The sequence below is a fragment of the Amblyomma americanum genome, chromosome 8 (genome assembly GCF_052857255.1).
Source record: "Amblyomma americanum isolate KBUSLIRL-KWMA chromosome 8, ASM5285725v1, whole genome shotgun sequence".
NCBI lineage: Eukaryota > Metazoa > Arthropoda > Arachnida > Ixodida > Ixodidae > Amblyomma > Amblyomma americanum.
The window spans coordinates 19,021,461-19,165,337 of NC_135504.1; the positions used below are offsets into that span (position 1 = coordinate 19,021,461).

At 46.2% G+C, this 143,877-nt stretch overlaps 4 protein-coding genes across 8 annotated transcripts in view; 3 read left to right on the forward strand and 1 right to left on the reverse strand.

Annotated features, from left to right (window-relative positions):
• Nucleotides 1-21,942: 21,942 nt before the first annotated feature.
• On the reverse strand, nt 21,943-34,458 carry LOC144101023 (HUWE1-associated protein modifying stress responses). Its single transcript, XM_077634017.1, is given in 5 exon segments — nt 21,943-27,438; nt 27,440-27,486; nt 29,653-30,018; nt 33,234-33,305; nt 33,994-34,458. Coding segments are annotated over 5 exon segments (816 nt in total). The 5' UTR covers nt 34,175-34,458; the 3' UTR covers nt 21,943-27,288.
• A 497-nt stretch (nt 34,459-34,955) lies between these two features.
• Nucleotides 34,956-88,444, forward strand: Usp7 (Ubiquitin-specific protease 7). 5 transcript variants are annotated; one of them, XM_077634022.1, is made up of 28 exons: nt 35,274-35,541; nt 44,943-45,312; nt 47,004-47,102; nt 49,057-49,086; nt 50,483-50,556; nt 51,233-51,297; nt 52,021-52,109; nt 53,037-53,145; nt 54,253-54,383; nt 55,271-55,325; nt 55,791-56,045; nt 58,127-58,547; nt 62,651-62,720; nt 63,360-63,501; nt 64,103-64,258; nt 65,927-66,119; nt 67,130-67,352; nt 69,031-69,130; nt 70,859-70,926; nt 72,520-72,628; nt 74,503-74,580; nt 74,880-74,983; nt 76,301-76,469; nt 77,623-77,670; nt 77,919-77,990; nt 79,669-79,765; nt 81,708-81,843; nt 85,387-88,444. In XM_077634022.1, exons 1-27 carry the CDS (start codon nt 35,472-35,474, stop codon nt 81,812-81,814), a joined length of 3,504 nt encoding a protein of 1,167 aa, XP_077490148.1. In that variant the 5' UTR covers nt 35,274-35,471; the 3' UTR covers nt 81,815-81,843; nt 85,387-88,444. The 5 variants fall into 5 exon arrangements, with proteins under 5 accessions (XP_077490145.1, XP_077490144.1, XP_077490147.1 ...); XM_077634019.1 differs by lacking the exons at nt 35,274-35,541; nt 49,057-49,086 and adding an exon at nt 34,956-35,094; XM_077634018.1 differs by lacking the exon at nt 49,057-49,086 and having other exon boundaries at nt 35,202-35,541.
• Nucleotides 88,445-89,582: 1,138 nt separating this feature from the next.
• On the forward strand, nt 89,583-116,960 carry LOC144101026 (DNA-directed RNA polymerase III subunit RPC5-like). Its single transcript, XM_077634023.1, has 17 exons — nt 89,583-89,681; nt 89,823-89,932; nt 91,912-92,040; nt 93,504-93,628; nt 96,733-96,815; nt 99,155-99,253; nt 100,273-100,436; nt 101,737-101,855; nt 103,320-103,420; nt 105,046-105,166; nt 107,032-107,113; nt 108,548-108,607; nt 109,153-109,253; nt 110,343-110,440; nt 113,337-113,524; nt 115,181-115,295; nt 116,793-116,960. Exons 2-16 carry the CDS (start codon nt 89,870-89,872, stop codon nt 115,232-115,234), a joined length of 1,587 nt encoding a protein of 528 aa, XP_077490149.1. The 5' UTR covers nt 89,583-89,681; nt 89,823-89,869; the 3' UTR covers nt 115,235-115,295; nt 116,793-116,960.
• Nucleotides 116,961-118,673: 1,713 nt separating this feature from the next.
• Nucleotides 118,674-143,877, forward strand: part of Sans (SAM_USH1G_HARP domain-containing protein Sans) — a 111,196-nt gene continuing 85,992 nt past the window's right edge. Inside the window, exon 1 of the mRNA XM_077634025.1 lies at nt 118,674-119,256. Within this exon, the coding sequence (XP_077490151.1) occupies nt 119,090-119,256 (167 nt within the window). The 5' untranslated portion in view covers nt 118,674-119,089. The remainder of the gene's footprint in view (nt 119,257-143,877) is intronic.

Here is a 143,877-nt window from a genome sequence, read left to right on the forward strand (position 1 = left end):
ACGTAGTAGTACATGCTGGACCTAGGCCTGAGGGTTCTTGTACGGCCTTTCCTACGGTACTGTGTTTTTTGTTTCATGGAGCGTCGCCAACTAAGGCCATTATGCGCCAAACGCGAGGTTTAATAGAAGTGCATTGTGGGACAGAACTGAAATTTTCTGAACATGTCACAACTTGTTCAGGAATGTGCCACGAAAAAAAAAGGAAACGTCAACAAGTGCGTTTTCTATATGTTTCCCCGGAGAAAAATGTGACCTATTCAATAAGGACTCTCTGGGCGTCGCATTGTTAGACATCTTTAGCATACCGTGTACCGTGTACCGTGTTACCGTTACCGTTACCGGACACCGGGATCCCGTCCACTGCCGGTGAGCACGCGCTGATGGCTTGCGTGCAGCTTCCGGATACGTGGCGCCATGTGGCGCCATCAAGGCGATTTGCGCATGCGCATTGGTTGCGCGCGGGCTTCCGGTACTCCGGTACCACTAACGGTAACACTGTACACGTTATGCTAGAGATGCCTATTGCTCGCTAGGCTGTTGTGTGCACGTGACGTCAGCACAGTGGAAGCGGCAGCGGAACCGGTTTGCAACAGCCCAGAGAGGAGGCGTTTCGGCATCTGCCTGGGACGATGAAAATGTCTCTAAGATGCAACGGGAAGTGTTGATCATGGAATTGTGGTAAATGCTTTTTACTCAGCTTCCTTAGTTTCGTGCATAAACAAAAAATGTGGTTTGGTTTGCGCACGGTTACCACATCTGTGTATATAGCTGCGACAAGCGTCTTCAGGATGCCCGAGCGCTCAAATGGGGCCGGGAATTTGCGATTGCCACCATTTCGCGTGCATGGGGGTGCTTATCTGGATATGCTTGATGAGCTGTCTTTAGGATTAATGCAGGAAGGGACTTTGACGTGCCTCATGATTGATTAGTGATATGTACATACTATCAGACTGATATTGATATGATTTTACTAGTAGTGCTCTGTTGAGGGCTGAGGAAGCGTATAGATTCACATATTAAACCGAAGGATAGACCATTCTGGAGATTTTCTCGAGTGATTTTCCTTTCCAGCGTGTGTCATTACAGCCGCGCCAGGTAACGCAGCGGTACTTTTCGGCAGGCACTCGCGTGTCCTGGACACTTTTATCCCCGACGTACATCCACGAAGACTCCCTGGTTTGAAAAAAAAACAACAACAAAGGAGTATATATGGCGAGAGAGTTCATGCTTTGAAGCCTTTGTGGTTGGCCTTCAGCCCCAACCCGCTTGCAGGCAAGACTAAATGCACTTTTAAACTAGCCCTATAAAGTTCCTTCAAAGGTTGCAGTTGTGAACAAAGGCTTACACAAGACTTTCCGTCGTCCGTCAGAAAGAACAATTACCCGTGCCCTTCCGTCAGAAGCGCCTGTAATTGGCGCGTCGCTAAAAGGACATAATATTGGGTGATGCTTCTAGGAACCGGTGTTTCCCTATTTCCTGGTTTGCGACAATATATGGCTTCCTGTAAGCAATTATACATGACGCTATAACTAACTTCCTCGAAAAGCTAATTAGAGTTCTCTCTTTCTCTCAAGCGCCATTATCCGTTACAGGTATTCAACCTTTTGATTCCAGGAAACTGTAATTTGCTGATTAAACAATTCGCGGTACCGAAGACATTGCTCAAGCCTCAGAGATTTGACAGGTGAACCTCGACTTGTGCTGCACGATGGAGTGATTTAACTTTCTTATTTCATATATACTCCGCCTCGGTAGAATCCCCTAAACGCATTTGTTTAATGTCAACCTGTGGGCATGAAACTAGAGCAGAGATCTGTCAGGAGAATGTATTACAGCTGTCATGGAGCTCGCTTGCGGTGCCAGCAGAGTTCCCGTTGAATAAACACTCACGAAAACGTAAACATAACCCTTCGCGTACATTCACACGTGTTCAAGAACATCCTGATTATTGTTCCGAACACAAGTATGTGCATAAGTTAGAAAAAGAAATTATGACTGGCGGAGGTTATAAATTTAAGCATATGATGTGCGCTTAGTCCCCATCCACGGGCACTGATTGTTGGAAGAATTCGTGAAATGATCCCTTGCTTCCAGCTACTTCTGTGTGTTACTTAGCCTTCATTACGTCAGGTTGCGATGACGTCATATTTTGTGGCGACATCAGGATAACTGCAAGTACCTTTGTAGTTTCTGTTTCTTATTTGCCATCTTACGCACTGGTCATTTACTTTTTTGCATTCTACAAGTGCTCGAAGAACGCGTTAATGACGTCATATCACAAATCCAAAGGCGGAAAGTAACGTCTAGAGCCATATATGTACAATGAGGAAAACAAGATAACCGATAAAGGGTAATAGAGTGGACTCCAAGAGGACGAAAAGTGCAGTCGGTCAGAAAGAAAAAATATATTCGAATTTTTTTTTCTGGGATAACGTGGTTACCGTGGAAAAAGGAGGGTCATATTCAGTCATTATTACTGGAACTACAGGCAGCTAAAGATGCAATAAGCTCCTGCGTGTTTAAAGGGGCTCTGAAACGCCTTCCGAGGAGAGCACATTAACTCACTTAATCCCTGCACTGCGTTGCCATGAAAACCATAGCCAAATAATACTCTTCTACGCGCAGCAGACGACCCACAATCACGCGTCAAAGTTGGCGAGCCCTTCCCTGCGACTTTTTCACGATCGCACCCTCCTCCGTCCCCCGCATCTGCGTAGACAAGGGGAGAGGTGGCCATTGGTTAGATTCTTTCAGACGTCAGGCAGCTGCCGTGGCCGCGGCCAATAAGCCGCTTAGCTCCGGCGGGTCGGGAAGCTCCGCTCCCAGAGGGTGGTCGGCGAAGGAGCACCTACCTTCCAGCATCCAAAAAGTGACGAGAGGAGAGGGAAAGGCGCGAAGACGCTGAAATTCAAATTTTAACTACAGATAACTCAGTTTCTACAAAGCGCACTTAAAAAAATCCTTGCTGGACACTATTTGTGAAGCGGCGTGCTTCAATATCCCAGGCATGCCACAACATTATTAGAGCCCCCTTCACAGCCCCTTTAAGAACAGAATGGAGGACGCACGACATGCACATATATGCGCTTGTGATTGTCTGTGATTACGGGTATGTGCAGCACCAACTGAATTAGCAATGAGCTTCGCTAAGCCGGTACAAACACAAATACAGGCGAGGAGGCACCGCGTCGTCTATACGATGGAGAACACACAAAATCACACGCTATAATTGTCAACTATATCAATCAAAAGGGGCAAGCTTATTGTGACACCTGTAGATAACCTGTTTCGAAACGCGCGCAAATTGAGGCGGTATTCTCGACAGATGCGCGTGGAGTATATTTTTCGTCACCGCTCCGTGAACGCATCCTCCGTGAACGCTCCGTGAACTCAGCCACGTGCGTGGACTTTCTCGGAATGGAGAAATCCCACTACCAGGAATAGCGTTGGCTTTCTGCTCAATTTCTCAGCGAAACGAAAAAAAAGGCACAAAGATTCAGCAAAACGGGAACAAAAATGAGGACTTGTGCACATATTGCGAACGTAACACGAAAGTTTGACCTATGTATAGGAGCATATACACTTGAGGAAATGTGGCGGTGGAAACTTTTAGTTCTGTTTGAAACTCGTGCGTCAACCGTCAGTTCTGCCTTTCTCTTGCTGATGCACTCCTCAGTACCCTTACAAAAATTTCTCTAGACAGTCTATAGACTGCCCATAGATTTGTGTCTATTATGTCTACAGACTCTCTATAGAAAAATCCTAGAGAACAGTCTACAGGCAAAAGAAATCCTCTAGACAGTCTATGGACAATCTATAGATTTATGGCCGTACACTTTTAGTAGACTTTTGTCTATAGACTACGAATAGACAAAAGGAAATATCTATAAGAAGGTATCAGTATTACGCTGTAGTACATACAAAATTAAAACAATCAGCGCTAAAGCGCGAAATAAAACAACACATAAGGCAAAATACAAAAGTGCAAGTTACATTAGCACATATTGATTAGCAGTTTACACTTCAATAAGCACAAGATGAGTCCTCAGCTTTTTGGTACTAAAATCAGCTGTGTGCTTATATCTGTTTAGTACATGTGGTAGATTATGAGCCAATGAATGTAGATCGGTGAAATCGGAGTTGAGTGCCGCCTTAAGGGTATGACACGTATGATAGAGTTAAAGGGTTAATGCCCATATATATATATATATATATATATATATATATATATATATATATATATATATATATATATATATATATATATATATATATATATATATATATATATATATATATATATATATATATATATATATATATGCGAAATTGGTCACTCTATTTTGCGTTCACAGATCCCTGGGAGTCCTCATACCATCCCTGGCGCAGTGGTGCAGCCGTTAAGCCATGCACCCTTGCATTGCGATGACAGGTGCTGCCACCGGGGGAGCATGTGCGAAATCTGAGGTCGGTGTTTTTATTGCTAGCGTACTGCGAAAAGAAAATCTGATCAGCCGAAAAATTTATTCAGAGCAAACTCACAGCACATGTGTTGAAAGTTCTCTCTTTGTGAATTGGTAGAACTGGCGTAATTTTATTGCATTAATTGTGACGTAAAAAAACAATGCAGCTTCACTGGCAGTCACGTTGCACGTTCACGTCGTAGCCTCACTGCAACGTTACATAGTTCTCGTGAAATCTCGCAGCAAATTGTTAACACGTAAAAGCATTGAGCGGAAGTGTTTCCCTTGAGCCTAAACACACGATCGTGTTCGCTACGCTATTATTTCCTTGGAAGTTGCTGTCTTAACCAGACGTACACGAAAATATGAATGAGATTCCCAAATGGCCCACTGACGAAAACGACTCTCTCAACTTAGCGGTGTAGCAGCCTCGCAGAAAATTCAAGCAAGTACGAGACGGTTCTGTTCAAATTTTTGTGCGCAAGTTCAAGCCTTCGCTCAACGGCATCTCTTGGTAGTGAAGGCGGCGTGAAAAGAAATGCGAAAGCATTAGTGTTTGCCGCGACGTTGGTGGCTCCTAGTCGACTCCTTTCAACACCTACTTACCCATTCCGTTAAGATCCGCGGCCGCCACTCTTCGATCTTCGATGCCACCACTCGACGATGTGTACTTTTTGTTGTTGTACTCTGAGTGCTTGTAGGTTTGACGTCATCAGACGTATGATGATGTCGCACTATTATGAGGTCGTATGGTCTCACTGATTGGGCGCAATAATTAAATAAATTAACTACCCTCACTGATTAACATCACTAAACAGTGTCACTAATAGCATCATTAAATAGTACCATTAATTATGCTTAGAAATTGTGATCATTAATTATTACCAGTGGTTAGGGTCAATGATTAACGATGAATATTAATGACCGATGACGGACTCTCACTCGGCATTGTTTAATCATTGACTTTATATACTTTACCATACCACTCTTCAGATCATGACTGATGATGTCACCAGCTTATGATGTCACATCCGACGAAACATTTTGCGGACACTTCCGGTGCCGATTAGCCTAATGCTTTCGCACTAAAAAAACGCTTGCAGTGCTAAAGCATTAGGTCCCCGCCTAGTCCACAGAGGGAGTGCGTACACTCCTAAGACGAAAGGAGTAAAAAGAGGAGTAAACAGAGTGGGCTACACTCCTACACAGTTTACACCCTTTTTGCTCCCATATATACGAGAAACCAAAGCAGCCTAGCTGTTTACACCCACCATGTGGTCTCCAGTTTTTCGAGTGCCATTATACATTACATTATTTAGTTACGCTGAACAATCATTAACTTGTGATAACAAACAACCAAACGATGTTCGAACCGCAAGTATAGTAAATCGCAAGTTGCATTGTTATGCCTGCGAAAATGAACGCACAGCCGGCCGCGACTTGGCTAGCGCAACAGTACTGACTTCTGTCGAACAATGCGCGCTCTTTTAAAGCGAGAGAGGCCGATCCGGTGTAAAGCGACGCCCTCCGCGGTTACGCTACGCGGCATGGTTTCGACAGTTTCGCGCCTAAAAGCCACGCGCTGTGCATTGTTTCGGTCTTCGAGGAAAGCACGTGGGCACACGTGTACACTTTCCTGTGAAAAACCGAGAACACGACTCTCTCGGCTCACCGACGTGACAAATCGTTTACCAGGAATGAGGCCAAAGTTAACCACGTGCTGCGCAAATGCGTTTAGGCTTAGTGGCCGACGCAGGCAGCTGACTCGGATTCACAAAGCTTGCTGTGTTTGCGACGGGGTGTATCCGGCCTCCAACTTCTATACGCAGAAAAAAAAACGCCGGGATAGCACTCCATTGGATAGCAGCTGTGTGCTAAGCCTACTCGGTGCAGACGACATTGACGTCGCAGCAGGTTACAAACGAAAATCCCGTGATAGCTAATCATAGTAGAAAGTAGAAAAACTGTAGACTAGACAAACTAGAAAAGATAGTCAAACAAGACATTTTTAAAAGCGAAATAGAAGGAAAAGGAAAAAAAATGAACAGGGGAGAAATTATAGGCTAGGTGGCGCAATGTGCCGCACGATACAAAGCGTAATGCCATTATCATCTATCCATCCATCCAGCTTCCTATAGGGATTGTAGCTAGTATGCATCGACGTCGCAGCGATTGCTATATTGTGGTACAAGAAGCAAGGTGAAAATTCTGCATGTATGTCTAGTCGATTTTTACCCACCTGCTCTGGCTTGCACAGCTGAAGCTGCACGCTGTACCACAAAATGGCGCCCGTGACGTCACGCGAATACCTTCTATTAGGCATTAAACTTCTGCGTAACGCTATGGAAGGGTTAAACAAAGTCACAGAACAAGCTCGTTGGTGCTGTATGCCAAGCAAACTATTTCTGTAACGCGCTAACTATTGGCAGAAAAACGTGAAACTCAGCGGAAGCAGAAGAACGAGTTACAGGATGAAGCGCAACTTTCAACTCAATGAACTGCGAACTTGTCCTTCTGGGTCCGTGTGGTGTAGTGCAGTTTTCTGCCCAAACTCCAGCCTACTGAGAAAATAGTTCTTAGTATCCTATGAGAGAGCTTTTTCTGTGCACGATATTGTAAACTGAAACGAAGCTCACGAAACTTCACACTTCCCCTGTCTGAAAAGGGTAGAACACACGCGCGTTTGCAAATGACAAATGGTTTCACATCACAACTCCCGAGTTCTCCGAACAAACTCAAAAGCTGCGCCAGTCTTTTTGGAATCATACGTTACGGGGGGTCTGCCATGTATGTACTATATACGTGAATGTGAAAAGCTGCAGACACTAAACACCTCACCACCATAACACCATTTTTCACCTTTCCACACTGGCGCCAAGCTCAGGTCCGTATCGTTCCAGACATATCGAAAGGTCATAACACTGTCGTGTTCTCTTCGTGTTTACGACCGAACTACCGAAATAACGATAAAAAAAGATATATCGGCTGTTTACATAAAATAAAACATCGCGTAAGTTTGTTTGTCAAGACTGCGCAGGTTCTTCTGGAAAATAAATTAAGGAAACAAAAGGTAAACGTATAAACAAAAGACAACGCTCCGACGACGTAGGGTTTCCCGGAACTCGAACTTAAAATGCGAGCCCGAACAGCGTAATCTGTATTCTCGGAAAAAAAGAGAGCGATCATAGTCCGGATAATGAGCAGATAAACGCCGTTATTTATACCTGTCAGAGCAGCCTCCCTTACGCGGAAAAGCGTTCTTGTTGCGACGCAATTTTAAGTCAGCTGCGTACGACATATACGTCGTCCTTTGCGCCGCCTCATGTGCTACCTCGGTCGTTGTCTGCTAAAGTAACGCTTACATTAATAATAATGATAATTGGTTTTTGGGGAAAGGAAATGGCGCAGTATCTGTCTCAGAAAGTTTTTATGCGACAGGGTTAGAAGCCTCAGCGAAAAAAAAGTGCCGTCGGCTGATTGGCTAGAGGGTGCTGACGTCACCAGACAGGATAATTCCTATTGGCTGGAGGAAAGTGACGTCACCAGAACGGATAATTCCTATTGGCTGGAGGGAAGTGACGTCACCAGAACGGATAATTCCTATTGGCTGGAGGAAAGTGACGTCACCAGAACGGATAATTCCTATTGGCTGGAGGAAAGTGACGTCACCAGACCAGATAATTCTCACTGGCTGGAGGAAAGTGACGTCACCAGACCAGATAATTCCTATTGCTTAATGGAAGTGACGTCACCAGACGTGATAATTCTCACTGACTGGAGGGAAGTGACGTCCCCATACCGGATAATTCCTATTGGCTGGAGGAAAGTGACGTCACCATACCGGATAATTCTCACTGGCTGGAGGAAAGTGACGTCACCAGACCAGATAATTCCTATTGCTTAATGGAAGTGACGTCACCAGACGTGATAATTCTCACTGACTGGAAAGAAGTGACGTCCCCACGCCGGATAATTCCTATTGGCTGGAGGAAAGTGACGTCACCAGACCGGATAATTCCTATTGGCTGGAGGAAAGTGACGTCACCAGAACGGATAATTCCTATTGGCTGGAGGAAAGTGACGTCACCATACCGGATAATTCCTATTGGCTGGAGGAAAGTGACGTCACCAGACCGGATAATTCCTATTGGCTGGAGGAAAGTGACGTCACCAGACCGGATAATTCCTATTGGCTGGAGGAAAGTGACGTCACCATACCGGATAATTCTCACTGGCTGGAGGAAAGTGACGTCACCAGACCAGATAATTCCTATTGCTTAATGGAAGTGACGTCACCAGACGTGATAATTCTCACTGACTGGAAAGAAGTGACGTCCCCACGCCGGATAATTCCTATTGGCTGGAGGAAAGTGACGTCACCAGACCGGATAATTCCTATTGGCTGGAGGAAAGTGACGTCACCAGAACGGATAATTCCTATTGGCTGGAGGAAAGTGACGTCACCATACCGGATAATTCTCACTGGCTGGAGGAAAGTGACGTCACCAGACCGGATAATTCCTATTGGCTGGAGGGAAGTGACGTCAAAGCACCGGATAATTCCTATTGGCTGAAGGGAAGTGACATCACCAGACCAGAAGTGACGTCACTTTCAGTAAAGACGCCAAAGCTTTAATGATATTGAATTGCCAACGCAACAGAAAATGCGCGTTGGCTCTGAGCATCGTATTAGTGGAGGGTTCCCGTAATTTCAATTACTTGAGCTTATTGAGCAGTGTCCTTGACACAGCACATAACGTTATCGCAAGTATTATACAGAAGGAGGTGCCCTAGTCCGCAGAATACTGGGACTTCCTGTATTAAAAACGGCAATTACAGAGTGGAGGTGGTTTTCAACAGTATGCGTAAATTATTAGAAAAAAAATGTGGCACTCGAGCGGAAATGACTTATGACCTATGTATATTAACCGATCCTTATGTACATGATTGAATCCTTGTTTGATATAACCCTCCCGTTTTCCTAAACTGTTTAAACCACGAAAATTTTTATATTGCCTGTAAAACAAGACGTGCAGTCTGGGAACAATGCCGGAAGGATTTCTGTCCTTCAGAATTTCTTTTGCACGGGACACGTAGAGTTTTTGTTTATATTGTTGGTTTTATTTGTACTGTGCATTTCCAATGATTATTTGTGACCTGCCGCTCACACCGCGTAAATTGTGTGTGTGTGTGTGTGTGTGTGTGTGTGTGTGTGTGTGTGTGTGTGTGTGTGTGTGTGTGTGTGTGTGTGTGTGTGTGTGTGTGTGTGTGTGTGTGTGTGTGTGTGTGTGCTATTACTTCATATGATGTGTATACGCGATTTTTAGTAACTTCATTTAAATTAATTTGCAGGGGCGATTACTGTATTTCGTTTAGCATATTTGCATTATTCTGTATATATTAAAGAGATAGGTCCCTTTCGTTTCCATTTGTAATCCTGTGTACTGCTGTGTCACCGCAGCCTTCTTTCTCTACAGCCAATATCGAAGGAGTCAGGACATTTTTTGTAGCTTCGGCTACAGCTTTTAGTCCCGGTTCCTCCCGTAAAGGAAAGGAAATAAACTTCAATTTTTTCAATTAAGTTTAGTTACTGCATTTGCATAGTATGGCGAAGCACCTCAATAACCAAAATACAGAATAAAATAACGATCATTAGTATCACAAAATACTAATGACAGTCTAACATTCAAAATACATTGTATTCAGTGTAGTCTAGTAGTCTAGAAGCAAATTAAGTACCTCATTGACAACAAAAGATGGAAGGTGAGGAAATGACGCCCCTTGAGGCTTGAAGTGAATATTAAGTTCGCACGTCAGTCTTGAATCCTAATAACTATTTAGGTTTTCTTTCTTTTTTAATCGGGTGGTAGTGTACATCACAGAGTTGACAGCAGATCGTCTGCAACGTGCTGTAGTCTGCTGTATTCTTTCGTCTGCGTGCCAAAAGCCGTGCCCCGCAGATCTTCTGGGTGCACTGGGACGAAAGCATTTTGTATATTTCGCGGAACAACACTGATCTGTGACGTAAGCAGGATCCGGTGGCGCTGCTGTCGCCAGGTGCGGGTCAAAGCTTATGTACGCCCCATAGGGAGGCATGTAAAGAAAAGTATTCAGAGCCGTTTTCAGATCTCACGTTGCACCTATGAGGTCTTCACTTCGTTAACAAAACCCGAGTACCTCCCAGAACAGAGTTTGCAAGTATGAAACGCAATTTCAAAGCGGATCTATTTTCAAAACCAGAATATATCTGCGCGTCAGAGTTACCCCCCGGGGTATCACGTGAGTGCGCGGTTCATACAAACACATGAAACTTTCCCATTTATTTCCTCTTTTCACAGTGCGCCTATAAAGGCCACCGTTCGTTCAAAGCTGGCGAGTACTTTTAAATATAGCATATGACAAAGTCCGCAATGAAACCTTTTCAAACGTCACGATCCCGGACATGCCCTGCGCAACGCACAACACCGAGGTACTCAATCGGCTGGGTGTTTTTCCGAAGCGCGGGCACGTTTCCCGTGAGCCTGACATGCTGCCACGTGCACTACATCAGCTCGCAAATATAGTCGTTCCAACTATAGGTAGCTTAATCAGCTCTTGCATGGAAAATAGTTCGGAAACGGCGTGGTAAGCGAAATGCGCAGCATAGCAGACGACAGCGCAGACTATGCTATGCATCAGGTCCATAGAGTTTATCAATATTACTTAGCTGAGAAACTGGCGCCACTGTCTATGTGAGTTTCTTAAAAAAGCACTTCATAAACTACGGGTGTGCCGGGAAGACGACGTTTCGTATTTGGCTTAGCTAGTGTTGGGCCAAAAACATGGATTCTTCCTCGGATTCGATGGATTCGAGTCCTACTCCGACGTCCGCGAGTGCCCCCTAAGTTTGTAAACACGGTGTTGGTCTACGCGGGCGTTTGCGAAAGTATAACGGTAACGAAACACCAAATAAAACATTCAAGACACTTGTATACATTATGCTAAAAGCACAGGAAAAGAGAAAATATGAAGTAAAGAGTCGGATGTCATGATGACGCAGGCAACAAAACTCTCAATCTTTCAGATTGTGCTTTAATTTCCAATTTAACGTACACACACAGAAGAAAAAAAAATAACCTTTTTGTGTTGTGTTCTTTTCTTTGTTGGAATATTCCTTAAATTTCCACAATCTTAATTTGACCCGTTCATTTGTTTTTCTCAATCAGCAACCTGCGGTCATAATGCAGGTCCCTATAGGCACCCTGCACCCGCCAGGCACCGCCACCGTCGACGCTGCGTTCAGCGCCCCTCGCGGCCAGTTCCTCGTCCCTGTCAGGAAGGCTCGCCTCGCGACTTCGAAGGGATGGCGTCTGCCAGCGGCGTGCCGCTTATTGTAGAGGCGGGATTTCGCGCTATTCACGATGCGGAAAAATTCTTTAGAGGAGCAAACATCAAGAAAGCCACGAAGCTTTCTGAAGCAGGACACGTACACAACGTGAAAGAGGTGGTGTCGTGCGACGGGAGCGAAGTAGCAGCCCGGTGCATTGCGCAGACGAGCATCACTGGGCCACCGAAAACCATCAAATTAACGGTAAGAAATATTTCTATCTAATGTCTGTTAGCGCTGCGATCTTACTTTATTTTTTTTTATGTAGCTATCTTCCAGTAGACAGCTTGTTGCCGCGAGCTGCAGTTGCAAGGCAGGCGTCGCAGGCAAATGCAAACACGCTGCTGCCGTTGCCGTGTATTTGAAGCAGTGTGAAACGCTCTCTAAAACGAGCCAACCGCAAGCCTGGGGTGTTCCTACATTTAAGAAGGTTTACCCTAAACTTTCGAAGACGGCCAAGCGGCATAACATTGAAGGTAACTAGAAAACTCCAGTTTTTGAGCGAACGGCGCAAACCTGACTTGATAACATTCTCGTTTGCAGCACCTTCGGTTTTCGATATGAAATTCCCTGTTGAAACTATCCCTTGAAATGATGTACCCGCTGTGTAATCTGCCGCTCATATTTTTTTCATTTTTTCAGCAACTGCGAGGTCGTTATCGGTGCAACACGTGCGTCAATATTTTGGGGATATCAAATGTCCAATAAACGAGCTTTTACAAGCAGAAGAGGATGAAAGCTGTGGTGAAGCGCCTGTGCGCACTGAAACTCCTGCCGGCAACGTAAAACTTTTTGACTGGGATTGTTCAGAAAAGGAGTACCCCAGCTACTTCATGCAGGATTCTTGCGGAAAGCTTGTGCTAAAAAAGCGGAATTTCACTGCAAGGTTTGTTTAATTTCTACACAGTTAGGACAAGTGCCCTGATTCTTCGACATTAGGATATGTGATTACTGTACTAAATTATCACCCATTCTTTCAGATGTGGAGGCAAAGATTTATGAGGAACATGTTGCTGTTGCCCCTGAAAACGTGCCTTCACTGTCCAAAAAGACGCTGGACGACAAGGCGCAGTGGAAGCTAGCTAGGATTCCGCGCATAACTGGAACAAAAGTAAGCGATTCTTTGCTGCGCAAAATTTGGGCTTCCTCAGGTGTGAGCTCGGACGAGTTGCGAAGTCAATGACCGGAAATCGCAGGTGCAAGAAGAGGGAAGGGTTCCCAGAGATCCATTAGCATTCCTCGGCGTCTGTTGAATGTGCCATGAGTTAAAAACCTGTCTAGGAGGTAATGCAAGAGTCAAGCAAACGCCTTCCGCACGGGTTTGACCATTGTTAGACCAGAAACCGCGCGCGCGTGTTGGCCGTCGCGAAGGGTGGGCCCCGCAGTGGCACAGTCCTTGGAATGGCAGCTGCGGAGCCGAACGAGCTCCGCCGAGGGCCTTAAATTCCAAGTAAAACCCGCCGGCCACCAATGGTGGAAAAAAAAAACACCAAAAAAAAAGGGGGATTCGGAGGACTCACTACGAAATAAAAGAACTTTCGCATACCAGAGTAAAAGGTTGGAAATAGCAGTTCGCTGTGAGAACACAAAATTGTGATAATGTGAGTAAACTTGCCCTTGGCGCAGAAATATCGTTTTGGCTGCAGAATATTTATTCTAAGCTCTAATTTTCTTTTGCTGTTTCAAGCCAGACAATTGGAACGAATTATTCCTCTTTACCGAGCGTATCATACAACTCCGTTCAGATACGTATTACTGCATCCTACTACACAGCAATGTGTCCTGCTGTTGTTATTAGCCATTTTGTGCTCGGAAAGGAGGCGCACAACTGCTTCGCGACGGCGCGCGCAACACAGCGCGAGCTGTCAGACTGCCCCCGCCTTCCTGACAGGGACGCGCGCGCCACCACGCCGCCAGTGGCGCGCGCGTCGCGCGGGAGTTAGATGCGCAGGGTGCCTATATTGATTTATGATTAATTTTTGGTCGTGCACTAAATTCAGAAATAAGTATACATTAAAAATTGAATTGAAATAATTAAGCAAGCATACCAGAAGAGGAATGCGATATACCTCAGAGTTGTTCACTGAGCTACCCGGACACTCTGAAGTAAGGTTCAGCTCTCTATGAATGACAGACGCCAGGTATGACATAGTTCAGTCGCGGCGATGTATATTGGTAAAATAACTGCGCTCACAGAAGTGCATTATACAGGCGCAAGAGACCACTCCTCACAACTTTCCAGTGATAAACGCACAAGTTTACACCTGTATATCCAAGTTTGTGCAAGGAGGACGAGGCTAGGAGCGGGTCACAGTGACGTATCTTACGAGCGCTATACTAATTACATTCGACAACTAGAGTTATATGGTCAGGGCTCGTCGGTCGAACAAAAGCGCTGACAGCGCCAGTCCTGTCATACATTTATCGCACATTCGATATCATACATTGGATAGACTTTCGAATGTGTGGTATTCGAAGCTATCACACGTTCGATATCTTGGCACTTTTCGTGCGCTACAGTATATTTTAATTCGCGAGATTAAGTTTTGTCATTTATCCACCCGATGATTAATTAAATGTATTCTTAAATTATGCGGTGTAATTTCGCCTTACCGCAATGCAACAGCGCTCAGCCACTGTTTGATGACTGCCTGGAGCATTTTTTTAAATGTTACAGTTGCACACAGCGAAAAGTGATGTCGATAAGCGTGACACTTATGAGATAGCATGCGCAGAGGCTGGCTGGCGCTCATGAGTGACTGCTTTTTTTTTTTGCCCATGCTGCTCATGATTGGCAGGTGGCATGCTATATGACCTGATGACGTCATAACTGCCTCAACCAGTCAGAGAATTTGATGACAGACCACAAGAGGGTTCTTCCATGATGAGGCTCCTAATGGGGAGGTAGAGAACGGTTGGCAGGTAAAGAAAGGGGGCGGGAGGAGAGGCGGCACGTCACGTGACCCGATAACGCCATAACTCTCCCGACCAATCGGCGAATTTTATGACGAGCTACAATGCTGGTTTTCCGTGATGAGGCTTCTAAGGATATCGTATTAATACCGTTTATGCTTAAACTCCATACTGGTACAAGAAAATAGTTTGCTACTTTACAAAAGAGAAAAGAAAGTCAAGAAAACGGGAGCTAGCGATCAATTATGTTCAGCTTATATCTGCTGGCCGATACCTGTTTTTTGTAATTCCACAGAATATCTGACCTATTTATTGAACATCCTTACTATTTTGTGGTACTTTTTGAAGATCGCACAGTCTTGCACCGTAATTTTGTTGCCTTTGGGTCCCAAACGTAACAATGTTTTTGAATGGAATGGAAATTAAGGCAAGATACACTGATTGTCGCAATCTCGGTGGATACCCGAAATGCGCCGTAGCGGAAAGGTATGAATGAGTTAGCTTAAGAAGGAAGAGAAAAGAGGCGCCACTGTGGTGGGCTCGAGTGAAATTCCGAACACCTGGGGTTATGGCCCTTTTGCATTTCGCCTTCGTCAAAGCAGTCAAAGTGCGGCCGATGTTCGATGTGACCTCGTGCTCAGTTGCCGAACGCTTCAACCAACCACTGTGCCACCGCGGCAGGTGCTCAATAGTGCGCAGTGAGTTTGCTCTGATCTGTACAGGCCTATACTAAGCTACGGATTCCCACTATGCTGCACATCTTTTTTCCATCGCTACACACCGACCCCGAGGTCAAATGCCTCGGACCCATCAACGGTGGAAGCAGTGGAAGCCACGAGTGGACGCCTTCCATGAATGTTCTTTACCGCAAGCAAAACGGAAAGGTGGCGGCATCTATCGACGCTCCTGACAAACATAATGTAGCTGGAGCGGGAATTTTAAACTTTCCGATCTGAATTCCCTCAATACTGCAGACATTGTTACGTGCGAGTGCGACGATGGAAGTTTTATGCTATGTTCACCACATCTCAATGAATGTATTAGGGTTGACACACAATAGCGAAGCCGAGAGGCCTATGGTATCCAGTTTCGCATTCGGGCATATCCTGCGGTTGTTTTTGAAACTAGCAAATGGAAACGCCGCTGACTGAAAAACTTTATTTTTAAAATATATACAGGGAGCGAGTGGAGCGGTCCTTAAGGGGCCGTTCCTTATAAACGCTAGGTAGGCTGCTCATTACAGCAGCCCATTAGCGGTAGCTGATGCTCGGGCGCGCCCGACCAGGGCCGCCTCCCAGTCCTCCCGGGTAGGGTTGGGGATATGGGGAAGACGCGGGATTGATTGGCGTGCCCATACCATGTGGTAAATGTCTGAAGACCTTTCCCTACAGCGCGGGCACTCCCCTGGGCACGCAGGGTCGAAATGTTTGATGACTGCCGGGCACGGCGCCCCCGTTTCGACGGAGACGAAATGCAAGGGCGCCCGTGTGTTGTGCGATGTCAGTGCATGTTAAAGATCCCCAAGTGGTCGAAATTATTCCGGGGCCCTCCACTATGGCACCTCTTTCTTCATTCACTCCCTCCTTTATCCATTCCATTACGGCGCGGTTAAGGTGTCCACCGAGATGCGAGACAAATACTGCGCCATTCCCCCTGCCCCAATAAAAAAAAAAAGATAACACGGCGGTTACGACTGTGTAACGCGAGATTCAGCGATAGCTGTGTAGGCATTTAGTTTTGGCAGGCGGCTGTTCCAAACAGAGCCACCCGTAGAGTTGAGCGACCCAGGTTGACCGTGATATAAGATGAGTGCGTTAATGACCTCCGGGTGAATGTCATTAACGCACCCACCGGTCACGCCGACGCTGACTGTGGTCGCGCAAGCCAGGGACAGGCACCTAACAGCTATCGCTTTAAAATTAAGATGCTCTACATGAACTTCGCTGTTGGTTTGCGTATATGTCGGGCGGAGACAGATGCGTCATGAATTTTTATATAGCAATTAAATTTATTTGCAGTGATTGGATTGGAAAACATTTAATTCGTCAGAAAAGGCAGAATGCAGACGATCCGGGCTAGGTGAAGTCTGTGGAGGTTGACTGGGAAAGATAAGTAGGTTCTCCCCACTCAATCGCGGCTGACAGTTCAAAGCCGGCCGAACCCCACCCCGTGATCGCGTGCGCTACCGAGAGCTCGCCGACCACGGCGGGCCTTGCTCTGAGGGAACAAAGGAACGACACATTGGCTGACACAAACAGGCATTTATTGCTACAGAAACAATAACGCCAGCTAGCAACAAGGTACGCTGATGATTCGAGGTCGTCCGACTCACCAGCAAGGTTCCGAGCGAATGTTCGCCCGCGCTAGGGCAAGGGATATAAACTCCGCAGGCCGGACGGGACGAGTACGGGAGCCTGTCTCCCCGTCGCTGCTTCGCCCCGCCGGCGCAGAGCGGAGCCGCGAGCGACACGTCCGCTTGCGGCGACGATCCCAGCCGAAGCCCCCTCTCCCGCGCGCGGGCTTTGGCAGTCTCGCGCGCAGCGATGCTGGCGCCCTCTCTTGCCAGTTAATGTAACTCACAAGGGAATGCGCCCAGCCTCGAGGTGAGACCGCCGCTGCACGGTGCCTCGCGGGAAAGCAAACTCAGGGGGCTGCAGGGCAGGTCCCCACAAGTCAGAGTGCCCTGTAGAAAGCTCACGTTTAAAAGTAATTGTATCCCGATTCACACAGAGCGCGTGCTGAGACTGAGAAGAGGATTACACATTTTGTTAGAATGTCGCATGCTATTCATCTGTTGGTGCTACCAATATCGACACCTCTGAAGCAGTATAGGTTCAAGGATATAGCGAGTGTGGCCGCTGTAGAGGTCAGAAAATAACTTGGGGGGGGGGGGGGGGACGCTTAAGCTCCACCCTTAAGGGTATGACGCGACGGACACTATTTCTGCTTTCACAAATACAATAATTATGCGATATACAACACGCCATACATACAAAACTCCGCTGTAATGAAGCCGTACGAACGTGCCTGCGTGGCGTAACGGTAGAGTGTCTAACAACACGAGGGACAGGGGATTCCAGAGTAGGGTACATAGGTGCGATTACTAGGAATACAGCGATGGGTCTGCCTCTTGTAACAGCCACCTTTTCGACCAATCCGGATTTTTCCGTCACGCCGACGGCAACGCCAACACCGCTTTTTCTGCGACACGGGCCCTCAGACTCTCGTGTAAAAACTACGGGGACACTATGTGGGTCTGAACGTGTGCATGGCGAAAGCCTTCCTGATTACTGTGCCACCTCGACTGCCTGTTGCTATACACAACTGTGCGTGCGCCACGCGCCACAGCTGCCACTGGAGCGAGCGGCACGACTGATGTCACTGTTGCTATGCGCACATGCGCATGCGCCGTCTGCTGCTGGGGGTGCGAGGAGGATGCGCGCCGGTGAGGAGGAGGGAAGCAACTGGCACTGCGCCAAGGTGAGCCGGACGGACACCGTCTCCGCGAGTATAAGCGCTTAAAGGCTTTCGCCTTAAATACGATTGGAGGATTGGTGGCTTAAAAGCAGGAAGGACATGAGGGCAGGTTATTAGGAGACAATTTCTTTAGAGCCTTAAATTTATTGGAATTTGAAAGGAGGGTGACTTCCAAGATAGGGCTTGTTAATTTTGAAAGAACAGGTTTATAAATGGGAACATTCAGAGCACAGTGGCGCCCGCCATCGCTCCGTTTCAATGTGTACGCTCTTATCATCTATCTATACATTCACCCACGATTGCCGCAAGTTATCACGTTCAGCTAGTATGCTGCGCCGTCCTGAACACATCGATGAAAAACAATTCGGCAGAGACACTGAACGCTGCTTACGTGTGGGAAATCGAAAGCATTACTGACCCTGGGTGCATTGACATCCACCCACACACGCACGAGTATGACATCACCTGGAACGCTGACCTACGAGCTGTTAATTGCATCACAATTTTGATATGAAAATTGGTTCTTGAGGAAATTAAATGGCGCAGTAACTGTCTCGCATCTCGATGGACACCGTAATCACGCCTTAAAGTAGTAGGAGGTAGAGTCTCTCAGACAACACAAATGCATCCTCAGGACATCCCGAGGATTCATTTTTGAGGACGTTGTGTTGTCCTGAGGACTTCCTCTATTGATCCTCAATAAGTCCTGTTGTCTGGCCTAAGTATGTGCTTCGGACATCCTCAAAATTCTTCTCCAGGACCTTCTTAGCATGTTTTAAGGACGTCAGATGACAATTTAGCCCCGTGAATGTGGATCATTATATCGCTTAATTACTTTGGGGAGTGTGCGCAGAGGCTGTGAAGAGCTTTATTTTTTGCTTCATTTGTCTTGGATTCTAGCAAACGGATTACGCAAAAGCTTCGCCATGCTCAAGACTGGTTTGTTTGCCGCATTTCTTGGTACATACGGGTTGTTTTTCGTGCAATATTTTCACACAGCGACGACTACAACTCTTTCAGGAGTTGAACTCTGCTACCTCAGTGCAAAAGCTACTCGGACTTATGGCCCTAAAATCAAAACAGTCCAACCCCATCCGAAGCAAGCAGCAGACAAGATCAAGTTTAAAAGCCAGAATACCTTAAAATATCTCCTGAAGGCATATAGTTTCTTCAGTCAGGATGGTTTCTTTAATTATAATAATTGCTATTGTACACAAGTACCTTTTAATAAATCTGCAGTTTTTGATTAATGAAAGCCGAGTGCGAGTGATAAAGCTTGTCTTATTTTAGTTAAATGCCACAATATTGTCATGCGATACGACGTTTGTAGGACATTTGAGAAATTTTCATCCTCGAGTCGTCCAGCGAAGTACAAACTAAGAACATCTTCATGGGGATGTTTGGTCGTGACGCACTGAAAAAGTACTCAGAATGTCCTGTTACAAATGAGAACGTTCTCACCCTTTGAGGACGTCCTCAGGACGTTTGGTGTTGTCTGGCTGGGAAGGCACACAATTGAAGATGCATATGTCGTCGGTTCGAATCTCTATCGCAAGCTAGCCTCAACTTGACTAGCACATGTAAGCTATATGCAACGAGAAATAGTACCCCCTGGAACGCTATACGGCAAACGGCTGTGTCACAGTTTCGCTACGAATGTTATCGGGAAAACTGGCGCCACACTGAGGTCGGCCAGTGGAGAATTTAGACGAACATGTATAAGATTGTCTGAAATGGCGGTGCTCGGCTTGCTTTGCGCGTTATACACCCGCACCTTAAACATAGAAATTTTTTTTCAGCTGGATTTGGTGATTATCTTTTACCTAGCCGCTTCAGTGTTGCCCACAACGACGGCAACACGTGCGCTGTACGACGGCTGGCTAATGTTGGTTAGTGCACCACTTTAGCGGCGGATAAAATTCCTCATTCAGCGACAGCCCACTCACTAAGTGAAGTGCTTGATCGCCTGAAAAGTTCATTTCATGGCTCAGATGGACCGTACACTATGCCACAAAGCCATGAACGCTAAAACTAAACGGTCCGAGGCGCATTGCAAAGTAGAACGGCCCAAGTGATTCACCGTCTAGTCACGCGGGCGTCGCAGAGAGATGGCGCCACAGTATGCCCTCGCATAGGGTGCCTGGATGCGCCCCCGCTGGCGCGAGGGGCCGCATCCAGGCACACCAGGACCCTACCCTCGCACCGCCTCCTCTTTCCCTGCGAACATCGCCCGACGCTCAACCCAGGAACGGGCCATTAAAGGGACACTGAGGAGAACTCTCATTTTTTTTTTTGTTAGCAAAATCTGATAGTTCGGCATTTCATGGCTTTGTTGCCGCTTGTCCGGGCGCGAAAGATGCATTTATTTCAAAGAAATTTGGATTTGAAGATGAAAAAGTTTTTCCCGCCGCTCTGATTCAAACTCAGGGAACTCTTATGACGTCTCAGAACGGAGTGACGTGCGTGATACGTGACGTAAACGCAGACTCCGTGATTTCTGACGGCTAGCTGTGCGGTGCGCAACCTTCCTTTGCCAGCCTCAGAGATTCGTGGCTTCCATGAAGTAAGGAAAATTCCTCCAAGGTGGCGCCTCTTTCCTAGGAAGTCATCACGCTTGTACTTGCGAGATTGGCCTGTGGCGGCAACACCTGTATTTTGGTTCTTGCTATTTTCTACATTACAAGAGCTTTGTTTTCAGTAAGAGTGGCATTTTTGTGATCAGGAGCTGCTATTCTATCGATACAAGCCAACTTCAATTTCTCCTCAGTGTCCCTTTAACAGCTGCGCTGCACAACGTTGACCGAAGCGACGACAGCGGCTGCATGCAAGTCAACAGGCACCCCCAACTCTTCTAGCGCTGCTCGACTGTCTAGTAAAAAAGCGCTGGGAGCCCCGCTCTTTACGCGTTTCAATTTTGTTTGGGGGGGGGGGGGGGTAATGCACGATATCCCAGAAGCTGGAAAGCTAAGCAACTCCTAAATTTGTCACTTTGCAACGGCGTAGAGGAAGCACAACGAAGGTGCTTGTTGCACAGTGGCAGGCTGCCAGGTAATTAGCTCGAATTCCGGACATTTCTTTACCATCCATTGTAGTCAGGTTACGCTTGCTTCCAAGCACAGTATTTCTAAGTACAGTAAAAATATGTTTTGTTCTGCAATTGTTTACTGGAAAGCTTTACCACGGACAAAATATCCGAAGTGCACCTGCAGCTGAAGCAGCAGGTTAAATACATTCGCAGATCACTAAGAATATACAAGGGCTAAAATCTTTTTCCCGGCAGCTAATATCCCTGCAAACACTTTTGGTGCCAAAGTCTTTCGTCACACAGGTTTCCATATTTCAATTATTTAATTTTAAAACACATTTGGCATCAGCACACACACTTGACAGCTTCTCAGGTTGAGCGAGTTGGCTAGTACTTATGCTATGCACAGAATTGTTGACACTAAACAGTTTTTCTTTTCATTTCTTGTTTACCACAAAGTTCATAGCGCCCTAATCACAAACTCCACGACGCCACCACATTTACATTACGTGGTCGTAACTGGAACGAGAACTTGAAATTTCAAGAGGTTGCGTGATCTGGGAAGCCCCGGGTCACAAGAATTCTTTAAAACGATGGGAGAGAAATAGTTACCGACATCACTTTTTTGTCCCAGCGGAGGCCAAAAAGCCTGCCAATTTCTTGCATGTTCCTGGTAAAGAAGTAGTCTACACAGCACTGTTTTGACAAGCACTCATGTATTTTTTTTTTTATACACAAGCGTGGCATATAAGTGGCCTGTACAGCAATCGCAGTGGAAAACAAGCACACATCGACGCCAAGGACAAACCAATAATCATCTGGCAGATGCTACAGAATATACGAAAATAATTTCAGTAAGGGAAAAACTGAAGCATGCACAGAAAAGCTGCATCTAGAAAAGTGCCATTCTTGGCAACAGCAGAATAAGCCAAGGAAGAAGCAACAGTGAATGACAATGCTGACTGGTCGAGCTCCAGCTAGCTTACAGGCACACTGAATGACCTGCACGCATGGCGCACGTTCATTGCATTGAGCATATCATCTTTTATGGCGGTGGGACTGCAAAACAAACTCAATTCTCTTTGAAAGAATCGCTGCCGCCCAACAATTGTGTTGGAGGTTGATGGTTTTTGCAGCGGCGTCCTAGCATAGCTCGAAGTGTCTTGGTATAGCCTGAAAGTACTGGCAAAGCCCAACAACACACTCAGACAGTGCTTTTGTCACCTGCCACGTCATCCGCTTCAGCACGAACCAGCATTTCGGCCCTACGGGTTGCGCAAAAGAGTACACGGTGTGAACAAAAATGAAGTCCCAATCGCTTCACGTCCACTTGACCACAAGAATGACAGTGTGGCATGGTGCGGGACAGCGGTGGGCAGTGCAGAAATCGAAAGTGAAGTAAGGTTGCTGATCCTCGCTTGTCCGGACTGTATATATCCAAGCGATGAGGGCAAAGCTGAGCCCAAACAAGCATATAAACCTCATCTCCGATACTGCTTCACCTGAATGCGGTCTTAAAGCAGAAATATGCCAAGACTGTGGTGCCTGCCGCCAACAAAGTAGGACTTTAACTGACAGGAAGGATAACAGCCTTGTAGTGGCATATTTCAGGACTGCCTGTTTTGACTATTCAGAATTTATCATTCCGGTGTAGCCAACGAAGTACACATTTGACTCCCCATGATTAAGATCTTATAGTCACCGTTCGCTTTCACAGGTAAACCTCACCAAATGCGAGCCAAACTTGTTGTGCACAAGATTTTTCCCAACATGTACTGCCTTAGCAAAAGGTTCACACAAGAACATGACTTCTGCCTTGAAATCATCAAAACAGTGTGCGCAGCTGCAGTGCTGAGCATGAAAAATGCATACGGCATTCGCTCAACACTCAACTTAGCATGTGTGTCGCCAACACTGGCCCGTGCACAGACCGTGCTGCAAAGGCTGCCCGACTGTGGAGTGCACATCAAAACGAGAGTGGCCTGTCCTGGGCCGAAAAACAGCAGGAATAGCCACATGTCCGGTATACACACACACACAAGCAAATTACACACAACAAAAGACCTGTACAGAAAACACAAAAAAAGGCACATTCTCTAACGCAAAGAACTCTGCTCAACTGCATATCTTTGGCAGCTCAATGAACAGAACTCCTGGAAACAAGAACAGACTGAGTCATTTGGCGACAGACTGCTGGATGCGGCAAGAACACACAGGCGCTGTTAAGATGCAAGACCTTCCACCAATGGCCGCAGCGAACGGCAATAACTGTGCTCAGCACTACTGAACCACTTTATTTTCTTCCTTTTTTTTCAAACAGCCAACAAATCTACCAGATTAGTTTCAACATGAGCAATGCATTAATTTGCTAGTCCAAGCTAACACCGCATAATGCACAACTCTTTTGCATTCATGACAGTGTCGGAAGTTTTGCAAACAGAGACCTTACAGACCCTCGGTATGGGAGGAGTCAAGTAAACAATATGGTGAATACCTGAAGTGTTCCTCTGGTGGCCACATAACAGCACACACTCAAAAGAACCCCAACAAACAAGGTAAAAGTCTCTGAAATTTGAACAGTGACCCAAGTACTGGTACATCAGAAATAAAGTATGCTTCAGCCACATTCAAGATACTTGAATAAATAACAAACCATAGCGCAGGGGAAACTTGAATGAGCAAGTCGTAGTAAGCAGGACTCTTCTTGCAAAAAAAAAAAAATGCTGCCTCATCGACCATAGTCCCCTTTTTAACCCAAGCCATGGTGACAATCGGCTCAACGACAAGACCTACTTATGCTAATGCTAAATGCAGCCCGCGGACTTGAATCCGGAGCTTTTGCTTCTCCCGCTCTGCTTTGCCCAACCATATTAACGAATCTTGGTTGTTACCTTTTTATTTCCCTCACACAAAGCATGTGGCACAAGATTTCTCAAGCAACGCACCACCACCAGTATGAAGGTTTTGCATCCACTCAGCTCCTTTGATGTCCTACCAACAAATAATACCAACACTGCACCCAGCAGCCTGTACACTACAGCTTCTGCCCCTGCTGCTGGTGCAAAACAATAAAAGCAAATGAAACACCTCGACTGCTTGCGCTGCCACATTTTGGGCATTACGGAAACTGTGCAACACACTATCGTGCACAGTATGTCTTGCAAAGCAAAAAGTGAGCCGTGCTGCGGGACAAGTTGGCCGCACCGTAGACAATACAGCAGAAAGCCAAAGAAAGAGGTTTCTGCCACTGCAAAATGTGTGCCTCATTCTTTATTCTACACAACTGCTATTCTACTGTCCCTTTTTCCTTCCTGTCATGCGTTGCACTACCCCTTTTCAGAAGCAAATAACAGAATAAAAATTAAAAAAAAATGGAATAAACTGTTAGCAGCCATGACGAGTCAAATGACATAGAAGTCGCAAACCCTCACTCATCAGCACATTGAAGGTAGGAAAAACAATCTGGGGGCGATGCACACCGTGCTCCTCAAACACCTCGTACTATAAGTGGTGCCACCAGCTTGCCCCAGAGAGCTCCAGCCACTACTAGTGCGTTGCAAGTGATGATGAACGTGACAGTACTTGTGCGTGGTACGCCGCCTCCCCGCTTGAACTTAGCGCTAAAAAACAAAGCCAACCTAATGCAAGAATGGCCTGTGTATCTCACCAAGTAGGCTGTGCAACATGCCAAAAGTTCCGTAGACAAGTGGGTGACAACAGAGCGCCAATGCAGCGTTAGAACTGGATTTGCGCACGCACAAAACCTACAGGCACGTGCCTCAATGGCTTGCCACCGTCACTTCCGCTGCTTCAAGAAACCTAGTATCTTCTAACAAAAACCATCTCTACCTCCTCCTCCGCTAACAACAACAGCAACAACAAACTAAAGATCAAAGGTACAGATTTTGAGTACACAACAAATAAATGGTGCAGAAAAAATAAAAACAGAAGACTGTACAATGCAGGGTGCAAACCATGTATTGGCAAGCACAAGACAACAAAAAGGACCAGAGACAATCATCTGCCTGCTCCACTTTGATGCCTGTGAAATAACGAGAACTGGCAAAATGCAGGACTTGTATTCACAGCCCGACATCCAGTTCCGTCACAGGTGACACCAGTTGGTTGAAGCCAGATTTAATGATTTAGCAAAAGCAGATCTGATCTACCAGCGCACAGTGGTGTGAATTCTCCCACTTAACAAAATACCCACTTCAGAGGCCAGGCTAAATTGAGCCATGAAAAGAAGAAGCTGTAGTCCCGAGTACTACGAGAAATCTAGGCTTAGCAATAAGGCCATCATTTCTTTCCACCTAAGAGTACGGAGCAATGGGAGGCTTATGCGACAAAAAAAGTAAAGCCTCTTTTGTCGGCACAATGTAAAAACACAAAGGAGGGACAGTGAAGGACTTGTTGACTGAGCATTCCAACTAAAACAAACTGCAATACCAACAAGTCCACCGTGCCATGTCTTTCCCCTCAACTGCCTTTTATTAGCTCAAATATGCTCGGCAACATCCAAACCTCACACCTGGACAGCCAGTAAAACGACAAATAATAACTAAGGTTTACGCGCTGATCTAAACCGCATCACTACGTCCATAGTAATGCAGAGGTGTAGCTGGATTTGGACTTCTTAACCGAGCAACTAAGCATAGAGATGTAAGCATAATATGTTTTCACATGCTTTAAACAAAGTAACCTGCTGCCTTTACAAAACAAACCAAGGCAAACGCTACACAATAAACACATGCACAACAATTAACAAAACTTTTGCAACTTTTTAATGCACTGCAGCAAGCGGGCCACACTAAGACAGCCTCGCATTTTCTCAGAGTGCTACCTACCGAACCCAAGATCATGCCTTTACATGTGTTTTTTTCACCTGGTACTTCTATATGATTATTGTACAATCTTGTATAATTCACTGCCTCAAATCTACTGACAAAACATGAAAAGGAGAAATATATATAATATATATATATATATAACTTGTTGCCTTTCTCTTGCCATCGTGCCTTTGAGGTAAACTAAAGAACAACTTTCAATGCACTGAGACAGTGCCCATAAGAGGAAGCAGAAAAATAGAAGCTCTCAAAATATTGACTGCGTTTCATCAAGTTTTCTATTACCACACTCTACGTGCAATTGCAATGCGTAGTTCTAGTACAACATTGGTTACAAACGCTGTTGCCACTTGTGCAGTTCAATACCGCTAACCAAGATCCGCGTGAGTTCGTTCAAAAAGTTTTGAGCGAAATTCGCCCAGCAATTCTTAATTCTCTGCCGAGCCAAGAAAGCCTGTTTCAGACATGCTCCACTAACGCACTGAACAAACCGTAGATCACCAAGCCGAGCGAGCACAGGAAACGTCGGACGATGACAGCATGTCAAATGGGCAAACGGCAAGTGCTCAGTGTTTTTGTAGAAAGTCGATCCAGTCTTCTGTCTGTGAGTGGTCAAAACGTGGCTCGCCCAATTTCAACCAGACACCCGCATTACTAATTGCTTATCCCACCAGCGACACCACTGTGCAGGTGACACAAGGCCAAGACATTCTCCCTTCACTGCTGAAGGTTACAGCGCAGTTTCGAATGACCAGAAGCTGGGGGAGGGGGGGGGGGGGGGGGGGAGGGGGGAGGAAGTTGGTGACAATGTTGATGCCCACTTGTGCTTCGACTTGCATGCAGAATGCCTGCCTCTATTGGCAAGATTTGTCACGACAGTCTCGTCACAGGCAGCACCGACGACAGCAACGCACAAAGCCAACCGCGACAACTGAGAGGTCTTTGCTTTCCGTCCTAGACACGGGTTTCAGTAAGGCAAGCTGTCCACACCGGGTTTACTGCGGCTGCCAACAACTTTTCTCCACACTGTCACAGTCCTTGCCACGGATGATGACGAGCGACACCTGCGAGATCTTTCTTGAACGAGGTTCTACCGGCGGGTTTTCTTTGACTCTGCGGAAGAGCAGGATTTGGAGCGGGTGAGAGCTCATCAGGATGGCAGGTTTTTGGCAAGAGAGGGAAAAAAAAAAAAAAATCTCAGATGAGACGCGGCCGTTTGTGTGTTGGAGAGTCCATCACGACATCTCCTGGGCTAGCGCTGCCCGGAGCAGTCCGCTTGCGCGACTCGACATGGCGGGCAAACTCCTCGGCGATGAAGTTGCTTAGGCTGGCTGCACTGCGGAAGCCCCGGTGGCGAGACACCGCCTCCCCCGTGGTTCCGGCTTGAACCCAGGGCTGCAACAAAATTGAGTGAGCATCGTCAGCACAACCGTCCAATCACAGCACGAATTTACATTCAGCGATGTTGCAGACGGCAAGTTGTCACGGCATCTTGGTTCAGCCCGGCACGAAGAGCGCATTGTGCAGCGCGTGAGTGCATGGTACAAATTTTCCTCTCCGTTCCCTTTTCCTCAAGATAAATGTAAAACAACGTGTTGTGCCAACAAGCTAGCTGCCTTTTATTTACCATCGGCGATCGACGGCTGTAGGGGCCGCCTTCTGTCACTGAAAAGCCATGCGCAGTTGCATACAATATTTTCTTCTGTAAGTACACCTACGGCCCTTACGGTGCAGAAAAGAGTGCCTGAACTATATTGTTTGTATTTGCTCAATTAAATTGGGTAAATAAAGCATCTTCGATATTACTTCTTTAAAATGGAATCCGATGTGCAACCAAACTTGTGGCTGAATGTTTCTTCTGTCGCATTCTTTTTCTCTGCAAAGAGCAATAGTGCCGCTGGACGTTTTGCTGCGGCAACCGTAACGCAGTGACAACCTGCGCCGCTCACAGTTGCAACCGAACCGACATCCGCTTCAGGTTTTTTGACCAATCAGGTGTGGCCGCTACGGCACATTATGATGCTTTTTATTATGACACAAACTCAGAATACGGCTCCTGATACCCTGCCAGCACCCCATACGCACACACTGGTGACCGCGCAATCAAGCGGCCATGGTCTGAGCCATGTAGACGTGCCCATCACGATAGCTATTGCTTACCGTTGTCACATGACACGACTCCTCCGTACCATGGGCGGGAAGGTGGCTCCACAATTTAAGGTACTTCAGCAAACTTTCATTTTCCTCTATGTGCAGTAGCTGCCACTGCTACGTTGCAGGCTGATCGGCATCATTGCACGGCTGTAATTCGCATCTATCTCATTGTGTTCTCGCATCATTCGTGCTCTCATGGATTGTGTTTTCCACATAGCCAGTGCAGCTGAGACTTCTCCACTGTGGTCCGATAGTATTATTAACCTGATAGCATTAAAGGCCCCATTCACCAGAAAATCCGGTGTCGGCGCAACCTAGGAGGCAGGTCGGCCACCTATGACACGTGACCTGGAAGAGTTATCACAACCTGCCCACCGAATAGTGAGCAAGCTGCCGACCACGGCAGGTGGCAGTTAAATTAACGAGTGGCTGCTCGAGAAGAGCAGCCTAGGCTGCACAAGGCCCACCACTGGGAGCCACTGCTATCGCAGGGCAGTGGTGCATCGCTTAACCGCAGCACCACTGCATCGGGAGGGGAGAGGACCCCCAGGGATGTGTGTGTAAAGAACAGATTGAATTTCTGCTTACATGAGAATTAATACATTATGCTACAGCATCATACCCGTAAGGCAGAGCTTATGTGTCTCCTTCATTTTTTTCTTGTTTCTATCGCTGGTGAAACGTGACGCAACGTTAGCGATGCTGACGCGGAAGCTTCACAGCCGGAGCAGCTGGTTTCTCTGGCCACTTCAGAAACTCAGCTGGGGCTCAACGTCACGTGACCTTGTGGAGCCATCTCCCTGGATTGTGAGCAAAGTAACCACCGTGGCAGGTGGCACTTAAATGATTGGTCGCGAGAGGTCGCTTGCGAAGAGCAATGTGGGCCTCACAAGCACCATCGGTGGCAGCACCTGCCAGTGCACGGCAGTGGCACATTGCTTAACTGCTGCATCACTGCGCCAGAAGTGACATGAAGACTCCCAGGGATCTATGAACGTAATGTTGCAAATTACCAATTCTGCAAATATGCTATGGCATCATACCTTTAACACGGAGCTTAAGTGTCTCCTCCAAATATTTTGTCCTATTTTTAATGCTTAAATTTATTACTGAATATTTTACCCCACATAATGAACCTCCCAAACTGACAATTTTTGGGGAAAAAAAGTGTGTTGATTACACAATAAATATGTTGTGTTGTGTTGGGTTTAATGGCGCATAAGCATCTAAGGCTACCATGCGCCAAACAAGTAAATATGGTAATGTGAGGAATTGGTACATGTATCTGATAGCGAAAATGAAGATAATTCACATTTTTACAATCCGTATAGTGTCGGATACACAGGGTAAACACAGGGTTAATACTGTCGTCAGGCAGCCTAATTCCAGAGGGATGCAACAACAGACCTGAGGAGATGGCCAGTGCTTCGCGGAACGTGTCCAGGTCTACGTCATCAGGATCCCCCTGACCAACAACGGTGGGGCGCTCCCCCGCACTGGGGGTCAGCCTTGCGGAGGGCGCTGCCGTCGCCACGACACCGCGCAGCGACCCCGGCTCGAGGGAGAGGCGCTGCCGGGGCGACGCCCAGCCGTGGTAGCCGTGGTGGTGGTGGTGGTGATGGTGAGGCGCCTTGCCGCATAGAAAGGCGAGCAGGTCTTCGCGCCGGATGTGGCGCTTGCGCTTCTTGGCCCATGCCAGCAGGTCCTTGGTGCGCCGCTGGTAGCCTGACTGGTAGCCCAACTCGCTGACGCGCCGCTGGGCCTCCAGGCACTCTATGCATGTCGATGAGGCAGAATCAGGGTTGTCAGTTTGGCTCGGTGCAAGTTTCAGCAGTGCCAACACTAAGCCAAAGGAAAACTTTGTGCCAGAACTTACTATGGGCACAAAAACAATGCGCAGTTGCACCCATAACACTACAGAACATGTTTCGGTAACCAAACTCCCCTCCTCTTGTGCCTTACCTAGCAAAAATTAGGGGGCAATTAATTCGTACGCTACCAGATATTGCTCACATTAAGAAACCTTCATAATTTCCTTATGGAGCACGTGAGAAACGTTCCAATACCAAAGCAAGCTCTGTATTATTGCGGCTAAACCTGTATAGCCTTTGTCTGTAGTACTGAGCCCAAGCGCTTTGCTTCTGGGCCATGCTTAGTGGTTTACTGCGCATCGTCAACATTCTAAATATCATGAACATGAGAGAAACTCTTCTCATCTTTCCGAGAATTAGGACTTCCACGGATGCCGCAGGAGCCCCGCTTGTACAGCTTAGAAACAAAGTCCCCGAGGCACTACATTTTTGTCGACCCTAACCAAAGATAAGACAAAGAAGTGGACATGTGCGGAACATGCAGTTCCAGGAAGAGGTGACCGGAACTTCCGATAGAATGAGAATGGACACCAGAGGATGGGATATGCCATCATGGACAGCAGAACTTCGACTGGAACAAAAAGAAATCTGCAGGCATAGGTCGGCAGCTGTTGGTGCAGTTTAGGACTAACTGGAAGAGGCCTCTGTCCAGCGCCGAACTTGATCAGGTTTGTTTTACACTTTCAAGTATCCTGTTTGAACTATTATGACTCACAAGTGTTATTGCATTTCCTTTGAAATGGCATGCCTCTGAGAGCTGCACTGCAACAGCTTTTGCCTCCTCCTCCATCACGCGCAATGCGTGTGAAAGCCAAGTCAATAAAAAGTAAAGTAATGTAAATTCTGCGTCGCTTGAAATAAAAAAAAAAAAACGTAGCACACCGATGGCACTGCAGAAGGCTGTATTCCTTAAAATTATATTTAAGTCACTCACTTCAAGCCAAAAAATTGTTTCACCAGGTTGCTGAAAACACCCTGGGACAGAAGTGCTCCGCTACAAGGATATGACATGTAACTGCCTGTACAGGGTAAGCAGTACTGTAGTCGGATACAACTCAAGAACGCAGCGTCTTTTCCCCGTCAAAGGACCCCCTTCCAGCCAATGGCGTCGGCCGATTCTCATGACCCTGCTAGCGTGACAGTGCTGGGAACGGCGCAAACATGAAAGGGGTCTATCTCCGACCATAGAGGGAAGAGATTATTCCTTTTCACCTACCGCTCCCTGCTTTGTCACGCTAGCACGGTCATGAAAATTGGCCGGCACCGTTTTCTGGAAGGGGGTTCCTTTGGTGGGGAAAAGTCACTGCTTTCTAAGTTGCACCTGACTATATAGGTGCTACTATTTTGGAGAGGAGTATAGTGCTTAAAGGGACAGTGAATGTTGAGGACAAACAGAAGTTGAGCAATATCGATAGGGTTAACATTCTAATCACAGAGACCACTCCCAACGAAAATGGGGCTTTTATAAACTAGACAAGGCCAAATGCCGAAATGCAGGTGTCTCCATCACTGTCTAATTTCTCAAGTAAAATGCATGTGTTGACAGTGATTTTATTGCCGTATGCATCCCAGAGGCTACGCCACACTGCCATTCACTTCATAACGATGGCAATCAGTCCTCTCGGTAACGACACAAGAGGTTAAATTGACCAGTAGATAGATTTTTGAATCCAATTTCCTTATCAAGATAGCCAAAAAAAAGCAAGCGAATCAATTTTTACTCACAACACCAGATGGACAGAGTTGTCCCTAGTGTCCCGTTAAGAGCGTGCTTAAACTTTTCTCTGAACTACTTATCAGGCACCAAATTAAGCAGTTCGAAATTGTGTGAAGGAAGTAACTGCAGCACGCCTGACCACTTGTTCTCTGCCACACTCATGGCATTGTACCTTTGCAGGTTCGTGACGATTTCGCAACCACAGCATCTGCCCTGCATGACCTCTGTGTGGCAGCACTTCTCAGTAGCAGCAGTGGCTATGGACTTTTTTCTTCATGACCCTCGGGAAAACCGGTTTTCTGGGCTGTGGGGAGAACGTGGAGGAGCTAAATCCTCAACTCTTTTCAGTACTACGAGCACAGGCCAGCGCCCAATATGGAGGCACCCGTGGACCTGTTTGTGAGAAGACAGACAGAGGGCACCACTTTCACACCAACAGCCCCACCTGGAAACAGAATTTTCACATACACAAGGGGAATGCCATTTCTCCCATTCCACCTGGAAACAGAATTTTCACATACACAAGGGGAATGCCATTTCTCCCATTTATCTTGGGGAGGCTAGTGCATGTGTCTGTGTACACGTGTCTATGTGCATGTCTACGTGCACTTGTGGGGCAGAGCATCAGGGAAGTGTCCCTACGAGCGTTTCTTCTCGGGCACATGCAAATGATAAATGATGGCGTGGCCTGCAGACTTCACAATGGGTGATCACATTGCGTTTCTATACCACTAGGTAGTGAGCAAAACATCTTTTGATTCTTAGCACAGTCCCTACGCCAACTTTTACCCCGTTTCTCAGCAGGCACACTGTTTAAGAGTGTAATAAACACCATTCGTGGAGGCACACATACCAGGGTCACCAAGGGCCATGCAATGCAGCTGCAATCACAAGGTGAGGTGGCGCCTTGCCAAATACCTGCTATACACATTGCGTAATGTCTTGCGTGTCGCTCCATTTAGCATATTTTCGCACCGCAACCTTTAAAAAAAGCAAACAGCCTCCCTAGCAGTTTTATCTCCATCTGAATTTCCTTGCTGCCAGCCGCCTGGAGGCACAGCCAGACTTTGACGGTTGCCAAATGCACACACACTCCAGTGTTCAGATAACTACTGCGGGCGCTTGTACGTTGTCCAAAATCCGGTACTACGTTTTCAGCTGCGATACCACGCTGTAAGTACCCAAATGACGCTGACGTGGGTCCTAGTCTCATAGCAATCCCCGATTAAACGATGAATCAACCGTCGATTGCACACACGTTTGTATTGAAGTAGAAATCAGAGGGCGGCTATTTATCGCGTATGTTGGGGAAACGCAGACCGTAAAGGCTAAACAAAACACAAGACGACTCTCACCCGAGTCACAAGTAAAAAAAAAAAAGAGATAACAGTCGCCCTCACCTTTGTAGAGATTGGTGACGCTCGAGGCCGCGTTCTGGAAGGGTACCCAGAGGGACACTCCATGCTGGCGATCTGTAGATTCAACGACAAACGCGGCGTTGGTTGATTACGCGACGATAAGGGACGCGTTCTCGCATGCACAGTCTACTTCCTGCGGGTCACCCCGGAGTTTTTTCGTGTTGAAATTTGAAGATTTGGCTCAGCTAATTCCAGCACAAGCATCAAACACGCGGTTTGTGCGACAAAAACACAAGGAAAACAGCAGCTTGACGCTCCAACGGCCGACCGTGCCGAGTCAGCAACGAGATATTTAACGCACGCGCGTCCCCCTCGAGAGCTTGGGAAACGCGTAGCTGTTGCGTTTCACACTTTTTGCTTTTTTCCCAACGGCCAGTCCTGCTGGCGCCGCCAGCGACTGTTAGCTGTCCGGAAATGAATAAACCATCGGGACCATCGCAAGAACGCGCCGCGACAAACCAAAAAACAAAAAGCAAGAAACAGTACAGGCGAAAACGACTCCATCCGTCCTTTCCCCCCTCTGACCCTCCCCGTTTTCCTTCCAGCACATCGTGGACTAAGCCTCGCGGAGAGCTCGCTAGTAGTACGCGTAGCACACAGTCCAGCACATCACCACCTTTCCCTTCGCCCTTCGAGCAACGCCCGCGACACGCTTCAGCCGATGGGTCTGAACCGACCGCGGTGTTCTCCGGAGACATCCACAGCAGCACGAACGCGTTTAACGGCCTCTCTCAGTAGATACCTTTGTACAGCTGGGCTACGCAGGTAGCCGAGTTCTGAAACAGCAGCCACAACTTCTGAGACGATGTGTCGCGTTCATTTTGTATTTGGCTCTCCAGATCGGGCGCTCGCTCGACCTCCTCGATGCACTGCCGCTCCCAGTTGGTTATCCACGAGTCCAGCTCGTCGGCCCGCTCGGCCATGGTGTTGCCTCAGTCGCTGCCGCACACACCGCTGCACGACCGAGGGCACCAGCCACGGCGCAGTGCCGTTTTGATCTCGACGAAGTCGCCTCGTTCGCACCTCGTTGCGTTCTTTTTTGTTTCGGCTTTATCCCACGAACGATGAACAAAACCCTCCCGGGCGAAGAGGCGCAGCGAACTTTGGGGCGTTCCACACGGCGCGCAGAAATGCAGCACTTTTTTTCTTTCGCAAGCAAAGCACACAAGAAAGGCAGATGCTGTCGGGAAGGCCACCAACTACGCACAGAGAGAACGACTCAGCGAGCAGCTAGTGGCCAGGCGTCCGTTCCAAAAGGCAGCAGTAAGCGCCTAGCGACAGGTTGCGCAACTAAAAAAACGTAATAAATTTCGAAGCTGATTAGTACTCAAAATGAGAGGCAATAAATTGATGTCAGCTTCAAATTAAGTGAAATCACGATAACAATATTACTAATACATTGTAGAATAAAATGTTCTAGTTCGCACGTGCGTTGTTGCGCAAGGCTGTCAAAGGCGCGCGCAGTTACGGTGGCTAGCGCAGTGACGCAGAACACTGAGGAAATTATGCATCGAATGCAACTCCAAATCTCGTTATCTGTGTCCTTATTTACTAGTAATGCCAACGTAACTTTCTCCAGAAACAGCATTGTCGCGCCGCAAATGTCTGCTCATTCACCGTTATCTGTCATCTTGCCAGCTGGCTTGGCAGTCCGAAATTTGGCATTCAACCGCCCTGCTTGCGCAGAAGACGAGCTCTGCCAGTTCGGGGTTAGCAGTTTTTTAAAGCAGCGGAAGGGAAACTTTGTCCACTTTTAACCGTGCTTCTCTCTTCGTCGCAATGTACACAACGCTCACTAACCTTTTCTTCGCCATCGCCGTAGTACCCGCGGAGCCCGACGCTGGTAAGTACGGTGGCGTCCCCTCTAGTTTATTTTCTTTTCTCTCTCTCTATCTCCCCACCCCTGGTTACGGTCGCATTCGTCCAGCAGGTCTGTGTAAGCTACCCAGCGTGCTTCGCGCTCTGGCCCTTGCTCCACCATCTTGTTTATTCACATGAACCGTGCGGAGTCTGCCTGCGTAGCGGTGCCCTCAAGTACAGTTTGTCGTTGGATGGTTTCCCCTGTCTGGGGGGCTGACACCAGCAGACATTGGGCGAATTGCGAGCAAGCACGTCAAAGTGACAGTGTCCGGCAAAAGCTCCCAGGCGACAGGCAAAGAACGCGCGAACAGCTCGGCCCGATCTAAGCGAACGCGAGACACCTCTGCCGTCGAACTCACTATGAACAACGCTCTCCCTAATGACAAAGACAACAATCACGCTGAGCCCGAGGCGATGGATACACAAGAAGGTGGTATGAGTTTCTCTTCTTGCCCGCACTTCCCATGTTTTCCCGTTTCCCAAGCGCCGAGCGTCAGTGCCGTGAGCCGGAGTTGCTGGAGCGGCGCTCTCTTTTTCTCTTGCGGTGCTTGTGGTGGTGCTTGCGGTGTCTGTGCCGGGGCGCTTTGCGGTGCAGCCGTGGCGGCGCGAGCCCGGGTGGGAGAAAAGAAAAAACAAACAGACCGAAAAGGGCATTGCCGTCGCCGTGTCCGCGGGTGTGTTTTTTTGACGTATCATCGCCGGTTACGCTGGCTCAAGCAGGGAACCTAAGCCTAGGTTAGGCCTAAGTTGTCACCGATGCACGGCGGTACCGACCGAGACCCGTCGAAAACGGCACCGGCACGATGCCGTTAGCCGCGTCGCGCCCGACCCGGCTGCTCGCGGCGCAGGCAGCGATGCCGGCTCGATGCGGCGTTAGGCCTCGCCCGGTGTGTAGCGCCGACAGCGGGGTGCCGGGAACGAGCTAGCTCGCGCCGAAGGCGTTGCGCGTCGGCTTTTTCTTTTGAAGAGGAGGTTGCTAATTAGGAGCAAAGTAACGGTAGTGGCGGGGCCGACACAGCTGTGTCCGGCATCGATGGTTGAAGGGAAGAGAAAAATGGAAAAAAGGCGGAGGCCGATTGAGAGTAGACGCGAATGAAAGAAAAAAAAAAGTGGTTCTAGAGATGGGGTGGCCGTAGGCTGTATTTCGGACGGGAGTGAGAAACTGTGATGGTCTCGTGCTCCCGGAGCGATTGTCGCGGCTGCGACTATGCTGTTGCCGCGCGCCGGGCACGGCCGGAGCGTTGACTCGACAGTGACAAGAAAGAAAAAGAAAACAAAAAAACAGTGGCGGCCGGCCGCACGACTTTGCCGCGCCTTCGGTGGTCATCCGCCGCCGCCCTGGACCTTGGAGCGAAGCAGAGGGGTTGAAAATTGTCAGCGACGGTTTGATTCCGTTGTCTGGCGTCGCCGATGAGCGGGACGGCGAAGCCGTGACATTGGGCGATGACAGCCGCTGCAGCAGCCGAACGTAAGCGGGCGCCCGACGATGATGCGTGCACTTTCTATTTCCGAGCGTCGGCGGGTCTTTGATTAGGCAACGACGCGCCTTACTTCGTTGTTAGGTGCGCGGGGGCGTCTGTTTGTGTCCGGTGTTTCATCTTTCGGCGGCGTTAAGACGTGAAGACTGCGTCCGTGCCGCACACGGTTAACCCTTCTTCTGATTTCGTGCCTAGGTGTTGTCACTTTTGCGTTTGACATCTACCGTCTACCCTAGCCGAGCGATCTGTTTCGTTGTAACTTCCTGCATGACACAGTCATTCATTGCAGCACTCGGTGGACACCTGCTTGGGTGTATTAGCTGTTGTCATGTCGTGGGTGCCCGAACATACGACTCCTGGGGAAGAGTGCAGTTTCTTCAAATGCAGGCATTTGCCAGAACAGGATGACCCATGGCTGCAGTGTTGAACACGTTAGCCCTGTGCTTGCCGCATTTTTTTTCCGCCCACATCCTGTTTCGCTTTGAATTAGTCAGAGCAGCTTAAGGAAATTCTCATTTTCTGCATGCAGAATTGGTCATTCTCATCTTGTATTGCGCAGTTGTCGACTATGAATTTTGCACTTCACATACATTCCCTGTTAACTGACCGCTGAAATTTTCCGTGTGGTGTAAACATTTGGACACATTTTAGGATTCACGCCGGCTTGCTATCTTCGTGTCCGTGGCATTGTTGCTTCAGTTCACACTGTCTACCTTTTAAATTTTGGACTCGTTTCACTTTGTTAGTAAAACTTAACCAGCATGAAAAAAATGGTAGAAAGTGCAGCGCTCATCCTGTGCGTGTAATATTCTCACGATTGCACAGATTCCACCTGCTAGCACACATAGGAGCTTTTTTTTTTTTTTGAGCAAGCTTGCATGATATTACAGCAGTGAAATTGCAGAGCAGTTATCTAACCTGGACATGTTACATATTAGCCTCTATTCGTTACGCTAAGCCCAGCAGCTATGGATTTTCATCAGCTAATCCACAGCTGAGCGTCAAGTGACTTTATTCATAAGACAGTTATGCAAAAATGTGGTAGTGCTGAAACATTTTGAGCTTCATATGAATATCTCGGGCCTTTGAACCTGAGCAGTTGTAGCGTGAAAGTTAGTGCACACTTCAAGGAAGCTTGCATGTTCAGAAACACTGTTTGGAACCTGTTGCAAGCCCCCTTTTGGCTCTCCTGCCCTCTCCTATATTTTTGTAGGATTTAAATACGGCTTACTACTGACTGAGGAAATGATAGCTGCGCAAGAAATAGTTGCTCATTATGAAAATGCGTGATGTTGCAGTGGAGAGCTTGTGGACTACAAATACTCTATTCAGACAGGGCTGCAAGTAATAGTAAGGTATCTGGCTGTGGCACTGAGTAAAACAGGTGTATTTGTGTACTGCAGTCATTTACAACACAAAAATTGTGGCCAATTCCCCTCGAAGGAGATAGGCAACCAAATGCATCAACTTACCGTTTTCACATTATTATCCAGTGGCAGAAAAATTTTAATTTCCAAATTTTGGCTAGGAACACTTCTATATTGTGCAGAAAAAAAATTCCATCCTCATTGATGATCGATTGTGCAGATTGTGAGGTCCTCATCTGCACACATTGCCCGATGCAGTGGCTCAATGGCTGACGTTCAGCTGGTGGTCCCGAGATCTCAGGTTTGATGCAACGCAAAAACAGCCATGTACTGTGCGATATCAGCACTAAAGAACCGCAGATAGTCTAAATGAATCGGGAGCCCTTCATTACAACATCTCCCATCCCCCATGTGTTGCTTCGGGGCATTAAAATCCTGCAATTTGCAATTTTATCCATACCCACACATTGTAACTATACTGCTTTCGTGGTCTCAGTTGTACTTCCATTGAATCATTTCCGTTTGTTATTATGTAAATAGTTAAGCTTGCTTTGGGGCTTGCAAAGCACTGATGCATGCAGAGCAGGCAAATGAAAACACTGTCTAGATCTATACCCACGCTTATGTGAAGCACAAATGGGAAGTTCGACTGTATCGATCAATTTTCGTTGTTCTTGTGACGGACAGTACTTTAACTGAGAACGGAACTTTTATAATAAATTATAACTATTATAAACTGAGTGCGTTGACACAGTTTCTACACCACCGTTAACTTCAAATTGGGGCTCACAACGTCCTTTTCAGTGTGGACCTCGCGAGTGTTAATCGAATGACTGGAAAATGTTTAACTGCAATTTTCTGAGCAATAGGTGAATCTGTTGTTTCCGGAAAACCTGCAGCATACGGCAGTTAATGCGAGTTAGTGTTGCAGTTGATTGGAACTGTCCCTGTGTACCGTTCTGCTCGGTTTATGCTCATGTCAATCAGATATGATATGTGAACTGCCCATGTTCATTTATTTTTCCTGGATGGGCTGCCTGCTGTTAGTGAACTTCTTTTGCACCTAGTTCACTGCTGGATATTGTGCAGTGCTGACTTGTAAAAACATTTTTTAGGAACCTAAAGGGAAAATAATATGTGGGCAAACACATGGAAGCGTTTGCCAATGACTCCTTCAGCTACTGGTGTTAGTTTCAGTTGGCTGCAGCATGTACCCGGAGTTCGACAAAACATGAGTGAGGAAATTGTTTCATTGCTATGTTGAATCAAATATTTAGTCCTACAGGCTTCCTTCACGAATTGCTCGGGCACAGTCATGAGCAAGTTAGTTTGGAAATGACGGAGCTGCGATCAACAATTTCCGGTGGAACTGTACAGCTGTGAGAGTATAAACCAGTACGGAAACGCTGGCATAAAAGAGAAGAGAAAGTGCGTCATCTCGTTGCCTCGTTATCTTATTGTGTACCATCGTGGCTGCGATGTTGCCGTCAGTAGCTTTTGATCGTTGCTGTCGTCGCTTCAGCTTAGATTGCCCACGACTGTGCTGGGATTGTCACGCTTCACACTTCACATCACTCTTCAGAACACTTGATTCATGTTTTTCCAGCGCAGACTGTTTCTGCATTGTGGCAAATATTTGGTGCTTTCCCTGGTGGGAAGCATTTTTAGAGATGACAAAAAACAAAGAAATTGGCATTGCTCCGATTGTGTCACTATGGGATTGATATATTATTAATGCTTTAGTATTAGAGTTCATGTCAGGAGCAAAATCTGCTGTCCAATGTCATGAAATTTGCTAATTGGTGGAGAGGGGTCATGTGACCTTGTGACGTCAACGCAACCTGCCATGATGGGCCATCCTGATTGGTCGGGAGAGGTCATGGGATCTTGTGATGTCATCACAGCCTGCCCATCTTGGTAGGTGGTAACCTGGCCACTGGACTGTGAGCAACCTGCTCATCATGACAGGTGGCAATTACTGATTGGTCAGGAGAGGTCACGTGGTTTTGTGATGTCATCACTTCCTGCCTACCGGGTTGTGAGCAACCCAGTTTCTAGGTAGCAACCTAATTATAATTAGCATAAGACTCCACGTCAGGAGCAACCCGGTGCCATTCAGTGTCACAAGTTCACTGATTGATCGAGATAGGTATGATGTCACAAGGGCACATGAGCACAAAGGAACCAATCACAGGCCACTACCTAGAGGAGGAAAATTGAGAATGGATCAAGATCTGTTATCAAACGTGAAATCTGAGGCTATCGCATTCCACCTTTAAGGTGACTTAAGAAGCCTCCCCGTAGTGTTTTTTGCTCATTGTGGCTCATTGTGGCAATCCCTTTTCATCAGAAATTGGTCATCTCGTTGTTCTTCCACCAGATTCTCTGCCACGCCCATTCCCTCTCCCTTGCTCCCACTCTTTTGCTCTGACATACTGCTGGTTACATTCTCCATGTTAATGCTGTGCCATGATCCACTTCCTTTTAATCATAGCTGTAACATCATAAATTCGTGTCGCCTTGTAATCTGTGCTGTTGTTCTGGCATTCCAACATTGCGCCAGTCGTTTTCATTTTATCATGTTCATGCAATGTCCTCAATTTCATCTAATTGCTTTTTGTTAGGCTCCCTGTTTTCGGCATCGCACAGAAAAATAGTGGCAAGATATATTGCTTATGCTCTGTCCTTCTAGGGGGATATTGGCAAGCTACTGCTATTCGTTACTTGGCCAAATGTGACAGTTTTCAGAGGCTTCTCAGAACTCGGTGTTTAGTTCCCAGTTCTATATTTTAATGAATTCTTCATATTTATTGGAAACTTTAATGATATTCTTATTATCCACTGCTTCAGGACTGTTGTGTCCATCCATTATTGATTGTTGAAGACCCATTCTTAGGATATTGCTTTGCAGAAGGAAGTGGAAAATTTAATATAGATATAAATATTTCAACTGAAAGTCCTGCCAAAATTGAACTTTGTTGTAATCTTCAGCAAGTGCTAACTGTTAAACTGCTAAAATTAATTTTTACTTTTGAACTAGTCCTGCCTTGGCAATTGGTTTCCAGACTGCATTTGACAGCCATTTTAAGGTTGATTTATTCTGGACTATCTTGTTCTGGCAAAGTTGTATAAAAATATGCTGTCTAAAGTGCTCTTATTTTCTGCGTTTGCATATTCGAAATGCGTGCACGCTCATGTACTGTGCAGAGTTGGTGCATATTAAGAGAACCTCAGGGTCGATGTTGACCGCTAACCCTCCTCAGCTACTACTTTCCTTCCTGCCTCGTGTATGCTGCTTCAGAGGAGGTCAAAACCTGTACACCATTCCATACCGTGCTAACCATGACTGCCTAGTTAGGACGGGACTGCAGAGGAGCAGGCAGTGTTGCATGATCTTTCATGTCTGCACAAGCGTGGGAACAACGCTGTACTCTCATTGCTTTGCAAAAAAGTATGATTAACAGGTGTTGCAACTGTGCTTTCGGTTTGACCGTATTGTTTGTTTTTAAAAACCTAGGTAGATTATTGCATTTGCACATAAGGGCTGCCACATATGGAGTCCCTTTGTTGAGGCGGAAATCTTATCATTGCTATCTTCATTGGGGCACTTATTTCCTAGTGTGTAGGCAGTAGACATGCACTGTCCCAGCTGGCTCTCGATAAGATTTGGTCACGTTTTCTTATTTGCCTGTGTTTTGCAGGGTGGGATTTATTCTCACTGCTACAGGTGCTAGACTTGCACTGGCTTTGACAGCTGCTGGTGAAGTGTTTCCATGTAATCCAGCTCCTTAGTTTGTTCGTGTCGAGCTTCCCACTGGTGCGTTGCTAATTGACAGTGCACCAAAGTTAACAGCTTCCTTGATGTCGCTGCTTTTCTGTGTGGCACTGTTGTAAAAAGTTTGCTTGATCTCACTTTAGGCCAAACTAATTTCATTCACAGGTAATAATGCCTAAGAAGGATGGCTGTGTAATGTTGTGGAGTTTTCTTAATGCAAAAGCATTAGATTGCTGTCTCATGATTGTGTCGTCCCGTAAAGGTAAATGTGGAAAAGTTTGATTGTGTTAGTGCGTGATGAGATCTTGCTGTGGGAAAAATTTGGTTGATAAATTGTGATTATTTAATTAAATGCAAAAATTACACTTTGGCTATGTCGCGTCAGCAAAACCTTCTCCGCACGATTGTGTCGTCCCGTAAAGATGTGGAAAAGTTTGATTGTGTTAGTGCGTGATGAGATCTTTCTGTGGGAAAAATTTGGTTGATAAACTGTGATTAGTGAATTAATTGAAGGTGAAAATTACACTTGGATGTCACTATAGCCACGGACATCGACATAGCACCTGGTTGTCAAAACAGCCACGGACGTTGACATAGCACCTGGACATCAAGACTAAAATAATTTTTAAAACAAATAAAATTTAAAAAATGTAATAGCACCTATTCTGGCGTTGTGGAAAAACCTGCGTTCTGGAAAGTTCCATGCTTTCGCATTCCTCCACATAAGCAGACATAAGTGCCCTCGGAAGTTTTGTGATGGAAAATTCGAAACAAAAAGCCCTGGTTTGTAATTTACAAGAGAGAATCGCTTTGAAAACTCCGATTATCAACTTTTTTATGGGTGGTGAGGGTGGCTTGTGTGTAGTTGGCTCCTTTCTATGCACTTGGGCCAGTATTCAAATCTTACCAGTGTTCAAAGCTCTTTGTTAGAAAAGTTGCAATGAAGTGCTGAGTCAGCGGCATGTTGAGATCCCAGTTTCTGTTGTTTAGTGGCTGAAGTAGCAGGCAACTCTGAGCGGTCGCCCCCAACCTCATTTCATTTCTTTCTCGGGTGGCAAAGGCAGATCGTGGAGACAGTGCGTGTAACTTGCATTGTTGCGAGCTTTGAAGTTCATCAAGCAACACCTGTTTTTAATAATGCCAGCGTCAAGTTTAGGCCCGAAATCATAATTTAGAGTTGACTCATGTACGGCAGCAGCTATTCTTCACATGCTGAGCCTTCTTGGATGTCATAAATAGCCGTTCATTTCTTTTTGCTTTTTGTTATGGTTCCTAAACTGGTATTCTTGACAGCTTCTGCATCTGCTTTGCTGTCTGGTTACCCTATCTGCCATGAAGATCATGAATGACTTTTTCACCTTGGTGGTTAGTATAAAGGTCTTCACCACAACTGCGATGACTGAGGTGCTTGCATACATTATCGATAGGCTTAGATTTGTGGCCTGGGATATGAACACCCAGTTGAACATTGTCTTGCTGCCAGGCTCTGCCTTAGCGCATTCACTGGATCTTGTCGGCGATTATTCTTCAGGAATCAGCCTTCGCATCTGCATGCTTTAAGTTTACTGTACTTTTGTGAAGAACGATATCAACTCATGTTAATGATATGCTAGCCGAAGTCGAGAACAGATGGCCAGGAGGGCAGATAACCTGCAGCAGGTTGTGACAGAGAAGCAAGTGGGTAGATTAGATGAGCAAATTTGTGGGTACAGGGCGCCCATGGCCGGTTTAGGACAAGGTTAGTCTTAGTTGCGCGGGGAAGTCTTTATTCTGCAGTAAATGTAAGCGTGCTGGTGATGGGGACGATAAAGAAAACTTCGTACTCATTTTCTTGGAATGAAGCATTTGATTCGACAAAAATAAGCAGTTGAGAATTATTATTTAAAGAAGCGCTTAGTGTAATAAAATTAGTCATGCATTTCCTTGAGGCGTGAGAATGTGAAACAAGACAATCGGGAATGTTGTCTTTCAGCTGTTCTGGGTCGCTAAAGAATACGGCAATGTCATATTCATTCAAATTTAGTGTGACACGTTCTTTCTACTAGAAATTTTGGCTGCAACTACAGATGTTTGAACCTATAACTGTGTCCAAACATGGCGTACTCATAATTGGTTCAAGAATATATGTCTCTACTGTTGGGATTAGTGGTAGTGGAAAACAGCCTTCTAAACGATCCTTAAGTTCTACACCAGTCATTGTTAGGCATTTTTCGTATTCCTCACGCTTCATCCTCCTTCTTGCAATCATAGGGGTGTGCTTAAGTAGGATATCATGGTGTATGTATGTTCCACGAGAAAAAAAAAATGAAAGCATGTCGCATGATTTGTCGGCAAGAAATTTGTGCATGCACGTTGATGCCATGTGACCCCCTTGTGTTCTTGTAATGAGTGAATGTCTGACATCTCCAAGTAGTCTTTGATGAAATCTAGATCGACCTATGCTTGAATGCTTTTAACACTCACAGGGTCGCTGACTTTGGAGGGTGCCTTGCTGACCCACATACGGCTAATATAGGTCACCCTGCCAAAGCATCCTACAAATCGTACTCTGCTTTTAGTAGGCCCTGTGTGCCCAACGATGTTCTATACCAAAACCAAAAATTCTCTTAAGTCTCAAAAATTCTAATCTCAGGCCCTCTTTTTCTTTGCAGCTGCTCGAAAACTCCGTCAGTTTGGAAAAAGTGCGGCAATTTTGGTTCTTAGTGTGCTGTGAAATTCCAAAAATGTTTTTTTTCCTTATTTTACCCGTTGTATTTTCTGAAAAAGGAAAAATTCCCCAAACAGAACATCACTGTCTGTGCGATCTCTTAAGAAAACTACATAGGCAGTTAACCTTATTCTTGGTGCCATCTGGCTGGAGCTAGTTTTGCGCCATCAAAATCTGCTATTTGAATAAAATATGACACAACTGTGCTAACAGTGGTTTGCCTAAGCCTTAAATCTGCGTGCTGAAATGCACCTTCCTGTCATTGGTGCATTCGACTTGTATCATATGTGGGAGGAGCATGGTTCAGTCCCCAGTGCCACCGACGGGTGTACCCGCTGGTTTTCCAGTGATCAGAGGCTTTCTTCCCTTTGACTGATGCTCGGCTTCTGGGTGAAATGCTTGGACCCTACTTTGTGCAGCACAAACACACGTTGGCCGTGGTGCTGTTTAGCCTAGCTTCCTTGGTGTCATTAAAAGTCATCGTCATCTTCATTTTACTTGCAGACGACCACGTGGCAGTACAGCAGCAACCACCGCCCCCGCAACCACAGCCACAACCGCAGCCGCCCCCCTTAGCGACTCCGCAGCCGCCCCCAGCACCAGCGGCACCTGAGGGGCAGCAACAGCAGCAGCAGCAACAGCAACACACTTTCGACACCGTCACCAACAACGTGGTGCGGACGGCGGACGACGACCCCATGGGTGGTGGCGGTGGCGGTGGGGGTGGGACGCGTCCGATGGAGCCCGCGGAGGAGCCCATGGAGGAAGAGGACGAGGCCCGTTCTGAGGCCACATTCCGCTTTGTGGTGCCAGAGTTCTCACGCCTCAAGGAGTCGCTGCTCAGCCCGCCCACCTACGTGCGCAACCTACCCTGGTGAGCACCCTTCCCTTAGCGGCAGTCTGTTTGCCTGCCCTCCATATTACGTCCTGGCTGCACCCATTTCCTATGCCGGATCTCTGCTAGGACGTGATTAACTCGAGTTCCCTGACCCACTCTGTTCTTTCACTGCCTCTTAATGTTGCCCCCTATCATTTGCCTCTCCACAGATTACAGCACTGTCCCCAGTTTTGTTTGATTTGGCATAAAATAAGTAGTTTTGGCTCGACTCGTACACTGTACCTAACCGGGCTGGCATTGCTGAAATATCACATGAACAAACAAAAAATCCTGCTAACCATAGAGGTAAGGTACAAAGCATAATAGTATAGTAGGGAGAAAAGTATATTGCATGTTAAGAACTTCAGGTAGTTGAAATTAGTCTGGAGCACTCTGCTAGGTCATCCCTTGTAGCCCATGTGCAGATTCGGGGCATTAAACCCCACATGCAAAATCTCACCATACCGTACTAGCATATCCGCAAACAATGAAAAATACATTATACTGTATATTGCTGCATGCAAGTTGATCTGTTAGTGAAGATGAGTGTTAAGAAATAGTGGGTTGACCTACATGAAGACTCGACTTGTTTGTGGGATCAGAGATGGTTTTGTCAAGTTACTAAGTTGTGGGTAATACCACACTCCATGCAGGCGTAGTTCATTGGAGGGAAAACCCATTAATTCAAGCCTCATCATTTAAAACTTTCAGATAATTTGAAGCAATGCCGTAATCATGCTAGGCTGCACCAAAGCTTTATGTGGGGAAAAAACTTGCTGTTTTGCTGCGCGATCAGTTTTGGCATCCTTATTTCGAACTGCATGTTGTTCTAGTCACTTATCTGGCTCATGCTGGCTATTGCTTCCCTGGATGAATGGTAGGCCACGCAAGAACAAACTTCGTGGCAGTAATCTTAGGAGCTTGTGTGTCAAGAGAATTGGTTCTAATTTGTGGTTTGCATTTATTGGGCAGGGCAGAATTTACACCCTGGTTAATTAAAGCTTTTAAACACAAATTTGAACAATTTTACTGTGACAGCAGTTAAGGGCAAATTCCCCGGTTCTTTTGGCGTTGTTGGCGTTGTTAGCAGTGCAACCTGAAGGAGTGTGATTGGGGAAGGAGAGAAGGAAATATGAGCTGTGCTGCGTTGAGCGCAGATTCACAGACCCATGGTGCCCCCTTTGCGCAGTGGTATGAACTGGCACTTGCACCGTTCGTTTCAGATTTGTGGCGCTCTCAGTAGGTAGCGGCACGAACTAATGCTGGCGCCATTTTCGCCACCGCAAACTGCTGTTGCAGGATGTCGCATTACACATAACCGTCGGCGAGTTCTTTAAATGCTACCTGGGGGCACGTTTGTGACTGAATAATAATAATAATAACAATAATAATTATAATTTATTCAAAGCAGGGATATAATACAGGACGTGGACACTCCAAAGCCATAATTGGGCTTGTAGGGCGCCGTCCGGCAGCAGCAACAGCCTGTGTAACATACTACGGTAATATTGTATTACTATGGTAACTACGGTACCGGTAACTACAGTACGCTACGGTAATTACGGTATTACTACAGTAATACTATGGTAACATTGTATTGCCAGCTGTGCTTGACACAAATGCTACTTGCAGAGAAGGTCCCCACTGCATCATGCCGTCTCTTTATTCATGCACTTCTTGGCTCGCAGGAAAATTATGGTGATGCCACGCACTAACACGGGCAACGACCGGCAGCCGACCAAGAGTCTCGGCTTCTTCCTACAGTGCAACGGCGAGTCCGAGTCCTCGTGAGTTCCCCACCGCCACTTGTGCTGCCGCATGCCAGCTCTAGGGTCTTCCTTTTGTTACGCTTCACTAGTGAATCGGCCTTTTTTTTTTCACAAGATGTGGCACACCCTCTAGTGAGTGCACGAGAATTTGTCGGCTACCCAGAAAACAGGTTGAAAACAAACTCACATGGGCGAAACAGGCGCCGTTCACTTACGTGGGGTGTCAGCCACTCATGTGGAGTGGCAGGTGCTTGCTTGACAGCTGCCACCACCTGTTGCTTGCACCTGTCGCCGGCAGGAGTTGCACATGCACACTAGAACCTGGTGGTTTGTTTTCAACCAGTGGAGCTCGGGAGAGGGCAGAAAACGAGAGGCGCACATGCGCTGTGCAGTTGTGTTGAAAAGGCGGATTGTAGTTTGGCAGTGGTGGTCATTAGTTGTGCACTGGCTGTGCATTGCTGGCCTTGGCAGAATGGCTCAGAAAACGGTCAGGTATTGTAAATACCAGTCCGCTGCTACATGTCCCGTTTGTTCCATATGTGTTGATTGTCTTTGTTTACATGTGCTTTGGCTGGACTTGTATAATTTTGTGGAGGTGTGCAAGTTCGCTTATATTTATAGCCTACTTATCGCTTCTAGTTTCTCAATCACTTTCTATCTGTGCAGAGGCTTTGTGCAGGCTGTAGTGGGCAGTGCCGAGATGCCGTTTAGCTTCTTTCTCTTGCAGTATAAGTGTTCTGGCACTCCTGGGCCTAAATGCATTTGTGTTGCAGAGATGTGTTATCGAAGAACTCTCATCGCTTGCAACTTTAATTTTGAGGATGTGGATAATGTCTGCAGTGTGCTGTTTGCGTTTTTGTTGTTTGCACTTTGCATGTTGTGTGCGGAAGTGTTAACATTGGAACTTGGGCATTTGCTTCAAGTGTGCTGCTTCATAGGCTTGCTGTGGTTGCGTTATTAGTCTACGCAGGCTGCGTTTAGTGATTAATTTTGCAGGGTGCACTACATCGGTGCTTTGCGTTTTAGTCTACTGGGTCGTTATTGTGTCATTAACATGCTCCTAGTAGACATTGTGTATACACGGTTGGAGAGTGCACACCACTGCTTAATTTGTGTGAGCCATAACCTGTATGAATGGCGCCATCTGCTGTGAGCTTTTCGAAATGAGTTCAGAGCAGCAATGCCCGTGGTGTCATGCAAAACTTGTTCCTGCAGCGTAATTCCTGGTATCCTATTTGTTTGACATTCAATAGCACTTGAACGGAGTATAGGCACCTAATTTTAGTTTCATGTTTTCTTCTCTGTAATGGTACATTACACATGGATCCCCATGTGGTATTCGCTTATGGTCGCTGAATAATTTATAATTGAATTTCTTTTCTCATGATCCTTCGGTTTCGTCAACCAAGTGATGGCCTTGATGTTGAAGATGAGTTTAGGTCATGAGCGGCAAGAGAAAAGCTCTCTGCTTCTTCATACGTTGTGACTCTGGCTCTTGAGTGAACTGCAATGAATTAAAATGAGGTGTCAGTGACTGTACTGCAATTTCTTTTGTGCGTCGCATAACAGTTGACATCAAAGTCATTGTTCATGTCTTGAAACCAAGCAGCATTAGAGGAGAAATTCAATTATGAATTAATTAGCAGGTGTGTGGTGATACGACTGGGTGGTCTTTTCCAAATAAGAAAACGCGCAACCAAAACCAGAGCACACAGGGGCACTGAAATGTCCGCATGCATGCACTGTATGCCTGCCAATTTCCGCAGAGTCCAGCTTCAATACAGTTTGACTTCAGAACTGTCTGTTCTTGTCCTGCTTGTGCTTGTTCACTTGCATTGTGAAGTGCTTGTGCATTAGTGCGTGGAAGTTGGTTCTGCCAGTTGTTGTGCACAGCGTGAGGGAAAGTAAAAAAAAAAAGTTGCTTGACCTTTACTGGGCTTTTTTTTAAGACTATTCCCTTGCATCCTTGCAGGGAAACCTCCGAAGGCGAAGAGAGTGTGCCGTAAGGAAAATGTTTTGGGGGGGAAAGGCTGTTTTGGGCCTGGTGCTTGAGATGGGGGTGGGGAGGGTGGTGAGAGGGGTGAGGTGCTTTTGAGGGCGTGACCCTCTGTAGAAATTGAGCCTTTCTGCCAAGCAGCCAGCATGCAAAGGATAACTAGGAACGAAGTTGCCTGTGCGTAGTAGTTGAACGCCTCTTTGCCTGTGGCGTCCTACTTTTCGCAGTGTGGGCACACTTAGTGCTGGCATTTTTTGCGAGCTCGAATGGCCATCTTTGGCTTATTTCTGACACGCATCACAGAGTGTCACGTCCTTCTGAACTTCTTTTTTTTGTTCTTGCTGCTGTTTTCTCAAATGCGTAGTGGTCTCGACATGAAATTACAGAGCTAAGGTGTCTTTAATAGCATTTTAAAACTCTGCTGTTAGTTGGTTTTGCTAGTTTGCGCATCAGTGTCTCGTGTCTTTTTGTTTTGTGCCTTCATTAGAATTAAATTTTCATCTGTGCTTTGGCTGAACCTGTTGTGCATTGGTACTTAACCACTACTAAAAATAAATTCAAGATGCATTGGAAGCCGGTTATAATATTAAATTATCAGGGTGTCACCATGACGACACGGGATGTTGCAAAACATGCTGAACCAGCTGGTGTGGTGTGTTGTCAGTGTCAAATGAATGCGAACAAGGCAGCTGAAAGAGAAACTGAATACTAGCACACTTGATATTCACTTCCACGGAGCGAAGACCGTTAGTTGAAGTGTGTGTGGACCCTGCCAGTATTTGTTCTCTAGGAGCGCATATTTTAGTATTCTTGTGTATGTGTTAGTTATCCTGCTTGCATTTCATATGTTGCTAATAGTACATGTTGCAAATTGGTACCATTCCGCTCGGTTAGGGTTTGAAAAGCGATCTCTGCACTGATTGAAAAGTATTAAAATCAGAATCTTGAGCTTTTTTTTTTTTTTGGCAGTGGAAACTTGTATTATTTATTCACGTAGTGAATGCCCCTGCTACTCTTGTTTTAGAGATAAGCCTATGCGTCCTGCAGACTGTTGTAAATTTTGGTTGAAATGGCTAGTTCCTCATGCAGTTGCTTTAAATGGAGATGAGATTTGTTGGGATGCTTTGCACTAATGTTGATTGTACCGACTTCTCGGGCAGTAGGTCTTAGCCAAAGCAAAAGCAAAATAAAGAAGGGGTTATTGAAGTTAATGTTTCCTGCAGCTACTCAAAGCGTTCATCCTAATTTAATGTTTGAATTGAATCACGGGTGCAGTCGTTTTTGTGTTGTAGGGGCGGCGCTGTGAGCTCTTTATAGTGCCTCGTTCAACCGTCTTAATTTTTTTTGCCACTTGTCAGTGCAAGCGAACGCACCTAATTTTTGATGCATTTGTCATTTCCAGAACGTGGTCCTGCAATGCCACTGCTGAGCTGCGCATAATTAGTCAGAAGGAGGGCGTGGAAAACTTTGTCAGAAGTAAGTGGTGCATTGCGCAGTGCATGGATGTCTTGAGAGCAAATGCTCTACTTCTCTTGATGCAACTTCCAATTTCGATGTGGATGAGACAATGACCTTCAATGTCTCACAAGGTCGAACCGAACTTTACATTGTGGTGGTATGGCCCAAGCTATGGTAGTATGACCACGTGATCGTATGACTATAACCATTGGATAGCTGACCTTGTCCTTTGACCTTGACATTTGATTTGAGACGGTGGGCACATCGGCAATGACCTTCAGTGCCTCACAAGGTCAAAACGAACTTTACTATGTGGTGGTATGGCCCAAGCTATGGTGGTATGACCACGTGATCATATGACCATGACCATTGGGTACCTGACCTTTGACCATGACATTTGATTTGAGACAATGGGCATCACATAGTTATGACGTCAGTGTGTCACATGATGCTGGCTGGAGTATAAAATCCTGCATCTCGCCGCTGTGCTCTCACAGTCTCTATGGACAAGGAGCACGCTGGTCTGTATGGGGCTACGTTGCTTAAAAGAGCTTTCGCTCATACAACTAGGTTCAAGCCATGTTGAATTCCAGCCATTTTTTATTCCTTCTCCTTTCATTTCTTGTACTTGCACTTGTGAAGTTTTTTTTTTCTCCCTGAACCTCCCACTTGCATTGCATCTCTTTCCCTGCAGAAATTCAGCATCTGTTCTATGGCAAGGAGAATGATTGGGGTTTCAGCCACTTCATGACGTGGAATGTAAGCCAAACCCACTGATTTGCTTTTGCCCTTGATTTGTGGCAATTTTTTTCTCCCATAATAATGCATGTGTTTTTTTTCACCCATTCCCGCTGAAAAAAAGATCTGTGCAGCACGCCTCTTACTTGCTCGAAGCTGTTGATGATTTATCATTCCCGCAGTAGCTTTACTGTACACACATGTATTTTTTGTGTGTATATAACTTTTCCCGGTCCTGAAAAAGCCTCCAGGGTGAGTCTCTTTAGCCTTGCGGAACTTGTGCGATTTTCACAAGATGCTAAGGAACCCTGCATCGCCTTGCCTTTCGTCCTTTCCTGCCTGACATGCACGCAAATATGCAGCCCACAAACTTTACCAAGTTCGTTTAACAGTGACTGGCTGTGGAGTGGAACAGTTTGCTGTATTCAGTGGGATTAGTCCCAAAGAGTAAAGTGGGGAAAAGAAAGTGAGGGTTAGGGGGGGGGGGGGGGGGTCATTTATGGATTTGGGTGCTTGGGGGGAGGGGGTAAATTAATAAAGCACTGCTGGGAACATTAGGGCTCCACGGAACCTAGTTCGAAGAACTCTTGTAAGTTGGAAATGCCTATGGGAGACATGAGGGATTGTTTTTCGCCATTTTGTAAAAGTGAATTCATGCCATTGGTGGTGCAAGATGCATAGGCCATTCTACTATCTCTTAGCATTTGCTAACTGCAATGTTTTGTTTCTTTTTGTCCCTATTAGGATGTCTTGGACCCAGAGAAAGGGTTCATCGTTGACGACACCATCATCCTTGAAGTCTGGGTGTGCGCTGATGCACCACATGGTGTCAGGTCAGTGACACCCACTTGCTTGCTGTGGTGTCTGTTCTTGAAATTTGCGAATGTTCTTTTGGTATCAGCTCATCGGCCGTTCAGTTTGCCTCACAACTATTGATTGCTTTGTAAAAAGGAGCGGCCACGTGATTTTTTTGGGAGGCCGGGAGGTTTGGGCTCTTTGCTCTTTTAGGAGCTATTGTATGACGGCTTGTAATGTTTGAAGGGGAAGGCCCTGATAATAACCTCTTGTCCTCTCCCTCTATATCCAGCATTGCGTAAGTATGGTTCCCAGCTCGTTTCCGAGCTGGCTTTATTACCTGCTGGGAAGTCATCAGTAGTCTATGTCACCCCTGTGTGGAGTGTTTGAGCGGTGCACTCCCTTTGACAAAAAATCGGCGCCTCACAGCTTTCGCTTTTAGAGCCAGTGCTTGCGTGGAGGTAGAGCTGCATAGACCTGCCAGCAAGGTGGGTATGGGCACTGTGCCCCAAACTATGGGCTGCTTTCGAATTTGGCTTTATTGCGGGGTGCACAATGCTCAGGCATTCTACACAAGGATGACGCATACTGGACATGAAGTTTTTTTTTCTTTCTGTGGAGTGTGCAGATTTCTTTTTATCCCATTGCTTTTATAATGCGGATTATGAGTAGTTTGCTTCGTCAACGAATTCGAGAAATCTGATGTTTGTAGTTGGCTTTAAGGAGATGTGAAACTGTCTTCTATCTTGGTCGATTTTCATGCGAGGCAAGTGGTTATTGCTGTGACATTTGCTAGCCTCTTTTTTCTTTTTCTTGTGTAATGTGTGCAGTCTTTTTCAAAAGTACACAGCCCACTGGGCTTGCTTTTAGGCCATGCAGCGCAGCTTGTTTTGCATCATGTGTGTTCTAAATCTTTTCAAAGCCAAGAACATGCACTCGTTATGAACATTTTTTTTTTTCCACAGCTGGGACTCCAAGAAGCACACGGGATACGTAGGTCTCAAGAACCAAGGTGCAACGTGTTACATGAATTCGCTACTACAGACACTGTTCTTCACCAACCAGCTACGTAAGGTAAGTGCCCTGGCTTTTTTTTTTTTCTTTCAAAGCATTTTACGACACCGTTAAGGAGCATGGCATCTCTTGGTCTCTAAAGGTATCAGTAGGTGGTTGGAAAATAACCTGATGCATATACCAGGAGGGCTGCGGCAGCCACTTGTCAAACAGCATTCTAGCACAAAAGAAGAAAATCATGGGCTCCAAATATTCCAAAGGACTTGCCAAATTTTGAAAGGAGACTCACACCAGAAAATGCTTTGAGGTGAATTAATGACTATGAGTGGGTGGATTAAGGTGGATAAGTGGGTAGATTAAGGTGGATAAGTGGATCTGGTTAGTATAATTCCATATGATAATCCAATGAAAGGTACTTTCTAGTTCTCGGAATTTCAAATTTGGTGGTGCCGAAGATGTCGCGACCCTCTGGAGCTATCGGAGAATTTTTGCTGCAGAGAAACCAGGTGGTTTTTAGCAAGACGACAACCTAAATGCTGTTGCATTAAAAGAAAGGTAGTTGTGAAAAATTGGGTGCATGAAACAGAGGGATGAAAAACTAGGATGCATAAGAGGGGAGAGGGACAGTGGTGTGGAGGAGAAGGGATGGGAAGTTGGGGTTGGTTAAGGAAGTGGGGCCGAGAACTCTGCTTACTGTGAGTATTAGGGACTGGAACTTGGTGTGGAGATGGATGGTAGGGACAGGTGCTAGGTGTGAATAGGCAAGGTAAGGATGGAAAAGATGTGCTTAATGCTATATGGAGGGTAGGCTGGTTGATTGTGTGTCACAGGGGCATAGTCTTCTCATTTTTGTAATATTGCCTTCGCATACTGCTTTAAGTGCATGACATCATGTTTGTGGGGGACCCAAGCACTGAATTTATTTAGCAAAGAGCATTTGGTTACTGCTGTGGAGTAGCCGGCTACTCTCTGCAGTTTGACTGTGAAACGGATCTGTGTTACAGTTGCTGTATGGCACATCTTGCTAATGCAAGACGTCAGAAACACAGCAGACCTGACGTCAGAAACACAACAGAGGATCGGATTAGTTTTTACCCATCAGTTGTTGTGCTTGCAGCATTGGTAATTCTCTTCTGCACTTTCCTCATGCTTTGTTGTTGGATGCAGGCTGTGTACCAGATGCCCACCGAGAGTGACGACTCGTCCAAGAGCGTAGCGCTAGCACTACAACGGGTGTTCTACGAGCTTCAGTTCTCTGACCGACCGGTGGGCACCAAGAAGCTCACAAAGTCCTTCGGGTGAGCGAGAAAGGGGTTGGCCCGTGGACGCAGTCCTAGTGTGTGTCTGATGCAGGCTGGGGGGCAGCACCTGCATGTGCCGTGGTGTTCAGAGACTCCGTTTTGATTGACACTGGATGCAGTGTACAAAAGTTCTGAAGCGCAGAAGCAAAAAGGAGGAGGAAAATTTTAGCTGCCGGAGAGAAAATATTGGTGGCTTGCATTTACACTTGCCTTCGAAGTGAGAATCAACTACACTAGCATTCAGTCTTCCGCGACTAAGGCACTTTGGTGTTGCTGTTCGCATTTCCGTTTTATTTTGATCATGCTTCATCTGACGCTTGTTCTACGTGCCTGTATTGGAAGGCAGAAGTGGGCAGTGTAACAAAACCTAAAGGGCAAAGGAGGTGATGCGAGGGCCCAACAAAAAATACTAAAGTTGAAACATGCACTCTATAATCAGATGGAACATGGGCATAAAAGAAGGGAATAAGTGCGAGGTGAGAGAGAGAGAGGGGGACTGGTATTGTATCCTTATCCTTAAGTGTGCTTTTCTTTTGCTTAGAAAAGTAAAACAGTGTCAAGCACTGTCTTCATTCTCGTCCCGTAAAGGTGCCTACAGTTTTTCCTTTTGTTGGGCTCCTTCTAGAAGACGGTGTGCTTTGAAATTTGGTGAACAAGCTGAACTTAATTGTCACGTTGATGAAACCAATGTTGGTTCGATAAGACTGCCTAATTGAGGCGAAGTCGGAACTTGACAGGTGTGCGTGGTACGCCAAATCAAGAATCGTTAAGGCTAGAGGACTATGCCTGGTGTAGGTTTGCCTGTGGCTTTGCAGTTTTGGCATCCAGCCAATAGGACGAGCCAGCGGGTTGCTCACAGTGCTCCTCCTTTTTTTGCTTTCCAGGTGGGAGACACTCGATTCATTTATGCAGCATGATGTTCAAGAGCTTTGCAGGGTGGTAAGTTGACTTGACTCAAAGCCTGCATGGTGTTGTATGTAGGAAGCACTGGAAAGCCACTCCGGCGGGCCAGGACCCCCCCCCCCCCCCCCCCCCCCCGGGGAATTTCCACGCTCGTCAGCAGCCATCAGAGGGGTCGAGTGGGCGGGGTTGGTGGAGGAGTGCTGACATTTCAGCGTGCAAAAAGTAAGGAGGAGCGGGTGGGAAAGGCGCGAAGATGCGGAAATTAAAATTTTGACTACAGAGAACTCAGCATCCACAAATCGCGTAAAAATAATTCTTGCTGGAGGATATTTGTGAAGCGGCGTCTAACATCCTAGGCATACCGTAACCTTATGAAAGCCCCTTTCAGAGGCCCTGTAAGTTGCGTTCAGTGTGGTTAGGCACCCTGCATATCAGCAGTGGAAGCTCACATATCCGCAGGCACATGGATGCATGCTTTTTGTTTCTTTTCTGTTTCCCCAGTTGCTCGACAACATGGAGAGCAAAATGAAGGGCACCTGTGTGGAAGGTACGATTCCACGGCTCTTCGAGGGAAAGATGATCTCGTTCATCAAGTGCAAGCATGTCGATTACGCGTCTCGTCGCATGGAGCCCTTCTACGACATCCAGCTCAACGTCAAGGGCAAGAAGAACATCCATGAAAGCTTTCAAGACTACTGTGCCACCGAGTCGCTTGATGGCGACAACAAGTACGACGCCGGCGAGTACGGTCTACAGGTGGGGGCGCCCGCATTATTCTCCTGTTGGGCTTCATGTGATGTCGTGGTGAACCTTTTTTTGATTTAAGTCAGTGGATAAAGGTTACAGCAGAAGGTATACCTGTCTTTAAGCACCATTTTTTTTTTTTTTTCACAAATTGTAGTCGGGAGTTCAGTTCAGCTCACTTCTCCTGTCTGTAAACTTTCTGCCGAAGCAAGACTTCAACCTCTTTCTTTCATACAGCTGGGGCTTTGGTCTGAAAAACTGGATATTTTCACTTTCTATGTGATATGAACTTCATTCTAGTGTTTTAAAAAGAATGACCACGCAATTTAGCAAGTCTGTGATGCAAAAGCCCTCGGGCTAAGGTGCTTGTAGTAGTGAGCCTGCATTTAGAATCGAGTCGGTAATGAACCTGACGGTCATGGGGATTGCGTTCGTTGTGTCTGAGGCTTGTTTTAACTGGACTTCCCCTATTACAAGCGAGAAATGGGGAGATCAGCAAATGTAGCATTTATTTCTCGAAAACATTCGTTGTGCACATCTGCTTCTTCATGTAGGCCCTATAAAGCCACTTTTCAAGCTCTCCAGAGTGTGCCTCTTTGCAAAATAATTTTTCCCAGCGAGCTGCTTTAGGAACGCGATATCACTCATTACGGTATGAACGTTCGTAGCAACTGGTGCTAGGTCGTCCTTCATGTCTCCCATCCTCGACGTAGTTTTACGGATGCAGCGAGGAAGCTAGTGCAGTGCACGTGCGCGCAGAATGTGTCAGTTGCACTGTTTGTTGTATGCGAACTGCTTCCACCCGGCAGGAGAGCAGAAGTTGGAGAACTGATTGCAGAGCGCACGCCACGTGACCGGTTGTGCCAGCAAGGCATGCCGCACTGCCCCTCTTTTGTGCACACCGCGTTTCCGCTTCCACTTTCCCTGCTAGAAAAAGTTGTATGATTCAGTAACCTCATGCATGCTTCATCATACAAATGTCATAGAATTGGTATGATACTCTGACATGTGTATTTGTACGAGATTTGTATGAGATTTATATGACAGCTCTAGGACTCTATTGCATCATACGTTTTCAGTAGGGTTAGACCAACTGGCACACGGGCATGCACCGATTGACAGTGCAGCCCATCGCTGCGGTTTAGATGCCAACTTTCTGTTGCTTTTTGAGAGGTCAGCACGTTGTTTTGGAAGGGGGGCGGTCGTGTTACGGAAGCTAGAAAACGCTTTTCAGTCTCCACACTAATGGGAAGCGTGCATTTTTCGACTGCGGGGCCAAATTTACGGCACTTCCTCATTCGCTCTAACCAAGTTGACGGTCGTTTGTTGTATCAAAGACTTGGTGTCATTGCTTTAATGCATATTTTGACGGTAGCACCAGCATTGTTCGTAATAAGTGAGTGGTCGTTATAACTGCTATAAGTGGGCTCGACTGTATTCCCATGGTGATTCGTGAGCTTGCGAGAACAAATTAAGAGTTGCTTAAAACATAATGCTACACATGCACCCACACTCCAGCCATGGCTACCTACATTGACACGGGAAATGTAATAGGTGGCACATAGACTAAAATGCGTGTATTTTTCTCCACCATCATGCAGTCGCATCTTTGGAACATTTGCTCATGATGACAAGAGATAGTGTAAAAGCTGTATGAAGACGTTATAATGGCACTGAATAAATTAATGACATAGCTACTGTACTGATGCGACTTCAGAGTAAAGGTGGAAGTGGAAGCTGAGCGAGCAAGCGGTGCTTTACCAGGGTGCAGGTTCGAGTCATCGTTCCACAGCATGATCATCCTTTCCAAGTTAAATGTACAACCTGCCTTTCATCTCTTTATGCCAACTCGTTGAACTGTGGAAGAGCTTGATCTGTGGCGATGGAAACTCTTACTGATGTTCGCTCGTTATATTATTTTCATCTAGTTATTTTTTATTATTAAAATTCTTTTTTCCTTTCTTATTGTTTATGTGTCTTTGATGTTATACTAATAAGAATTCAGTTCCTTCCCGTTACATATTTGTGTAATGCCTTCCCTGGGAGAGCCTTTGAGAGGGGTAACATGAATAAATTTGCTGTGACTTGCGCAGGAGGCCGAGAAGGGCATCATCTTCGCCTGCCTGCCGCCTGTGGTGCACCTGCACCTGCTGCGCTTCCAGTACGACCACGTGACGGACAACAACATAAAGATTAACGACCGCTTCGAGTTCCCCGAGCGGCTCAACCTGAGCGAGTTCCTCACCGAGGGGGGTGCCAACTCGGGGAACCCTGCCACATACACACTGCACGCGGTGCTTGTGCACAGTGGGGACAACCATGGGGGCCACTACGTGGTGTTCATCAACCCGCGTGGTGATGGCCGCTGGTGCAAGTTTGACGATGATGTGGTGTCGCGTTGCACCAAGCAGGAGGCCATCGACCACAACTTCGGCGGCACCGAGGACGACGTGGCCGTGAGCCGGCACTGCACCAACGCCTACATGCTGGTGTACATCCGGGACAGCGCCATCAGTGAGTGCCGGCATGAAAGTTATTGGCCACAAGTGAATAGATGGGCAGGATTGTGCGAGAAAAGAATAGGAGGCTCTTCGGAGTAGAGCTCAGCCCACTTACTACGACCTCCTGTAACGGACGCTGACTAAGTACGAACGAAGAATATGTGACCGACACTGTGTACACCTGGCCTACGGTGCCAAATCTGATAGAGGTCGACAAACACAACATTTGGTTGCGCCGCTCACACAGGCCCCAGGGACTTGTGTCCCGGGGCGTTCTGCATCATCACGGTCCTACGTGATCATCTATATGGCTTTTGCTTTTCACACAAATAATGAAAGGAAAGCTCAGGTTACGCGAAGAAAAAAAAAAGAAGCAACTGGTGCTCGCAACACCACCTCGGCTCTCGCACAGTTGAGGGTACCATGAGGCTTGCCTGCTCTCGGGAACGACCTTGTGGCAGAGAAGAGCAGCACACTCATGGGGTTCTTAGGGGTGCGCGAATATTCGAAATCTCAAATACAAATGCTTGCTTTTGGTGCATATTTGAATAAAAAAAATGAACGAACATGCGAGTATTTCCGAGTATTGGGCAGTGACCGAGTGCCACCGACTTTCATAAATCCGGTTGTGGCAAAACTACAGTATCTAGGCAGATTATCAAAAGATGGAATTTGAAGTGTCAGGCATACAGTAGTACACTACTAAGGCCTTCTCTTCACTTTCTTCACGGTCATTTATGGCACGGATTGGTCACATTCAGACGCTAGGCTTGGACCTCATGTGAAATTCCGCAAGTGGGCTTTGCCACATACCACACTTAATGGAAACAAGATGGCCGACGGTCTGTTTCGAACAGTCGCAGCATGAAAGCACGTTTTATGCCCGCACCCCACCTGAAGACTACAAACGCAGCATAAGTTACATGTGTGATCTCCGAGCGGAGCCACGTGTGGGTCGTTCTTAGTCTTCCACATTAGGCTGATTGGCATTAACGCTTCCACATTTTGTCTGTAAAATGTGCAGGCACAGATTTTGGGATGTTATTGTGCAGTGCGTTCACAGGCAGCGTCTTAAGCGCCTCCTATGTATGTGGGACCACCCGCTACATGTCTTTAGGCTCTTGCCTCCCTGCTACGTACGTCATCTGAGAGACGCTTTGAAGCATTGGGGGCGTCTCACGACCATGTGTGCCACTCGATGGCTGCAAAGATTGCACTAAACGAGAGGCAGAGTGCATGCAGGGTGTGGTCACGGGCCTCCCTCCCCCCCCCCCCCCCCCCCCCCTTCCGTCCACCCCCTCGTGCTCACTGCACCTGAAGGCAATGTTAGGCATGTGCAGAGAGGGGTCACATGGTTGTGGAACTGAGCTACACGAGGTTCTTTGTGGGACTCTCATGTCGTAGCTATGCTGTAAAAGCCATTGCTCAAGAAATGCTTTCCTGTCTACCATGGCTTCTGAAACGCTGTGTGTGGCTACATTTTTTTCTATGGTTAAGGGGGAAGCTGGTCTTAGAAGGAAAATTTTATTAATGATGTCATATTTATGAAGTCTTCAGGAAACGTATTTTTACGTGCTGCTTTCAAATATATAAATTTAATTTTGTTGCAGGGAACTTGCAAATGTTTGCTGTTCGTTCCTCTTGACATCAAGGTACGCGGTAAGGATAAAATTAACATTCTGGCTAGCACAGAGATTGAGTTATAGTGCTTTGAATTTGGCACTTCAGGAATGGATAAAAAAAATGTGTACTCCTTCTGAAGTGACTTCAAAATCCTGTAACTCAATTTCTATGATAGGCAGGATAGTTTTCAAAATCCTACAACTCAATTGTTACGATAGGCTGGATAGTTTTACCCTTATTGCATACCTGGATGTCCAGAGAAGCGAGTGCCATGCATTTTATTTTCTCAAGTTCCCTGCAGCAAAATTTCTTGAGAGCTCTTGGCAAAAAGTTACCTAACATATTACATGACTGCACAAGGATTCGTTGAACATAATATTGAATTGTATATGTGGAATCGGCATGCAAAAATGCGTCTCCTAAAGATTTCTTAAATGTGACTTAATAGAAATTTGTTTTTAAGCTCCTCTTCCCTCCCTTTAATTTAGGAAGCATGTGTTGTCAATTGGAATTTTCGTTTTTGTAACATTTCTTCATAGTGTGGCATATAAAATGTTAATAAGGTTTTACTACCCATGTTATTTTAAGTTGCCAGTGTCATGCGTCAGTTCATGGATTTCAATTTGTCACTCATATTGCATGATCACATTACAAATTGCATGCTGTTATGCTGTCTAATCAACAGTGTAAATTTTTATGCACATCTTTTTTTTTTTATGATGCTGAGACAGTATAGTTTTGTTTAACTTTGATTGCTAAGACCATGCACTACCTTGAAAAAAAAAATGCCTACAAAAGTTTGCCTATTTATTTTTTTGTCTTAAGTGTCTTTAATGCTGAACCGTGCATGAAATGTGAAGATGGCGGGTTTGGATTCCACTGGTGGCATGTGGTTGTCGAGCCTTTTCATTTCCCCACCCCTGTCTGCGCAATAGATATTAGATTCATATTTGAAAGTTTCAATATTCGCACACCTCTAGGATTCATGAACCCTGCACTACAGCGCACTTCACAGTCCATGTTGCTTTGGGACGTTAAACCCTATATACCCATATCTTATTGACAGTACCTGTCTTCTTCTGCGAACACGGGTCCCCGAGAATTTTTTAATGGCAGGCCACAAAAAGATCTCGCCTGAAAGGAACTGCAGGAGTAGACGTGATCTTATCCGGTGCTGGAGTGCACTATTCTTCAGTCATGGCAGTTACTGCCTGTGCCACCAAATGAACCGATACCAATTCTTCAGCAGCCAGATCAAGCATTATGAACTGAAAAAGCTTGAGCGCCTACTTCGTCAAATCTGCACACTTGTATGACACCCTTCTCACCAAAAGCAGATAGGCTGTTGGCGTTTTGTGGAAGATAAAGGCCTTTGCTCTTGGATTGCATTTGTGCTAAGCTCAACAAGTGAAGGTGTGCTTTATTCGGCTCTAAAATTGACTCTGGCTAAGATTAAAGCACTGACGGCGTGGCAAGTTTTCCGTGCTTGAAAATTGGCCACTGGCACTGCAGCCATGTATACTGTAGTCTTCTGTGAAAGGACGAAACCTGTTAGCACACAACAAAGACTGCATGCTAACAGAACCTAAGTGCCATAAATGCAGGAGTGAAAATAATTGCAGGTACTACATATTGCGTATCTGACGGACATATGCGTCTTTGATCACGAGACGCACTAGACATAAATGCATTATACCGGTTGTGATCAAGCTCCATCCTGCTTGACCCCAAGTGTGATCGAGCACTGCTACCCTAGTGCTCGGGAAACAAATGCAAAATAGAAATGAAGCATGCAGCAAAGTATTCAGTACAAGCTATAAAGTTGTAATTGTGTTTTTATTTTGTCATTGCGGCTTGATTTCCAACATAGTGTCCACATTCTCCACACTGCCTGCATGCCTGGGCTAAGAGCAAATGTGGTACCCACGAGCATGGGCCATGCATTTCTTTGACATTTTTTTGACATGGTCATGCAGTGCTATCTGTCGTTTAGTAGGCCAGTTCGGCAATTTGGGGAACGATTAGCAGCCTTGCATGTGGAGCGCGCTCAAGACTTCAATTGAGATGAAAGTGCTTATGTGACAGCGTTCGTAGCCATTTATGTTAAGCACCTTGCTTCTTTATGACAAACTGGACAGCTTAGAAGCATCTTGGAGCTAATAATGACAGATGCTATCAGTACCTGTGCATACAGATAGTTGTGATTTTTGATGCCGCCACCAAAAAGGTGCATTCACGAACCAGCTAGATGTATGTGAATGCTGGACTCTGTAATGGGCTAAATCAACTGTGGGACGTATTGACAAGTGGTAATTGTTTATTCGGTGGGCAGTTTGATTCTGTGCATTGGGCCTAAGCACTGCAACACATGCACGAAGCATCAGTATTGGTGTCATCACCAGTGTGTATTAAACTTTGCTTTTAATTTTTAAATCTGTGGTGTGCACTGTCATTTGCTTCAAGCATTGTCTTTCTGTGCCTTTTCACCTGCAGACGAGGTCCTACAACCTGTCACAGAAAACGACATCCCCGAACAGTTGGTTGAAAGGCTGCAGGAGGAAAAGTGAGTTAGCTTGTTTATGAAATTCTGTAGCGAGGGAGGAAAGTTCCCATCTTTGCAAGAAAGGCAGTTTCGTTGAAAAAAAAAAAAAATGTAGGTTCAGCGTGGATTTCCCGTGGAAAATTTCCTTCCTCCCTACCATCTCCCTGGGATGGGCTGGCCAAGGTCTGGGATGGGCTTGGAAATGCCATATATGCTGATATTAAAAACTGAAAGAAGTTGTAACGAAAAGGCGTTAAGGGGAACATGTCATGTGAGAAACAGTTAATGTGGCCTAGCACTTTAACGTGTAATTTACATGCTTTATGTACTGCAAAATGTTCCTTCCCTGTAAAAATGACAAAAATAAACCGAATTGTTTGGCTGCATTGAAAAAAAAAAATTTGTACCTGGCTTCTGACTTATAGACAGATTATTTACTTCGTGAATTTCGGAAGACGTAAAACCCAGCAGCAAAGGACCCTAACTACGGTGCGCAGTTTGTAAAGATGTATTTGTGTCGGGATGACTTTAGTCGTGGCAGGACGTGCGGTGGAATCAGCACCGAGGGAACCTGAAGCAAACAATACCAGTGCTGTTTTGTTACTTTAGTGTGGCTGTTTCGAGGCGAGACCGTGCCCGACTTCTTCCCCCCTGTCGCAGGCGGCAGGAGGCCCTGCGGCGGAAAGAGAGGAATGAAGCCCATCTCTACATGGGTGTCCAAGTGCTTACCGAGGACAGCTTTGCTGGCCACCAGGGCAACGACCTCTACGACCCTGAGAAGGCCAACTTTAGGAATTTCAAGGTACGGCTCACAATTTCACCGGTGTTGGCAGTACATTGATTGCTTGTATTTTTTTTTGCTTTTCTTGCTTGAAGTTATTAGTTTCCCAGGCCGATCTGTTTCTTTTTTTCAAATTTAGGAAACAAAAATTTAAAAGTTTTTAAACTCTGTGGGGTTGACCTGTGAGCGAATTGCGGCCAGGGCGGGGTGCTTATCCTGCTACAAACTGGAGCAGGGAGAAGGGACGCCAGTAACACTGCTGCGGGTCTGAATTCTGGCCTCCTTCGAGCCTTCACAAATTGAGGCAGTTGCTGCCACCATTACTGCAGAAAGGTTTCGTGCTTCTCTTCTTTTTCAAGAGAGCGGCATGAAAGATTCTCAGATAAGGCTGATACGAAGCTAAGAATAGAGTCCCACCGTGTCGACTGTGCACTAAAACGCAGTTGTCGTAGGAATGAAACTTCTCTGTCGTCGAGCTGTGCGGTGAGTCATGCCTCTTGAACGTGGAATGACCTTCTCGGCCGAGCAGGCATCTTACGCGCATGCAGAGGCTTTGTTTCCTTAAGACTCCCCAGTGTCTAGGTGGAGCCTTGAATGTGCCCTGTGTGTGCTTCATGTCCAGGTGAAGAAGCTGGCCACTCTACGAGAGCTGCTGGAACTGGTGGCAGAGCAGATGGGCTACCCGCTGCAGGGCATCCGGCCCTGGGCCATCACGTACCGGTCAAACCAAACCTTCCGCCCGTCCGCCATCGACCTCGACGCCGACCTCAACAAGACAGTGAGTTTCCATCTCGGCACGTCTTATTATTTGGTTGGTTGGGGGGGGGGGGGGGGATGTTGCACAGCATAACTTGGCGGTATGTACCGCAGCTTTGTAGGGTTATATCAGCATTGGACAAGAATGTAAGAATGCAGGCAGTTTAGATGTTCATGTCTCCATGTTCTTTCCCTGTCAGTGGCTTTTTTCTCTATGTAGTCTCTTTTTGCAAGTGGGGTTGGGAGCCCACAGGTCAGCCAAGCAGTTGTGCTTTGGAGTAGCTTTTAAAAAGTCTTTACTAGGTCGGTGTTGGAAACCCAGGCGTCATTTTTCTTCCACCTCGACAATATCAGTAGCTCATCTGACCAAGTGCGAGATTAATGGTCTGGTGCTCTGCATCCGACCGTCTTCCTGTGACAGGATACAAGAACAGTGCTGGGGTTGCTGTTGGTTTTTAAATTAAGGAGTGGGATAGCGCATTTTTTTTATATTCTTAAAATGGTATAGCAAAAGATGAGAGCAAATTTCTACCTGAGCATGACTGTATTAAAATGATCTGCAGAACTGCAAGTTGCTTCAAGTGGAACTGGCAATTGGTTTTGGATAGGGGCATGCAAATAGTGGTTTTTTGGTTCGAAGCAAATTTTAACTGAATAGTAATTTGCTTCTTTTACTTCGAATATTCTGGCACACAAAAAAAAGGTTGAACGGTTCGATAAGCACTTTCAAAAATCGTGCATTTTTCTAATGCACAAGAATATTACATGAAAAATGGAGTGCATTGAAGCTTTGTCGCACCCATTGAAACTGTCGACTTCAGCAGAAATGGCCGTCGGAAGTTGTAGGAGCCAACCTACATGCTGTGCTGACATATCTGTGGAGTGTGAGACCTACTATTTATGGGACGTGCAACGGCTGCTCTTAATTGCCATTGCGTCATTGCATAGCTGTTGCTTTTGAGTGGCAATTTCATGCACACCTGCTAGGCATATGCACACCTGCTAGGCATATGCACAACACGCACAGTGCCACTTTGCGTTGGGCGTTGGAAAGGGACACCCATCTCCATGTGTCACGTGCTAGCTTTCCTGCGTGCAATCGTCACGTTTGATTAGGAAATTTCACGCGGAGAAGAGCGGCTGCGGCAACTGCAGCCAGCTGACTCGTCCCATGGAAGTCGAGGGAGCTGCGCATGCTCCATTTCATGCACATAGCTGTGCTGGTTCCAGTGCGTGCACGCTGCGGGTAACATGGGCACAGACACCTGGCAGGCGCAGAATTGGGTATCACGCTTGCGCCTGCTCGCACGTGCACAGGCTGGCTCCGCATACATGCAGGCGTGCAGACAAGTGGCGCATACTCTCCTAGGAAGTGTCCGTACAGTTGGGGCTTGGCTTCCGCACAGTCGTTTCATCTCGGAGATGGTACGCTGAACCGGAACCACACGAAGGAAGAGTTCCAGAAACTTATTCACCCGAGACAAATACTTTGATGTTTCGAATGCCAAACATCCAGGTCTAATGTAATGTTGAATACTTTACTATTTGACTGAATATTCTAAATTATCGAATATCCACACACTCCTAGTTCCGGACCGTAATTCCTTAAAGATCCTTGTAAACTGAAGTGAAAAGCAGTTTCCAGCACGCAACAGCATTTGGTCGAACGGTGTTGTGCGTGTGTTTGCAGGTAATTGACCTGTCTGAGAACTCTAATCCCTGGACGCTGTTCATGGAGACGATATCACCCGACCAGAACATGGACCGGCTGCCGGACTTTGACAAGGAGACAGATGTGCTGCTCTTTTTCAAAATGTATGATCCGCGGCTGAAACAGATTGCCTACTGTGGGCACGCCTACCTTCCCATCGTCGCCAAAGCCAGTGAGTAGCTGCTTGCTTCGTCCCACCCACGTGGGACGAACTTTGCACAGCACTTGCCTTCACCGGGCTGCACCACATATGACAAAAAAAAAAAAATGTAAAGGTGCCAACAGCGCCGTGCTTCGAAGCAGGCCTCTCACTTTGGAGAGAATTTGTTTTACTTCGTTCTGCGATGTGGCCACTGGCTGTAAATTCCTCATATGGCTTTCGCTTCGTCTTATGTTGCCTGTAACAAAATGAATGAGCGATATATTTTCCGTTTTTATTTCATTTGATGATTCGATTGCTCCTAGGTCTAAGTAGACATTGGTTTGTTAACAAAAGTAGTTAGTCCTACAAAATAGACTGCTTTTTACGAATTCGTTAATCAGCTGGGTATGTTAAAAGAGGTGGGCAGAAGTCTGAAGCAGCGGCAGTTCTGATTGGTCTGCTCTGACGCCTGCATTGATTGATTCCGGAGAGCGCCCGACTGCCCAGTGGACAAATCTAGCTTGGCTAGATCAGTGATGAACAACTACTTTGTGACAACCAGCTGCTTGGCAAGCATCAATGGTGTGCGTTTGTCGTGTCTGTCGGATAATTGTTCCACGAAAGCATGCTCTTGGACCGCTTTTTTTCTCTGTTGGGAGCCAAAGGGTAGTGGTGCATTATACTATAAGTCAATGGGAATAGAACTGAAAAAGAACAAGGTTCCCAGGACATTGCTGAACTCGTACCTAAAAGTTATTGGGGGGAAAAAAGAGCAGTCAGCGTCTTGAAGGTTACCAAATAATGCAAAGGCTGAAAAGTGCGCAAGAACGTCAAAGACTGAAAGGGAATCGAAAACATAGCCCGCACAAACCGTACTATTCTGCTGCCCATAATCCATGTGCTGTCACATGACCTGCTCTCTCAGTTGAGGAGTCGTGGTGCAGTGTTGGAGCCTTCACATACCCTTGATGAAGAGAGATGTTGGTTACTTGACCAGACACCTTTGCTGTGTCTAAACCCGACACTTGTCTTGCTTGCAGAGGAGCTGTTGCCATTGCTAAACAAGCGAGCAGGCTTCCCAGCTGACACGGAATTGGTGCTGTATGAGGAGGTTAAGCCCAACATAGTGGACAGGATCGAGGACCTGGAGCTTCCACTGGAAAAGGTTCTGGAGGAACTGATGGATGGTGACATCATTGTCTTCCAGAAGCTTGACCTCAACGTGGATGAATACGAGCTGCCCACGGTGAAAGACTACTTCAGGTGAGCCTCTGACCCCGTAGGCCTCGACGATGACACTTGTTGCCATAATTGCCAGTACCGTATTTACACGATTGTAAGTCAACCTATTTTTCAAAATTTGAAAATACGAAGTGGGGGGGATTGACTTAAAATCGAAACCAAAGCATCGCACCATAAATAAAGGCTAGACAAACGAGATATCGGGCATGCTGCAGTGTAGTGGCATTCTTGCTGCGCGGCTCCATCGCGTAGCTCTTGGTGCTGGCCTTGAGCAGCTGCTATGTCAATGCGCAGGACCGTCATTCCACCCCGCTGGCGGCGGCCGATGGTGCCTGTCAATAAGCAGCAAACCGGCACCAGCCCACTGCCCACACACAGCTGCTGATAAGCGGCAGCGGCGGCCTGATAACGCATTCGCGTTCTACTCTTGAAAGGCGTCGTCCAATTCTTTTTTTTTTGCTTTCAACTGCACACTCTGCGCTCAAGGGAGCGTCAATAGTTTTCATTATGAAAGGGCCGCTGTTCCATCCGCGGTGGCATCGCCGCTCGGAACCGCAGCGGCGCCAGGGAGTGTCGGTAGCCGACTGAAGAGCTGATGCAGCTCACGCGTAGTTTCTCTTTGGCTCTGACGCATTTTACTACTAATACCGGCCGTGTTTCACAAGTTTTCAATGTAGTGCTTCATCATTCGTCATTTGTGCTCCGGGCCTGGTAAGCGACCAGCGCTCGTTCACGGCTGCATTCAAGATGGCTGCCATTCTTTATGGCGAAGAAACGAAACAACTGCGCGCCGGGCCACAAGTTCGATGTTCGCAACGGGTGGCAGCTGCAGCGAGGCAAAATTTTCAGCTGTTCCACGCGATGTCGTGATGTGGCTGTTTGTGAAGTGCGGAATTTCGCTGCACAACGCTGTTAAAACGACAAGCTGTGGGACCGCAGCAGTGATTACGATGGCAGTGCTAGTGAGGACAATGGCGCAGGTGTGGACTAGTAGTCCAGTGACTAATACATTTTCTTTTTGGAATATGCCCACGGGCGCGCCTGCGCATGGCAGCCGATAGCGGCTAGCGATAAGCGGAGGCCGCAGGATAGTGCTATCGCGTTTTATTATTTAAGGCCAAGTGTAAACGACCTCAAAGTTTTTTTTTTTTTTTTTTCAGAAAGGTGATGTGGGGGATCGACTTACAATCGTGTAAATACGGTATGATGTGTTTGATTATCAGGCTGAAGCCAACATGACTGCAGCTACCACAGCTGCCGGCAAATTTTTTGGACTTCTAAAATTTAGACGCAGTAAAAACTGCAATAATTCATATGCCAGTTAATTTGAAATCCTGGGTGATTGGAAGAATGTCCACGGTCTTGTAATTGGTCCCGCAGGAACAGAGATGGGCTTAGCTCCTGAATGGCACATTGGATTTTCTTTCGTGTTGCCTTGGCTGTCCTGACCCATTGGAAGCGTGCAATTACTGCAGTGTTTTTTTTTTTCCTTGTCATTGTGGCCGTGGTGTAATAGTTCAAATAGCCAAGCTTCTAAGTGCAATGCAGTTATGAGTGTGCCTAGCTGTTGGGCTTGCTCTGAGTGGTGCACGAAAGAAGCTTGCTAGTGGTCGCGGACGTTCTGCCTTGCAGAAAGGTGGTGCAGCCAGGTTCGTGGTGCCTTCTCTTTTTTCTCACTTTCTCTCCGTTGCTCGTGCAGGGACCTCTTCTACCGGGTGGAAGTGACATTCTGTGATAAAATGATTCCCAATGACCCGGGATTCACAATGGAGCTCTCACTCAAAATGAACTACGATCAGGTTGGTTGGTGCTTCCCTTACAAGCAGCACATAGTTTAGAGGCGGATCGAATTTAAGTGCTTTGAGTGTTATCTAGAAGATTGTGCTCATAAAAGAATGGGTGGTAGCTGGAAGATGTCTTTTGGTTTAAATGCTGTCTCTTGGTTTGATTATGTGAAGATAAAACGAAAAGAGAAGAGGAACAGCCAGGTAACTGCAGCCAGAAAGGAGAAGGAAGGAGAGACGGCACGTCGGGAGAATGTGGCAGTGCACCATCTGTGGTTAAGCAGACTTGCAGCACAATCTTGTGCTAACCAGACTAAACTGGATGGGGCGATGTGTGCTCTGGTGCTAAAATATCCTAGAAACAACTCTCGTAAGGTAGGAAAAGGCATGCAGAACAAAGCAACAGGTGAATCAGAGCAGGTAGTGTTATCTCAAAGGAGTCAACATAAAAGGAACTTCAACTTGCATTCTTCCCATTTGCCAGAAGCTTCGTGTAGTGTCTTTGGAACATGTTGTGAGGGCTTGATTCATTTCAGAATAGACATGGCCCATACCATGTGCTAGCTTTTGTTTAAAGTAAACGGCAATGTAGTGAACAAATTTCACTGCTTGCAAATGCATTGCTTTAAAACTAGCACACTGAAAATACCATTGCTGTGACCGGTTATATGACCGCAAGGCTCAGTCTGGTTGTCCTCACTCGAATGGCAACAGCATGCTCTGGTTGTTCAGGGCTGCGATGTTTGGCTGCTGCGCCCAAGGTTGTGGGTTTCATCCTGGCCACAGTGCATGAGCACCTTTGTAAGTAAAAGGTCATCAATTCGATCCCCGTCAGTTCATAAATCCGGATAATTCGAACAGCCGGCATGGTCGCTGCCAAAGGCAGTGCAAGTCTATGGCGTCAAACATTTGCTAGTTCGGGCGGGACGAGTGTTGCACCGGAGGGGGCCAGCGCCAAGGTATGACCGGCAGATCAAGTGGTTGTCTAAATGGTCGTACTCAAACCTGAATCACTTGCTACACAGTCTATTGCGCACCTCTGCGCAGCGGTAGGCATGACGAATAGATGGCCCAGTTCCAAGAACAGTCACACCTTTTAGTTGCGGTTTCTGTTTTCTGAGCTTCACGCCTGCCTGCACCAGACAGTTGACCCAAGCTCAGCTACGCTCAGTTTCGGACTCTGGTTAAGAGAAACCTCGGTATGAATTAAGCAGCATTAAAATGGGTTTAAAATATACCTGGTCAAACAAAATTCTGAAATTTGTTTATTACCAGAAAGTACGAATTATCCAAGTTTGAACCATCGCGAGTATATTGTACATCACCCTAAATTCATAAAATAAAAAGCAAACCAAATCTGAATGCTGAAGCTTCAGTAACACATTCGTGCAAATCTGTTTATGCCTCACGGGATTTATTTATTGCTGTGTGTCGCTGCTCACGGTGAGTGCCGAGTGACAATTGCAGCGCTGTTGATGGGAGGGCAGCAGTTAGTTACTCGAATGTTACAAATTCCTGGTGCACTGAAATTAGGATCAGCCGTGATTATGTCATCAATATTCTGCTGTAATTTAGCGGCTCCTGGCCTTGATACAGGTTGCTTGAAAGCGTTGTTTGAGATTTGTCTCCTGCGCACAAGCAATTTTGTATAGGAAGGGAACTCTTATTTCATGATGTGTTAGAGGAATGTTAGCTTGCTTGCAGACTTTCCAATGTGTTGATGCTTTTCTCACCTATTCGCAGATTGCGCGGGCCGTGGCACAGCGGTTAGGCACAGACCCTTATTTATTACAATTTTTCAAAGTTCAGAGGTGAGTGTGCTCTGTCTTCTTTCGTTCCTCTTGCATGGCTATTTTATTGTTGAGTTTGTGGCATTTTCCTTTGTGTATGCAAAGGCATGTCAGAGACCTTAATGCAAACTGCAGCTTTAGCTGGCAAGTTCGCCAGAAAATGAGCCGGAAAGAAAATAAACATCTGTTGTGCATTTTGGCGTTGGATTAGCGAGGTGGGCCTCCTTTGAAACTTTGTTCATGTTTAATCTTGTGTGGATGTTGCACTTACTTACCTGTAGAAATGCAGTTGAACCCTTTAACTGCCACCTTAATTCCCCAAAAATGTACGAAAATCAATTTTTAGTGTTTTTGGCAAAAGTGACTGTTCTCAGCCCACGCTAAAGGTGTGAAACGCTTTTCATGGACAACTACCGACCTCTGGTGTTGAAAGATGCAATTGCTGACTAACACTGTCTTTGGCAGTGTAACATCGGGCAGGACGAGTGTGACTTGTCATTGGCAATTTAGATACAATATCCCATGATGAGTAAAGATCAGGCTTGGTGGCTAAAATTTGCACCTTTGCGAACATTTTTTGCCAAGTGCTCAGGTGTCTCAGCTTAGCTCCTTTGCCTAGCCAATAAAATGGAGTGTATAAGGAATTGAAGCGATACAGAGTTTATTTCAGACTTTCAAGGAATTAGCATGATCTGCTTGGTTATGTTAAGGTTGTCCTGTTATAACTTTACGATAAAAGTATTTCTGTTCCATGTTCGCCACGACTGGCTGTAAAAGGGAGTTTGGATGTACGGTCGAACCTCAGTATGATGAACCTCGATTTAACAAAATTTACGAAGTAATGAATTTTTTTCGGTTCCCAACCTCTGCAAACGAAGTTCTTGCGCATTGCAACGCGCGAATCAGGAGCCGCCTTGAGAACCAGGTGAAAGTGAGAACTTTAGCCGAGACTGACTGCGATTTGTATGCACCCTTTTATGCACAAATGTTTGCCAGCAGGCTTCAATCTGTAAAGCAGAACATGCACTGTGCTATCTGTCGTGTACATATGAAATCGGTGTTCGGCACGCTCCACCACCAGCCACTTGTGTAGCGCAGTGAAGCCTGCCATCAGCGCAGGCACCATCAGCGCAGGCACCATCAGCGCAGGTACCGCATGGTGCTGGGGGTTCGATATGTGTTTTTTTTTCTGGGGCTGTATTATTTTCAACCAGTCCGCTGCCTGGTGGTTCTGGTGCTTCGCATGTTTGTATCATCCACTGCAGCTTGAGAAATTTTCATCATCCCGAACCGTAATGCATGGTATATAATGCACTCTGGCCGGGATATGTTTAAAATGCATATCCTCACGAAATTTGGTTAAACCGTGATCGTACCATTGAGGTACTACTTTTATTTACTTGGTGCCATCTAAACAGAAGTGTCTTCAAATCCTGTACCTTAATTTGGACTGCCAAAGAATGAGAACCTCGGCTTAACGAAATTCGCTTTTTAATGAATTTTTCAGCTACAGGTATGACTGTTATACCGAGGTTCGACTGTGATAATTTCAGTAGGGAATGCCTACACCTCCTTACCCTGCTTCTTTCCCATTCTCGGTGTTCGGGCGGACAGTTACCGCGAAGGTCCCGGTAACCCACTGAGGTGTACATACGAGGGAACGCTCAAGGACCTGCTAGTGTTCTTCAAGCCAAGGCAACCCAAGAAAATATATTACCAGCAGGTGAGTGGCGCAGGCCTCTTGGTCACCTTGAATCTCGTGCAAAAACTTGGTCTCTTACTATACAGTCGCCGACCCGATTTTTCGATTCGAAAAGACCCGCAAAATGGTCCGAATAATCGAACAGTCCGAAAAATTCGTGGTGTACGAAAAAAAATCACTTTATTGAGATGAAATCGGCCTGGAAAAAATCGCTGATTTTACCTTTCGTCAACTTTCTCTTGCTGGCGACAAGTTGCACCTGTATTTGCGCCAAAGTTGTGTTTTCACTGTACGCGCTAGACAGCAAGGTCACCGCATTTAGTTGGAATACTTCCCACGCTTCTTTCATGGACCCGGCGGGGCCATGTTGTCCACAACTCGAGTGTGCACCACATCACTTGTCAAATACACGCAAACACACTTTTCGTTTAAAGCGGTGGAACCGCCGGACGCAATCACAAAACGGCGAAAGGATATAACTTCGTGAAGACGCAGTGCCACTCTTTCGACGTGGTCGGAGAAACCCAAGTGACGAAACGGCGAATGGCGAACTTTACCCGCCGCAGTGGCTCAGTGGTTCGGGCGCTCGGCTACTTATCGGGAGTATCTGTGTTCGAACCCAACCGTGGCGGCCGCGTTTTGATGGAGGCGAATCGCAAAGGCAAAACTCGAAACGCAAAGGCAGGTGGTCGAAATTATAGAGCCCTCCACCACAGCACCTCTTTCTTCTATCACTCCGTTTTTTATCCTTTTCCTTACAACGGCGCCGCGGTTCAGGTGTCAGCCAAGAAGTGAGACAGATACTACGCCAATTCCTTTCTCCAAAAATCAATTTATCAATTTCCAACGTATGAGACAAGCGATAACTGCCCGCGGCAACAAAAGCAAGTTGACGGCGATGACAATCCGACTGCCACGTCGAAGTGGCAGAGATCGCAGGAACCTCTACTGGTAAAAATTAGGTACCAAGATGTCAAGCCAATCCAACTGCAGAGTAAATCCACCTCAATCCAAGATAGTGCCTTCTGCGCCGCCGAAAAGCCACCATGATGTTATCGAGCACAGCATTTTGGCGCACTGCTGAGGCCTGCACTGCAGGTGCCCACTATGACGTGAAGGAATGAGCTGAGAAAAGCTAACGCTTGAAAAGAAGGTGATCTTGTGTACAGAGGCATGTAGAAATCAGACAGTCTCACGTGTGTTTGGTGTTCCTGAGACTTATCTTTGTGCCCGCAGGTGCTTAATTGTGAATTTTTTGGAAAGGAGCAAATTTTCAGTTTGAATGTGAACAGGTATCTTTGCCAGAAAGGCGAATGAGGCAATCGGGTGGTTTCGTTCCTGACATTAGAGTCGCTGCAGTAAAGGCTGTTTGTTCCAAGTGAGAAGATTCATTTCTTTATCGAAATTCTAGAGGCCCATGTACTCTGCGATGTCGGTGCACACTAGAGAACCCCAGGTGGCCGAAATTTCCGGAGCCCTTCACTATGGTGTCTCTCATAGCCTGAGTCGCTTTGGGATGCTAAACCCCCTTAAAACTAATCTAATTTCTTTATCGGAGCATAAAATCTAATGAGCGTCTGATGAAGATGCACTTTTTTTTTCTGACCTTAAAAGACGAGTGCACCTTACAATCGAGGGCATGTTGGTAGAGTGAATACAGTATATAAGGAAAAGCGCTTGTCTTTTAATTCAAGAAACATATAAAATTGCACAAAGGAACCTTCTGCAACGCTGCTTTTTGGGTAAGGACGTTAACTTGCCACAATGCTTTAAGCTTGCCGAAATCCAAGATTTTAGGTGGGCCACGTGCTCTTTCCTAGTTATGACCGAGGAAAATGTTTTTCTTTTGGGCTGATCAAGACTCACTTTCGTTTTTTGGCATGTTTCTTCCACAGTTGAGCATACGAATAAACGAACTGGAGAGCAAAAAACAGTTCAAGTGTATTTGGGTCAACAACAAGTTCAAGGAAGAGGTGAGTGTGTCGATGTGGTCTTTCTTTTCTGGTTCTTTTTTTTTTAGACTTTCCTGCTGCACCATATCTGTCACAGTGCCCGTCTGCATCTTTTTTTTTGTTTACCTGTGGTGGTTTTTCTAATGAAATGCTGGCTCAGTGCAGTGTGAGGCATGGCAAGTTTCAGCAACACCTTTTCCAAAATGGACGCTCGCACAAGCTTTTTTGGGGGTTGCATTGTCCGCTGACCAGCAGATTCCTCCTTGAAATGGTGTGTTGGCTCTGCGAATGGTCTGCATTGGATTTGGACGGCCTCGCAGAAGGAGCTGGTTCTCTACCCGAACAAGAACGGCTGTGTGAGCGACCTCCTTGAAGAGGCCCGCAAGCAGGTGGACCTCTCCGAAGACGGCTCTGGGAAGCTCAGGTAGGCTGTGCGCACGTCGGTAGCTTGAGTGGATTGCAACGCAGGCATCCACACTGCAAACCGATTTGCACCCTCAGGGGTCAAATGCAGGCAACCACACTGCAATCTGATTTGCACCCTCAGGGGTCAAATGCTGGCAACAACACCACAAACTGCAAACGCGTTAGAGGCATTTACCGTACTGACTTGAATCTAATATTTTTTTTAATCGAAAATAGAAATGAAAAGTCACCCCTTGCATTAAAATCGAATATTTGTGTTAAAATCGAATATTAGTGGAGACAAAAGCGCACTGCCGTATTTACTCCCATAACCTATGACCACAGTAAACCGTCGCAAGTAATGCACCACATCGCATCCTTATGCGCACACTGCACATTAATTAGGATTGCTCAGGGGATGTCAGCTGCGCTATAAACAGTCTTCCGCAGCCGTTTTGGGGGAAACCTAAATAGATATTCGGCTTCTTACATGGAAAAATTTCATTGAAGCAGAACCTCACTCCTGAGATTGTTCATTGTGGGGGTAAATAATTGCATTGCCTTGCATGGTCTGCCAATGTGGTCGGAAATACTTGTCGCAGCATTTGTTATAGCGGGGTTTGGCTGTAGTACTGATTTTCACCCTTCAAGAAGGGCCCGGCTGAATCACTGGAAGAGTTTTTCAAGCATTGCATTCCTTCTGGAAGGTACGATGATAGTCATCATGAGGTACATTGCTGCCACAGCCCAATGTTGCCAGAACAGTGACCACCAACATTTACCAACATTCCCCTGCAACATTTGCAGGGGATTTGCTTAAGGTGGCAGCCTTCCAAAGCATCGGTTGGGGCTGTTCTCAGGACCTGTACACATGGGCAAAGCTCTGCTTAATGTGCAGAAGTTTTAATTTATTACTTATGATAACGATGTTCACGTAGCCACATGTACAAGGAACCAGAAATGTGATTGTTGGGCGGGCAACGTCTGGCAGCAGCAGCCTTGTAATATTTACTTGACTTACGGCTGCACCTTCAAATTCGCAGATATTTTCGGAGAAAAAATGCTTCCGTTACGGGAATAATATGGTACCCTCCAAATTCAGTGCGCCGAGGTGACGAGTAATGCAGCACCGTGAAAAAAAATTTCTAGTCACTAGGGCCAGCATGTACTGTATTCGTGCAGATGTTGGCTGGAGGAACACTTCTCTAGCCTGGTACTTCACATTGGGGGGGTTAAGAAGGGAAAAAGAAATAGATGTAGATAACAGGTGGTGATGTTGCAGTGCAATACAGCGAGCCGCGTGCTCATTGCATGCCCGTCCCCTCGTGTTGTACAGGTTGATGGAGGTGATCAGCTACAAGATCTTCTCGATCCAGCGGGAGGACGTGCCGCTGGACAACCTGAACCAGGCAAACTCCAAGACGTACCGTATCGAGGAGATCCCTCGGGAGGACCTCATCGTGGCCGACAACGAGATCCTCATCCCCTGCGCCCACTTCCAGAAGGTCGGTCTTCTCCCTTCCCTTTTTTTTTTCTGGAGATCTTGATATCTGGAGCCTAAATTTAGGGGAGAATTCATTTTACCAAAATTGCGGTGCTTGCCAAACAGTCTTCGAAGTCATGCCAGTGATGCTCTTGCCGGTAGCTTTAAGCTGTATTGTTTGCTTTTTATTGCCGCTGAGCTCATATGCGGGTTTTGTTGTAGCTAAAATCAGACTCTTTGCTATGGTCGTTTTCGTGCGGTGTCACTGTTCATTATTTCGATTTCCCCACCTATGTGTATTTGAGAGCAGCGCAAGCATAATGTGAGAAATTTTTCCAGCCTTCTCGTGGTTTGTCATGTTTTTCTCGCAAGTTCGTTCACATCAATAAGTGCATAAGCTTACTATTTATTTTCTGTTGTTTTATTTTCTTTGCCCACTTTTTCTCTTCTTTTTGGCGAGGGCAAAAAGTCCGTTTAAATTTAAGTTTTCTCCAACTCGAGAAACGCTAGTAGGTTGGAGAGAGTCTTTGTGCGAACTGAGCTCCGGGGAAAGCCGTACCTCTAGACTACGCTGTAGGATAACGCGTACGAAGCGACAGCTGCAGCAGGTAAAATGTCAGCCGTCCCTCCGGGGTGTGTCTTGTTCTGCTTTCTCCGACGCAGGTTCAGCGGAGTCGAGAGTATCAAACCGATACACCCGACAACGACATTATTACTTGTAATCAAGTAAATATCAAGCACTGCTTCTTTTGAATGACCTCAAGTGTGATAACGCTCTTTCAAAAACGATTTATACCTGCCGGCGGTCTGTCAATGTGCAGGCGCCGTGCACGGAAGTGTGTCCTTTTCTCCACCTAGGGGCCCTTGTTAAGTGCAAGACCTTTAGAATACCTCCGGGAGTCCTTATGTCCGGTTGGGTTTATCTGGGAGACTACGCAAGGCAAATTGGCAGGACAGTTGGGTGGTGCATATAATCTAGGACAGTGCTCATTAAATGTTGAAGGGGAATATGCAATGTTTGCTCAGCCTAAAGTGTCAAACACTGCACGTCCTTGAAGAATTTCCTTAGTACTTGGCTTCGTACATGGCTGCATTCTTCAGGCTTACACATAGCTTTTGGTATTAGCTTGCAGCAACATCTTGTTCTCATGTGTCCAAATTTTGTCTTCTTGCAGGAGATCTTTTCAACATTTGGCGTCCCCTTCATGCTCAAGGTTAAGCATGTGAGTGCAACTTTTCTTTTTTTTTTCCTTCTGTGCGGAGTTGAGCGGCATGAAATTTTTTGGCTGGCTGACCTTCCGCAACTTCCATGCTCCACCTTTTTTTTTCCCCGCATCAAATTGGTCAAGCTTGCAAACCAATGAATGTGTATCGTGTAGCTTATGGGAAGAGGGAATCCCGTGGTGCTGTGTCTTGTCATCAACCTTGGGTGTTTTTGTTTTTTTTTTGTTTGGTTTGTTTTCACGCGCAGGGAGAACCCTTCACAAAAGTCAAGGACAGGATCCAGAAGAAGCTGGACGTGCCTGACAAAGAGTTCGAAAAGGTGAGCTTGGCACGCGGCACTTACCCTTTCCCAATCTCCCGTGTCCGTTTTGACCGGCCCTGTGTTGGCTGCATGAATCGCCGACTAGGTATTGCGACCGCATGAGCAGACTGCAGTGGCTCCCGCTTATTTAGGTTCGCGGTCAAGCTTGAGCAAGGGGGCGCCGCCTCTGCACATGTGCATACTCTGCCTGCGGGCAGCTATAGAGCTTTTTTCATTCTCATGTTGGGGGCACGAGAGTCACTCGTCTCGTCACTCGGAGCACAAAACACAGGTGATCCCATTTTCGTGTGCTCTGCGTTCAGGTTTCCAAGCTCAGAGAAAAATGAGAGAATGTTTTCAACTCTGAGATGTGACGTCGAGCTGAGTAGCCTCGGAACTCGTGATTTGAAGAAATATTCAGCGCCTTGATTAATGTACGTCAACATTCATGTCAATTCACAGCCTATACACTGTTGCGATTCTGGGAAAGGAGGGATATGCGAGGGTGCTTTTAAACACTTCCAGTATTTAAACCATCATTGGGGAAATGTGAGCGAAAGTTTTGCTGGGGCCAGATTGGGCTAGTGGTCAGACTGAACGGAGATTGATTCATGGAAGCCCACAGGGTTGTGACACGCAACTTCAGCAAATAAAGGGCTGGAAGTCTGTTAGAAGACTGGCAACAGTGTCTTGAGTGATCCACGTGGCGACATCTCGTAACAGCCCGGGTGCCTGGGTGTAGGCATTGCCATTTTGTGAGGCAAGGAAGGAGGAATCAAATGGTGGCTTGGACCAGTCATGGTGACCCCCTTCTCTGTGTAGCTGCAAGAAATGGGCATTCTGCACAATTTGTGGTGTCTGGAAATTCACCAGTGGTTGCCGAGCTTGCAGTTTTTGAGGTGGGAGAATTTTGAGGAGAGAAGTGATGCCCCTGTTAATGGGCTCTTTGGAGTAGCCGTGTAGTTGAACAGCAGTTCAGCTTTCTTGTTGAAATTTAACGTTAACGGCCAAACTGCATTCAGCTGCATTTACATGGCATGTTCCGCGAAACAGTTCAACCTCTGGGAAAAGTGATCACACCTTGTGCGGGCAAATTAAAAATAAAGACGCTTGCATTTCGGTGTTGTACCTTTAAACATTAGTTCTGTACTTTTTGTTAAATTCTAACCTAAGTGAGTACGTGTTTCGTGCACACCGCAGGTAAACATCACACAGAGCCCAGGCAATCCAGGAGTAAATGCTTGGCTTTGCTGTTTAGTCTCTGTTTTTCTGATGCCACTTCGTGTGTTGTTTGCATGGTTACACTCACTGCATTAATGAAAGCTGTAGATTGGAACTTGTACTAGCCAGGACAAGAACCTTGCTTAGATTTGAGTACATTAGGCAGTAGGAAGTGCCATCAACCGCCATCTTGTCCATTGACCCGTTCTGCTGAGACCCACCCGACCTTATTCGAACTGAACTGCCGTTGAATCTCGTCAGCAGTTGCTACTGCCGTGTAATGCTGCCAAATGACGCTCAGTTAAACTAACGGTAACTGAACCTCCATTGGAAACGTCCTTGTAGCATGGGACCAGATACTACTGGTGGGCGGTTTCCTGTGTTGTTGATAGCACTCTTAATGCCTCCGAGGTTACTGGTACCTTTTCACCAATCAGATGCCCTTCGCTGCGCTACCTCTCCCCCCTCTGTGCAGTACAAGTTCGCCATCGTGGTGATGGGCAGGGCACAGTTCATAGAAGACAACGAGTATGTGGTGAACCTGCCAGACTTCATGGCTCAGGCACCTCAAGGTGAGTCTGGGGTTATGCGAGGGGAAGCATGCGGCACTCTTTACACATGTGAATTGCTCAAAGGCAGGGTTTTTATTCCGTATTTTCAGTGCGCTAGCACTAATGCTCAGTCACTGATTTCACAGGGGTCTGTCCGAAGCCATGCTGCGATCTTACAGCGTGAGAGATCAGCAGGTGGCGGCACGTGCGTCACGCGGTTTAGCCAATGAGGAGGCGGCACAGTCTCACAGCTGCAGCCAATGAGAGAGCCGGCTATATTGCAGCTGCAGCAGTGTAGCGTGCGTTCCGCAGATGGTGTGGCATTCTCGCTGGGGACTTTGGACGGAGCGGACTTGTGTCGCTCACGCTCCCTCAAGCAGTGCTACTGCATCTGCTTCGCATTTAATTAAACTGTGCAAATCGGCTGTTATTTTTTCAACTGAGCATTCGGCTGAGCCGGTGGCTCTCGTATTGTGTTCCACAGAACTCCCGCAATTTCCTTGCAATGGTTTTTGGGCTCCCCAAGACCCTAAATTCATACATGCTGCAGCCTCTACCTTTCCTTTACTCAGTTTATTTTGCAGCTAATTGTACAATAGTTTGTAGCAGACCACTTCGCTCTACAGCCAGCCATTATTAATTGTATTTGGTATTTTTCTTTTTTTAAGGGCTGTGTGCGTGCATGCATGTTCTTGCATCTGTGTAGGAACAGACGGAAGCGAGTCTGCATGGGCTTTCTGAGAACCTTGTGAAAGCTGCGAGGTTCCTCGAAGCTAAAAAGATTGCGAACACGAACTAAATTGTTGGGAAAAACCGTTAGCAAAACTTAATGTGGGGTCTGTCCAAGTCTCATTTGAAATTATAGATAGGAGTAGTGTCTTGTGGGCAGTCTGTAAATGAGAGGTCCAAAACATTGAAAGTTGAACCATGGAGCTCTGCGATTGCAGGAAGTGAAACACGTTTAGCCATTGGATGTGAAGTGACCAACTCGTGTCGTGCTAGATGGCACTGAGCTGGATTTCTTGCTCCTACCAACTGCAGATGGGTTCTGTAGGCTGTAGTGCCTGTAGTGTGCTAGGCATGTTAGTCGAATTCGTCCGTTTGTGTCCCCTGTCTTATAGTGACAGACATAATCGCAGGACAAGTTCCCTCAAAGCACGACGCTTGTTGGAAGCATCTTTTTTTCTAATTTTGGTAGTGCTGGATTGCCTCAGTAGCAAGGTACCAATGATAGACCATGTCCACTGCATGATAGACTGAATAGGTGCATTGATTGTGTGCTGGGCAAGTCATGATAATTGTTTTGTGTGTTTGTTATGTTCTCTGCTGTCATTCAAGCTTCTTTTCATATCACTTGCATGCTGGATTTACGCATCTGTATATAAGGCTCAGCCTTTGCATTTTAACATGAATGCAAATTTAATAGGCCCTTACACATGCCCTTCAGTGCTGATTGAATTAACAGGCGTCACACGTGCAGGAAATATGTGTAGTTGATGCATATTTGAGTGTGTGTGTGTGCGTGTGTGCGTGCATGCGCGCGTGCGTGCGTGCGTGCGCGCGTGCGGTTGCGCATCCTGTGGAGATAGTGAAACCTTGCTAAACCGGACTTTTAGCGACCGGGAAAACGTCCAAGTTAACGGAAGGTCAAATTATTGAACCAGCCCCAAAAAGCTGTAAAAAACCATTGGCACCATAGTAATTCTGTTTGTTGAAAAACTTCGAACTGGTATAGTATCCGAATTAGAGTTGGATGCTACAGACTTGGCTGGCAGTCTGCATTATTCGGATTTTCGAATTGACGAAGTTTTTCTGCAGGCTTACCTTTTTTCTTCTTCTTGCTATTCCCTACTACTCTATCCTTTCCTTCACTTTTCACCTGCAGCTGCTCAGGTTTTACCTTTGGTGTAACCTGCTTTGCCTGAAGTGTAGCCTGACGTGCAATCTCACCCCGTTCATGCAGGCGCGGCGATGCACCCACGGCCCTGGCTGGGCATAGAGCATGTCAACAAGGCACCGAAGCGGTCTCGCTACAACTACCTCGAGAAGGCCATCAAGATCCACAACTGACCGGCACGGGCCCCCCTCTCACCCAGGAGGTAGGTGAGGCCGCAGCCAGACTCTTCCGCTCGTGCCTCTGTGTCTTGGCAGCTGGAGCGTTGAAAGATTTTAGTTGCGTGCAAGTCTTGTAGAGGGACGACATTGTGGCATGTAATCTGTTTTAGTTATTTGCCAGAAGTTGCGGCCTAGTTTGGATATGAAGTGAAACATCGCCATTGTCTGCACATTTGGTCCAGCTAGGGGACTGTTGTGGTACTGTCTTCTACTAAGTATAGAGGAAAGAAGCTACGTTGTTGCTCTGTACAGGGTTTTTGTTAGCTACAGTGACTGTGCTGCTGGGTAGGAGCTGAAGGTTTCACTGCTGGCCTGTCAAAATAAGGCAGCGGGTCTGCAAGCATTGGTAAAGTCTGCGCAAGAAATGCCTGTAGGTGACAACACGCCGTGCTCACTAACACGTCTAAATCGTGATTGGCCCCGAAGTTTCAGTACGTAAGGGAAAAGTGTGTTCAAAAGCACACTGTACAGCGGAACCCCGTTCATACGTTTTTCACCGGACCGGGAGAAAAAACGTAACAGCCGGGAAAATGCAACAGTGACGAAAGCTCCAAAAGTGAATGAAAAAAGTGCAGTTTTAACTTTAGAGAATTTTTTTTCACAGAGTGCGCTTAGGACTTAAATGTCCAGAATGGTGGCTTGCCGTTTCTTTCGCCCGCTAGAAATCGCCACACGTTTCTCAATAGCCTGGAAGGCCGCATTGCTGTCAGCTTCGCTGTGAGGTGCGACGTACCTGCGGAGGAGGTCCAGAGCTGCGAAGGCTTCTCCAAAGCTAGGATTTGGCAACTCCCCGTCATCATGCGGCTCGTGCTCCTCGTCGTCATCGCAGTCCGCGGTTTCACTCGTGACGGAGTTCTCAACGATCTCGGCGATACTGTGACGTCACGACGGCAGCATACACGGCAACGTAGTCATCGTGTGTGACTCCCATGGCACTCAGCGGTGCCTCATTGCCTCAGCTCATTGCCTCAGCTAGGTCTTCTTCACAAGAGGCAGTTGGCAACTCTTCAGCTTCCGTGGCAGCTTACATCTCGCTGTCCTTGCGAAAGCCACACCGCACGAAGCAGAGCTGCGCAGTTGACACAGTCACTGCAGTCCACGCTGAAGCGACATAGTGCATAGCGTCAAGCACCGAAATGGTCGCAGGCTGCTGTCCGCGATCGATATGTGCGAGCCATTGCTTGACAATGCACTTTCTGTAAGAAGTTCTTTATGACGCCGGCATCCAACGGCTGCAAATGGCTTGTTGTATTTGGTGGTAAAAACACAAGCTTTACGTTCCGAAGAAACGGCGGGTCTCTCGGGTGGGCAGCACAATTGTCCAGAAATAGGATAGCACTCTCCTGCACTGGGCACCCATCTTGTTGTCAGTGTACCGAAGAAATTCTTCAAACAAAGAACCCGTCATCCATGCACGACTGTTGCTTCTATAGTGACATGGCAACAGGCGAGTGTTTTTCAAGCACCGTGGGTTTCGATATTTGCCAATTACCCATGGCTTGAGCTTGTCTGAGCCATCCATGTTGCAGCGAAGGAGCACGGGTAGTCGTTCTTTGCTACATTTGCCTCCGTGGCATGCTTCGCCCTTCAGGCTTAATGACTTAAATGGCGGCACCCGAAAGAAGAGGCCCGTTTCGTCGGCAGTGTAAATGTCACGAGGCTCATACCCCTTAATTATTCCAGATAGGGTGGCCTTCCTATCCACTGCTTCCATGTTGACACTCCCTGCTTCTCCGCTTACCGTCTTATAAGAAATGCCATGCCTCTTCTGGAAATGGTCGATTCAGCCATTGGACGCCGCAAAGTTGGTGATGCCCAGTTTGTCGGCTATGTCCATCGCCTTTTCGCGAAAAATGCTGCCGTCAAAGTTGACACCGGCAGCACGAGCTTGCTTGAACCAGGTAAGAAGAGCCTCGTCGAGGTTTCCATACTTAGCGCCACGAGCCTGCTTTGCTTTCGGGCCAAAGAGCGCGGCATTCCCCTCTATCTCGGCACGCTTCGAGACAACGCTGTTAAGCGTCGAGGGTGGGAGACCAAGGTCCTTGGCAATGTCGACTCTCTTCCGCGCTAGCTGCCTGTCGACTGCGTTTAATGCGTCCAGCTTCTCCTCAAGGGAAAGCGCCTTCCGCTTGCGCGACGCCATCTAAGCACAAGTTCGACGTTTACGAGGCTTAATGCACAATGATGATAGCACAATAGAAGAGGAGTCGACCCGTTTAACAACCATGCGACGACCGTAATCAGAGTGATGATAGAGCATTTTTCACGAATGGCCACCTAGTGGCAGCCTCTCGAACTGTCGTGCGGCTTCTTGCAGCCAGTTCCATAGCCAAGCACTGCCAAAACTCATCAAAAGTCAAAATGGCGGTTGGAGCGCGTTGCCTACTTTAGCCCAGGCGGGTTCAGGGTGCTAAGTTGCGACCTATCATGCGGGAACGTTTTCACAGCTACTACGTAACAGCGGGGTTCCTTATACATTGGATCCTATGGAAGCTATGCCGGGACCGGATGAAAACGACGTAGCAGCCGGGAAAACGCAGCAGCGAGGAACGTAACAGCGGTGTTCTACTGTAAATGCATTGGGTTGTGTTGTTCCGTGTGACCAAACAGGGTCGTGGGCACATCTTGCATGCTGCACTGATGGTGGGGTACGTGTGCTGTGCTGGGAGAGTGTGGCTACCTTAACTGCTGCATCAGGGCCTCTAGCTCTAGTCAGGGCCCAACACTGCAAGTTTTAAGAGGTACAGCCGCACAGCTGATTGCTGTCACTACTTGGAGGAGGATAGGAAGTTTTTAATGTAGGAATTCACTAAAAGGAGCCTGTGCACCAGATACTCACCATCTTCTGCTGCACTTCATGGCAGCACCTTTGCGTCCACCCTGTGGAGCTAGTAGTCAGTCTATCTAAACTCACCTGTGTCTATAGAAGCATATGTTGCAGGCACATACATCGTTTTTTTTTCTGCATAAATTGCTGCTTAGGGCAGGAAGGTTACCTTATTCGTGTTATTGCGATAGCATTAGAGCCGTCATCACACCAAAACCCCTCTGCCAGATATAAGGAAATTTGCTGATTGGTTGGGGGACAGTGATGACATCAGAAGTGTCACGTGACCATCGAGGACTAATTGCAATGAACTGCCAAATATGAAAATCCATCACCGCGGGAGAAGCTGGGAGGCTGCAACAGTATGAACATCGCTACTGGAGAGGGCCAGCGTAGCAGGGGACGTCAAGAGTCAGGCAGGCTGATGACTCAGTAAATAAAACACTTCATGACTGTGAATGGGTTTTGATCCCGCAGTGGTACAAACAGATCAGCGTCGCTGGCCACTGCTTCAAACCACTCGTTGCAGTCAAACATCCCGCTTGTTTAACTGCCAGTCTCGTACTGTGCTATTGTAAGTCATTGTTTTGATCAATTTCCATACGTGTGCAGTGGATCCAGAACATGCCCACAAATATTTTTTTTTCTTGCCCCTGCATGCTTAAACTCCCTGGGTTTCCTCTCCTTTGCATTGCTGCAGTTGCAGCGGAGACGCCAGGTGTGCTCACGGATGATGACACTTGCACCACCACCATCACACGGCCGGTGGCCCCCGGCATCTGGCAACGACGACGGCAGCGGTGGCGGCGGCAGCGGCGGCAGAGTGGCAACGGCACTCTACTGTCTCTGGGGGGGCTGGAAAAGAAAAAAGGAAAAAGAGAAACGCTCTCCAGCGGGCTGTGGCCCCGCCCCCTCCCTTCGCTTCTGCATTCTCTCCTCCTCTGGCGTGCTCGTGCGCGTGGCTTCTCCTCCTTTTCCTCCTCCCCCTCGAGACGACCACAGCGACAACTGGGGCACGCGCGCGTGCCGTATGTAGTGTTGTTGCATACCGGGCTCTCGAAAGCGGGGTTTCTCGGAAGAGGACGTTCTCGGCGGCTGAGATGACGGCGCACCATTCTTTCTTCCTGTGCCCCTGGCTGGCAGTCACGTTTTCACCTTGCCCTCCACACACACACGCAGACACACACACACACACATGTACACACATGCACGTACACACCTTTCCTTTCATTTCCTTGTCTTTGGCTTGTCAATGTGCCTTTGTTTTTATGGGTCGTTTTTGGCAGTGCTTCATAATTTTGAGTTCCCCCTTAAGCCCTATTATGCTTTAATATTTTTCTTTATTTTTATCTTGATTCATTTTTCTTCCTTTTCACCACTTGTACTCACAAGCTGTGCATGGCTTGCCGAAAATGTGGTCTTGCCTTATGGATGCATTCATTTTGATGGCATTTTGCTGATTCTTCAGATCGGATGCTCTTATTACCTTATTAGTTCCCGCTGGTTTCCGTTTACCTAAATCGGCTGTCGTCGCCTTTTTATTTTGCAGTTGGCACTTACCACCTGGCTTTCCTGCACAGACATGCCTTGAATGTTTGAATTGTGCTTCTCCTCCTGCAGTGCCCATTTTTTGGGTAGTTGCTGGAAAGCCTGCATCCTAAGTATTCATTTTTTTTTTTTCACGAAAGTTCTCAAAAGAAGGCAGAAGGAGAAAATTTAGTCTGAATTTTTCTCGCCTTAGGCCTGTAGCTATTTCTTTTTTTCTGAGCGAGTGCGTTGAATTCATTTGTTCCTTCCTTTACATCAATTTTTTCTTGTGCCACCAAGTCAGCAAAGCTAAGGCGAGGATTTCATTCTTATTAACATCTCAAATTCTTCTGTGCCCAAAACAAGTGTTTTTGAATGCCCACTTTTTTTTTTTTCATGTGATCATGTTTGTTTACCTCTCGACGTATTCACCCCCTCCCCCTTCCTTATTGAAATTTTTTTCCACCTTGCATCGTGCATCCATGTTGAATACTGTCACATGTGCTTACACTAGACTTCCCAAGGAGCCTGTAGGAGGCAGACAACGAGAATGAAGTGGGTTTTACCAGCCGAGCCTAGAACTGCAGGCACGGCATGAGCAGCGATAACGTTTTTAGTCAACGAGTCTCTCTTCAATCCATGTCCCCGGTTAGTGCCGCTAGCTTTCAGTGGCTCATTATTAGTGCTACTGGCACATGGCTTAATTGTGTTACAATTTTTTTTTTTTTGCGAGCTTTTGTTGCTTTGAAAGAAGCCCGCAAGGAGTCTTATTCATGCCGTAGCACGGGCACTGTGAGTCTAGAGTGCAGCGTCCTTGAGTAGCGGCAGCAAGGCGCAGGAAAGGGGCCGAATGAAGTCTTTTCGATGTTGTCATTCTGCTGTGTGCATGTGCTCTTTGTATCTGTTTTCTTGTTCTCACCTCGCATTTAAATAGTGGGGAGGAGTGCCCGTTTATCAGTGAATTGCATTGTAGCAGTGGTGGCGTCAAGGCGTGTTCTGTTGTGTTTTTTGAGCGCCTTAAAACGAAGCTATAGTACTGGTCCCTGCTCATGCATGGTGCAAAAACGAAGGCGTGAAGCTGACTCCGAAGTCGACTCCCAAGTCGTTGCTTTCCGAGGCAAGCGGAAACGGTTAGGTTGGTTGTTGCGTAATTTTGGCCCCTGTGCTTCATTTACTGCAAGGTTTTTTACACCCTGCATTTTTTTAATATGTTGCATAGCTTACGCCTACCTTCCCTCCCTCTTTATTTCTGGGAAAGGAAAATATAGTTTGCCATTTTTGTATATTGCCCCTTGTACGCATCTGAGGCTTTTTACCCAGTGTGATTTCTTTTGTAGTTGCCGGTGCCTTTTGGGTCATTACCATAATCGTGAGTGACGATTGTGACGTGCGTTGCCCAATAAAAGAGCCCCCGAGATGGTTTGGTGCAGTAAAAGAGGTGTTGGAAGGACATCTAGACGATTTGCTGGGTGGGGCATTTATGAGGGGCCTCAACTTGGTGGCAGTTCTGTAAATTTTATTCTTTGCCGCATTCTGTGGATTATTGTTGTCCAAACTTGAGAGTGCGTGCAGTGCAAGCCATCCCCACCTTGTTTGTCTTCTATTGTTCTCTTTGAGGCGCTTTGTTGGGCACAGCAGATGACTAACAATAGTTTTAGCATGGTGTGTATACCGCGTATTGAGACTGCTTACAGCTACAGTGTCAGTAGTCTGTGTGTACTATACTAAACTCCTTGTTTTGAACTCGTCTTTTTGGTTTGCCTTGTGTTGTAGGCGGGAAGAAGGGGTAACGGTTGCCTTAGGGCTGTGTGTGTGTGCCCCCGAGGTGGTTTGTCGCGCATTGCCGATTCAATTTTTCCATCACATGCTCGTACAATTGCCACTTTAGTTTTCTTTGCCTGTGTGGGAGGAGTTGACGTGAGAAGCCAGCGCAGGGGAGGGGGAGGGCTCAGAATTCTCAGCTGTTCTAGAGTCTTTTTTTGTTTTTTTATGCATGTACAGATTACGAGAAACCAGCAAGCGCGAGCAACGTGCTTACGCGCCAATGTGAAGAGTGTGTGCGAATGGTATGTCTGTGTGTGTGTGCGCGTGTGTGAGTAGCGATTTTGGCTCGTCGTGCCTGTTTGAGATGGCGCCAATGGACTTTGAGGAACCTTAACGGGCAGTAATATTAATTTAGTGAATGTTGTGGAACCAGTTTTTTTGAGAATAAAACTTGCAAGGAAAAGAGAGTTCTCGTGCTCGTCCTTTATTTTTGCTTGCCAGAAGGCCTAAAGAATTGGGATTGTGAAACATAATAAAGTACACATAAAACAAATTGAGTTCATGTGCGACAAGAAAAAAATGAAATTCAAGTGCATCTAATTCCTGCCCCTTTTTCCATCCAGTAGCTAATTGGGCCCTCAATTAAGGCTCGTGCTGTTGACTGCGTAGTTTTGTACAAAATGTCTACTGCACTCATGTTGCTCTTTCCTGTGTAAGTTTGCAGCAAAATAAACTAGCAACATTTCCAGCAGCACCAGGCTACAGTGGAAGACAACTCCAGCTTTTTTCTACCTCTGTTGAGTGGTTATTTCCGACAATGGCACAAGACAACGCTATCTGCAGTTTTGCCAATCAGCATGCACTTGATGGGTTTTGTGACAATAACTGTTGCATAACTGCCAAAACCTAGTAACGATTTCCTGGTTTTTGCTGTTAAGAACACTTCCGTTCGGCATTTTGAAAAACTTTTGTGCCGGTGAGTGATGTAGAGGAGGAGGACCTTCACTCGGGGCTGCTGTTTACTCTTCCTGTCCTCTCCAGTGCAACTGTCAAAGGGCATGCCATTTAGTGACTCTAGGCATGCCCTTAAGCAGGTGTGTGAGCTGCTTCACAGGTATGTTATCGAAACCGGAAGATTTTTGTGATGATTTTTGGTAGTCTTATTATTAATTTCTAATTTATTTATGGCAACCCTCGCCGCTTTGTTTCCTCGATTTCAATTCCGATTTCCCCCAAAATATCTCACAATTCGTTATTTTTCATAGATTTGGCGCCTATAGCAGGATACAACTTGAAAGACGGCAGTTAACACTGGGCCACGATCCGCGGATTACCGTATTACTCCGCTATGAAGTCTCAAAAGTAAATCAGCTTTTAATGTTTGACTTTATTAAACAAGCCAGGTATCAAAATTCTGCAGCGAACTTTTTTCTCGTGATAAGCATCTTGTTTAGGTGAAGAGAGAAGTTTTATCAACGGACTACTTTTTTGTCGTGGAAGAATTCTGTGCGCCGGCCCTAAATGTGGGCGGAGCTTCACTGCAGGTTTATCTAAATCCGCCTTGGTTTATCCGCCAGTCGAGAGTGGTGTTGTTGTTGTTAGCCTATCAAAAGATTGCACATACCCACACTGGGGGATCGGCCAAGAATCGGGTGGCTATTCACCTGAACGCAGTTTCTACGTTGTCTTCACCGATGGGCGCAGGCAAACTTTTGCGCTTGTACTTTTTTACTTCAAAATTTATCAATTTATTGATACATCTAATCGCTTCTTATTGTCCGGAGAGGGTAGGAAAATCGCCCAAGATAGTGATAACGTGCACGCGCTAATCCTCACTTCCGCCAGGCTTAGAAGAACGCTGTATGCCGTCCAGCAACCCGTGACCGGTCAGTATGGCGGCTTCCATGGCTGCTACTGCCGCGAACAGTGAAGATGACGACACTGTCGTTCAAGAGGTACTGTAATTATTCTAATTATCCTATCTGCGCCCTTCTTTACCGCAAGCAATGCTCGCACAATCTCTCCAACTGGCGAATTCTACGAACAGACGTGGTGCTGATTACGCCAGTGATGCATACTGTGACACATGGCAGTGGTGCTCTTGCGCGAGTTCGAGTGTTGGGATATCCATCTAAGGTTTTTCTGGCTTTGCGACAACTAAGATTGATGTTCGTGTTAGAAAGTAACCTGACGAGACTAGTTGTTTCGGTAAATAAAATTTCAGGCTCCAGCGTCATGGCGCGTAGGGTTCAGTAGGCAAGTAGAGGAACCACGCGTTCGCGACGCACGCAGGGGCTGTTAAAAACCGCACTCTTCGTTTTGTGATCAGTTTAACCTGACACCTTTAGCAACGTAATCGAAATTAAATGTCATGCTGTATCGAGATGTGTGTGCATGTTGCTTTTCGATAACAACGCTGAGAACGCGTTTGCACGTGTGTCTGCGAGATGAAATGGCCCTTCAGGTTAGCGCGCATTCGTGCTGTTATTAGACAAGCAAGTTTAAACGCTTGTATATCAATCAGCCGGGCTGTCCAGCGTTCAGTCGATATTACATTTTTTAAAAATAACTTTTCGGAAGATTGTATAGCCATGCTGTTTTTCGTACCAGGAGGGTTATTAACAGAAGCGATAATTGTTGCTGTCTTAAAAAAAAAATGTTTTAACCCTTACTGGATTAACTTCTGGCCAGTTATACAAAATTTTCTCTTCAATGCTACTATTGCGCTGTCCAGATAGCTGCTCATGCGACGTACTGCATTACGTTCTGTCCAGGAAAACGGTGTCAGCGCATCGCGTTTGTACCATTTCCATTCCAGGAGTTGTCCGGTTAGATAAAAAGGAATTCCGAATCACATCTGCGGTAATTGTGGACTGCGCAGCAGTCAGAGGAACACTTTTATGGTTAACACTGTCAACAGGACTTGTTGAGGAAAAACTCTGTCGGCTGAAGCATTCAAAAGTTTGGATCATTTTAGCTCGCAGGTTATACTCGAAGAAACTGACACTGCTTCCTTGATGGATCGCCTTGAAATGTAAACCGTGTTCTCAGTTGGATAAAAAGGAAGTGGAGCTTGGCGTAGCCTTTTAACGCAGTACAGACATTCAAACAACATAGACTCCTATTTAATTTCCGCAAGGACAAACGGAAAGCTGATTGCTGATGTGGTCTAGGCATGTTTACAGCACTAATTAGCTTAGGTGATTTCTCTACGCATGCATAGCTTTGCTGATGTCTGCATTGGTTCTCCGTAACTATGGTTCTCAACTGCTAAGTTTTGTGTAAAGGCGCACAACTAATCCTGTCAAGGCAAAATGCAGCACTATTTAGTGTAGTTGGTTGCTCCGCATCTGTGTGTAACATTGTTGATGCCTGCTGTGCTGTAGATGGGTCTTGAAACTAGTCTTGTGCTGCGTTGCATGGTTCTAGGTTTCAAACTTCTGGGGAAGTCACCGCAGTGACTGCTTTTTTCCAATCTGCATTGAATATGAGGCTTACTCAAGTGTAGCAGGCAGCATACACCCAGAGGTAGTTTGCATGAAAGCTTTTTCCCTTTCACGGTAAACTGTAATGCATGCATGTAAACCCGTACAGGCAAATTGAAATCAGAACGAGCGCCGTTTCTTGCGTTATCTGTCGGTGAGCAACAGGTGATTAGTTTTGGTTTTTGATTTTGCCGTGTCCACCATACGCATATGTTTATGAGGCCTAGCAGTGGAAAAGCTTCTGCACACAAACAGTATCTCAATGAAATAACGGATGACATTTTACTCAAAAGTCTTGATGGAGTGTGCTCATCAGTCGTATGGCAGGAACATGTCTACACCCCACATCCCTTGGCGAATGTTTTTGTCATACAAGTTTGCACCCGTGGTGTGCTTAACCGGTTTTGCCACCACACACATCCAGTCTAGCTGCATTGTTCTTTTTGCAGGTGGATGTGTACATATCGAAGGCTCTGGCCGAGAACCTGTACCTTCTCCAGTATCCACAGCGGTCAGTCGGTCGTTCGTACAATGAAGAACGGTGTGTTGCAGCGAGGGTCAAGCCAAAGCAGGAAAAGGTACCTGGCCAGCACTGCTTAGACACAAATTTTTAAAGATTTCCTTTGTGCACTGTCACATGGAGAAAACATAAAGGCAGAAATGAGGGAGAGAGAAAGATGTGTGGAAGAAATAATTAGTAGTTTCTGAGAACCAGGAGTGATGAGCTAATATTGTGATGCTATCCTGTAGCTGTTCCTTTCTATTCACATAAAAAGGCACTGCTTGAATGTTTAGCGCGGTTATATGAATGGATTTTGTTGCTTGATGTTTTCTCTTGTTTACATGCGGTGCCGTTATGTTAATAGTTGCTCTTATCTTTCTCACCGTTTAAAAGAGGTCGAGGCAATAAATTTTCCTAGTATATTTTTGCTTAAGAATGATGCGTATAACATGTGTAAACACAGATCACCATGCGGAAATCTCAGCACTCAATGTATAATTTGTAATTAAATTTTTTTTAGTGTGTATTTTCAGTTTTAGGCTACCGAACAATGGTTGCAGCATTACAAGTTAGTATGGGATCACATGAGTCACACAAAACATGCAATATAATTGTTGCCTTGTTATTTTTAATTCACGTCAACTCTTTTACTCTAAACTGCTCCAGAAGCCAGAATGGCATGACTGGACAAAGAGCTGTTGCAGTTTTCGTGTGCCTCAAGTGATCTGATATTCACTTGTGATGTCGGAACCATCGTTTGGCTACTGAAAACGAAATCGAAACTGTATGGGAGAGGAAATTCAATTGTAAATTATTTGCTGAGAATAGGTGAATTTAACATAGTATCCATGTTTGCCAATGTCTTATGCTTAATTCCAAAGCAGAAATACGCAAAGAAAAATTTGGTGTCTACCATTTCAAGGAATGCATGGCAATTTCAAAACAGGAAAAAGAAAAGATGACCTCTTAGAACATCAATAACACTTATGTTGGGCCTAGTTGGTGCATGGTGATACAGATGAACGATGTGCGCAAAACATTCGACGAACCACATACACGTCCTTGTGTTTCTCCCGTGTATGTGGTTCGTCGAATGTTTTGTGCACATTGTTCATCTGTATGACCTCTTAGGTTTGGCTTGCCATGGAGTGCAAAAGAAGTATGGCATAAAAATTAGATTGGTTCTGTGATTCCAATGTTATGCATTTTTTTTTAACTGCACTTCGATCAACTCGCATGTGACGTTGCATGGCTGTGTCAGTAACTTAACACCTTGTGTTTACACTGGCAATGTGCTCGTCATAGTTTTACTATTTTTATATTTATTTATATATTTCTGTTGCCCACCCTCTTACCCCGAACTGTGCTGAAAGTTGTCCATTTTGTTATCACGAAAGAATCGGTGCCAGGCGCTCTCATTTTCGTGACGCTGAAACAAGTGCCGAGATTTCTTTCAGAAGGCGTGAGGTGTCAGCCGGTCGCTGGTCACCAGAATGATCGGGTCAACCCGCCATCTTAACCATCGCTGTCTTTTTCCAGGTAGAGCTGGAGTTTGCCCTCAACACCTCAGACCCAAGCTATGACACCGCGCGGGGGGAGCAGTTTGCCGCCAATGCAGACTTTAGCAGTAGCAGATCGGGGGATCAGAAGCCGTTCTTTGAAAGGTAGTGACGCATCGCTTTCCATCGCTTTTTTTTTTACTGCTTCAGCTCTGTTTTATCGCTTTATAGCTGTTTTACAGGAGACGCTTATTTTATTGTAATGTCCTTATCCAGAATATGTACTGAGTAGTGTGCGGTTTAATTGAATACATGTTGCTTACAACAACGATGCCTATTTGATGTTTCAACCAGCCTGTTCTTGGGTTCTGAGTGCAGTGCCACCCTATTTATCCTAGTCAGGTATGTTAAAGTGCATGTGAAGTTGGGGTAACAAAAAAGCTTAAAGGGGCCCTGAAACGTCTTCCGAGGAGAGCACATTAACTCACTTAATCACTGCACTGTGTTGCCATGAAAACCGGAGCCAAATAATACTCTTCTACACGCAGCAGACGACCCACAATCGCGCGTCAAAGTTGGCGAGCCCTTCCCGGCGACTTTTTCATGGTCGCACCCTCCTTCGTCCCCCGCATCTGCGTAGACAAGGTTTGAGGTGGCCATTGGTTAGATTCTTTCGGACATCAGGAAGCTACACTGGCTGCGGCCAATAAGCCGCTTATCTCCGGCGGGTCGGGAAGCTCCGCTCCCTGAGGGGGGTCAACGAAGAAGCGCCTGCCTTCCAGCGTGCAAAAAGTGACGAGAGGAGAGGGAAAGGCGCGAAGACGCTGAAATTCAAATTTTAGCTGCAGATAACTCAGCTTCTACAAAGCGCATTTAAAAAATCCTTGCTGGGCACTATTCGTGAAGCGGCGTGCTTTAATATCCCAGACATGCCGTAACTTTATTAGAGCCCCCTTCACAGCCCCTTTAAAATTGAATTGAATATGTCGTGACGAGGTATGGAGTGGAAAGTTATGCGGGTAATGTCAAGAGACAGAGAGATAGCAGTTTGGATTAGAGAACGGAATCTTGGTGATAATATCTCAGTAGAGATAGAGGAGAGCACATGGATTTGGTCCGGACTTGTTATGGAGAGAGCAGGAAATAAAAGTAGACTGCAAAAGGAAGGGAAACCTAATCTGGAACAGCAGAGAGTAAGGTGTTCAGACAGACATTTTTGTGTATAGGGTGGCCTCGGCTGGGCTAATTTTACAGCCATGGAGGAGGTCTTTGTCCTGCAGAGGACGTGAGCGGGCGGATGATTGTGATGACAAAAAAAGGTTGGGTGTGTGGCGGCATTAATTATTAAGCTGTCATTGGATTCTTGACCCATTCGCTTCCACTGTTCCGGCTGTGAGGGCACAGAGCGACCCGAGTTGCTGGAAAGAATTGGCAACAACTCGCGCTGTAAAGGTTGCATGCGAGAAGTTATTTTATTCGGCTCTTAAGACAGTTGCAAATCTAGGGTGTGTAAAATATTTCTTGTGTGCGAAAAATCTTGGAAGCAGTCAGGTGTGTGAAGTGCAAATTGGCACTTGTCACACTCCCGACAGCTCTCGCTGCTTTTGCCTGGGCTTTGCGCATCAATTGTTCGCGAAATACTTGCTGCCATGCCATCATTTGGAGGTATTTAACGATGGAAATGGTGCCATTGACACGCCTCTGGACGCATTTAAGAGGAAGCTACAGCTGGTTTGCGGTGCTCTTGTATCGCGACAACACCACCATGTGAACGCTCTTTTCGACGAGATCAACTTCCCTGTTAGTCTACCGCATTCTTTTTCAGTCGCTTTTTTAAACAATAAGTGGCTGATGTAAAGGAGTCAAGCCAGGGTTCAAGCAGCATCTGAAGCGGCAGACTCGCTGTCCAAGGGTACTAATCCTCACTTTGCTGAACAACAGACGTTTCTTCCTTTCAGTATCATTTAAAAGTTTAGGGAAACAGTACATGAATTTCAGTGCCTCTGAAACGCCATGCTCGTGTTCAGAAGAAGCTGAAAGAAAATTTTTTTTCTACAACACATTTTTGGAACTAGGAGCAAGTTGTGTCATCTGGCATGAAAACTGCTATCCAGAATATAGCAGCAAAGCATATATACCGCTATCTGTTGGTGCATATCTAAAGCGAATGCCTTAAAGTGAGGATGGCGAATTGCTGTCTTTGGAAGTGAATCAGTTAATATCGGTGAGGGCTAGTTCTAGTTGGTCCAGCATGAAAGTTAAGGAACAAAAACTGTGCAGCCAAACAGAGACGAGGATTTGGTGCATACAATCTGCACTCATCTTGTGTGCATGCGCCTGAAATTTGTGTCTGTTTTGTGCAGTTTTTCCTTTCCAAGTTCTGGCTTTGCATTAATGGGTAGTTGACTTTTGTTGAAAAGCCCACCGTTCACCAAATAGCGTTCTTTGGCTTTTGGGATGCAACTAAGTTTAGGCATCTACTTTGTTAAAAAATTCAGTAGTGAGTTGTGCATACAGTTTCTACTCCCTGTTTCATCCTTGTTGGTTTCTGCGCTGTCGTCAAATTCGGACTGGCCTGGCCGACTGTTAGTGTTACAGTCACTTAATTCGAAATTGATTATTCTAGCCTTAGCTTTGGTCTGACAAACAGCAAGTGTGGTATTAAAAAGGCTTCCTCTAATTTGAACTCTGCATAACTTGAACACATTTTCAGTGTCCTATTTGAATTATCGAGAGGGCACTATAATTCATGCTGTCAGCTGTTTGTGAGAAAGAGATGCACAACATAGAAGGCAGCTGAAAGAAAAAGCTTAAGATAGTGTGCTAGTAAAAGAGTTATGTGATGGCATAAAAGGAGCTCATTGAGGCATATTGTGTTGACTGTTGTCACATCCTGTGGAAGAAAATAAATAAACAAATAAATAAAGATGCGTTCTGCTGGCCAGTGCTGTAGGCCACTCTATGCCATTGCTGCAGCTAAACATGCCACTTGTGAAACAGCCAGTCTCTTGTGCAGTGATCTGAATGTTGTCATCTTTATCATCTTCCCATATTCTCGCCTCCAACACTGCCAGAACGCCACCCCGGGCTCCTTGTGCTATTGCATACCAGGCTGGGCATTGTCTGGGTGCCCGCTGGGTTTTAAATGTTTTCTTTTTCAAAATATGCATTCTTCGATTGTTGTGATGCGAAACTGCGTTTTGGTTCGCGAGCGTTGATTCCTTCGTCACTTTTTTTTTTTTGCCTCGTGCGCGCTTGGGACAAAATAGCTCCAGGATGGACAAGCAGATTCTGACATCGTCGAAGTCGTCGAGCCCTGCGGAGAACTATGCCGTGGGAGTTTTGAGGCCAGGTTGGAACACTTTTTGCTTGTTTGTCTTTGTTTTTTCTTTATACCTCTCAGGTTTTTCGCCTTCTTATTCGGGGATGGTGAAGGTGGAAGCATGAACAAGGTTAAAACATGCCGGATCTCAACAGCACAAGGACAGGAATTTGAGAAAAAATGTTTTGCATTGTCATCTTGTGTCATTGCATTCTAGTCCTCGAGATCCGACGGTGACAATTTCTTCACCCGCAGAAGTCGCTCTAAGCGGTAATGGTGCTCGGCTACTGACCCCAAGATTGCACGATAGAATCCGGCTGCGGTGGCTGTATTTCAATGGAGGCTAAATGCAAAAACATGCACGTGCTGTGCCATGTCGGGGCACGTAATGAACTGTAAGTGGTGTACATCAATCCAGAGCCTTCCCACTGCAGCATTCTTCACAGCCGGGGTGCAGTTTTGGGGACACCTTTTCCTTCGCATTTGTATTTTTGTAATAATAAACTACTACTATTATTACTACATTAAAGGGACACTTAGAACAACTTCATGCACTTATTGCTCTCCATAAAAATTTATTCTTTGGTTCTCTCCGCATCTTTTGACGTTTGTCTGGGAGCGAGTATACCAGTTCATTGCTGGTAAAATTAGATTTAAAAATCTTCCTGTCCATTGACTCAAACTCGTAATGTCCTTATCATAAAGGATGCGATGCTGCCGTTTTGAAGTGAAGGGTGGTGTAGTGTGTAGTCTCTGAGATCTGCGCACAAAAATGGTCTCGATGCATGCATCTTGCATGCGAAATTGGCCAGTGACAGTGACACCTGTATTTCACGTTTAGGTCTTTTCTAGCTTATAGAAGCTCTAGTTTTGTTGCGAGTGGTCTCTTTGTGACTGTAAGGCGATATACTCTATATCAATACAGGCCAACTTTTGAATGCCCTTTGAATACCACATACCATACCCAGAGTTGATTTCTCGTGTGTCATGATGCTCCATTTGAGGGGAACTGCGTGGAACATTCTGTGTGCCGTCGGTGCATGTTGAAGATCCCCAGGTGGTTGAAATTATTCCGGAGCGCTCCACTGTGGCATCCTTCATAACCCGAGTTGCTTCGGGATGTTAACCTCTTGTACCATATCATATCATACCATTGAGTTGATGAACCGTGGCACTGCTTTAGTGCACAGGCCAATGTGGCTTGTTGCTGCATTGTACATGGCAACCTTTTGTTTATCCCAGTGATTTGAATGTACTCAGTTTTCTTGCACCCTATTTTCAAACTGCCTGAGTAAACTGAGTTGAGGTCATGATTGTAGCATCTCGTAACCGATAATTCCCTCCTTGACCTGCTTTCCCGAGAGAGTGTTGCCCTGGTTGGCCTAAGCCGTAAAGGACATTGAGACTGTGGTTTGGTGGGCGCTGCTGAAAAACGTGCTGCCCAGGGTGGTGGATTTTGTATTAAATTGCTACTGAATGACAGAAAATTATTGTGTAGAAAGTGTGCACTTAATTTTGTAAAGGTGCATCAGGGCTTGTGGAACAAAGTATGTACGGCATTCTACTCTCCCTGCCCCTCAAATTTCTAATTAAGCTCCTATGACCTTGTGATTAGACATTTGTCCTGTGCTGTCTGCTAGCACTTAATGGGATAAGTGCATGAGGCTGTACCTACAGCACTGATTAAGTTCATTTCATCTGAAAGCTGCGTGGTGTGTTCTTTTTAAAGGGACACTGAGGAGAACTCTATCAATTTTTTTTTGTTAGCAAAATCTGATAGTTCGGCATTTCATGGTTTTGTTACCGCTTGTCCGGGCGCGAACTATGCATTTGTTTCAAAGAAATTTGGATTCGAACTTGAAAAAGTTTTTCCCGCCCCTCTGATTCAAACTCGGGGAACTCTTATGACGCCATGGCAACTCTTATGACGTCACACAACGGAGTGACGTGAATCGTGACGTAAATGCAGACTCCGTGATTTCTGACGGCTAGCGGTGCGGTGTGCAACCTTCCTTTGCAATCCTTAGAGATTCGTCACGTCCATGAAGTAAGGAAAATTCCTCCAAGGTGGCGCCTCTTGTCCTAGGAAGTCATCACGCTTGTACTTGTGAGATTGGCCTGTGGCGGCAATACCTGTATTTTGGTTCTTGCTATTTTCTACATTACAAGAGCTTTGTTTTCAGTAAGAGTGGCATTTTTGTGATCAGGAGCTGGTATTCTATCGATACAAGGCAACTTCAATTTCTCCTCAGTGTCCCTTTAAGATAAAGAGCAGTTTTTCACCAGAACAGCTCTTTGCAGCCCGACGTGGTGGGCTGTCACTGTCTGCTGTGATCCTCCTTTTAACTGGGTTTTTTTCTCATGTGCAGGTGAGCTTCACTTGTCCCCTCTCAGTGCCATTGTGCAGATGACGCCAACATTCCCATACCTGGACCAGTCAGATGCGAAGGTCAAGGCAGCTGAAGCAGGTACTCTGAGCTTTCACAACATTGACTGTCAGTGGGGCGGAGGCATTGTGAGCTAATACAGAATGCAGGTATAGATAAACTAGAGTGGGTACAAAGTTTAGGTGTCCGATATGTCTCTTTAATAATTATTGCAGGAATTTTAGCGTTTCATTAAAAAAACAAACTCTGGGATGGCAGTCGCTAGAAAAACGCAGATATTCTTTGAGATTAAAATTTTTTCATAGTATTTATCATTGCAAGACTGGCATACACGTGACTTGTATATTCATGCGCCACACCGTTTTGCTACGTCGTGATCATCCATTAAAATTAAAGGAAATTACATATAGAACAGATATGCATAAAAGTATTCTTTTTTCCCCAAGGTCTATAAAAGATTGCAATAGGCTCCCTGAAGAGGTAGTGTCAATTATGTCAAATGATTTATTCTCATCATCTTTGTAAATTCCTTGTTCGTGGTCTATCGTGATCATCTGTCCCGATGCATCTTCTGTACATCACTTTCTTCTGTACACCCCCCCCCCCCCCCCCCCCCACTGTAATGCCATTGGTGGCGCTGTGGGTATCCGAATAAATAAATAAATAAATAAATAAATGGAGAAGGAAGAACAGATACATTGATTTTGAGGCAACACAGTTCTAACGCCACAAGGATCAAGTTGTGCAGGACGCCATAAAAGCCTTTTGTAGTATTAACAGAGAGGCAGATGTGTGTGAGCTGGGTTTTTTGATAACAGTGACAGCACGAATGTGGCGCTGTTGGGGTAGCATACAACAAGTCTTAGCAGAATGAGTGAACTCGTCCACTTTTTTGTACCTTGAATTTTCTTTCGTGTGTGTGTGTTTTACCTAATTTGGTGGGGTGACATGGACATTGCATGCCGCGTTTTTCTGTATAAGTGTCATGTTTTCCAAAAAACTAAAATGCAGATAAAATGCTAGCAGTGCAGCAAAACACCGCACATCGTAGCTTGTAGAACCGCCTCATAGGTTTTCCTCCTGGCTTGTGATCTGCGCAGCAACCGAACAAGAGGAAGAGGTCGACGAGCCGAAAGCAGTTACCATGCGGTTTGCCCAACAGGAGACTGACCGCTCCAAACGTGCCCGCGAGAAATCATTCCGTTTCATACAGCAAAAGCAGGAGAGTGAGCCCTGGATCGAAGCTTCATTTCACAACTTTGGGGTGAGTCATTATCATCATCGTCGTCACCATCACCACAGCCGTTGTCATCGGCGATCATGGTGTACCACCAATATGTGCAGAAGCTTGTTTGTGTCAGTTTTGGTCGCTGCTGAGGAGTTAGCATGTCCCACGAATGAATCAACCTTATGGTATCTGAAACCCTTTGCGACAAGCCATGTAGAATTATTGTGAGATGTATGTCTCTTCTATTAAATGGTAGCACTGGTATGGCTGTGGCTCCAAATGGCATGGCTGTGGTGAGCGTGTCTTTATATTTTTGGAAGCGCGAGCTCTTTAAAGTGCCTAGAGTATGCTGATTTATTTATATAACTTCTTGTAACAGCGATTGGTGAAAAGAAGTTTGGGGCCTTGAAAGCCGGGTCGAGTCATGATGTGGATATATGAAGACCTGAAATTGCATAATTAATACAGAAATTGTGTAATCTATTGCGTGGTTTGGTGTGAATTTTTTTTCTGCGTAGGAGTGTGCAGATATTTATGAAAATTTTGAATAGGAGTAGAGCATTACACATTGAATTTTTCTATTCTCATGTGTGTTTTTAAATTTCGAAGGGGCACGGATATTCAGAAGTGCGTTTGCAGACATTCCTTATTCACGGACAAAACTTTACCGACAGTGCTGTAGCAAAATGGCAGCTCTGCGTAAAATCCTGAATGCACAGAATGTTTACTTTATGTTATAAATTTTTTAAAGGGCACAATATTTTACTTGACCGTGTTTGATATCATTGCACACTTTTTGTTTAGGATAAGTTAGGATTCCCTATTCTTTTAGGTGTTATTAGGACGCCCCAAACTTGAATATGTTTTTTCTGCACAGCACCGGGACCTTTAGCTATTGGGAAAACACAGTCATCGTTTTCTTGGAAACAAGGACTGTGTTTCAAAACTATGATTTTAATGATTCGGACCGTGCCTTTAGTGTTCAGGCTTACTGGTTCATTCTTCAACAAAGCCAATGTCGGTTGCATATCCAAAGAGGGTTTGCACATATTCACATAGCCGCTACTTCAAACCAAGCGTAACTTGCTAAACCTCCACTTTTTGCCAGTAGTCTATAGCGCAGGCTCCCGAGCAAAGCATAGAACTTGATTGTTGTGCTCCTTATACCATGAGGTGGAGGGCTTCTGACTGTGATGCCTTGTGTAAAATTCTTTTCTGTTGCTAACGCATGCCCTCTGCTGGGTATGAAGGTGTTTGTGGCCTGCTAAGCAACTTCACTTAGTAAGTGAGCTTGCTTAGTTGTTTGTTCATTTTGGACTGTTCCGTCTTCTTGCAGTCTGAAAGGTCGGGCATTGAGCGGTCAATGCTGGTCTGCCCACAAATGGACCGGGACGAGTCGGAGCTGCCCAAGACGATACAGGACTACTTTAAGGACCTCGTCCTCGAAAAGCCAAGGTGTGCCAGCCTCTGCATGGTTCTTCTTGTCACGTAAAGATGGCGACTTGACGAAAAAGAAAAAGCAAACAAAGGAGTGAAATCTGCACCAGTTAACTGCATTATAAATGAAGTTTTCATTGCAGCAGAAAATAGTACTTGGGCGATGTTTATTGTTTTGATGCTCATTGGCTCGCCATGGTGGCTTAGTGGCTTTGGTGTTAATCTCAAGGTCGTGGGATTGGAACCTAGCCACTGTGGTCGCATTTCCATGGAGGTGATTGGTTTATGGTTTATGGGGGGTTCAACGTCTTAAAGCGACTCAGGCTATGAGGGACGCCTATTGAAGGGCTCCGGATATTTTGACCTCCCGGGATTCTTTTAACGTGCGATTTAACATACGAGTACGATGTACTGTCGTTCGATTCTATGGCAAATTTCATTTTAACCTGTGAGGTGCGCCAAATTTCGAAGTGCTGCAGCTCGTGTGAGTATTAAAGGACTTATAGCGGGTAATGGTAAGAGCAGCGCTGCAAAAAGCAATAAATATTTGTATTTTAGCCTTTCAGCAAAATAGTTTGAAAGAAATATTGAGGGCAGTGCAGTGGGCTCTGGAATGAAAAATGGTAGAGACGATGTTGAGAATGGTTGCTTGGCGGGCTAGTTGGTTCATATCTAACATGTGTTGCAGCGCGAACCACAAGAAGGGACGACGACAGACAGAGTGAAAAGAGCGCTGACTTCCAACTATTTATTTTCCTGATAGGTATTGCTCGTGCAGAGGACAGGTGTGTAAGCATGCCATCAGTTGTTCTAACCAAGAAAGAGCTGAAGTTTCTGGATCGATGGTGATTGTCCTAATCTCCTATGCCTTTCATGCTGATTGCTTTGCCTGCCCTTTCCTGCTGAAGGTTCAAATGTGTATAAATGCGTGGCCTATCAGGAAAATAAATAGTTGGAAGTCGGCGCTCTTTTCACTCTGTCTGTCGTCGTCCCTTCTTGTGGTTCGCGCTGCAACACATGTTAGACGATGTTGAGACTAGAAGAGAGCAGATTGGATCAGGAAACAAACGCTGGTTAATGACGTCCTATAGTCGAAATCAAGAAGAAGAAATGGGCTTGGGCAGGGCATGTAATGCAAAGGTAAGATGACCAATGGTCGTTAAGGGTAACCGAGTGGATTCCAAGAGAAGGCAAGCGTAGCAGGGGGCGGCAGAAAGTTAGGTGGGCGGATGAGATTAAGAAGTTTGCCGGGATACGGTGGCAAAGGACAGGGTTAATTGGAGAGACATGGGAGTGGCCTTTACCCTGCAGTGGGCGTGGTCAGGCTGATGATGATGAGCCATTTCACCAAACACCGAACGCATCAGGGTACAGACAGGTCTGCGGGAATCTGGACCCCATTGTATAAATCCACTGTGCTTGGCGTGTTTCTAAATATAGAACTGGAGGCCCCTTTTCTGATGTTGTTGTGCCTTCTTTCAGCACCGACAGCAAAGCACCCTTGAGAGTTACAAAGGAAATCTCGATGCATGCGCTGAGCAACCTTCCGCTTCAGGATCACATCAAAGCCATTCTCGTTAGTGGTACGGCTCATTTCTCTCTCTTGTCTGCTTCCTAGCTCCGGCTTCTGCCGAGTTTTTGTAGCAGGGCATTTTTTCCTAAAAAGGCTTTTACAAGTATGCTTATCTTTTTTGCACTAGTTATTAAATTGGCTTGCATGACTCTGTAAACATTGCACGAGAAAAATAAAATCTGCTAATTGTTAGCATATGCTTAAGCTATAGACAAGTGTTTCACCAAAGTCTGTTAGGGATATCTAAAAGTATATTTCTTGAGTCAAGATGTTTTCCGCACTGTGGTTTTGTGACTGGTGCTAGACGTCGGTAAACAGCCTGTGCAGGTTAATAGCAGGGTGGTTAACTACAGTCTAACAGCTAATTTTTTAACTGTTAGTTTGACATACTATTACCCTGTATGCAGCAACTGAGGCTAGCCTTAGTGGTGGGCTTTGTATTAACGACGGCTTCCCGGTTTTATTTTTGACCCTTGATTTTTCTCAAAATTCAGTAGCAATCACGGAAAACTAATCTCATCGAGTTGGTGCAGTGAAATCTTGTTAATGCTAACTTGCTTAATGTTTTTGAACTTCTGGTTTGCTTATAGAGTAGGTTTGGGCCTGTCAACACGTGTGCTAAAATGGGTTTTGTTTATCCGAAATAAACTCAGCATAAGGTAAGGGGAGACGCAGGTCTTAGAAATGAAATTTGTATGTGTACGTATTTCATCCTCCTGTTTTCAAAAATATAATTAGTTTCAGTATATCGCAATTAGTTCCCGTAATGTGGGAAAATATCTGAAGCCATTGGTTACACTTTCCCCCAGTATTTCTTAGTTTTGATTGAAATGTAGCTCTAGCCAAAGGCCTGCCATGCAGAGCTATTTTTTCATTATTTTGCTATTGAGGTACATCATCATATAAAACAGGTTCAATGATGTCAAAACACCATAATTACGAAATATAATTAGGTAACATTATTGTTCACAGAATTTGATGTGTTTGACTCAGCCATATAATACAGCATAGCTCCACAGTTTAGTTCTTTCTGAATTTATAGGTATAAGGTTAATTGAAATTGCACCATAAAAACCTAATGAAAACTTCCGTAAGGCTAGTATGTTGGCAAAAAACACTAAATTGAGAAAATTTCATTTGAAGTGTACGTGACAGCCGTTTGGAGGTCTTTGTAGATGCCTAAAAAATGGCAGCATGCGGACATTCGGAGAGGATTTCACAATAGTGAGTTGTACCAGGATGTAGGGAAGAGCGCCAGCCTTTGAGCAAGACTTACTAGCAGATGGTGGCCATCGGGTACGCATTTGCGGGAAATGACAGGCGCAAAGTTGTACTGCATTTTGCTTCAAAATCACCATTTTGGCACTTCGGAGGCATCAAATATGTCGGAACTTTGTTGAAAGGTACTTTAGAGTATATTGAACTCGAATATGGCATTTCTCAAAAGATAGAAATTTTCGCATTTTTTTTTTTACCATTTCAAGACCCGCGTCTCCCCTTAAATTTTTCACTTGCCTTTGAGTTGAATTATCGAGAGAGAACTGTATCTGAGCGCCAAGGTGCATTTGATGCAGCATAATTTTGTTTGCATTGTCGAGGGATGAGCTTAGTTCGCACGATTTTCTTTTTTTCCAGCCAAGGTTGTGGACTTTGCAAAGCTCATGTCGGTGTTACCTCCCAAGTCGGATCCCACATCTGTTGTCCGGTTCCTTCAGCAGGTGGCGGTGCTCATACAGGGCTGCTGGGTGGTTAAAAGGTAAGCTATTAAAAAAAAAAAGAAACCTGAATCTAGTGCAGTGTTGAAAACATGCTGCGAGCATCTTGGAAGGTGCTTCTTTACACCTCGTATTTGCTGTGCTAGAATCCATGTACATTGGGGAGCAGGTCATTAGCAGCTGACTAAAGTACAAAGTTTGTGTTACTTTTGTAACACGAAGTTGAAGACTATAGGTGTACAGTCGGATCCCAGCACAGCAAAATTTCGCTGAGTTTCGTTGCCTTGAAATCAGGCCAGAACATTGTCAGATTGGACTGAATAGTTCATGAAGAATGTTTCTTTTCCAAAAACCTGCCAGCTCTGTCCCCCACCTTTTCGAAATTAGCGCCGTGGTGCGATTTTCATGGTACTTCGGAAATCTCAGACAATGGATGTATTAAGCAGTAAATGCGCCCGCTGCATTTGCTATCAAAACGCACATTTTTCTTCCACACATGTTTTAGAACTGCCCCTGCTTTTGTTTTGCAAGAATCCTTGCTGAGACAACGCTGCCTCGAAGAATTTTGGCTTGGACCAGGGCGCGTGTCCTCTCATTACTGCACGTTAAATAGGGATCACATGCACCTAAGAGTCAATGCTTTGAATGACGTGCCGTAAATGCAGTTGCTCCGATTCTTCAAAGTTGTTGTACGACGCATGGTGCAAACGTACCTGCGACGTTTCTTTCTGTTGAGCCTTGCCTAGAACCACTCTTACACTGCTGTTTACTCAGCAATGTGCCTGTGCTAGGTCAGTGCTCGGGTTCACCAGAGAGGGAAAAACAAATTGTTATTTTAGTGCTCACCTGCAGCTTAGAAGCTAGACTACAATGTACTGTAACCGGCGTCAGGCTTCTTGCAGGGTGACAGTGAATCATCACACGCTTCTTGCGCTGGGTTGCTAGGCCTAATGGGCTCTGCAATGAAGCCAAGCCTCAGAAAAGGTGCTTTGGAACTAGCCACCGCTTATCATAAAACCTTAAATTTGCCAGCTGTTACTGTCGACACTGTAACTCTACACTGAAATAAATGCAGAACTGATTTCTGTTATGCCTTGTTTAGCAAAGCGAGCGAAAAAGCCGGTTCCGCAGGCACTGTCAGCTGCGCTGTCGAAACTGCAAACTGACATCAGCAGCCATTTTTGGTGAAACTTAACGAGATACGGCCACATATATGGATGCACAAAAACACAAAAATCAGCTTCCTGCTTGGAAACAATTTGTTGAAGTGGAGCCTCGCCCCGAAAATGGTTCGTTGGGGGGGGGGGGATAATTGCATAGCGTTATATGGTTTGCTGACGGGGAATCGGAAATATACTTCATTGTGGCGAAAATTTCTCTGAAGAGTCATTTGTTGTAGTGGGGTCTGACTATCGTGTTGCTTATGTTGTTCAACTGCTGTGGTTGCCAAGAAATGCCTTGCTTTTATGTGTTCGTATATACAACTCTGTAAGGGGCCACAGACCCTGCCAAGCCAAACTGCTTTCAGGTTTTTGTCTACGATGTGTGGATCTTTGTGGATGGTAAATTCATAAAAAAAAAAAAAAAACAATCACGTAATGACACTCAGATGACAGGAAACAGCACTTGCTCTTCTCCATCTAACTTAACTTCCAAGACAATTTTGCATAGGAACATTCTCAAAGCACAATCTCGATGGAAGAATGTTGAAAGAGTTTGACGCCACAAACATGGCTAAAATGACACGGCAGTGACAATGACATGGTGAAAAAAAAACGCCTGAAATTTTCAAAGAAGGTAATCGTTTGTCAGACATCTCTATCGACAGAGAGCTGGCCAGGGGACTAACTTATTGAAACTCGGTTGAAGCCTTTTCTTATTTTTTTTGTTCTCCTAACTGCTGCAGTGAAGTCCTCTATCCAAAGGACAGCTTCAGCCCCAGGACAGGAGTGCCAGCCGAGATTATGTGCCGAGCTCGTGACTTTCTGGTGAGTCTGCGCCGGTTGCTTTTAATTGTGTGTGGTAATTTTTGTCCTCTCGTCTGCCTTGATTCCTCATGCATGATGATAATGATGTCTGCATTCATACCCCTTCAACAAGGATCAGATTTGTACTGCTTCATGCGCACTAGCAAAGTGAGCAGGTGCACGTAGCTGGAAAGGTGATTACAAACTGAGGAGCGCTTAAGCAAGGCGTTTTAAATTTTAAACTCTCATCACTCCCTCGAAATTCCGCTTAAAAAAAAATTCTCACTTATCATCACCATCGTTCAGCTTTCTAATGCTCTCCAGTTACCCATCCCCTGTGCCAACTGTGGCCGCGATATCTTGGCCTACTTTCTTACCTCGTTTCTCTATCCAACTTTCAGTCACCTACAGCTACATTTCCTTTCTTCTCGAATGCACTCTGTTCTTCTAACAGACCACTGGTTATCTTCTCCTGCTTGTGCTGTCTCTTTATCGCTGCTTGCTTGTGGTCTTATCTTTTTCTGTTAGCAATACCAGGATCTCACGTAATCTCACATGTAGCTCACTTGTAATCTCACATGGTGCTGCGTAATGTTTTCGGTGATGCACATGGACTTTTAGGGCAAAGTCTCTACTCCTCGGGGTACAACTTCCGATTTCGACGTGGATGTAACAATGACTTTCAATGCCTTACAAGGTCAAACCGTACTTAACTGCATGGTGGTATAGCCCAAGCTATGGTAGTACTACCAACCACGTGATGATATGACTTTGACCATGGGTACCTGACCTTGACCGTTGACATTTTATTTGAGATAGTGGGCTCCACATCGACAGTGACCTTCAATGCCTCACAAGGTCAATCCGAATTTAACTGCGTGGTGGTATGGCCCAAGCTATGGTACTAGTATGACGGCGGGATCATATGACTATGACCATTGGATATCTGACCTTGACATTTGATTTGAGAGAGTGGAGACCATGCTCAACAGAGCTTTCGCTCGTATATCTAGGTTCAAGCCATGTTGAACCCCAGCATTTTTTGGGTGGTTGGTTGGTTGGCTCTTAACCCTAAAGCTGTTGCATCTGTGACCAACAGCTTCACCTGTATGCCGCCACCAAATCTCTTTGGTGCGCACAAGCTCTACCATGAAACAGGAATCTCTCACAGAGTGAAATTTTTTAACAAGGCAATGAATTCTGGTACTTGGTTCTCAGTTTATTTTGATCTGCAGCACTCTGTTTGCCAAGATAGCACCAGATCAGGAACAGGGCAAGGGCAAAGCGCAAACTATTTACTGCATTCCCAAGAACAGCAGGTGATTAGCAAAGTGGTCCCATTGTGTCTGTCTTAGAGCATGTTTACAGTGCAGGAGAGAAGAAAAGCCCAAAGGAACGAGCGGGTTTCCGGTGCAATGTTCACATAGCCATCTGCACTTCCCTCTTCTTTTCCAGCTGTTCCTGTACACACAGTCCAGGCACGTGACCCAAACCAAGTTTGCAGAGACTGTCAGGGTGAGTTTTAGTGCGAGAGCACTTTAACACAGTCCCAACCAAGAATCTTGTGTAAATCCTTGGAGCAACTCTGGTAACCTTGGGTTAGTTCGGAGGAGTGTTGTCGCACAAGCTTCAGCCAATGGGAGGATGACCTTGAGGGTGACCTTGGCCAAACTTGCATGGCAACGGCCCATGCAGAAATAAAATAAATATTGCCGCGATTGGGTTTCGAACCTGCGGCAGCGCGAACAGATCAGCTTCGCTGGCCACTGCACGAGAGCGCTATGCTATCGTCGCAGCATAGCAAAACGATGAGCCGACCAGACTAAACATGCTTGCGCACGTCTACTAGGTTTAACTACATTAAAGCCCCACCACATTTTTTTTTTTTATTCAGTAATGCAGGACTCTGGAATGCATTGATATAGCAAGTGCAGGTGGCAATTCGTCTCTGTGCATTTTGCTGACAGTGCTGGTGTGATTAAATACCATCTGGCCATGCTAATGAAAAGCTTCGGTGACAAGGTGTTCAGTTTTATTTACTGTCTTTTCATTTCTCTCAGCTTTCCCCAGAAGATGTCAAAGTGCTCCTGAAGGAGATTGCAAAGCCGACGCCAGGTGGCTGGGAGTTTTTGCTGCCTTTTGATCGGGACTTCATATCCAAGTGAGTCACATCTGTTCAGATAGTATATCTGAAGCTAAGGAATGAATGATTAGTATGTCTTGTGCCCTGTGCTGCAAAGTCAGACATGTGATGGGAATTCGTTTGAACTGGTATTCACAGTGACTCAGGGGCATGTTTTTGGGTCATTCTTGGAGGGGGCATGGGGGTACGCCGGGGGGAAGGCAGTAGTTGTATTTGCGCCATTCATTCCTTCACCTTCTTTCATCAAAAAAAAAAAAAGACGAAATGCAAAGACTATCCCCACCTTCAGTTGTGTGGTAAAGTTTGTGTACAAAACAACAGGAGTGCCGCGAAGCAAAAAGTATGCACCCTCAGTGGGGAAATTTGTGGAGCACAGCTCTGGTGGGAAAATATTTTCCACCCTACATTACGTACAGTCTCAGCTGGGTGGGAAACTGCACAGTGTTTGTTTATATTTCAGGCAGTGTGTGGGGCAGAGAAATAGTTTTGTCACTGCATCTTGTAATCTTTTGAACGTGGGCTTAGTAGCAGATTAGGCTGCTGTCACACTCTGCCAAAGAAAAGGAAACTCGTACCAGAGGAGAAGTGACTGTGTTGCTGTCCCATTTGTTCCAGGAGATGGCTGAACCAGACCGGTCCATCCAGCTTTGCTGGTATAACGTAATTAATCAACTTTCAGTTCCAGTTTTCTATTAATTAATTTATTTATATTCTTTGCATTTGGCCTAAGTGATGCCGTGCCCCACGTTCCATCTTTGCCATTGGCTCAATATCAGCGATGGCAGTAATGGGGCATCACTTGATCCAATTGCAGAGATTGGGAAAAGGGAAAAAAAAAGGAATCGAATCGAGTAGCAATTATTGTGTCATACTAGCCCTAGGCCTACTTTACTACGGCCATGTAAAAAACTGTTCTATTTTAAATATGGCGAAATAATTGCCCTACGGCTTCTGGGTTGGTGTAGTGTGTGAAAGTCAAATGTTCTATATACTGTAGCCTTTATATGTAAAGAGGCGGTTCAAGGTGCTGTTATGGTTCTTACGTGTGCTTTGTCCCAGTGCTGTTTTGTTCGTTACTTAACTGGGTCACTGTTGATCGGCATGCAGGTATCCCGATGTTGTGCAGAGGCAGCAGATGCTCTGGGATGCCAAGCAGCAGTTCCTGTCAAAGTCATTCCGTCTGGCGCGTCAGGAAGGCCAAGGAGGTACGACACTCAGCTTTGCCGCGCTCCCTGCGTTCGTGTGAAGCTTAAGTGCAGAAATCTCGCTCTCACTGTTAATGCGGCACATGCACATGGGCAAAGAAGTGTTGTGCCATAATAAAATTGAGAATTAGAGCGAGTCCTTTGGTCTTCGAGAAACAACGCAAAAAGACGCAAAGCTGCCCAACTCTTCAGACAAAGCTTAGATAAAACTCAGTCTTAAAAGTAATAAACAAATAAACACAATTAGCCACTCAGCCAAGCAAAAATTTGGGTAAAGTCAAGTACGTGACTAGAAACCCAGTTTTTTTCTACATTTTTTTGTTGACTACAAGGGCACTCAGTACCACCTGGCATGGAGATGCCAATTTGTCGATCGGAATTGAGTGGCAACGTGTCAGGGCATTACACATGGAACGTGCTTGATACTTATGCAGTAAAAGCTCGTTAATTCAAACTCGGTTAATTCGAATTTATGGTTAATATAAACTGATGCCCGGGTCCCGGCACAGCCCTGCGTATTTCAATGGGGGATAACGCCCGATAATTGGAACAAGTCTGCGTCCGCTACGGTTAATTCGAACTAGGAGCCCTTGGCTTACACCGCTCCTCGTAGATAGAAGTTGACCCATAGCGAGTAAAACATGCTCCAAATTTACCAGAGATGTAAAACAATGGAAAAAAAAAAAAAAGCCAATTGCATGAGGCTCTTGGATCCCGCGTTCCGGTGCATGCCGTAGCTAGTTTTCGCTGGAGGAGCACTCGCCTGCGCCACTGATGCAACAGCGCAAGCCGTTCCAGGTTTTTGTTGTGCCGCGGTCACGATCACTTGGTATAAAAAACATAGTATGGCGGTTCAGGTGATGACGAATTTTGTTAGTGCCGTGAGCGTGAGCTACGTGGACAGCAGCGTGGAAATGTTGGAGCCCTTGAGTGACGCCGATATAATTGAGGCTGCATGCTCCCAGCAGACGTCGTAGGGCTCACGTGCGGTGAGAACAGCCGGCAGTGATGAGTCTGACGGCGGCGACGAGACTATGCCACCGCCAAGCGCACATACCGTAAAAACCGGACTATAGGTCGGACCGGAATATAGGTCGACCCCCTAACTAACCAATTCTAAAAATGAAAAAGATCTTTTTCAAAGTCACATCCTTACTTTGAAACAAATGCGACTCGAGAGATTGCACAATGGTGACAGTGTTTAATTTCATTTAAATGCTGCTTGTATGTACACCCGGCAAATTTTTTAACAATATCGCGCACCAATCGGCCCGCGTGTTTGTTTCTGGCACAGGCAAGTACGGCGCCGTAAAGCAAAGCCCTCCTCTTCATGAATCGCCGCAACCAGGATGGCGAGCCTTTGAATTGCGCCCTCGTGAGTCTAGAGGCACGCGCGATCTCTGCCGCTTTCACGCGGATGCATTCGGCAGTCACAGGCAGCGATCTTGCTCGCAGCGCAACTTTTCCTTCCTATTCTCGATACACTACGGTCTGCCCACGAAATGATGTTTTCTTCTGGTTGCTGCAAGTTGTAATACGCAGCCTCTGCCTCCGCCAGTACTGAATGCTCTTTTCGGATACTCCAAATTCGCGCTGTGCCGCCAGGTTCCCGTGAGCTTCCTCGTACTCAATCGTGTTTTTCTTGAAGGCGACGGTAAATTGCCGTTAGCTTTCGCTTTGCATCTACTGAAACGCAAAATGGCGGCACTGCTGCTGATGGCGATGGTGATGGAGGCTGCTGACTTCAGCCACCCATTGTTGCAAGTCTTCCGTATTTTTTCCGCCAATGACCGGTATATAAGATGGGGGTCGACTTTTCACCATGGTTTTTTTTTAAAAAAAGTTCGACCTATATTCCGGTTTTTACGGTAAGTAGCGTTGGCGCTCGATGTTGCAGCACGCCACTTCTCTGTTAGTGAGAACTCTGGCGTTGTGCAGGAGCTTTGGGAAAGCTGTAGATGATGCTGATGGATTCTCTGCAGAAGAAACGCAAGCAAATGCACTTTGCCGATTACTTTTAATTTTGACAGCCCTTCCCCGTAAATAAACATGTTTTTGAGCATAAATAGCTTCACATATTCCAGCACTAAAGCTTGCTGCTCACGCGAATGCATTCCAGTACTTGTTTCTGGCGCATAACTGGCCGATCAATGTATTTCATTTGCCCTTAGGAGCGGATCAATTTAGTTCTCAGAATATGCACGCCACAACCACGTAGTAGTGCCTAGCTCGCGGTAACGATTCTAAATGTGACTGCTTTGGGTTCTACCCGCGCGGCGGGGCACTATAACCGCTCATTCTAGCGCCCATTCGATAATTCGAACTTCGCTTAATTCGAACAATTTTCCGGTCCTCTTTGAGTTCGAATTAATGAGCTTTTGCTGTATTGGGATGGGGCTTGACCAGGGTTGAAAGTGCCTGTGTGACATTGCTGTTATGTATATATCACGACACTCAATGCCAACTTTTTTTTTTTGGCAATAAAGCCAAAGCTGTGAGGGCAGAGCACCTGTAACTGTGTCATTCTGCCAATCGTTTGACCTCTGTTATGTTTAGTTTATCCGCGGTTACTTTGCACTGGGGCAGCGGGTGCCATCTTTGAGAGCTTCTCATAGCAGGCCGTGCCTAGAAAATTCATTGCGATCAAAGAAACTGTTTTTTGCTATGGTTCTCATAACTTTGGAAGCTCTCAGTTAGTGCACAAATCTGCCTAAATTATTTCCAGTATACATTATGTTAAGAGAACTATTAACTGCAACCAGGAAGAGGGGACATGTTCCGGCTCTGTAGCTTTCGCTCCATCGCCTAGAAAAGCTGTCGCGGATTATGTAGTCAAGTGCCGCGTAATACATTTAGGTCAACGGGACTGATGGGCGGGCATTGTCGGTTTGTGCAGATGTTGTGATGCAGTCACCGCCAGCCGGCACAAAAGGCAAGCAGCAGAAGAGGCGGGCGCGCTCGCGCAATGACTCCACTGCCAGCGAAGGCAGCGGCTCGGACAGCGGTCACATGACCAATGGGCAGGACGTGCCATCCAAGAACCCCGGTCCAGTGCTGTCAAAGTCCGCTGGGCCAGCCACAAAGGTATCACAAACTAGGCTTGTTTGAAAACGATAAATTTCATTTCATGCATGGCTTTTCACTTCATGGGACAACTGTGTATCCATTCTTATGCGTTCAGTGGCATGCAGTTCTGTATTTTTACTAGTAATGAGCGGTATCTAAATATGTTTTTAATGTTGTTATTTACTAATGTTATATTCAATCTAAATTCATGAATTGAGGATATTTATCTTTTTGCTGTTCTGTCATTTGCTTCTTGTTCAGAGATGAAGTTACTGCAGCAGGCTGTTTCATTACAAAATAGTAACTACAGAGACGGCTCGTTGTTAATTCGAACTTTAAGACACCCAAGAAATTTTCTAATCATGCGAAAGTTTGGATTGGCGAGCGGCAATAAAAAAACTGCCTAGAACCAGTTGCAACATGCTAGTGCTTTTAAATTTGGTGAAAACTTCATTGATGATCGTACGCTTTTGTAACAAAGCTGAGCGGCAATGCCAGGTTTTTGCAGTTTGGTCAGTCATTGCGCACAATGTTGTGAATGTCAACGCAAAACTGCTCCACGCTGTTAAAGGAGCATCGACGACAGATAGAAGTTTGCCTGTATCGATGGTTATTCCGATCACAGCGAGACCGCTCTCGTCGAAAACTGAGCTTTGACAAACTAGAGAAGACCAAAAAGCAAATACAGGTGTTGCCATCTCTGGCTGATTTCGTAAGTAACATGTGTGCTGGCAGCAATTTATTTTTTTTTTGTGGATTTCGGGGATCTACTCTACCATTGCCATGCACTTCAAAACAGTGGCAATTGATCATTTTCGGCAAGGGCACCATGAGTTTGAATTGACTGTCACGAAGATTTTTAAATCCAGTTTTCTCGGCTGTGCTACGGGACAAACGTCAACATAGCCGGAAAGAGGTAGAGAAACAATACTTGCTCAGGACAATATTTAATTGGATGAAATGGTCCTCGGTGGTTCTTTAAAGGCTTCCGCGGCCTCTTTCATGGTGCAAAACATGAGCAGTGGAGTCCCCTCACAAACGATGGTGCTGCATGTGAGGACGCCCCATTGCACAAATGGCAAACAGCGTTTGACAAGCACACTGGAGCAACTTGGGGGCCACATGGATGAAAGCAAACATGTCAGCTCCATGCCTAGACGCTTTCCGAAAGGAAACAAAAAGCAAGGGTCATCGTCCGACACGGTGCACAGCTGCGCTTCTGGCCGGCCTTTGTGCAATCGATAGTCGGCTTGAGATGGCATGAAGCTCAGAAAAGGGAAACTGAAACTATACGGCTGGACTAATTTCTGGCGCCTGCCCTGCGATTGTCGTCACGTCTGCCGTTGCACGCGTGTCAGAGGGGTTCGGGGCAGTGCTGCACCATGTGATTCAGGGTTGAGAAAGGCTGTTTGGATGATTGCTGGCCATGCTGGTCATATATCATTGCGGCTCCCCATTGGGAGTCCGTCTGAATCAACAAGTCCAAACTCACCAGTGTCTGAATTAACCAGCGCTGGACTCCATAGACTTGCATGGGTGTTGGCCAGAATTGCGCTCGCAGTCCAAATTATCCGGATATCCGAATTATTCTATCTTGTTTACTTAGAGCATGCAGTGTTGGGCATTTTGGCACTCCTGCATGTCAGAAATTTTTGCGTGACTCTTTTCCCACAGGTGACTAAGACATCTAGGTCATCCGCAGCAGCTAATGCAAGGTTAGCTCAATGACAAATGGCCAGCTACTCATCATGAATTCATTTGGAGCCGCCACTGTTCGCACAAGTGAAAGGTTAGTGCTTGCGACAAACTGTCTTTGTTCCTTGGTAGCTGTCTGTTCGAGTGGTTCTTGTGTCCAGCTCTCTTTTTTGTCTGTTTTATGGGATAGAACAGGATGTTCATTCTCTCTATTATAGTGATGGTAAACAACCAAACCATATTCGATACTTATTGCAGGGAATAAAATGGGCAATTTTGATAAAAAATTTTTTTTAGTTTTTTTCCGTAAACCTCGTGTCATCACCTGTCTCATGACGAATACTTATAGTGAAATGTGTAGTACAAACTTAGAAAACAATGTTTTCTTTTATGTGTGCTGGTCGGAAATTCTGATTGGATCACACTTCTGACGGTGCGGTGCGTTGCGGCTTCCACGGGTTTCCGACGATGAAGCACCAGCACCTGCATGCTGCATATCTCTGACGAAAAGCAAAAGCACACAAGTTGATGAATGCGGCAGACACGGGAATAAACTTTTGAGGCTGATTTTCTAAGCTGCCGCTTTTTGTGCAGTTGCTACCACTCACCCCTTCTTCATTTTTGAACGAATCACAGTAGAGCGATTCTGTTGCGCATGAATCCTGAGGCATTGAGGAGTGCAGTAAAGCTGTCGATTTTTTTATACAACACTTGTTATAGTTTTTTAAAGGTATCTTTGTAAGAAAGGTTTCATGGACCTAATATGCATGCTGTAGATTAACTTTTATTTGCCTGAGTACTGAGGATTTAAAAAAAGAATTAATTGCTTTATTACACAAAACAGGGCTTTGCGAACATGCTGACATAAGAAACTTGTGCACTTTGTGCTTAATTATTTAACGCCACAAGGGTTACTTTAGGAGGGTGTTAACTGTAATAACTCAGCAACTATAAGAGCTAGCTTGAAATTAAACGCAGTTATGTATACTGTACAGCATAAAAAGTTACGCCTGTACCAAATATGGTTACATTTCTTTCATAAATAACGAAAAAGATTTTAATTGCCACATCCCCCCTTAAAAAGTGCGCAGTTGTGAAGTTAAAGGCATGCATGAACGTTGAAATTAAAGCAAGGTACAGGCAGTAAGGGGAAAGCACTCCATACACTCGCATGCACTTGCGTGTGTTACCTGTGGTATGAGTATGTCAGACGTAATAATGATGCTAATCCTTTATTTTGACAATTTAATACAACTTTGTGAGATAAGGTGCGGTTACTGAAAGTAACGCTAGTTATCTCCTCCTGTCACTGGAATAATCCTCACCACAGCACAAAGGTTGGTGGCCTCGTCGGCATTTGATGCATCTTTCGTTTTTTTCTGTTTGGACTGAACTTCACAGACTGGATGGCTAGATCACTTTGTGTCAATGCCAGACTCACACATTCAGTTATGGGATTATGTGACAAGTAAAGTAACTATACAGCGAAGGTCAGTAGTTTCAATGCGGCTACTGGCAGTGGCACCTTTCATTCTTAATTGTTGTAATGGCTTTCCTTTAACTACTGTTGTTTTCTTTTTTATCTTTACAGGGTAACCCACATCATCTGTCTCATCAACAACAACAAGCATCTTTTCTAATTTATTGTGCGTTTCATTCTGGGAACGTGAATATCTTCTGTTATATAGAAGAGTGTTCTCTGGGAACTGCATGGCCCTAATTATTCAGGGCCAAGCAATAAAGAGTGTTTATTACTGCATCTTGCCTTTTGTGGTTGCGTCAGTCAAGTGGTGCTGTTCAAAAGATAAGATCAGAGCAACCACCTTGTTTTTTCCAAGGTGCCCTAGTTCTGAGATGAAATTCCCTGTTAACTAAGTCAACTGAGAATTTTCAGCGTGGACGAAAATTAAACAAGCTTTTGTGTGGTTGCTGGTAAAAAAAACGCATGCAGTACATTTGAATAATCGTGATACGAATCTCACAGAATCGTGAAAAATCATCTGAAATTTGTGCTAAAAGTGAACAAAATCCGCACGCGCGAGTGTGTTCGGGCACTTGAAATTCTGCACATTGTTCACAATGCACATCGGCCAGGGAATCATTGTAATTCATGTCGTACTGAAATTTGTATCAATTGCGATTGTGCATTGTCGGAATTATAAAATTTTGAGACATACACCCACTCTTGTCTGCTGTTCGTTGTTTGTTCTATGCTAACTTTGAGAGCTTCAGGAAACAGGCTTCCTATATTGCACATTCATACCGCTACTACCCGATAAACTTAAGCAATGTGAAACAACATGCACGGCAGCCCAACTCACCTGAAGTACACCCAAGGTTCTACCGCGGTCTCTGCTTCCATTAGCCCCCTTTTTTTTTTTCCAAGCTTTTCACTCTTCGGTCATCAGCGCTATGGTGCCTTGACGTCTAAAGACCACCATTCAGGATAGGAGAATAATAGTATGTAACTCGCACACAAATGCTGTTGTGATATCATTGGAGAAGGCATTTTGACGAAGTTGGATTGCAGTTGACATTTTTCACACGGTGGTTCCGCGCACCACTGGTAGAAAACAAACCACAAAATTCTTCTGCGCATGCGCAGTTGGCTCCTTGCAGAACTCTATCGTTCCTGCGGCGTTCATGTGAGTTTTCTGTTTAGCAGACGAATTTTCGCGCATTCCCGAGAATGCGTCATATCTCGTGAAAAAGGCGAATCCTGCTGCCAAACAGCCAATTCCTATAAGCTAAGCTTTGTCTTCATGCTACAGGTCCGCGTAATCTTTCAGCCCAAAAGTGGCGTCTCGTGACAGTGCGCAACAATGATTCACTTTACCCAGGAGTTGTGGTTCGCACCTTAGCTCGCTTGTGTGTCTTACGTCGTGGGTGATGTGCAGTCCTGACCGCGAACGAGATTTTAACTGAAGAGAGGGAAAAGGGGTGGGGGGGGGGGGGGGAGTAAATTTACCTTTTGTACATCTCGTCATCGTAGCGACAGTCGTTCATCTCGGCGGTTAACGGAAGTCGTAATTTTGAATTTGCCGCCATTATACCACTAAGGTTCGAACGACCACCTCCAGATGGCACCACGGTGCAGGACGCGTTTGTAGTTTCTAGCGCGTCAACCTTTGGCGGATGCTGTAGAGAAAGGCAGATTCGAACCTATGTGAGCCATCAACTCATCCGCGCAAAGCGCTCCCAGTGTGCTGCGTATTTCTTAAAAGTTCGCAAACACTTGAACTCATAAAATCGAAACAAACTTGCCGCCTCTGAATCGGAACGCATATTCAAAACCGAAACAAACGCACCCAGCGCGAAGTACGGTGCGTGAAAACTTTTCCTCGCTGCCATTGGCGGAAGTTTCGTGACGTCACTGCTTTGTGTTGTTGAGAGGAGGTGTGATGGAGGGGGAGAGAAGAGGAGGACACCAACTTTGAGCACACGCGAACACCCTCTCTCGGGCCCCCCCCCCCCCCCCCAACACCGGAGCAAGTCAACCACCTGTACGTGTTGGACGTTGATTGTTGAGTTTACGCAGGGACCGGCTGCAGAATCTAGCAACGGCGCTCTCTCGCTCGGGCAGAGTTCTCGGCCGCCGCTCCCCCAGCTCGCATTCTTTTATTCTCCTTACTTTTTTCCTCCCAAAAGTGAACGAAACGCTGTTCGCACGCATTGTGTAGTCGTTCGTTCGTCCGTCGCTCGGGCGCATCCGGCGTTTTGTTTCACCGCTTAGTGCTGCCCGCCGTTGAGTTCACCGTCGTTGCTGTCATCGTCGTGCGACCCATGTTTGTTGTGTGTCGTGTGCGGCGGGTTGCCGCAGCCCCGCGTTTGTTGTGGTGAAATCGCGGCGTGGAGGCGACCCGTAGTGGCAACCGTGAAAGAAGGGCCATGGATCGCGACAAGTTCCATCGCGCTGCTCGCGACGGATACCTGGATCTGCTCCGGGAGGCGACGCGCAAGGACTGCAATGCGCCCGACGAAGACGGCATGACGCCCACTATTTGGACGGCGTACTACGGCCACCTCGACGCTCTTCGTCTCCTCGTGGGCCGAGGGTCAGTAACACTATATGCTTGTACTATATAATCTTTTCTTTCAAATACCGATCGAGTTTGCGAATATGTTTTGATGATGCTGCCGCTCGCCGCTCACGACAGTTTGCGAGTAGCTGCGAGCAGACGATCAGGTTCGTTCCCGGCTCATTTTCGTCTGCGGCATATTCTGTGCCCTGACGCGGTCGCCAGGATACAGAAAAAAAACGGAGCTTCATGGCAAAACGCACGAGTCCAACACTCTTCGTCTCTTCGCGGACAGAGGGTCATAAACACGATTTGCGTCATGCACGGCTTTCTTTCAAGCGCCGTTCTAGTGATAGAATGCACGTCGTTCTGAATTCCGAAGCCGCCGACAATGCGTGGGGCAATGAGCAGACGATTCTAGGGTGTTTTTCGTCTGCAACAAATTTACCGTCCTGTCGCGGACGCCAAATCTTTCGGAAACCAATATGACAGCTATTTCGCTGCAACATGCTCGTGCTTGTCAAACAACTGCAGTTGGTTGCAGTTTGCCAGTTGTGGAGGATAATATGACAGCGCTATTGATACAATAACTATGAACAGAATTTATTTGGTAGTACCAATCAGAAGGTTACAAAAATAATGTGCGTAAAGAGGCCCCATTACCTTCGGAAACATTGAAGCAATGCCACTCGAAGACCGGCGGACCATCTCCGGATGCTTGAGTGTGAGCGCCCAAGAAAATGAATGCAGTAGACTGAGAAGTAGGACATTCCTCCACCGAAGTCGTGTTGTGATTCGCGACGCGCCGTTTAAAACTGCTTGTCCTACATGAACGTTTTAAACCCCTTAGCAGACAACGTGTCGAGAGAACGGTCGCAACAATGCTTTCAACTGTTCTGATATATAATGTCTTTCAGCATGGAGGTGTCTTGTCAACTCCCGCGAATTTTCTCGCCCCCGGGAATCGCTTTCTGAGCGCTGCCAGCGGATGTTTTAAGTACCATGTAACCTAACAAATAATTTCGGCACAGGTTATAAAACGACAACACAAGGATGCACATTGCGACATAATACGGTCTGTGACTTCTGTTTAATGGCTGGAACGCGGGAGCTGTTTAGACCAGCGTGCCCGGAAAGCCTTTCCATTTCGGTGATTTACCAATTATCCTAACAAACAACACTACAATGGGAGAAGCGTATCAAGAAGCGCAAACGCAGAAAATTCAAAATCAGAAGTCGTCGTGTGACTGACTTGGTATAATAAATAAAATCGCATTCAGTGACTTTAAAACCAGTCAGAATGAGCTGGTACATTGGTGTCAAACGACATTAGATTCTCATCTCACGAGGCATTATAACAACTGTGAAGGAAGGCTAGGCCGAGACGGCCGTGTCTGGCGTTTATTCTAATGGCGAACCCGAGACGCGTGCCACAGGTGAAGGAATATGATCCATGGAAGGCTCACACAACTAATAAAAACCGCCCCTTTTGATGTCCTATAGTTACATTGTTATAACGGTAGTATATTGTCAAGCTTTCTGTTTAAAGTTAATCTTGATTTCGAGGCGTCAGACCGGGCAAGAAAGATGACGGGACAATGGGCCTCTTTGAGTGGCGCAGCATCCCGTCGTCTTTGTGTTGCGTCCCGTTATGGCGGCTCGCAACAAATACGTTATCCCACTTTTGAAGACCGTACTCTAATCTCGTTATAATAAGCAAGTAATTACTCATTAGTCGCCAAGGGCTCCTGGCCACATCACGCGACCAGCGGTGAAGCAGGGAAAGAAGAAAAGCGCAATGGAGACCCCAATCGACCTACGAAAGAGCACCTTTGAATGAATTTTGACGAAAATAAAGTTTTTACCACATCCAACACTCATTAGCATACGCTAAAAAGCAGCCATACGACTGCTTACTACAAATCTACTTCTTCTTGGGGATTCCCCTATACATTAGACTGAAATCTCGTTAATTCGAACTTCCGGTTTATCAGAACTGACGCTTCGGCCCCGCCAAAATCACATGTATTAAGGGGAGTTTGATCGGGATCCCCTTACTGCGAACTCCGCTTATTTCGAACAAAATTCGATCCTCTTCGAGCTCGAATTTTCTCTGCATATATCGATAATCGGGACTTCGAGATGAGACTTCGCAAGCTTGGAATATAAAGGGTGTTTCAGGGAAGCCTTTAAGTAATTCTCAAAAATAGGTTTTTTTAGGTAAAAATATGGCTTTTTCAGCGTAGTTTGCCAGTGTTGGCGGGCACCAGAGAACAGGTGAGTCGTCTTAAGTAGTAAGCTGGTTAACTAATATTTTATAATTAACTTTATAACTGTTAGAGTTAGGCGCCTAATTGCAATTAGAGATTTTTAGCCGGTCGTTAGTGATAGCCATATCAGTTTCTAGAATTTCGAAAACGTGATTACCCTTGGCGCTGTGGCTCGACGAAATGTGGCTTTTATTGACTAGCTACGTGCACTGGAAAGATTGCTTTACCTGCATGCTTTTCGAAAGCACGTGTATCTTGGCACGATGTAGCCAAATTTAGCCGAGCCACAGTGCCGAGGATAATCTCTTTTTCTAAATTCTAAAAACTGATTTGGCGCTTACGAACGACTTGCTACAAATCTCTAATTGCAACCAGCTGCCTAGCTGTGATAGTTAAAAAAGTTAATTATCAGAAAATGGTCAACCAGCCTACTAAAGAAAATTCACCAGCTTTCCAGTGTCCGCCACCACTGGCAATACTATGCCGCAAAAGCCACATTTTTACGTCAGGGCCCGCGTCGCGGCGCCATTTAGTCATGGTGTCGTTCATCAGGCGTCTAAATAAAGTTGTTTTTCTCCCTCTCTTTTAAAGTCTTCCCTAAAACACCTTGTATATATGTAGATACTTTTAAGCTTGAGTGAAAACCTGTCGTAAGCACATAGTTTACGAGTGACGCAGTAGAAAGAGATCTTTGTTTTTCCTCTTGAGTCATTGTAACACTAGCTGATGTCACTGATGGCCGCGACTTTGCAGTGGGGCTCTGCGTCGGCGTCACGCACGAGGGTAGGCTCATGGATGCATGCCCGTGTATATGTGCGTGTCTTCAGAGCGGGCTTTCCGTGGTTGCCGCAGGCGCGTTCGTTGTAAGCGAGAACATCGCAAGGCGCCCCCTGACCAACGCATTTAACCGGTTTAGCGACTCGCCGAGTACACGACCCCCTGCCGGCGGCTTCCGAAAGAACAACGAAATCTGTGACCCTCGAGCGCGCATGCTGGGGTGGTCGTCACGCCGCTGTTCCTCGCCAGCCGCACAAAGCCGATGCGTTGCGAACGCAGTGAACAGTGCCTGCGAAACCGCGTCGTTTTACCAGAACGATCACACGATGGTAAACCTGCGTTTCTCTCACGGTGGCCTTAGTTGCTTATGAGCCACTAAACATAACTAGCATGGTACCATGTCATGTTTTCAAGGAAAATAGGCAGCGAATGATATCAGAATGCAGCCTACATGCATGAAGAAAACTAAACCGAATGGCATACTTAGGATGATTCCTCTATTAATGTAAGCAGTCGCGACACACCAACAATTAACCCGACAATTTCGGACGAAAGCATTTTTAAACGGGAAAAAAGTTTGAGCGCAATTTTTACTTCATATATCGTAAGCTCTGACTATAACAACCACAATATCCGCAGATCTCCCTATATATTTTTGCTATTAATGTTTTCTCTATCGTCAAAAGCATTTCCCAATTGGTTTTCTATGGCAGTGGTGGTAAACCTACCTTTAACCCACGGCGGTCTTAGTTGCTTATGAGCCACTAAACCAAACATAACTAACATGGTACCATGTTATGTTTTCAAGGAAAATAGGCAGCGAATGATATCGGAACGTAGCCTGCATGCATGAAGAAAACTAAACCGAATGGCATATATAGGATGGTTCCTCTATTAGTGTAAGCAGTCGCGTCACACCAACAACCAAACAATTCTGGACAAAAGCATTTTTTAAACGGGAAAAAAGTTTATGAGCGCAATTTTTTTTCATATATTGTAAGCTCTGGCTCTGACTATAACAACCACAATATCCGCAGATCTCCCCATTTTTTTGCTATTAATGTTTTCTCTATCGTCAAAAGCGTTTCGCAATTGGTTTTCTATGGCAGTTATGGTGAACATACTTTTAATTCACGGCGGCCTTAGTTGCTTATCAGCCACTAAACCAAACATAACTAACATGGTACTATGTTATGTTTTCAAGGAAAATAGACAGTGAATGGTATCAGAACGCAGCCTACATGAATGAAGAAAACTAAACCGAATGGCATATATAGGATGGTTCCTCTATTAGTGCAAGTAGTCGCGTCACACCAACAACCCAACAATTCTGGATAAAAGCATTTTTAAACGGGAAAAAGTTTATGGGCGCAATTTATTTTCATATATTGTAAGCTCTGACTATAACAACCACAATATCCGCAAATCTCCCCATTTTTTGCTATTAATGTTTTCTCTATCGTCAAAAGCGTTTCACAATTGGTTTTCTATGGCAGTCTTAACTGCTCGATGGGAGGGACGGAAACACTATAAAAGAAAGATTTTGCTACAAATCGGAAGAATGGACCATTGTCTTCAAAAGTTCTGTACCAGTATATCTTGCAGTTTTTCAATTTTCAAAATTTTTGTCCTGAATGTCGGACATGACGTGTGTTTAACTCACGGCGACCTTCGTTGCTTATAATAACAAAAATAAAAATTGGCAGTGGCTTAGCTCGGCTATGCCAGGATATACGTAGCGAAAGCTAAGACATATCTTGGTTAGCCTTGGTTAATCTTCATTGCAAGTCCAGGTTAGTCTGGTTGTCTGGCTAGTTGTTGTCACGCGGTTGTTCACGTGACCAGTCACGTGGTTGGTCACGTGGTGCGGTGCGACCACTGTGGGAATGCGATTTCGTGGCCAGTGTAGCTTTCGCTACAGTAATAATAATTCTTTATCTGTGTCACATGAAAATAGCCACTAAACAAAACATAACTAACATGGTGCCTCTATAAACTGCAGAATCCTTCAAAGAAAACAAGTACTAGCTGATATTAGAACGCACCGTATACATGCATGAAGTAAACTAAACCGAATGGCATATATAGGATGCTTCCTCTATTAGTGCAAGCATACCGCCTGCATCGACTATAACGGTCTCGTCACTTCGAGATTGGTGTTCCCGCGAAATATAAACTCGATTCCTTCTTTATAGGCATTAACGTCGAAAGCACTTCATCTGGGTGCAGTATTTCTAGCAACACCGCTATAATAACTCAGTCTCGAGCTGAAGGCGCCCAGACTGCGTAGTCTTCAGACGCGTTATTAGGCGGCGCTAAAAAGGCCCGCCGACTTCCTCATATTTGTAATCAGCGCGCGGTGAAGCTTTTTTGGTGCCATGACAACGGCCGTTCGTATAGCTTTTATAGCTGATGAGTCAGCAATCCGGGCCCCACCTGCCTGCGTGGCGTACGTGCTACGATCGGCTTGTGGAAACGGTATAGGTTGCTTCCGCTGTGTACACTTATATATAGGAAAAAGTACCACTAAAAAGCACAATGGCGAATCGTTACGGATGACCGCGCCCTATCTCGTGTGCGCTTCCTCTGACTGCACGTACTCTATACCTATATACGGTTCCGCGTCTGGGCGTCCGCATGCACAGAGGGATATGTACACGTACTAGTAGGCTAGTAGTGCGAAAGGGAATGCCTTATATGAGCATACAGCCAACCCTATTTCGCAAGAGGCTTTTAGCATAGCAGAGAGAGTACTAGCGTAGAAGCGTATATCGGTTTACTGCGCGTGGAGTGGCCCCGCCCCTGTATAACTGCGCGTCCGTAGCCGGCGTCTGGTAAACCGATGTGCCTACGCTATTAGTTCTCCGCTATGCTAAAAGCCTCCATTAGTGCGAATAAACGGGGCGAAAGAGAGACGGACGATTGGCACCGTTTCGTCCCGTTTATTTGCTCTGATAGTTAGCATTTAACCAGCGCTGTTGATTGATTACGTCTCGTATACATGAATGTCACTCATAGTGTTTGTTTTTTTTATTCACTCCAGAGTAGATCTAGTTTGGGCAAATCTTTCCCACAATACTTCATTTATTGTTCCCTTAAAGTTCCGAGGGCATTATATGTAAGCGGAGAGCAAAAGCAAGGTTTACGTGATGGGAACAAAGACGCATCCCCGGGTTCGAACCCGACCGCGGCGGCTGCGTTTTTATGGAGGAAAAACTCCAAGGCGCCCGTGTGCTGTGCGATGTCAGTGCACTTTAAAGATCCCCAGGTGGTCGAAATTATTCCGGAGCCCTCCACTACGGCACCTTCTTTCACTCCCTCCCTTGTCCCTTCCCTTACGGCGAGGTTCAGGTGTCCAACGATATATGAGACAGATACTGCGCCATTTCCTTTCCCCCAAAACCAATTATTATTATTATTATTATTATTACTATTAAGACGCATCAGAAGAGAGAAAAAAGGTAATGTAAAGAAAATAAAATATATACAGTAGTTGAACAAGTGTTACATGCAGTAAACAGAGCTAAGCAAAGTGCACGTGTAGTATTTTTTTTTTCCTGTTGTTAGGAATCACTACAAGATAAATGTACGAACACAAAATGCAAGATGTACAGGAACAAGTAGAGTATGAAATGTATGGCATTACAAAAATAGATAACCAGCAGTTCGAATGGTTAAGACGCATATGCATAAAGGAAGGCTTCGTGTCATGAAAGATGGTCGTTTAGCTTCTCATGGGATGATTTACGGGCAGCACACGATCCAACGGTCAGGGCTTTCCACATAGCTATTGGACCTGGGAAAAATCTATAGTTTAGTGCTGACGTGCGTCCGTGGTTGTGTGCAGTGCTATAAATGATCGTGGTTTAGACGACCAGACGTCCTGTGGGGCATTCAGGTTTGCCTGTCTCATATGTGTAGGTAATAGAGAGAGAGAATCAATTTTTATTGTTTGTTTTATTGTGCCACCAAACTTTTTTCTTCATTGGAGACAATAGCGTTTATTATCGCCTCACCACCCGCATAGCGAACGACCTGAAAAGTGCCTGCAAAGTGCTCTTCGCGACTTTTGTTATGCCACCTGACCGCACGGTCATGCCATCCTGACGAAGCCATGCCACCCCGACAGTACGGATAGCATTTCACACATTACAGGTTAGTTGTTCCACATACGCAGAAAAAAAAATACTCGTCATGAAATTGTAATTGCAACACTAGCAGTACCTTTAACGCTCTTTCTAACCATGAGACAGAATACCCTCATTTGGCGCTTTTTAACTTTCTCAACACGTGATTCATAGCAAGTCTGTTAGGTTTTCATTGCCATCGCAGCAGCTTGAACTGTGGAGTCCTCTAGCGAGTTAAACACGCCAGAGATGGAATCAAACTCGCAGTTTATGCGAGAACTCGAACGGGTGTAATTCCCATCATATTCACGGGCGTAGGGTGCGGTTCGGGTGTAAAAGCACGAGTCCCCTTGCAGGACGGTCATTATGGGGAGTCTTTTCGGTAATGACACAGTGCACTGAAGGTGTAAATGCACATTCGCTCCCCGGCCCCGGAACAAACCCGGCACTAATCGCACCCTTTACGGACGCACCGTACATTCGCACATAAGCCGTTCACGGTGGGTATATAGTCACTGCGGTTTTGCAGGCGGTGAAACTTGCTGCTGTTACGTCCTGACATATATGCACACTCTCTGCCTGTTCTTCCTCCTCACCCTCGCCGCAGCAGCTGCATTGTGTGTTAATCGCTCTCGATTTCGCGCGCGCGCTCCGGATACGCCGGACGCCGGAATTAATGCTCGTGCCAGGCGCATACGTAACGTGCACGTCCATACGGTACGTGCACGCGCAACCTCCGTACCCTTTCGTATGCCTCCCATCCGGTATGATGTCGTCGATATGCACGGGTTACTACTCACCATGCGTAAGCGATGCCCGCGTGTGTCGCGAGGGCGCGTTGCGACTGACGACCGGTTCGCCTGCCTGCACAATACGCGAAGCGATGCGCGTGCCCAATCGGGCCGGAAAGAACACTGTTATTCGAGGAAGCGTGTGTGTGTGTGTCGGCGCTCGGTGCGTTCCTCCTTTTTGCGGTCTTTCTCCGGCGGCATACTTTCGCTTCGCTGGCTGCCTGCTTTCCTTTTTGTTGTTTTGTTCATTTTTCATTAACACTTCTTTTTGGGCGAGTTGGTGCATACTTGATTTGAAGAAAATAGCGCCAGAGCATGCAAACCACGAAAAGACAAGGACGAGACACAAAGCGCTAACTCACAACTAATTTTATTGAAACGAGGCAGCGCCTTTATATGGCGACGTTTCACTGAAAAAAAGAAGAAGTAGGAGGGCAGGAAAGGTAAAGAAATCTAAGCGACCATCACAGCGAGCACACATGAGCAAGCGGTAACCAAAACTAAAACAAAAAAGTTAACAAAGATTATTTAAGGGCGGCATCTAAAAATTCGAACTTGGACGAAAAAAGTGAAACAGATGGGGTGCTGACACACCTATTGCCAAGTTTCCTTATGTAAAAAGCCTCCAGACATTCACGTGCCTTCGTATCTGTGCTTTTGCCAAGAATCTTAGTCTGACTCAATCGTGCCTCGCATCCGTCGCAACCCATAATATGCGCTACCAAATGTGCATATTTATCCTTTAAATCTGATAAATTCCGGGCATGTTCCCCCAAGCGCTCGTTGATGCAGCGCCCAGTCTGGCCAACATAGGTCTTCCCACACGTTAAGAGGATAGCATAGACCACTCCTGTGGAACACATGATGAATGGAGATTCGTGCCTTATCTGGCAACCCCGCTTTCTTGGGCTGCAAATACGGGGGCACAGCTTTTTCAGCTTGTTGGGGGCGGAAAAAACGACACTCACCCCATGCCTGTTGGCCACTTTCTTCAAGTTGTGAGCAGTTTTGTGCAAGTAAGGCACCACTAACGGCTTCTGTGACCTGCAACGAACCTCTCCGGAGTTTCTTCGTGTTCCTTGCTTAAGTTTTTTTAGAAGGGTCTCGCAGACAGCAGTCAACAATGAGCAGGGGAACCCAGCCGCCGAAAGCCGGCTCACCTGATTCTGGAAGCTAGCCTGCAACTGATGCGGGCACGACTTTTTCAAAGAAGACTCCAAGCAATGCGACGCTATTGCTCTTTTCACCGTCTTGGAGTGCATAGAATCATAAGGCAAAAGATCTTTCTTCGCGCGCGGGTAATAGCCCCAGCAAACATGTCTCTCAAGAAAGGTTAGTTTTAGATCTAAAAATTGTAAGACGTTAGTGTCAGGAAGTTCATGGGTGAACGTGAGCCCAAGTCCATGTTTATTAAAAGCATTTAAAACTTCACCTACTGTAGAGGGGTAGGTGAAGGAAGTCTGCTTTTTTAAAAGCACTAAAAAATCGTCCACGTACCTAAAAACCTTGAAAACCACCCCCCCATTAAAAACTCGGTCTAAAGACTGGTCAACTTTCGCTAAGAAAATATCGCAAAGGATGGGGGCCACACAGGAACCTATGCACACACCCTTGCGCTGCAAAAAAGGCAGGTTGTCAAAACTTATAAAAGTTGAACTAAGATAAAACTGCAATAATGCGATAAAGTTGTCAGCCGACAAACCTGAAGAATTTGGAAGGAAATGTCACCGTTTGCTTCTATGCATTCCTTTACTGCCGCCAAGAGCTGGTCTTGAGGAATCGAATAAAACAAATCTTGTACATCTATGGAAAAACCAAAACCAATATCCTCGGTACTGTGTAAGTATTCAACTACAGCTGTCGAGTTTTTTGTGAAGAAGGGATCGTCCATCCGTAGTAACTTAAGTTGCTTTTGCAAGAAAGTACTGACGTTCTTTTGCCAAGAACCTTCTTCACTCACGATAGTCCGGAAAGGTACGTCGGTTTTGTGAGTTTTGGCAGTAAAGAAAGCATTTAAGCTATTACCTCGGCAGTTTTTTATATCTTTAGCGAGAGAATCTAAATTTAAATCCTTGCAGAAGTTGCTGAATTTTGTTTTAACTCTGACAGCACTTTTCTTTCACCTGTACAAAGTTCTTATTGATTGCCGCGTACGCCTTCTGATCGTATCAGATCCTCTGGCAGAACAACAAAACCAGTCTCCTTGTCAGCTTGAACCAGCTTAAGGCGGTTCTGCCCAAAGAAGGTCACTACACCGTTTAACATTCTGTCACCCTGTGCTCTAGCGCAGTCAGAAGCACTGTTTTTTAAGCAGTCCACACCCTCTACGAGGCACCGGTCCTGGTGTTCAGCGACGCCTACTTTAAGGGCCATCTTCCTGTTCGCAGCGATCAGCTCGTGCGCCGAAATACAAGGCTCCAAACTGTATTTTGGCCCTTTCTGAAGAAGCCGCTGGACCTTGTTGGGCAAAAAGACATCCCCCAGGACTGTTACGTTACTCTTCTTTTCCGGTGTCGACTTCTTCCCCAGGCACAAAAGTAGCTGGTTCACCATGCCTCTCCAATGGACTTTTGTGAGTTGAGCTGCTGTTCTCCTCAAAGCAGAAAGCTTCCTCGCGGCCAGCCACTCGGGGTGAACAAGGTAGCACTTCATGCGAAGCCAGTCTTGGTACAGACGAACTTGTCGCCAAAGTTCTGAGCGCATTAACTTGCAAATTCTTTTCACATGTCCCCACGAAGGTTTGACAGGGCCGAAGAGAGCACTTACTTCTTGGGGCACGAGTCCCTTGCGGATGCAGAAGACCCGACGCGGTGGCTCAGTGGTGAGGGCGCTCGGCTACTGATCCGGAGTTACACGGTTCGAACCCGACGTCGCCGGCTGCGTTTTTATGGAGGAAAAACGCTAAGGCGCCCGTGTGCTGTGCGATGTCAGTGCACGTTAAAGATCCCCAGGGGGCCGAAATTATTCCGGAGCCCTCCACTATGGCACCTATTTCTTCCTTTGCTCTTTCACTCCCTCCTTTATCCCTTCCCTTATGGCGCGGTAAGGTGTCCAACGATATACGAGACAGATACTGCGCCATTTCCTTTCCCCAAAAACCAATTATTATTATTATTATTATTATTATTATTATTATTAATTTATTATTATTATTATTATTATTATTATTATTATTATTATTATTATTATTATTATTATTATTATTATTATTATTATTATTATTATTATTATTCATTTTCAGTGGTATCGTAGCTTCAGAAGAGTATAGGGGACGCTGAGGGCAAATAGAAGCTGGTCTCTATCGATAGGGTGCCGCGTTCTAATCGTAAAGACCATTCTCATCGAAAGGGGAGCTGAATTATCGGCTAGAAAGAAAAAAATAAATAAAATACAGGTGTAGCCCTCATCAGCCGCCGATTTCGCAAATGAAATGAGGGGGGGGGGGGCGAATACCAGAGGCTCTACGCCGCTATTCACTTCAAAACGGTGACCACGGTGACCTTTTCGGTGCAGACGTCACGCGTGTGAGCCGAGTGTCGGGAAAATATCTAAACGCAGTTATCGCGATGATAAATGCGTCTTTGTTAGTGGACAAACGTCAACATGGCCGGAAATAACTTGGAATAAATTTGTACTGGGAACAACGGTCAGATGGAGTTGCCATCAGTGCCACTTCAATGGGCGTCGTAGAAGTCGTAAAAGGAAATTCCGCGCTCTCGTGGCGGTCATTGAAGCGTCATCCGAGTGGTGAGCCTGGAACAAGTGAGCGTTCGAGAGGATGCTATCGATGACGATGCTTGTTGTTTTATATGGCACATCGGGTGTTTGTAGAACTACGTGCCAGTTAAGTCGGGCGGTGGAGAGAATGTGCTTGCATCTGTGTAGTCATGTCACACGGGTGGGTGGGCGTGATTAGTGCGGAATTTGAAACGGCTGTTCTAGCGGTGACTGAGTGACTGATCCCTTTCGTCCTTACCATAACCATCATCTTCAGCCTAGCTGCGTCCACTGCGGGACAAAGGTATCGCCCATATCTCTACAATTAACCCCGTCCTGTGTCCTTCGTTGAGCCTACATTTGTGGTCTCTCGTGCTTAAACAAATGGCGTGAACGGTGAAAACTGGTCGCGTTTTTCTTTCCTTCTTTCTTGCTTTCTTTCTCTGTAATTTCTTTCTTTCTCTCTTTCCTTCCTTCCTTCCTTCCTTTTTACTTCTTTCCGCGATCAACTGCGCACCAATGACAACGCTCGGGCTGGGTGCGGCTACCGTTGACACTTCATTGCCTGTTTTTTTTTTTTTCAATCCTACACATATCTGTACTTCTTTACTTTAGTTGGTACTCTCATTACTTCTCTGTTTTTGTTTGTTTCTGCCTTTCTTTTTTTCACTGAGACTGCCTAGTGTGAGCCCTCGACTAGTCACTCTTGGCGTGCACCCCGATTGTGTAACTTTCGGTGGTACTGCTTGTGTGCGCCTTGATGCGTGTCGTTGCTTGATTCAGGGCGTGCATGTATATATATACATCTATGCACGCGGAGGGACACCTGGCACGGACGGACGCGTGTCAGACAGCGGCAGCCTTCGGCAGCCACGGCAGCGCTCACGGCGTGCAGCTCGTGTGTCTATCTCGCAGTCCTGCTGGCGGTTGCGTTTTTTCTTCCCTTCTGCTTTCATTTTTCTCCTTTTTATCGTTCTTTGTGACTCCTTCTGTTTGTTTACCTGCATTGCAACACCTGGGCTCGCAGACTGGCTTCTTTCTTTTTTTTCCCCCCTCCGCTGTCGCGGCTGCCGTGACCAACTTTTTCTACTCGACCCCCCCCCCCCCCCCCCCCCCCCCCCCCCCCCCCCCCGCGTCTACTTTGTGCCGGAAGCCACTGTACTGTTGGTTACCCGGCATATGCATTCGAAAAGTGCACAGCGGTCAATGTGCTTATGAATGTACAGGGTTATACAGAGTTATGCAGAACATTATATTTAGAATATTCCGAAGTAGGATATAATTCCGTAGTATAGGTTATTTAGAATAAGATTATGTAGAATGGGGTCAGCCCCGCCGCGGTGGCTCAGTGGTTAGGGCGCTCGACTACTGATCCGGAGTTCCCGGGTTCGAACCCGACCGCGGCGGCTGCGTTTTTATGGAGGAAAAACGCTAAGGCGCCCGTGTGCTGTGCGATGTCAGTGCACGTTAAAGATCCCCAAGTGGTCGAAATTATTCCGGAGCCCTCCACTACGGGACCTCATTCTTCCTCTCTTCTTTCACTCCCTCCTTTATCCCTTCCCTTACGGCGCGGTTCATGTGTCCAACGATATATGAGACAGATACTGCGCCATTTCCTTTCCCCAAAAAACAAACCAATTATTATTATTAGAATGGGGTCACTCAGAATGCAGTGTTGTGCAGTTGTTATGTAGAACGTGCTACGCAGGACAGTGTTATGTTGAATACATTCGTGGCGGCTCGCGACGCGTGGCGTAGTTCGATCAGCTGAAGCAGCTTCAGTTCGGAAAAGTACAATGCACCATCATTTTCATCGCGCGCTGAGTGTCGCGCCGCAGGTAGGAATAAATGTCTGTCGTAAAGTATTTTGTCTGGTGTTCAGTCGTCGCACCTTATTAGGTTATCGTGTACCGAATGACGGAAGAAATCAGCATCAAGGTTTCATTTTGATCCCATTCCATTTTTCCACTCGTCGCTCATTGTGACTGGCTCACAGAACGCCACGCGCTGTGTTCCCTCTCCGTCATTGGCTGAAAACAATCGACAGTGAAAAAAGGCCGGGGGGGGGTGGGCATCGCATTAGCCAATCACAAGGAACGAAAAAGAAAAAAATAGTATAGTATGAAAATGGAATAGTTGAAACTCGTTATAACTAAGTTGAAGGAGCCCGGCGATTATTTCGTTATAACCGTAGCTTCGTTATAGCCATTGTTGGCCCAGCTTCCAAGGGGAATCGTGTTTCCTTCGTTATATCCATTATTTCGTTATAACGAGGTTCGACTGTAGTTCAAGCGCTTTAGCACATCGGAGACTTGTTAGCATAAACGTATACAAGATTAACGTATGCCAGCTGCGCACGCGCAGTGGCAGGATGTGGAGCGCCCACATGCTGCTGCGCCCTCATAAAAGTTGTCTTTAGATAGTCTGTAGATTATTATAGACTGTATTGCCTTCGGATACATTTTTATTTTTGTGTAATCATTGTCTGTAGACCGTCTATAGACAAAAGTTACTAAAAGTGTATGGCCATACATTTTATAGATTGTCTATAGACTGTATATAGGATTTGTATTGCCTATAAACTATTCTATAAGATTTCTCTATAGACAGTCTATGGACAGTCTATAGACTGTCTTAATAAATTTTCTTAAGGGCGCGCGTGCGCTGCTGGCGTACGTTAATCCGGTACACGTCTACGCTACCCTACTGAAAAATGTATATAGGTTTGAACCGGTCAGCAAATACGATTATGGCACATTTGGTTTGGCTTCATAGTATGGACGTCCCAAAGCGCCTCAGTCTATCAGAGACGCCGTAGTGGAGGGCTCCGGATAATTTCGACCACCTGGGGTTCTTAACGGGCACTAACAATGCACAGTACACGGAATTCTCACATTTTTCCTCCATCGAAGTACTACCGTAGTGGGCGGGTTCGAACCCACGACTTGCATGCACTGTTTGATGTAAGTGCACGGTAATTAACCACGGGTAATGGTAGTTATACGGAGCCCTCCACTAAGGAGTCACTCAAAGGCTGAATCGCTTTGGAAGCTTCATCCTATAACGTTAAACGAAATTTGCCATAATCCTGTTTGTCTCCTATTCAAACCTGTACATCTCCGATGTGCTAGAACACTATTATACCAGCCCAGTGTGCCGTCCGCCGCAGACGTTGCCTCCTAGTACGCGCTCAAGCTATAATGCATTGGAGAGACGAAACAATAATAATTGGTTTTTTGGGGAAAGGAAATGGCGCAGTATCTGTCTCATATATCGTTGGACACCTGAACCGCGCCGTAAGGGAAGGGATAAAGGAGGGAGTGAAAGAAGAAAGGCGCCGTAGTGGAGGGCTCCGGAATAATTTCGACCACCTGGGGATCTTTAACGTGCACTGACATCGCACAGAACACGGGCGCCTTAGCGTTTTTCCTCCATAAAAACGCAGCCGCCGCGGTCGGGTTCGAAACAATCAAAACATCAAACCGTGCATGTAGAAAGCTCTGACGCACGCCGAGAGAGCGGTGCCGTGGCTATGTGTATTCAGCATATCCCCCTTTGGTGACTTCAATTTGCCGTTCTGCCGTCTGTGCCAGCAGTGTCTGCATGCAGCTTTGTCTGGCTTTATTATTTGTTACCCGTTTTTTTTTTCGACTTTAGTTCTCTCAGACATCCCGGTTGTGCGTGCGGATTGAGCTGCTGCAGCTGGTCACGCGGGTACTGGGTATACGAGGGAGGCGTGTGTGTTTTGTGTGCAGGTGTGTGCGGGCTGTAGGCACAGTGGCTGGAATAGGAATAGTATTCCAGCCGCTGTACTGTAGGTGCGCCGTAATAAGCTCCATTGGCGGTTGTCAAGGCAACGGCCGCTCGCGTCATACTTGAGGCAATTCCGATTTCAAGGAACTCTGGTTATGCCGTTGATTCAGTGCGGCTTTGACTGGGGGTTAATGCAATGGGGCCATAATTGATCACGCTATAAATCACTTGCTTGTAATTGTGCGTGTAATTGCGCGTAATTGATCTGTCGTATGGACAATGTCTGCTTAGATTCAAAGGGTACTAGATACATATTTAGATTGGTGTGCCTAGATAGATTGCCTCATTCTGACGACAAAGGCCCTGTCGAGATCGTGTCTCGTGAGATCACGGGATCGAAGTAGGCCTAGAACCTCGGCAAAAGGGAGAGGGGAGCATTGTTATCGCTATCACTTCTTGGCCTTCGGAGAGGATGAGAGCTCTGGGAGGTTTTGTTTACCTTTTGTGTGTTTTAATGTTGCCGCGAGTTCGTCAAGGAGCCTCAGACTCCCAAATACGTTCTCCGCTTGAGATTTTTCTCTGTGTCTGATGTGTGTGGCCTGGTTAACATTGAGTGGAGGTGTTAATTTCTGCGAGACAACGACCAAATGCAAGACACAGTTGGAAGAACGAGGCTGGGCTCTATTTTGCTTTCAATTTTCGTATCTTTATAATGTAAACACACGTCGCATTTCTGTGCTGGGGTGAGGACAATTCTCAATTGAATTCAGTCTATGCATTACCCTCTCTACCATAGCGCACAGGACAGGGCATAACGCGCGGATATTTAATGCGTTTGAAATTTTAGAAAAAAAAAAGATTTTTGTGTTTTAAAAAATATGCACCGCATCTAGCTTTCTCTTGCAGTTGCAGTGTCAAGACGGTTACTGGTGCACTGACGCTAGGTACAGGGTTGGTCAGTAGTTCCCAGGCTACAGGGCCATGCTTTCGAGCAGTATAGTCAGGTATAGTTGAGACCCCCAAAGCTCAGAATATCTGTGGAGGGTGGGAGAACTACCATTCTCACCTCCGAGAAGCTTGATACATTTATTGGCATGTTAACTGCCTGGATATACCTCTGAAAAAGCAGGCCCCGTGGCCTGGGAACTTTCGACCAGCCCTGTACTACCTTCGCATTTTCTCTGAGGCGTACGAGGCTGCCTCCTGAGGTCTCATCGAAACCGTGTACGCATGCGCGCAACAGTATATACTTAGCGCCGGACGCACACTTCTTACCTATATCATGTATAGCCTCCGAGATTTCGTACAACTACGTCGCGGTGTAAGTTCGGATCTCGGAGGCCGTGTACCGACCCGTCGTTTTTGTTGCTACTCGGTTTTCTCACGTGTGCCAAGGCGAGACGCACGCTCTACTAAAGCCGCATAATGGCACGACGTTATAGCGACTCCGTTGCCTTGCTGTTCGCGTGCACGGTCGCCAGTAGTTATCTCGGGGTATTATGTAGGCGTTCCGCGTGAAAAGCAGAATAGAAGTGGAGACACGTGGTGGTAGTGCGTGCTGTATAGCAGTCTTCCAGCGTTCAACTGGCTTGCAGGGAGGAATTTTTAGAACGCGCGCTTAGACACCGCGTTATGTTTGTGTGTTTTGTTGACACCGTTGGTGCGCCGTCTGCGCGTCCCAAGATAACCGTAGCTGGGAATTAATGCGTTCGCACTGCCCCCCCCCCTTGTCTTTTTTGTTTTTCATGCAGACATGACCATTCGCACTGCGTTATTTTTGTCTTTTCTGTGCGACTGAATAAATAAGAAATTGTAATAAGCCAGCGCTTGGCCATTGTCCGTTTAACCAGCACGATGGCTCAGTGAAGCGGCCTTGGCGTTCTGCTGGTATGGGCGCGAGTTCCCAGGTTTAAGTACCTGCGAAGACATCCTTGTCTTGAATGAGGCGAAATGACAAAACAAATTAAGAAACAATCCCAGACTTTCTGTCTTTATCCAGTTCAACGAAGTGGTAGATATAACTGTACAACACCTCTCCCCCCTCCAAAATGCGCACGCTTCTAAGGCCCCCCTGATCACGTGACCAGAGAAGGAAGCTTCTTGTTAAGAGTCACCACCCTCCGACCGTGTATGTAGAGACTCGATCAAAAGTCTTGAGGTCAGTGAACCACTGTAACGGGTGCAGTACAGACCGTCATGTCCGATAAGCGAGGCAGGCGTGCAACCTGCTCGCAAAGCTGCCTGTTGGGGTGTTGGGGTCATAGCTGCTATATCCGAGGTTAGCACCCTGAAATTCGTTATATTCGAAATGATATATACTCAGGCTCGTTATTTCGTTAAATGCGAGGTCCAGGCATGAAAGTTTGTTTTATCTGAGGTGGCATACTTAGGTTCGTTATATTTGTGGTTAACGCACGAAAGTTCGTGATATCCGAGGCTAACGCATGAAAGTTTGTTATATCCGAGGTGAACGCACGAAAGTTCGTTCTATATACGAGGTTAACGCACGAAAGTTCGTTATATACGAGGGGAACGCACGAATGTTCGTTGTGTACGAGGTTAACGCACTAAAGTTCGTTATATTGAGGTGAACGCAAGAAAGTTCGTTGTATCCTACGTTAACGCACGAAAGTTCGTTGTATTCTAGGTTAAAGCACGAAAGTTCGTTATGTACGAGGTTAACGCACGAAAGTTCGTTATATCCGAGGTTCACGCAAGAATGTTCGTTATATACGGGGTTAACGCACGAAAGTTCGTTATATACGAGGTTAACGCACGAAAGTTCGTTATATACGAGGTTCACGCACGAAAGTTCGTTATACGAGGTGAACGCATGAAAGTTTGTTATATCCGAGGTTCACGCACGAAAGTTTGTTATATCCGAGGTTCACACACGAAAGTTCGTTATATCCGAGGTGAACGCAAGAAAGTTCGTTGTATCCTAGGTTAACGCACGAAAGTCTCTGCCTGTGAGGGCTCGCGCCCACCTGTCCAGCAATCTTCTTCGCTAGTGTTAGGAGTGGGTCAGAGAAATAGGGAAGGAAAGGGAGTGTTTGGTTGCGGCGTGCTGCAGTGGCCAAAGTATTTAATGCGGAGGAGGTGCCTCATGTGCAAGTTGTCTCAATTAAGCGTAGATTTTTTTATGAGAACCATATATCTCTGCACCTCTGAGCTCTAGGCTACGTTATCTGGACAAGTGCACGGATGCCGTTTTCAAGCATATTTGTGAGTGGAAATCCATTAATCATATGCCATATGTTGTTATGAACTCTCCGATTACCCTGAATTGAATAAAGTGAAATACTGTGCAGCTGTGTACAATGGCATTAAAAAAAATGAATTCGAAACGTATTTTATTGTATTAAAAAGTTGCTAAAAATTGTATGCAGGAGGAAGTATCGGGACTGTCTTGATGCCTACGAAGGAATCTATGCATTCCTTGAAGCAACAGCTTTCTTGTTTGTCGATCGTGTGCTGTGCGATGTCAATGCACGTTGAAGATCCCCAGGTGGTCGAAATTATTCCGGAGCCCTCCACTACGGCACCTCTTTCTTCCTTTCTTCTTTCACTCCCTCCTTTATCCCTTCCCTTACGGCGCGGTTCAGGTGTCCAACGATATATGAGACAGATACTGCGCCATTTCCTTTCCCCCCAAAACCAATTATTATTATTATTATCGGTTCCCACGGTACTGCGAAGCCGTAAAACGTTTGCGCGCCGACGTTTTTTTTTCTATATGCGACCGCTGGCAGATAGGGCAAACTCCGCTGGGACCTCTGGGCGTTCCGGTTATGTGGTGTAGCGCGTGCAGTGCCGATAGCACACATCACGTTCCGCATGCGATAGTCGTCCGTCGGCTTTCTCTTCTTTTCGCGTAGTTTGTTTTTTTATCTCTTTGCGTTTTGCTTCCCTACAGCTCCCGACCTCCGTCTGTGCACGTTCATAACGGTGTAGAATCAGTCACGTTCCGCATGATGCCGGTCGGTAATGTGCGTACGTGTGTGTCCTCTTAGGTACGTGCCGACGACGTTTGGAAGTGTGTTATCCAAAGCGGAATTCAGCGATTTAGCCCGCTGATAATTGCCTCCTGTTTTGCAAGAGTGAGGGCTTTGGCTGCTTGGTGGTCCATGTTCGATTAAAAAAAACACAGCCATAGAAGGCAAGAACAAAAAAAAAAACAAGACAGCGCGATGTGTTTGCATGCCTTCTGTGTTTTGTGCTTGTTTTTTCTTACGCAGATTTGTTTTTTTTTTGTTGAACATGCGTCTTTCCTGTCGTTGTGTTCTTCCAGTCTTTGAAAGCGCTTTCGCTCAGTTGGTGATATCGTTCAGGCAGTGAGTGAGTCGAGCAGGAAGTGTTCTGTCGGAAACCGGTCGTCGACTTTGCTCGACGTTTCGGCAATTAAACTGTCCCGCCCGGTTTTATCAGGGCGGGCCGATAGGGGTCTCCTTGGGGGAAGGTGAGGTCTGTTGCGAGTGTTCAGCAGCTGTCCGGGTCGATCGAAGTTCGCACGTACGTTTTTTTTTTTTTCAGTTCAAGAGTGTCCCACGCTCTACTGTTCCGCATTTCGAGTATTCGGTGCCTGTCGGTTTATCTTACCTCCAGTGTCCCGTATGTGCCTTGGTGGCGACTACTCGATGAAAAAAAAAAGGCGGTGGTTTAGCTCTGGTTAAACCTGGAGTGACGCGATAGTTACACCTGGCCGAGTGGAACTTGCTCAGTTCAATAGCAAAGTCAGTCTTTCGCCTCTCCGTTTCGCTGGGCGTTCCTTCTTCATCTTCGTCCCACTTGACACGGCGCATGCGCACAGCTGTGGCAGCTCGGTTTCGCCGGCGCGCCGAGCCGCCGGCAGCAGCAGCTGCTCCACACCACGTGGCTGGTCACGTGACCAAAACGTGGCGGCGCCGCCCCGGTCACGTGACACCGCCACGCTGGAGACTCGAAATGCTACCCCAATGTAGCTATCGCTACAAAACTACGCTCTAGCTGGCTGACCACTGCCTAAAGAAAGGGGGGGGGGGCATCTTTGGAGCCCCCCTTGTATACGTGCCTGTATATATGAGAGGAAGTGATTCGTCACGAGGTCACGTGACCTAGGCGGCTCACCCCCTTTTATTAAGAAAAAAACACCACGACAAACACCTCAGCGTAACAATGCTTAATTATGCAAATATTGCAAAACACACACCCTATTAGCGAGCATATTTGCATTTGACTTGACTGCGCAAACCGGCCGCAATTTTTTTTCAACCTCGCGGCATGCACGTGATGTCTGTACTGCGCTGAGCCACTGGAAAGTATGAAGTCCCGTCCTTGCGACGAACATCCTTCGTGCTTGTTATGGGAAGTTTTTGACACTTCTATGAACTTTCTATTGATGAATTTATATAATGTGAGCACAACTTTGCTAAGGGTCGGCCGGCTGTCGCGGAAAGGGGGGTCCTGGGGTGGGGGGGGGGGGGGGGGTGTAGAGGGCACACCCGCAGGGGACTTTGTGAGTGTCTTTCACTTCACACTCAGCTGCATATACGCACTTGCTATTCCTGCGAACACAGGCACATACCGTTGCGCGCTGGTCGGTATGGCGGAACCGGAAGTGAGCGGCGAGTGTGCAGAAGGTATGCCACGGGTGTCCTCCTGTCACGTGTACCCGAGTGCGTGGCTTATCTCTCTCCGCTGCCGGCCGCCAGAGGTCGCCTTGGTCTCCGCAAGGGCAGTCCCTCACCCGTGTCGGACTTGCACGGCGCCTCGCATAATCCACGTCGTGTCTTGTGTACACACACCGTCCATGGCGGCAGGAATGGATCGTGTGTATAAAAAGGCTTTCGGCGAGCTGATAGAAAGAAGGCTGGGGGGGGGGGGGGGGTACTGGCGGGAACGACCGACCGCCGTGAACGGTGATGCGTGCAGCCTGCAAGGTGTGTATAGGCGTGACGCGGAAGCAGCTTGTCGTCGTCGCTGTCGTTGCTTCCTGCGATGCGTACCTGTTGTACGTATGGGTTACTACACCCTGTTTATTCTATACCTCGCTATGGAAGCGTTATGCGCGATGGGAGCTATACTTGTGGAATTGGCTTCGATCAAGTCGGGTGCCGAATCAACAAGGATGTAATTGGCTGACTCTTGATCTTGGTGGCCTTGTGGTAGAGCATCCGCCCCGCATTCGGGAGGTGCGGGGTTCGATCCCCAGTGCCGCCGGGTACCCATCGGTTTTCTAATCGGTACAGCCTTTACAAAAATTCTTTAAACAGTCTATAGACTGTCGATAGACTTCTGTCTATAAAAGTATATTGACTCTCTATAGACAGACCCCAGAGAATAGTCTGTAGATAGTCTATAGATTTATGGCCATACACTTGTAGTAGACTTTTGTCTATGTACAGTCTATAGACTATAAATAGACAAAAATAAATATCTATAGGAAGGCAATAGAGGTTATAAGAATTCTATTGACTGTCTATATACCATTTTTTGTAAGGGAAGATTTCTTCCGGCCTGGTGCTCGGCTTTTCTATGGTGAAATGCTTGGGAAAAGGGTCTTCTATCGAACGGTTTGATCCGAGACCCTTTTTCCCAAGCACCTCACCCCAGAAAAACCGAGCACCAGACCGGGTAAATCTTCTACCCATTAGATAACTGGTCGGTACCAGGCGGCACTGAGGATCGAACCCAGCACCTCGAGAATGCGTGCCATATGCTCTACGTCAAGGCCATGGCGGAGCCTATTAGCCCCATTGTCGTCAGCTGTTATCGACTAGAACAATAAGTGGCGCTAGCTGGTTACTATTGGCTCATTTCAATGTCTAACCGGCGCGCAAGGAACGCAGGCAAAAACGTAAAAAAAATCGAAGTAGACCGACTCAGCACTGTGACCTTATAGTTTGTGGTCTTTTGTGTCTATTACTTGCGCGCTGGTTCAACTATACAACTGACTGAAACTCAGCGACTGTTCCATGAAAATGTGTTCCTGCCGCCATGCCTCGTACTGCTTCCAACCAACTAATTCAACTATCAGTTTTAAGGCGTTGTCACAGCTCATGACATCTCGCGCGCAGAACGAGTTGGTACACTGGCACCCATCCCGTGTCTATCAGTTCTTTGTCCGCGTTTATTGCGCCAACGATTACTTTACTCTTATCCTACCAATTGTTATCACATTCTTGTTGGTGATGTAAGCGGCATGAGCTGTGACAACGTCTTAAAGTTGATAGTTGAATTACTTGGTTGGAAGCAGTATGAGGCATGGCGGCAGGAACACATTTTCATGGAACAGTCGGTGAGTTTCAGTTAGTTGTATAGTTGAACTAATTTTGAAAAAAAAAAAGCTTTTAAATCACCTGCACATAGTTGAAGTTTAGCGATTGTCCTTACTTTCTCTGCCACCATGCTTCATACTGGTAACAACGGGATCTCGGCTTCGACACCCGTACTGGAACGTTTCATATGAGCTGCTGATATGGAATTACGGGAATATGGAGTCCATATGATATGGAAAAAGAATATATAGAAATGTATTGTACTCTGTATGTTCTCGGTACGGTGTACATATACTTTCCATTTAGTTTTAATTGGATTTCCATACAGCGTGCATGACGTCATACGAAGTCCGTATGTTTCCATATGCGCTGTCCATTTAGCCCGTATCAACTGTCTATATGATATGTACATCATATGATCCATGGGAAAATGTATAGAATAATGGGACCCCTCATATGGAAAGTTTCTCTAGGGACGGCTAATCGTAAAGGGCGAAATGATCGAAACGGGTCAGAAGTAGACTGCAATCGTTACACATGATCTCGGCCCAACTCCTGCTCTCGCGCAACAACGCAGCGAGGTCTGGCTAAGACAGAGCAATAAGAAACGCTTTAAATAAGCGCCGGCCTTTCTCATATGAGCAGGAGCAGCAGCGCACGTTCGGCATCCCATAATGCACTGAGAGCACACACACAGCCTGGATACCACGGCCGCCGCGGCACCAACTGGCGGGCCGGTCGGTGGCCGAGTTCGCTGACCTTGATCCTCTCTACACACACTAAAAGAAGCCGGGAGCGGCGGCGGACAACAAGGAACGCTGCTCGGCTGCGGCCCCAAGTCGCGCATACCAACGCTATACACTTTCCGAGCTGCTGGGAAGAGCCACTTCCCGGACAACGAGTCCGACGCCGCGCTCCTCTCTATACCTACGAGCTTTTTTTTTTGTTTTAACACAACAGCGCGAACAGACAATGTACCAAGGAAGAAAATATACGCCTTGAGCGCCGACTTAATCACTCAGTGTTTAATAAGAACTCGCAGAACATCTACGCAGTCGACTTTAGGTAACTCGAACTCGGAGGCGACCGAAAGCTTGAGTGCGACTAATGCGGAGCCTTTTGAAATAAGCCGCCGCGGTGGCTGAGTGGTTACGGCGTTCGGCTGCTGACTTGAAAGACGCGGGTGCGATCCCGGCCGCGGCGGTTGAATTTCGATGGAGGCGAAATTCTAGAGGCCCGTGTACTGTGCGATGTCAGTGCACGTTAAAGAACCCCAGGTGGTCGAAATTCCCGGAGCCCTCCACTACAGCGTCTCTCATAGCCTGAGTCGCTTTGGGACGTTAAACCCCCATAAACCCATAAACCCTTTTGAAATATGCGTCATGGTGATGGCATCGAAGCGCGACTTCGAATACACCGGATGTTCGAATTAAGCGAGTTCGAATAAACGGAATTCCACTTAATACAGTGGCGGCCGTAGTTATTATACGGAGCGCGGTTCGGCGATCAAGTTCCTCACGTGCCTTGCTAATCGGAAATTAACGGTTTAGTTTAACCATAAGCTAGCAAATGCCGCTGAGCGCGCTCGTGTATAAGACCAAGAAACCTTGTTATTGTCTCTACGGAATGCAGGATGTTCGAACGCCGAAGCGTGCTGCGTATTATTCTGGCCTCACCTCTATACCACTAAACAAAGATGCCCGTAATAATAATAATAATAATAATAATAATAATAATAATAATTGGTTTTGAGGGAAAGGAAATGGCGCAGTATCTGTCTCATATATCGTTAGACATCTGATCCGCGCCGTAAGAAAAGGCGGAAAGGAGGGAGTGAAAGAAGAAAGAGGTGCTGTAGTGGAGGGCTCCGGAATAATTTCGACCACCTGGGGATCTTTAACGTGCAATGACATCGCACAGCACATGGGCGCCTTAGCGTTTTGCCTCCATAAAAACGCAGCCTCCG

What these genes read in the sequence shown, in the direction of transcription:
- Usp7 (XM_077634022.1), top strand. Translation starts at nt 35,472, where the DNA reads ATGAACAACGCTCTCCCTAATGACAAAGACAACAATCACGCTGAGCCC. An exon ending in TCCCATCGTCGCCAAAGCCA is followed by an intron (nt 66,120 to 67,129) that starts GTGAGTAGCTGC and finishes TCTTGCTTGCAG; the next exon opens with AGGAGCTGTTGCCATTGCTA. An exon ending in TCAAAATGAACTACGATCAG is followed by an intron (nt 69,131 to 70,858) that starts GTTGGTTGGTGC and finishes ACCTATTCGCAG; the next exon opens with ATTGCGCGGGCCGTGGCACA.
- LOC144101026 (XM_077634023.1), top strand. Translation starts at nt 89,870, where the DNA reads ATGGCGGCTTCCATGGCTGCTACTGCCGCGAACAGTGAAGATGACGAC. An exon ending in CAAAGCCATTCTCGTTAGTG is followed by an intron (nt 103,421 to 105,045) that starts GTACGGCTCATT and finishes CTTTTTTTCCAG; the next exon opens with CCAAGGTTGTGGACTTTGCA. An exon ending in GCGTCAGGAAGGCCAAGGAG is followed by an intron (nt 110,441 to 113,336) that starts GTACGACACTCA and finishes CGGTTTGTGCAG; the next exon opens with ATGTTGTGATGCAGTCACCG.